Source organism: Fistularia commersonii, chromosome 3, assembly GCF_037954325.1.
Source record: "Fistularia commersonii isolate RoL2024-O1a breed Wild chromosome 3, RoL_Fcom_v1.0, whole genome shotgun sequence".
NCBI classification, from domain to species: Eukaryota; Metazoa; Chordata; class Actinopteri; order Syngnathiformes; family Fistulariidae; genus Fistularia; species Fistularia commersonii.
This window is the reverse complement of record NC_141286.1, coordinates 26,754,975-26,861,850: the sequence shown is the minus strand read 5'-3', so window position 1 is coordinate 26,861,850 and position 106,876 is coordinate 26,754,975. Positions and strand designations below refer to the sequence as shown.

Here is a 106,876-nt window from a genome sequence, read left to right as displayed (position 1 = left end):
ATGCAAGCAAACGTCAGAGCCTTCAAAACCGAGCTGCTTTTATTTTCAAAGCATTTATTTTCAAAGCAAATGTCAGACGAGTCTGATATGTAATGTTTACAAATGCGTATTTTTTTTTATATGTATCGTATCTTGTGCCGACCCGGCCCGTCTGTCAAGTTTTAAAAGTCAATGCGTCCCCTGAGCCAAAAAGTTTGCCCACCCCAGTTCTAGAAGGTCTGGCCGTGACCTGCTGGGCCGTCAGATGGAGCTCCAGGTTTTGCACGTGACCTGGTGGACTGGACTTCTCACAGCGAGGAGGCTCCGGAGCTGAGCTCAACCCGTCAGCTGAAGCCAATCATGTCACTGCTTCCTCAGCAGGGCTCATTCGCGTCTCATGACAAGTTGTATCTCATCTGATCTAATAACCCCAGATGGTCCGATGTGTTCCTGGTGGAGGTCTGAGGCCCGGGGACGCTGTGGATCCCAGACAGCCTTCAACAGGACCTTCCGTCCCGCCGCTTCGTCCGCATGATCTTATCTGGCGTGGTCGTCTGTTGAAGCCCCGCCCATCTTCCCCGCCGGCCTTTGGCCTCAGGAACTCTTCCTTATCGGGGGAACGGGCCGTGGACGGCCCATCTTAGCTGAATCTAAAGTCTAACCCGGACCGGTCCTGGAGAGCGGACGTCTCCTTGGCTTTGGCTGAAGCCGGAGCCGCTCTTTGGCGCTCTTTGCTCCGGGAATCTGCAGCCGTCCTCGGGGTCATGTTAGGGTAACAATACGGCACCGCCAGGATCGCTCGTACCGAGACCGGTGTGTCAGTGAGCACAGATGCTAGTGCTGAAGTATCTGCTACTATTAGCAACAACGCCAATATTACCATCGCCGCTAACGCTATAGAGCTTGTGTAATAGGTGCTCATGCCGGTGTCTTTACCAATGTTAGCGCAGACGCTACTGCCAAGACTGTTAGTGCCCAGACTGAGTTGCTATCAGGAAGGACACTAACGCATTAATAGCACTGACGCTAGAGCACAGACGTTAGCTTGTATTAGCACAGATGCTAGACTGAGGACGGCTGCTAACGCCGACACGCAGGCGCCGCGGAGGGGAGGCGAGTCTGACAGCCACCCAAACATCTCCAGATGGTTAGAAGCAGAGGTGCAGCTGTGGAAGAAGCAGCGTCCAGATGTCTTCCAGGCTTCCTCAGAGGACGTCCTGCCAAACACCCGCCCAGGAAGATGTTTCTGGAAGACGCTGGACATCTGGCAGGATCTGGACGTCGCGCCACCCAAAGGTGTGGGCTGGACACCAAGACTTCTAGAAGGAACCCCTCCTAGAAACACACACACACACACACACACACACACACACACACACACACACACACACACACACACACACACGCAGCCCATTTGAAAATGTGATCAATCTCAGTGTTTGGCCGTGAACGGGAGTGAACTCCGGCTCCAGCGGCAGGTTAGAGTGTCTGTTTGACTTTTGACTCTTCCACGCCGGCGTTGCGAAAGGCTGGCGGTGGTGAAGATGCTCATTAACCAGGAGGGAAACGCTGCTTTACAACCGGGGCTGGAGCAGAACCCGGATTCCAGGCAGGAGGAGGAGCGAAGAGCAGTTCCTCTTCACTCTTCTGTCGCTCCTGAACCGGCGCGACGTGAGATTCTTCCACCCGAGGAGAACTTCCAGACCCGAGCGTTCCTTCCGGCAGCGGAGGAGTAAACCTGGGCTGCAGCCGCCAGACGGGGAGAGACTCGTCCAAGTTGGGGAAATGGGCTCCGGAGCCGCGGGGGTCGCTTTCACCATCCTTTGGCTGCAGGCAAGGACTTGGTCCTCGGCCGAGGACGTCCACATGACCCGAGCGCTGAAGCTGATGTCCGACACGCCGCTCATCGACGGGTGGGTGGCGCCCGTCTAGCACGCGGCTGAGAGTTTCCTCCGGCGTCTGCTGCTCGGCGGCGGCGGCGGGCCGGACACAGCCGCGGTCGGGAGGAAGTCCTGGAGTAACTCTACGTTCTGGTCTTCCGTCCCTGGAGTAACTCTACGTTCTGGTCTTCCGTCAGGCACAACGACCTGCCGTGGCAGCTTCGGAAGCAGTTCGACAACCAGCTGAACGCCGTGGATCTGAACACGCTGTCCACCACGCACACCAACATCCCCAAGATGAAGGCCGGCCGTCTGGGAGCGCAGGTACGTCTGGCCGTCCGGACGCAGGAAGGTGCAGCTCACGGAGCGCTCTTCGGTCCCGGTGGCGTCCTCAGGTGTCTTCAGGTGTCTTCAGGCGTCCTCAGGTGTCCTCAGGTGTCCTCAAGACGCCTTCACCCTCACCTGCACCTCACGGACGGAGGTCACTGATGTCCTTCAAAAAGCTTTTTTGAAAGTCGGCTTACATTTTTAGAGGCTTTAAAGTCAGATCGGGGAACGGATTTGTAACCAGAGGGGGATTTCCTTCCCGCCTCGGTGAGTAAACACCATCTGTGGCTCATCACCCAGATCCCGTGGGGAACGGCAGTTCCGTGTTCCTTCCAGAGTCGCCGGGTCTAAGCAAGGACGCCGTCTGAAGTCCAAGTCCACGCCGCTCGCTTTACTTTCCAAACGGGCCGGGGTGAAGGGGCGTCCCTAGATCACACTTTTAAACCCCTGCTGAGGCCAGTGGGCTCTCAGAAGAGTCTGGGAAGAGAAGGGAGTTCCATCGAGCTACTTTTTAAGAACCAATTCTGAAATTACATGAAAAATACTGCGAGCCTCTTCGCAGCAGCTGTGGGAGCTGGAGGCTCGGCATTGTTAAGGTGCTTCTTCTTCTTCTTCTTCTTCTTCTTCTTCTTCTTCTTCTTCTTCTCCCCCCCCCCCCCCGCTCACATTTGCTGCTTTCTTCAGAAGCCTGAGTCATTTTGCTTTTTATTCCGTCTGAGGAGAGATTTGTGATAAAGGTGTTAGCGACTAGCCTCGCAGCAGGAAGTGGCTCTTCTTCATCCGACAAGCTGAAAGCAGAGTTAGCGTGTAAGATGCTACATTCCTGTCCGGCGAGCCGCACGACTCGGGTTGCCATCCCACCGGAAGCGCCGCCGTCGTCTGTTCTGTGCAGCCGATGCCGTCCGTTGTCCGACTTTCTAACTGATTATCTTGCGGCGTTTGGTCGAAGCACAGAGGCGCTCAGGTCAGGACTAAGACTTAGCATTAGAAAAGTCCCGCTGTGATTGTGCGGCGCCACCCGGTGGTACTCGTGGGCACGGCAGGGGAAAGCGACCCGAATCCGACTCAGAAAGGATTTGATGATCCTGGAGGAACCCGAGAGGTCTCAGATGCTCCGCACACGGAGAAATCAGCAGGACTTTTGTGGAGAAGGTTCGGGAACCACGGCGGCGGTTGCTTCTCTTCCTCTTGGCCGACGGCGGAGGAGGCCTGTTGGATCGGAGGTCCGGTCGCTAACGGGGAGCCTAGAGAAGCAGAGACAGAGCCTGAAGGAGTCCTTTCATACAAGGTGGACAGAAGAGGCATGAGAAGCCCAGAGCTGCACACTAACCAGGGTGCGGCAGATAAAGATGGCGTGTGGAGGGCCGGCGCAGGACCGCCAGATGGTTAGTGGCAGTGAGAACATCGACGCGAGTGTCTCAGAGAGAGAAGGGAACACGTTCAGGGAATCTCAGAAAATAGAACGGGGACAGAAAACCACCTAACAAGCGCGACATCGGCAAAGTTCTCAGTTCTGAGCCGCGACGGACGAGCGCGAGCAGAAGGCGGCCGGCGAGCGGCTCCGGCTCCGGCTCGGCGTCCCGCTCAACAACATCCGGAGCCGGGAAGCCGAGCGAGGACGTTTGGATCCAAGGAAGCTCTACGCCGCCCCTGGGAGGAACCAATGGATGAAGATAATGAAGACAATAAAATAAGATAGGAAGAACATAAAATAAGATCACTGAGATCATAAAATACAAGTGGTGTCAAGGTTTGAGATAAATAAGTTAGAAATAAATAGAAGCGTCCGGATCACGAGGTGAGACCAGGTTTACGGTCTGACGGCCGCAGACGAGCAGGACCTCCTGAGGTGCTCGGCGGTGGAACCGGTCTGCATCTGAACCAGCTCCTGCCGGAGGTCAGCAGGTCGCGGAACCGACGTAGTGTTGAGAATCGCCCCCCTCGCCCTCGTCGGGCGGGAGGTGGAGCCGTCGTCTTCGGAAGCCGACCTTCCCGGTTGGATTCCCGGCTCCTCCTGGTGAGTCCAGGTGAGTCCAGGCTGAAAACCCCGTCTTTGTTCCTCCTCAGTTCTGGTCGGCCTACGTCCCCTGCCAGGCTCAGTACAAGGACGCCGTCCGACAAACCCTGGAGCAGATCGACGTGGTCCACAGGATGTGCCAGAAGTACCCGGAGGCCTTGGCGTTCGCCACCAGCAGCCAAGGTGAGCCCGGCTCTCCTCCTCGTCTCGGACGAGGAGGAGCCGCGTCTCATCTCCGGCGGCTTCGCAGAGATCGTGGACGCCTTCGGACGCAACAGGACCGCCAGTCTGATCGGCGTGGAGGGGGGGCACTCCTTGGACAGCAGCCTGGCCACCCTGCGCACCATGTACCTGCTGGGGGTTCGATACCTGACGCTCACACACTCCTGCAGCACACCCTGGTGAGCTCCAGCAGTCACCCACACACACACACGCACACACACACACACACACACACCCTGTGCAGCAGGTGTGTGGAGAGCGAGGGGATTCCCGTCCACCTGCCTCACACTCCGGCACCAGCTTGTTTTTACTTCTCAGAGGAAACGTCCGGCGGCGAAGATAAGCAGATCTTCTGCCGCCGCTTCGTTTCCGGGCCGAGATAAAGTCAGCGAGCGGAAGAAGATAAGGAACCTGCCGCGGCCTCACGGAGGAAGTTGCATGAGAAGCTCGCCGGCGGCCCGTCGGGCCACGCGTGAGCGGTTCTACACGCAAGGAGACGTGATGGTTCACGTGCGTCTCCTGTGTTTGACCCTTCAGGGCCGATAGCTGGCTGGTGGACAAGGGATCCGAACCCGCTCGCCACGGCGGCCTGTCTCCCTTCGGCAAGGTCAGTGCGCCGCCCCGGACCTTCTCTCAGAAGGTCGATAGGTCCTCGACTGGAACCTCGGAGCTCCTTCAGCTCTGAGGTGACCAGGGTCCTGCGGCGGAACAGCTGAAGGAGCTCCCAGGTCAGGTGCAAAGAGTCGGACGGGATGTGGGTCAGAACGCACCTTCTCTAGAACGTTCGGCGTTCATAAGGAGTCATAAGTCATAAGGGGCGTGACCTTCAGGTGACAGAGGTTGTTCTCCAACCGTCCGCCTCCGCAGCAAGTGGTCCAGGAGATGAACCGTCTGGGGATGTTGGTGGACCTGGCTCACGTCCCCGTCAGCGTCATGCACCAGGTGCTGAACATGTCCAAGGCTCCCGTCATCTTCAGCCACTCCTCCGCCTACACCCTGTGCAACCACAAGAGGAACGTCCCCGATGAGGTTCTGCAGCGGTTGGTGAGTAAGGTCTGCTGCTGCTGCAGAAGGTCCACTGTGCCCTCACACACACACACACACACACACACACACAATCATCTGTGCCGCTGCTGTTGCAAAGCGCACCTCCATCTCCTCACCCCTGCTCACCCTGTTTGCTTCTCCAGAGTCAGACCGGCAGTGTGGTCATGGTGAACTTCTACAACGACTACGTGACCTGCAGCAAGACCGCCAACCTGTCACACGTCGCCGGTAAAGTAGGACCTCCTCCGAGATCTTAGCGAGGAGCGAGGAGTCCTTCTCCCCGCACCTCGTCCTTCAGCTGCGTCTTTGTCCACGACAGACCACTTCGACCACATCAGAAAGGTGGCCGGCGCCGGCGCCGTGGGCTTCGGAGGAGACTACGACGGGGTGGAGAGGTGAGTCCAGAACCGCGGAGACCGAAAACAAAGTCCCTGAGCTAAACTAAGGCGTGGGGGCCGTGTCTCAGGATGCCTCAGGGCCTGGAGGACGTGTCCAAGGTCCCGCGGCTGGTGGCCGAGCTGCTGAGGAGAGGATGGACGGACGAGGACGTCAGAGCCGCTCTGGGGAAGAACCTGCTCCGAGTCATGAAGAAGGCCGAGGAGGTGAGCGGGGAAGATCTCAGCTCCGTCCATGACCGCTGTGGATCATGGTGAACACACACACACACACACACACACACACACACACACACACACACAACACACAACACACACACACTGGCCAGGAAGTCGCAGGTTCAGGCTGTTGATTTTCATGAGGATTCTTGATGTGGCAACTGGTCTTGAAGATCTTCTCCTGAAGACGTATCTTGGCGTCTCAGGACGTGTGAGGAGCTCCTAGATGAAGTCATCATGTCATCAAGATGAATGTCACATGAAGAAACTCCCCACACGTCCTGACTGGACGACCCAGAGCCTCCATGAAGGTCTTCATGAGGACTTTAGGAACCGATGGAATCCTGTGGTTCACCCTGAGATTCCTCCGGAGCTCCGATGTTCCTCCGGATCCTCTAGTTTGTATCTTCTGGAGAACCTGCCACCCCCTTCCCTCCCAGCAGCCTCCCTCCCACCGCTCCTCTCTGCACCTCCATCTTCTCCAGGTCCGCGACGGTCTGAAAGGCCAGAGACCAGATGACCTTCCCATTCCGTACGAGGAGGTGAGGAACCCCTGCAGGACCGACCTCGGTCTCCCGGTGTCCGCCGCGAGCCGGTCCCCGAGCCCGCCGCTCCTCCTGGTCCTCCTGGTCCTGCTCGCTGCCGCCGTGCACGCCAGGGTCCGGTAGGCCGGCGCTCGGAGTCACACGAGATCCAGGAAGCGGCGTGACCTTCACGGCTTCACGGGCGGCGTGTTCACCTGCCGCTGCCAGAAGCTCCCACAGCTCCGGCCGCAAAACCAATAAATGACATGTGACCAAAGTTCAGTTTGTGTGTGTGTCTGGGAGGGCGAGGAGACGGACACACGTTTGTGGAGGAAGAGCGCCATCTAGTGGCGGGGTCCGGAAACACCCCGACAGGAACCCCACGGTCATGTGACTCCTGACGCCGGCGTGAGAGGAGCTTCTGGCGTTGGATTACATCGTCTCAAATGTCACTTTGTATGGAAGCATGACTGTACTGAAGGACCCCAACACACACACACACACACACACACACACACACACACACACAAAATAGAAATCAGTCTGAGAGTGTGTTGTGTCTGCTGACTGAATTTTAACACAAACACCGGAGAACCGAAAAAAGCCCACGTCTGCGGCGGGAGCTGATCCTCCTCAGAGGAACCTGCTGAAGTTCTTACAGTTGAAGGGAAGCAGGTCCAGAAGCCCCTGCAGATGCCTGCTGAGTCCTGACCGGACGCAGCGGCAGGAGCGGCTTTGGCGGCCTACAGTGGACGCTGCGGGTACAACGGCAATGTAAAGTGTGTGTGTGTGTGTGTGGGGGTGGGGGGGTGGGGGTGGGGGGGTCTACAACGCTACATGATGTCACCGGATCCTGGACACCCGGCTGGCAGACGTGATGTTTCTGAGACCGGCGGTGGAAACACGGCCGCCGTCAGACGGGAAGCCGTCACGACCATCTGCGGGGCCCGAGAGGGAAACTGGAAAAACCCGACCTTCTGGATGACGGAGGTGCGTCGGAGCCGCCGCCGCCTCGGACGCTTCGACGGAAGTTCTGGAAGAAGGAAGGCGGCGGGACGCCTCACTCTCTGCTTCCTCCCTCGCCGTCGGACAGCAGCGGCGCGTGCGGCGGCACGGAGATCCTGTAGGGCAGGTTGTCTCTGGCCAGCATCTTCCTGGTGGCGCCGACCAGGCGGAGGTAGTTGTCGGGGTCGTACTCGGAGACGGGGGGCCGGGCGCGCAGCAGCGGGAGGCCGGCCCGGTCCGGCCGGGACAGGAAGAGCGGCGGGCGGCGCTGGCTCTCGCCCTCCTTCAGCGAGTCGGGCAGCGGCTTGCGTTTGCTCTCGGGCAGCAGCATGATGCAGAGCACCGACAGCACGGCGAAGGAGGCGAAGATCACGTGGTGGAGGAAGTAGCCGCCGTTGTTCTGCAGCTCCATCAGCGAGGAGGCGGCGGCGCCCACGCAGCCCGCCGACAGAACCAGGCCCAGGCAGCCGCCGCTGGGGGGGGAGGGGAGCGTGAGCACGGGGGGGCCGGACGGCGAGGCCGCACGGCAGGACGGGAACCTACCGCACCACGGTGGGCATCACCTCGCAGGCGAAGAAGGCGCTCAGCATGGCCAGAGCCTGGGAGAACAGCAGACCCACCACGGACAGGACCAGGACCAGACCGCCACGGAGGTCTGAGGAGACGGAGGAGACGCCGTGAGCGGGGGGACGCGTCTTGACGGCGTCGGACGGGAGGCGGAGCCCCGGAGGTCGCCGCTCCGATCGGGAACCGCGGGACCGAACGTCTGGCGGCGGGCGGCGTACACTGGGTGAGCGCCAGCAGCAGCAGCGAGGACAGGCCGGTCACGATGGCGGTCAGCAGCAGGATCCCACGCCGACCAAAGCGATTGACGGTCAGGCAGATGAAGATGCAGGCCAGCGCGCCGGTGATCACCCTCAGGAAGTAGCTGAAGTAGAAGTTGGCGGAGTAACTGTGGAGGTTCCTGGTGAAGCAGTACTGGATCCCTGTCCCGATGAACCTGCGGGGGGGCACGACGTCACCGATCGATAATCAAAGATGGATTCTCCGATCGCCGGGGGGGGGGGGGGGGGGGGGGGCTCACAGGGTGAAGCTGAGGATCAGGCAGTTCTTCCAGATGACTCGGGTCCGACGAAGCTCCAGGACGGAGTGAAAGCTGGGCCGGACCTCGTCCCCGAACGCAGCGTCGATATCTGAAGGGGAAGAAGATACAGGGAGCTGGAGATCCTGGACCTGCAGGACCTTCACGGACCACCAGCTCCGGGGAGGAGACCTGAACACGTGTTCATGAGAACATCCAAGAAGACCTTTGCCTGAAACTGAGAGCTGGATCTGGAGGAGACCTGGAGGGTGTGTGTGTGTGTGTGTGTGTGTGTGTGTGTGTGTGTGTGAAGGTCACCTGCCAGCAGGGTCTCCCCGGGGTGGATCTCGTCAGGCAGACACACCCCGTTCCTGGTGGAGAACTCCTGCAGGCTCCTCTTGGCCTGCGGGATCTGGAAGGTGGCCAGCAGCCAGCGAGGAGACTCCGGGAACACCGAGGCGCAGCTGAGGAGCGCAGCGGCCAATCAGAGCGCGCCGTTATCCTGACCCGCCGCCCTCGGCGCCGGCGCCGGCCCACTCACCACCAGTAGGAGACCAGCAGCAGGAGCGGGACGGTGGCCACGGCCTGGAGGACCGGCCAATCCTGGCACAGAGCCGCCGCGCCCGGCAACAGCAGCTCCGCCACGATGGCGAAGACGCCGCTGATCATGGCGACCATCAGGCGGTGGGACGGGTCGCACAGCTCCAGCCCTGGAGGGCCAGAAGATCAGGACGGGTTCCAACACCACCGAGAACCCGTGATGGAACTCAGTTTACAGAGACGCCGCAGAAAAAGACAAAGTAACCCTTGGAAACCAACCCATCCATCCTTCATCCATCCATCCTTCATCCATCCATTTGTCCATCTGTCCTTCATCCATCCATCCATCCATCCATCCATCCATCCATTCATTTGTCCATCTGTCCTTCATCCATTCATCCATCCATCCATCCATCCATCCTTCATCCATCCTTCATCCATCCATCCTTCAATCCATCCATCTGTCCTTCATCCATCCATCCATCCATCCTTCATCCATCCATCCATCCATCCATCTGTCCTTCATCCATCCATCCATCCATCTGTCCTTCATCCATCCATCCATCCATCCTTCATCCATCCATCCATCCATCCATTCATTTGTCCATCCATCCTTCATCCATCCATCCATCCATTCATTTGTCCATCTGTCCTTCATCCATCCATCCATCCATCCTTCATCCATCCATCCTTCATCCATCCATCCATCCATCCATCCATTCATTTGTCCATCCATCCTTCATCCATCCATCCATCCATCCATCCATCCATCCGTTCATCAATTTATCCGTCCATCCATCCATCATCCATCCTTCAGGGTCTCAGGATGGTCCTGATCAGGACGCAACCTTTAAGTTTCAAACAGCTCCAAGAGAAACCACCTGATCTTCAGGTCCTGGAGGAGCTCTAGAACACTCTTTAAACTCATTGAACCTGGAAATCAGAGACCTTCTGGACTTGATCAACCTCTGGACATAATAAGCTTCTGGACTCGAGGAGGCTCTGGACTCGGTTGACCTTCTGGCTTTGATGAGCAGCAGAGGCTCGTCTGGAATTCCTCCTCGTCCTGGTTTTCCCCGTTTCACGTGTAATTCTAATGGAGTCTGAACATTCTGATCTTCTGGGCGGGACCTTGTTCTCCTCCATCATCTGGGCGGGCGTCCAGCTGCTGAGGCTTCCTGTGACCTTTCACCTCTGCATAAGTGACAGGGGGGCCATGACTTCCTGTTCACTTCCTGTCCTGTGGCGTCCTGAGAAGTTACTGTTTCTTCTCCCTCCTCAGCAGAAGAACCCCCCCCCACACACACACACACACACACATACACACACACACACACACACACACACACACACACACACACACACACACACACACACACACACACACACACACACACACACACACACACACAGGAATGTGAGGATTCATTGATGTGAAGAGTCTCAGATGGAGGACCTCCACCCTGGACCTACTCCCACACACCTGTGTGTGTGTGTGTGTGTGAGTGTGTGTGTGAGTGTGTGCTGCAAACACACATTCCTGCTGCTAAACACACAAACATCTCCACCATCACCTTCTTCTCCAATCCTGTTGGAGCTGAGGAGGACGAGGAGGAGGAGAAGGTCTAAATATAGAGCGGCGGCAGGACGCCGGCGTCCAAATCAAATTATTCCTGATGGGATCCGTCTTTGTTAGGGGGCGGAGCTAAGAGCCGTCACATGACTGGAGTCACAGGAGGCTTCCAGGACCTTCTCCACCCTCGGCTCCACGTGCACAGACAATCAAACGTGCTCCTCTGAAGGTCGCTCCGAACACCCGGCGAAACCTGTCCGGCTCGCAGGGCGGAGGGGGCGGAGCCAATCTCAACGAGGGGGCGGGGTTTAACCAAGGACGGTCAGCTGTCAATCATCCGACCATTCAAACCGACAGACCATTTCAGTGGAGAGGTGACCAGGGAGAACCTGGGGAGAACCTGGGGAGAACGGGGGGAGAACATGGGGACCCAGATGGGGGAACCCAGAGAACCCAAAGAACCCAGAGAACCCAGAGAACCCAGAGAACCCAGAGAACCCATCACTGCTGGTTGATGGGAGAGTAAGTGGAGAGGAGCGGGGAGGACGTCCAGGTTCAGTCTTCGTCCGTCGGTCCGATGTGTCTCCAGATGGAGCCGTCAGAAGATGTGTCTTCAGATGGAGCCGTCAGAAGATGTGTCTTCTGATGGAGCCGTCAGAAGATGTGTCTCCAGATGGAGCCGTCAGAAGATGTGTCTCCAGAGGTGCCGGCGGCCTCCACCCCCCCACCAGCAGCCAATCATCCCCTCCTCCACCCGGCCGTCACGAGGCCGCCGCTGATGTGATTAGGATCTCGCTCCGTTTGGATGACATTAGAAGATCTGGACAGAGAGAAGCCCTCAGGGGCTCGTAAGACCTGAAGGTCCGGCCTGACCGATCATGTGAGGGGGGCGGGGCCTCAGGGGGCGGAGCCTCGGGGGGGCGGAGCCTCAGGGGGTCAGTACTATGACGAAGACGAGGTGTCTTTGTTTTGGACTCTGTTGGGTCGAGGTTTTGTTGGACATGGAGGCCAGTGAACACCTCACACACACACACACACACACACACACACACACACACACACACACACACACAGCCGAGCGTTGAAGATGAACCCCGGCCCCCCGATGTGGCGAACTCACTGGCGATGTAGGTGGACAGGAAGACGCCGGCCAGCGTGGCGCCCTGAGCCAGGCGGAGCAGCAGGAAGACCACGGCGCTGGAGGACAGACAGACGGCCACGCCGATCAGGCTGGACACGCTGACGGACAGGAGGAAGCCTCTGCGCCGGCCCCACCTGCACACACACACACACACACACACACACACACACACACGTTCAGGGCCCGCGGTGGAAGCGGCGGCGGCCGCCGGAGACGCCACCCACCGGTCGCACAGCGTGCCCAGGAGGACGTATCCCAGGATCCAGCCCGTCATGAAGCAGATGTGCTGCACCGGGATCTTCCAGTAGTCGCTGCAGACCAGGTTCCACTGAGGAGGAGAAGAACAGTCAGGAGAACCCGGGTCTGAAGGTCAGGCCGACCAGAACCTGCTTTTCAACAGGAAGTCACATGAACTTTGACCTTCAGCTGGAGAACACTTTAATCCTTCAAGGGTTAAACAACCTAAAGAGAGCTTTGACTCTCCACTGCAGAATATCTATCTCACCATCTCACCATCCATCCAACCGACCCTCCATCATCCATCCATCCTCCCATCTTTGTCTAAACATCTCATACTGCCCACAGGGTGGGTTGGGGGCGGAGCTAACCCCAGCTGGCCCCGGTAGAGAGGCGGGGCTTAACAGGACAGGTCAGCTGTCAATCAGCGATCCAACCATTCACGTCTCGGGTGGGAAACGCCGACCGACCCCAGGCTTTCCATGGACATCCCGGAACAACCGGCAGGAGTAAAGCTGCAGACCTGCAGGTCCAGCGGGTCCTGTAGGTCCTGCAGGTCCTGCAGGTCCCGGAGGCGCCGGAGCTGCAGACAGGGTTCCTCTGTGAGCGGCAGGAATGCAGATCACGTCCGCTAATCTGGTTAAAATGCCTGCAGGCGGGTTCCTCATCGGAACGCTCCGTCACCACGACAACACGCCAACCGCATGTCACAAACACGTCAGCAGGACGCGTCGCCGCCGTGGGATCCCGTCACCATGACGACCGATCACCGGGTGCAGAGGAAGTCCGCCTCCTCTTCCCTGGAACCGCCGGGGCTCTCAGGACGTGACGAGGCCTTCAAGTAAAAACCAGCTCGGAGGTCTGGAGGGGCCTCACAGGAGCTCCGGCACTGAGGACATTCATTCGTCGGGGGGGAGGGACACCGGCCAATCAAAGCTGTCACGGGGCAGGGGGGCGGGGCTTTATCCACACAGGTCAGCTGTCCATCGTCCGACCTTTCACCTCCTCACTCCCGCCTCCAAACGGTCGTCCGTTAGGAGAAGCTGTGACGTGTCGCGGCCGTCGGACCGACGAGCTGAACCTGCGTCAGAACCTCCCTGAGCCTCTCCGGGCGCCACAGAGATCCTCGTGCACGAGCACCGCGCTCGCTCGCTCGCCGGCCCGACCTTCTACTGTGGCGTTGTAGGAGCTGCCGTCACCAGCTCGGCCACTTCCTGGACCTTCTCCACACCAGCTCATGGCTTTTCCTCTCGTTGGAATCGGTTCGGTGCGGAAGCTCCGAGCTCCGGCCGCACGCCGGATGTCACGGGTTCCCGTGAGGACGAGCCGCCGCCGCGGCGTGACGCCATCAAGACACTTTCCCACGATGTCCTTCTGCTGCGCGGAGACCCGGCGACGCCTTCATTCTGAGGGACGGCGGGTCTTCTGAGGCCGGGGGGGCGAGGAGGAGAACGCTTCTTCACACCGAAGGACAGAAAACTCTGAGCGACACCAGCCAGTGTTTGCGGGTCACTTCCTGTCTGTCCTGTGTTTGCGGGTCACTTCCTGTTCGTTCAGTGTTTGAGGGTCACTTCCTGTTCGTTCAGTGTTTGCGGGTCACTTCCTGTCCGTCCCGGACGCCCGGCTGGCGCCGAAGGCTCTGGACGTCGATGTTCGGCCGAACATTCCTCAACACACGCCGGAGCTTCAGCCTTGGTCAACATTGGACCGCCGTGGTTGAAGCTCTGCTACCAGCAGATGTTTGGTGTTTCTGCTAATCGGTGTGACCGATGACGAGACAGAAGCAGGAAACTTCCAGCGTCTTCAGACGTCCAAAGAGCCGTTGGGCGGCGCCTTGAAGATCTATTTCTGGGCCGGCCTGAGAAGCAGAGGCGGTTCTGGCCGGAGGAGCTCCTGTCCTTCAGACAGTTCCGGTGTTCCACCCTGGTCCCAGAGTGACGTCAGGAGGAGACGGGCCTGCGAGGCCTTCAGGGTCTCAGGAAGGAAGAGGGGGTGCGGGGGGGGGGGGGGGGGGGGGGGGGGCGCTCCAAGCTTGTTTACAGGTTGAGAAACAGCCGGCGATCAATGTTTCCATTGATTGAAAGATCCATCGTCCATCGGCAGGAGAAGCTCCTCCTGCAGGAGAAGCTCCTCCTGCGGGCCTCCGTCCATCTGCAGAAGCTCCTTCAGGAGCGAGCAAATATTGACCAAACGCGCACGCGCACGGGCGGGCGCCTCGCCTTACCTCGGTCACGGCGTTGCTCCGCAGCCCCGCGGCGTGCGCGTACTCCCAGCCGCGCGTGCACGTGACCCGCTCGGCCGGGGGCCCCGCGGAGAAGTCGGAGGCGTTGTCGGGGTATTTGTAGAGCTCGCAGTGGCTCGGCCCGGTTCCGTTGACCCACGGGACCGCGACGCGCAGCAGCGCGCTGCCGCTCAGGTTGGCGGGCAGGAGCGCGCCGGGCAGCAGGCGCGGGTCGGGCCGGCAGTGGTACCGTTCCGGGGTCAGCGAGAACAGCGCGTCGCTGAACAGGTTCAGCATCACGGCGAAGTTCGGGATCCAGCTGAACAGAACCGCGGTCCGGTTGTAGCGGCCGAAGCCGCCGGCGCGCCGGAACACCCTGCTCTCGTAGTCCATGGAGGGACGCGGACGCGGACGCGCCGCGGGTCGATGCGCGCGGCGGGGAGCCTTCGGGGCCGGTTGGCGGCGGGGCTTCGGACCCGGGTTCGGACCGGCGGGGCTTTGGACCCGGGTTCGGACCGGCGGAGCTTCGGACCCGCGCTCCGTGCGGCTTCTCGGTTCCGCGGACGCGGAGCTCCTGCCGGATCCTACATTTCCCGGCGCGCCGCGCGGCGTCACGCCCACGCCCCCGTTCCACGTGACCCCGTCACTCACCGCTTCCCTTTGCGACGGTCAAAAGTCAGTGTGACGTCACACCGTCTCGGAGCTCAGTCCTGGTCCTCCTCCGTCTGCATCTAGAGGTTGTCCAAGGGGATCCAGAACCTCCTGGATCAGGTCTGAGTGAGACGACGGGTTCGGGAGCCAGAGGTCACCTGGAAGAACGTCACACGGCACCGGAGCTGCAGGATCTGAAGGATCTGAAGGAACTGAAGGAACAGGAGAATCTGGAGGAACGGGAGGATCTGAAGGATCTGGAGGACCTGAAGGATCTGAAGGACAGGAGGACCTGGAGGAGGCCGTCAGAGCGGCAGCAGGACGGTGAGGTCCCGTCCTGAGTCTCGACTCTTTTCCAGGAAGCCTCCAGGTTCCAGGTCCACACACACACACACACACACACACACACACACACACACACACACACACACACACACACACACACACACACACACACACCAGGAATGTGGAGGTCCGGCAGGAGCTTAAACGACCCGCCGGTTCTCCGGCGGCGGCAGGAGACGGTCGAGGAACCACAGCCGGGCCGGTAATATTTCAAAATTTTATTAACGAACATAATCTCTGAGGAACAACAGCAGTTCTTGCGCTCTCTGTACATGCAACTGTAGAAAATAACAATTTAAATTTTTAATTTTCAGTTTTAGTCTTTTCTCCATCCTCCTTTTCAGCTTCTCACCTTTTTTTTCTTTTTTCTTTTTTTTTTCTTTTATTATTTTTTTGAATCTTTTCAATGTTTTTTTTTGCAGGAAATCAACAACAGCTAAAGGTGAAGTACTGGGTTTCTGTTACAGCACTGACGACAGCATCGACGCCTCGCGGCCTCCCGCCCTCTTAGCTGCTCCGACAATATGTACACAAAGAAACTACATTGTACAAATTAAAAAATAAACAAACAAAAAAAGGAAACCAAAGAAACAGAAAAACAGAACCGACCATGTTACATCATCACCAGCGGCAGCGGGCGCGAGCGGCCCGATGCTGTTAGAACCCCACATTCTACGCAATTTTCAGACTAGTACAAAGAGGAGGGTGCAAAACGTCCTGGGGGGGTGTGTTGTATTTACACCGCTATTTACAGTTTGTCTCTTTCACGCACTGAAGGAGGAGGGAAATGTACACAGCGGAGACCCAGTCGGGACTCGGACTCGGGACTCGGACGAACCGCGGGTGTCAGCAAAAAACAAAGGGTAATAAATAGGTGGTTTCCGGCGTCCGGGGAAGCCGGAGAAGCTCCCCGCGCTCCGGATCGGTCCTCCTCCGCCCCCGCGGGAACGCCGACGGCTACGGTCGGGGTTCCAGTTCCAAACAAACGGAAAAAACGACAAACGGAACGGAAAAAACCCCAAAGAAAAGGCTTGAAATCGTGATTCCGACAGAAAAACAAGCGATCGAGTTTATTCGTGACGATAAAACGGCGAGTGGATGTGAGGAGAGTCGAGGTAATATGTTGCTGACTGAGGTGGGTTCGTCTGGATCTCCACCGCCAAGTGCTTCGCTGTGCATCTGAGGACTGCTGCTTGTGTGTGTGTGTGTGTGTGTGTGTGTGTGCGTGCTCTGATCCAGGCCCCCCAGAGGGCGGCCGTGGGTGGCTGCGTGTGGTTTACGGCCTCCTGCGGGGCGGCGGAGGCGGCGGCGGCGGCGGCGGCTCAGTGTGTCGACCGTCACCATTTCAAGCCTTCGCGGTTCCAAAGAAAGGAAGAATCGCAGAAGTTAAAGAAACAAAGGCGGGGCCTCGAGCGGATGTGGGAAGGAGAAACAGGACACGGCTGACGACTTGTAAACAATAGCGAGGGCGCGGCCGGTCGGGGCGAAGGAACGCTTTACATTCTGCTCGACAAGCGAGGTGATTGACACGCCTGCGGCGCAACGGAAACACAAACAAACAAAGCCAGAGATAAACAACATTCAGATCCGCACTCGGGGCTCTGACCCGAAACCCCGAGAACCAGACAGGAAATCAAACAGGACAAACAGGCTTCTTTGAAAACAAAACAAACACAAGAGAAAATCCTGGCTATTTCTTTCTATGAGTGTGTGTGTGTGTGTGTGTGTGTGTGTGTGTAACTATACATCTAGCCATTTTGTCTGCACAGTGTAAAAGCAACAATCATTGCACGCCGACTAGATGAACCAAACGCAGCGACGCTGATTGACGGCTGTGTGACATCACCGGACCCCCCCCCCCCTCGCTGCTCAGGCGGGAGGGGGGGGGGGGTCTGGAAAACCCGCCCCAACAAAACAGAGAAGGCAGGAACCACGACTGATCACCACAAATCACCTGCGTGAAGAACCTCCCACCAGGAAATAAAACCCAGTTTAAAAAGCCAAATCTGCTCAAAAATCAAAAAATGACTAAGATTGATGAGATCAAACCCCCCCCCTCCTCCCCCCGGGGTCCTGAGACCCCGACAAAAGGTTAAAAGCTTTAAAAGGATCTTTTCCCGGCGCAGTGGAGCCCCCCGGCGTCCGGAGCCGGAGCAGCAGATCGAGTCTAGACTGCTGAGCGTCGGGTTAAAGGTCAGGTCGGTCCTGCCAGATGGTTTGTGATGATTAGAGATGATTTCTGACCATTCAGGTACTTTTTTCTTTCTTAGAATGGAAAGGAGGCGGAGGTGGGACGGACGCAAGCGGTGGTCCTGCTCCTCAGGACTTCTTCTCGCCCAAACCACCCCCCCACACTCACACACACACACAAACACACAAACACACACACACAACTAGTTTTTTTTTTTTTTTTTCTTTCCCACTGAAAAAGGCATTTTCTTGGTCTGAGTTTCAGATATAGAAGTGTGTAGTAAAGCAATGAATAATAATCTGTCTATTCTTAAATAAATCCTCAGCATCTCTTCTGCTACATCTGTGGGACTGAATGTTGGGGGTCCGCGGGGCCGCGGGGGGCGGGGCCAGTCTTTCACATACTGAGAGCGGAGCGCACCGATTGGCCCGTGGATGTGGAGTGGGGGGGAAAGTGCTGCCCAAAAGTGAACTGTACATAAAAAGATAATTTTTATTTCTTTTATGTTTTTTTCTTTACACTTAACTGAGTGATATTACAGTACATAGTTATTTACAACTGTGCAGTAATGTGTGGCAAAATAAATTATCTAGAAGGCAGCAAGAATACATTGGTTAACGAATATAAAACTGTACATCGTGACGGATCACGCCTGCTTCAGCTCCTCTGGTCTCCTTGAACGAAGGTTGGCTCTGTAGTGTTTCAAGTCTCGTCCTCGGAAACAATGAAATGCCCAAGTGAAGAAGAAGGACTCCTCTGCTCTGCTGCCAGCTCCTCTGGACCTCCACATTCCTGGTGTGTGTTGTGTGTGTGTGTGTGTGTGTGTGTGTGTGTGTGTGTGTGTGTGTGTGTGTGTGTGTGTGCGTCTTCTGCTCGTCCCGTGATGAGTTAGCAGTCTGCGGCGGTCCGACCGGTGGTCGCCGCCGCCGTCCACGGGGCCGAGAGGCGGCCGGACCTGTCTCTTCCCCTCGGGCGTGCACGTGTCTCGGGAGCCCTGTGCGGCGCGGCGTTTAGCCCCGCCCCCCTGCGGTCGGAGGCTCCGCCCCCTCGCAGGGCGTCCTACGGGCCGGCTCTCCGGTCCGTCGGTCCCGGGCGCGCCGTCGCGGCCCGACTCTCTCCGGGCTCAAAGGTCGGGCCGGCACCGAGTCTCGGGGACCTCCTCCGGCGGCGGCCCAAAAAACGCGGAAACCATCTCTCCGTCCGCGGCGTCCGAGGCCGCGGAGCAAAACCTGAGCTCCGCTTTTGGCGCTCGGATCAACTAAAGGAGTAAAAAGGTTTGAGGATGAAAGTGCAAGTTGAGTATTTTCTGTTTCGGTTCCTCCTGCGGGAGGGGGCGGAGCCGGCCTGCTCGCCGCTCCCGCCCACAGTCCCTCCCATTCCAAGTCTCTCAGACTTGCTAGCCCTTTCCGTTCACTCTCTTCCACAAAGTCTCTGAGAAGAAGTGACGCAGACAGTTTGCTCTGGACCCGCGAGCTCTGGGATGTCACGCCGGCAGCAGGACGAAGTCGTCGTTGACGTCCACCATCGGCACGTAGAAGGACGGCACCTCGTTGACGCACAGGGACTTGTGTCCGGCCGGGTCCAGCTCCTGGACCTTCAGCTGCCACTCCATCCTCTGCACGGCGTTGAGGGCGGCCGCCTCGTGCTGCTGCCGCATCAGCAGACAGGTCTGCGGAGGGAGAGGGAGAGCAGACGCCCCGACGGGTCAGAACCTTCTGCCGGCCGACCCGCATCCCCGGGCGAGGAGGGGCCGGGACAAAGTGGACCCGGGAGCGTCCCGGCGGACCTCGTCCCGTCCGGTCGGAGCGTTTGTCCCGACCCCTTCGTCCTCCCCGGGGACCCGGAGGGCGTTCGGGGGTCCGGCCGTCTCGGGCCCGCGGGTCTCACCTTCATGCGGTCGTACTTGTCGTCCACGTCCTGGATCCAGGAAATGAACTGGCGGGCGTTGAAACGATCTCTCACAGACTTGTTCTCGTCGCCCTGCGGGGACGGAGAAAACGGGGGTCGCCGGTTAGACGAGGAGAACGGAAGGTCACAACGGGGGCGACCTCGGGGACGGCGGGCGCGTCGACGCTCCACCTGGCTCTCCGACGGCATGTTGTAGACCTCGGAGTCCAGGAGCATGGTGCAGGCACTGAAGGGCACCGCCTGGTTGGCTATCGTCCGGGCGGCTCTGCAGTGGACGCGCAGCACTTCCTGCTCGCAGGACACGATGAGCTTCTCCTGCGAAGGAGCGGCGGAAGCAAAGGGATCAGAGCGACGCGCCGACTCCGGGCACGCCGGGAAGGCGCGAGCGCGCCGGAGAAGCTCCTCACCCGCTCGATGCTGTGCTGCAGCCTGAGCTTCCCTCTCACGGCCTCCTGCTGCCTGAAGAGCTCCTTCAGAGGCTCGGACAGCGACGGCGGCGGGGCGATCTGCCGGAGAAGAACAAGGAGACGGTTGCTTCAGACGGGCCCCGGCGGCTCACCGAACATCGGGCTTTGGTGGCGGGACAGAGGAGAAACGTCTCACCACAGGGATGTGCAGCTTGCTCAGGGGCTTGCCGTCCAGCAGGTAGGACCCCGTGTAGGTCACGTACTCGGCGTAGCACTGCGGCGCCTGCGGCGTGATGTAGCACAGGATTTTCCTCTTCTCCTCGATCTTCTTCCTGATCTGCAGGTACTCGAAGTAGGGGTTGGAGCGGTCGCTGTGGTACGGCTCGATGTCGTCCAGCTTGATGGCGTTGACCACCACGGCCAGCGTCTGCTGGATCATCTCCCTGGTCTGCTGCATGGCCGTGTTCACCAGCTGGACCTGCACCTGCTGGCCGGCCGAGCGCGGGAACTTCCTCTTCCTGGGGTGCTGCGTCTGAGACTCGTCCTCCTCCGCCGTGAGGGGCCGGCCTTTGGAGGCTTTGTTGAGGACCACCGACGCCGGCGTGGTCGCGGGCGTCTGCGCGGCCGGGCTGGCGTTGGAGACGCTGAGGCCGGACTCCTTGTCCTTTTTGATGGAGGAGAAGGCCGGGGCCGAGGTGGGGGTCGGAGTCCTGGCGGGATGAACGCTCAGCGCCGGGCCGGAGGTCACGGCGGCGGCGGCCGCTGAGGAGGTGATGATGCTGGAGGTAGGAGGGGCGGCGGCGGCGGCGGCGGGCGGGTTGTTCTTGGCGCGGTTGCGGGTGATCCTCTGAGGGATTTCGTCCACCTTCTTGGTGACTTCTGCGACGGGGGCGGACGTGGACACGGAGGTCAGGGTGACCAGGGGAAGCTTGGACAAGGTCTCCTGAGGGTCTGAAGGCTCCACGGTGGAGGCGAGGCCCAGAGCCACGGGGAGCTGAGCAAGAGGGCTGGAGGACGCCGCCTCCGCCGCGGGCTCCGACACCTCCTCCGGCCTGGACTCCGCTTTGGCCGGAGACACGGCGTCCAGCTGCAAGGACTCGGCCAGGGACTGGATCTGCAGGTGGTGCTGCTGGCCGCCGTCCGCTTTGACGGCCGAGTACAAGGCGTCTGTCTCCTCCGCCGCTCCAAACGCCGCCTTGTTCTCCACCACGCAGCTCTGCTGGCCGAACGGCAGCGAGCCGCCGATCGGGACGCTCTGGGGCTCGGCGTCCGTCTCTTGAGGGAAGGCGTCGTGAGACGGTGGGACGACCAAGTCTTGGCCGGCGGCTTCTTCCTCGCCTCGCTCCTCGGCAGGGCTCGGAGTCTTGGCCGCGCTGGGCAGGTCCACCTCCAGTACGTCCGGGTCGTCGTCGTCGGTGAACTCGTGGGAGCCGGCGGCGGGCTCCGCCGGCTCCGGGTCTCGGGGCTCCGCCTCCTCGGCCTTGTCCGGGAGCGGCAGGTCGGGCAGGGAGAACGGGCCCAGGTCGTCCAGCTCGTCGGCGTCGGCGGAGAACGGGTCGGCCCAGGGGACCACCGGCTCGGACGCCGCCGCCGCCGCCGCCGGGGTCAGGTGACCCTCGGCGGTAGAGGTGAAGCCGTGCGCGTTCTCCTGGCCGTCCGGTCCCACGCAGTCCGTCTCCGGGTCCGTCTGGTGAGCGTCCTCCACCCCGGGCTTGGAGCAGCTCTGGAAGTAGGAGTCCAGACGGGCGGAGGAGGAGGACGTGTTCAGGTAGTTGGGTTCTCCGTCCAGAGCGGCGTCGGGCCGCTCCGGGGACGGGATCTCCGCCACGGCCTCCTTCTGCTCGTCAAAGTCGTCGTGGTCCTCCTTGTGCCACCTGTTCCAGGCGGCGTACGGCGGGGTGACGGACGGGTGTCCGGACATGTGCTGCCCGTCCCCGTCCGGCGGCGAATACGGGCTGGTGATTTTGGAGACGGCGGCCTCGATCTCCCCGTACGTCCTGTGGGGGGATTTCATGTCCACGTCGGCGTTCCAGCCCAGGCCGTGATCGAAGCAGTTCTCCCCGTGGTCGGGCGCCGGGTGCGCCGGCGACAGCCGCCGGACCTCCGGGCCGCGAAGGTCCGGAGACTCCGCGGGCCAGCTCTTCCTCAGAGGGTCCTCCGGCCGAGGGGAGAAACCGCAAGGCTCCCCGGTCTGCGCCGTCTCCTCGGCGCCGCACCGATCTGCGTCGTGTCTTTCCTCCGAGTCCACGTCCTCGTCCTCCTCCTCGTCTTCGTCCTCCTCCTCGTCCTCCTCCTCTTCCTCTTCCTCCTCCTCGTCTTCCTCCTCCTCGTCTTCCTCCTCCTCCTCCTCGTCCTCCTCCTCGTCCTCGTGCTCCTCTGTGACGGAGGGCAGATCCGAGTGGACCAGGTTGGGTTCGCTGTGGTGCGGCTCGGAGATGTCGTCGATGTCCAGCGGCGGCAGGGCGGCGGGCGCCGGCGTGGGCGGCGCCGCGATGTCGAAGCACGGCTCCTGGGGGTCGGGCCGGTGGACCGGAGTGGAGGGTTTGGGCAGGAAGCTGCCGTACACGCTGTCGGGGAGGTGCTCGCCGGCCTCGGGGCAGGCCGGGGTCGGGGCGCCCACGTCCGGCGCCGGATGTCCGGGCTCCCGTCGGGGGGACAGGATCCTGATCGGGGAGAAGTACGGCGACGACAGGCACTCCAGCCGCTCCGCCGCCGCCTTCTCTTCGGCGGTTTGAGAGGACGCCGCGGGGTCGAAGTCCGAGGCGTCGGCCTGCTGTCTCAGGAACTTGTCGGCCTCGGCTTTGAAGTCGTCATCCAGGGGCCTGCGGACGTCGGAGGACGCCGAGCGGCTGACCAGCGACAGCTGCAGGTTCTTTGCGGGCGTGGGGCAGGTGCCCTCCTGGAAACCCTGGGAGGTGGAGTACCTGCTGGGTGGGACCAACCAGAGGGGACATTAGAGCAGAGTCGGGTCGGAGGCGGCGCTCAAAGTGTCGTACGGAAGGTTCAAATACCTTTCAAAGAAGGACGGCGAGCAGGCGTTCATCGACATGGCCATGGCCGACGAGTTCTGGCAGTCCAGCCCGTCCAGCATGATGTCAGGGTAGTCCTCGGCGCTGCAGGACGGCGTCCGGGGCGTCTGCATCACCTCCTCGTAGCTCGGGCAAGAGATGACCGACGTGGGCGTGGGGACCCCGGTCGGCCGGTTCTGGTCCGGTCTGGGAGAGGCGGGGAGGTTCTCTTTCATCTGGTGCCCGGAGAGCCAGTCCTTGGAGTTCTGAGTGTCCGTGGGTTGGAACTTCCTGCCGGGAGACATCATCTGGGCCGGGAGTCCCGCGTCCTTCAGCTTCTTCTCCTTCAGACCCGACTCCAGGCTGCCGGACTTCTTGGACGACAGCTCGCCGCGATTCTTGCGAACCTCTTCGGTGGACTTGGCTTTGTCCTTGAGTTTGGGGTCGCCGGACTTGGGCCTGAGTTTCTCCATCTGCTTCATGCGTTCTTTGTGTCTCTTGTGACGCTCCTCGATCTCCTGGTCTTTCAGACTCAACATCTGGCCGAAGCTCGTGATCTGATAGTCGCCGTCCACCAGCAGCTTCTCGCGCGGACGAATATCTTTGCGCACGGCGTCTTTGGACTGGCCGAGCTTCTCGTTCTCATCCTTGGCCTTGGTCTTGCTGTGGTCCAGCCTGTTGTCCTTGTCCTGCGTCTCGCGGTTCCGGTCCTTCTTGGCGTCGAACTTGGGGCTGTCCTCCTTGGAGCGGTCCTTCAGGACGGTGACCTGGGGACTGTCCTTCAGCCCGGACTTCACCTCCTCCTTGGAGTGCTTGAAAGAGCCAAAGCCATCCATGTGCTTGTTCTTCTCCTCCTTCATTTTCTCCTTGTGTTTCTCTTTTTTCTTCTTGTCCTTCACCCTGTCGCTGATGACGCTGGTCGCCTTGTCCTTCTTGGACATCTCTTTTTCAAACTCCAGCGTCTTGTCGAAGTCGTCCTCGCCGTCGCCCTTGCCTCCGTAGGGGAAGGTGTAGGGGTCGGCCTCCAGAGGCATGGGCTCCTTCTCGAACGGCAGGCTCTCCCTGCGGCTGTACGACTCTCTGATCTCCTCCGTCTTGTCGCGTTTGTCTCCTTTGTCCTTCTTGACCTTCTCCTTCTCCTTGTCGTGGCTCTTTTTGGACGAGGACGAGGAGGAATGCCGATGCCGCTCCTTCTCCCTGAACTTATCCTGGGGCGTCGTTATGGACAGGGAATCTCTCCTGTCCTCGGAGACGTCCGTCAGGCCGATGGAGTCGTAGTAGCTGGCGAGGACCGGCTCGTGGCCTCGGTCGGTGAAGCTGTCGGAGGAGATCTCGCTGTTCTTGTCGTTGGAGTCGTCCTTGTAATCGTTCATCGCCTCCTCCTCCAGCTTCTCCAAGAGGGACTTCTCGTTTTCACCGCCGCCTTTGGACGGTTTCCGCTCCTTCGAGTGATCCTGCTTGTCCTTGTATTTGCTCTTGGTCTTTTCCTCGCTCGTGTCCCTCTTGTCCAGCAGCTTCTGCTTGGTTTTCTTCTCCTGGTTGGAGTCCACGGACATCCGGTCTTTCCTCTCCTTGTGCTTTACGTCCACGGAGTCCTTCTTGTCCTTGTTGTGTTTTTCCAGAGAGCCTTTCCGCTCCTTCCCCGTGTCGAAGGCCATCTTCTCCTTCTTCTTCTCTTTGTGCTCCTTCTCCTTTGCCTTGTCCGTGGCGTGCTTGGCCTCCGCCGAAGACTTCCTGACTTTGTCCGAGGAGAAGTGGTCGAAGTCGTCCTGGTCGGGCGTGGAATCCTTGCGGACGGAGTCGGACACCAGAGCGCCGCTGCCACTGTAACTGTCCTCGTCGTCGCTTTCGTCGGTGAACACGTCCGCTATCTTCAACCAGGTTTTCTCACGGATTTTCTCTGGCTTCCTTTCCTCCTTCTTCACCTCCAAGAAATCCTTCTCCCTGTCGCCGTGTTTGTCCTGGGACGCTTTGTCCTTCTTGTCCTTGCTCTGCTCGGAGGACATCTTTCGATCTTTGTCTTTGCCGTGAGACTCTTTGTGTTTGTCTTTGGCTCCCTCCTTCTTGTCTTTGCCGCCGCGATCCAGGTCTTTCTCCTTGACCGATTTTTCGGTGGCGCTCTTCTCGCTCTTCTCCTTCTCCTGGTCCAGGCCCCGGTCCTTCGCCTTCTCCTTGTGCTTGTCTGCTTTTGTCTTCTCCCTCTTGTCGGCCCCCTCGCCCTTCTTGTCCTTGTCCTTCCCGGAGTGGTTCCTCTCCCTGATGTCGCAGGCCTTCCCCACGGCCTCCAGGTCTTTGAAGAAGCTGTCGCCGCTGTACTCGTCCCTTGCCAAGTCCTGCTTCATTTTCAGGTCTTTTCTGTCCTTGACAAAGTCGTACGGGTCCTTTCGGTCACGGCTGCTGTCCATGGAGTCCTTTTCCTTTTTCTCCTTCGCCACGTCCGTGGACTCCTTGCGCTTTTTTTCCTTTTCAAGAGAGTGACCGGAGTTCAGCTTCTGCTTGTCGGACCAGTCTTTTTTCTTCTCGTTCGTCTTCTCGGAGGAATCCTTGTCCTTCTTTTTGGAGGTCGCGTCTTTCTCGGACCGTTTGTCGTGCTCCGATTTCTTGTCCTTGACTTTGTTGTCTTTCCGCCGGGTCTCCTCCTTGACCGTCTCCACGATGAGTTTGACGGCGTTGTTGGCTTTGTATCCCTTGTACTCTTTGACGGGAGCGTCCCAGCTGTCTTCTCCGTAGAGGGAGGAGTCAGAGGACATCTCCGAGCCCCATCTGTCGTGGTGGTCGTCCGAGGCGCTGAGCTTGGTGTCGTCCATGTTGAGGAATCGGTTGTTGACGTCGTAGGTTTCGTACTCGGACTCTTCCTTCTGAGCCTTGTCCTTCTTGCACTTCTCCTTCTCGTCCTTGGAGTTCTTCTCCTTGTCAGCCTTGAGGTGTTTCTCCTCTTTCTGCTCGCTCTTTCTGTCTGCTTTGGAGGTCTTTTCCTTGGACTTTTTCTTTTTCTCCTCTTTGTGGGCCTTTAGCTTCTCCTCTTTGGGCTTCTCCTTCTCCTTGACTTTGTCCTTGTCGGTCTTGACGGGCTTTTCCCTCTCTTCCTTGTTGGCCTTGGCGGAGTCCTTCGTCTTCTTGTTCTTCTCCTCTTTCGTCGTCCTGTGCAGGTCCTTTCCGGACGACCAATCCTTGTCTTCAGACTTGCTCTTTGACAGCCTCTCCTCCTTTTTCGAATGGTCCTTGTCGTGTTTGGACAGCTTGACCTTGCCCTCGGCTGGGGATTCCGACTCCACGATGAGGGACTTTTGTCTGGAATCGTCAAAGTCGAAGGAGTAGCTCTTGACGAACTTCTCGTTCATGTCCTGGTTGAGCACCAGACTGGGGGCTTTGTCCTTTTCCTTGTTTTTGTGCTTGTGCTTCACTTTATGCTTCTTCACCACTTTGCCGTCCACGTCCGTTTTTGAGGCCGTGCTGTCGGCCGAGTTTTTGTAGAGCTCGGAATTTTTCTTGTCCACCGTGTTGCTGTGCACGTTGTTGTTCTTCTTTTTGTTGTCCTGCGCTTTCCTCTTGACCTGCTTGACGGACTCCACGCTGGAGTCTGCCGAGGAGTAGTCCGACTCGCTGGACAGCCTGGTCCGGACGGAGTCCGAGAGGGAGCTGACGTCGGACCAGGTCGGGGACGACACCGTCTTCCAGCCGTCGGTCCTCCACTGCTTTGGGTGCTGCTCCGCTAACGACGGCGCTTGTTTCTGAGAGTTCAAGTTTCCATGGGAGGAAGAGGACGCGTTGAAGCCCGGGGATTCTTTCAGGCTCATGGCAGAAGAGTCTTTTATACTATTGGAGCCCTTGTCGTCTTCGCTCTCCATGTCGCCGCAGTCCGAGTCCGACGTGCAGAACTTGTCGTTGACTTTGCCGAAGCGCACCTCCTTACAGACGTTGTTTTTGCTCTCCTTCTTCCGCTTCTTTTTCACCTTGTTCTTGTCTTTTTGTTGTTTCGAGCCGAGGCCGCTAGAGTCTCTCGTCTTGGAATTAGTCTGCTGGGCCTGTTGCCGCGGCGTCGGCGTCGTCGTGAAACACAACGTCCGATCGTCCTCGTCCGAGCTGTTGCTGTCGGAGATGATCCGTCGGATGGTTTTCTTTGGTGTGAGCGAGTTGCTTTTGGAATAGGTTTTGACCTCCATCTTGGGTATGGAGATGAAGCTGTTGGCCTTGCTTATTGAGTCCTTACGAAAGTCCTTTTTTAGGAGGTGCTTATCGTCCACCGGCGGGACTCGCTCCTCCTCATCGTCCTCATCAAATTCGTATTCGTCTTTGACGGGCGTGACAGCGGATTTCGGGGGGTCTATTGTCTTCCCTTGCAACTTTAAGCCCTTCTCAAACTCTGAGTCTGTGTTATTGCCGTCAACGGAGCTGGAAGGGGCAAACGAAGGGGCGTCTTCCTCCTCTGAGGACTCTGAGGACACAAAACAAACGCACGTTTTACTCCCGCGGGCCCGTGAACTGCCAACCGAGCACCCGGAGGTGCTTGAATTTATTGCCGCGTCGAGCTTTACAGCACACCTGAAGAACTCTCTTCACTTGAGGTGTAAGTGCCTTTCCCCAGCAGCAGGTTCACCATGGTGGGAGAGTTGGCCACCTTCAGAGGGGTTTCCCCCCTCCTGTTGCTCTGGCGTGGGTCCCCCCCATACCGTAAGAGCAGCTTGACCACCTGCAACGGGCAGCAAACACTCAGCAACTTAGCTTCGCAGGCGTACGTCAAGTCACATCTGAAAAGGTCCGGGACAAAAATCTGCACGGCGCCCTCAGAGGCGTCTCTCTGAGAGAACCGGTTCGGCGTCCCGACCTTGAAATGTCCGTTGTTGGATGCATCGTGCAGCGGGGTGTCGTCGTCCAGACCCTTGGTGTTGACCTCCGCGCCGGCTGCCAGCAGCTGCTTGGCCACATCGTAGTACCCTCGGTTGCAGGCCTCGTGCAGCGCCGTCCAGCCTGCTCACCAGAGGAACGGCGGTCAGAACCCCGCGCGTCCGTGGACGACGCCGATGCTACGAGCCGGCGCGTGTGCACGGAGCCTCTCACCTGCAAAGTCCTTTACGTTCACATTCGCTCCCTCGCTGATGAGCTCCTTGATGCGGCGTACCTCCCCGCGGATGGCGGCCCGGTGCAGCCGGGTCTCCCCCCTCTCGTTCCTCTTGTTCACTTTATCTTTGGTTTTAGATGCAGAGTTTGGCGTTCCCTTCTGACCCAGACTGGACTGTGACTGGTGCTTTGGTGTTGTGTCTGCAGACAGAGGGTTCGTTAGCAGAGGAGGGGACGGGGGTTTGGACCCTTGATAACAAACTGCGCTTCCACTCATCTGCTCTTACTTCAAAATGCCACAAGGGGGCGCTGCTAGCTAAAGAACGGGCGCCGGGGCGGTCGGACCCGTAGCTCGGGCTCATTTCATCATATTTACGAGATTAGACCCGAGCCTTAATCACATTTACATTATTGAGTTTTCACAGCAATTGTCCCAAATGATATTTGAAACTTGCTCACTTAATCTATGTTCGCTCCTTCGGACAAGAAAGCCAGGGGTCGGCACGTACCTGAAGCCCCCGGCCCGCCCCGGCCCACCCTGACCCGCCCCGGCCCACGTTCGTCTGAAATGCCTACAGAAAGTCAGGGGACCCCTGAAGGAGCCACGGCGACGGCGGAGCTTGACTAAACCATCTGACGGCGTGCGGAAATAAAGGATGGCCGGAGTGTTATAGAGGGTCTGCGCTGAGTCCCGAACTCGGACGCCCCTTGTCGTCGAGCGTCTCCTGCGCCGAAACAGACCGGCGCCGCACCGACTTTTGGTTCCTCTACGCCGTCGCGCCGTCTTTCAGAGGAGCAATTCCTCTTCTGCGGACGAGCTGCGAGGCGATCCTTCAGATACGTGGTCCACAGAACCCTGGGCTCCCGGGCCCTCTCAGACCCCGGTTCTCGCTCGTCCGCTCGAAAAACAAACGTCCCCCCCGTCCCCTCCTTCTCTTTTTCGGCGGCGGAGGATGTGGCGTCCATGACAAGCACGCACCTGGACTGTTGACGGACTCCTCGGCCGTCATTTGCATGAGCAGGGCCACCTGCTGCCGCTCGGAGAGGGGGTACCCGGCCCGGATCCCTGGCATCCCCATCCCAAACGGCAGTCCCGCCTTCCGGGTGTTTGTGGGCTCCTTTTTAATGCGCTTCCGCTCTGGACCTGGTTTCTCTGCAAACATGGAGGACAGACATTAGCGCATCACTGACAGACACAAGTCACTCTGCAGAAGATCAGAATAAAAGCAGGTGCGGTTTGCATCCATGGGAAGCTGCTTATATCCACATCGATCGTCTATTCAGTAAAATATATTCAATGATTCAAAAGCTGTGTTTTGGTCAAATAAAAGGAATTTATATTCCAATGCAAACTAAAGCAAACAATGTGATTCCACCGCGATGAGGATCTGCTGTGTTTTCTAAACTGTGTCTCACACTCATTACAGAACTCTCCCAACCACAATGAGAACAACGGTAGCGGCGGCTGGATCAAGGGCCTCGGCGGCCGCGCCGTCACTTCCTGTCTGCCGGCGAGCTGAGCGCCACGCGAGGGGGGGGGGGGGGGGGTGTGAAGGGAGGCGGGACCTGGCAGAACCTCCGCTCTTACGAAATCCTCCGTGTGCATTTCAATTCAACACGGCCTCGCCAAGGTCGCCGCGCAGAGACGCCGGGACACCGGACCAATGCAGCTGCTCCACACAGACACACCCAGCAATTATTGTCAGTGGCAACACACCATCTGATGACTCTGTGACACACACACACACACACACACACACACACACACACACACGGCGGCAGCAGGCATGTGTGGTTGTGTCTGAGCTGAGCGCTGACTTTTCTTCTTTTGAAATCCGGGGCACAACAGATGTACACACACAAGCAGGCATGCACCACGCAAACACACACACACACACGCACACACACACACAGGTAATTAGGGTTCAAAGGAACCGCGGCGACGGCAGTTCCGGTGTCTCGTGGAGGAAAATGTTTTGCCGTCACGAGCCGAGCGCTGATGAACTTTCACTAACATCTGCGAACGCTTACGGCTAATGTGCCTCCACCCCTCGCTGATAGACTCTCACATCCTCTCAAGCATTTGCCATTCAGACACATTCCTGCTGCTGGAGCTCGCAGAGGGGGAACCACAGAGGCAGTCCAAACATGTTTTCGGAGGAGCGGAGCGCAGAAGTGCTAGGCTAGCTTTTCCACGCTCTGTTTACGAGTTTGGCCGGCAGAGCGGGGCTCCGACGCCGCCGCGCACGAGAAGACTAGCGGCGGCGGCGGCGGCTCACACGCATCTGACCAAATCGCCGTCCCGCCGTCGCATTATGATTTCTCCAGACTTTCCCGAGCCATGGCGTTTGGCCGCCCGACCGCGTGGCGGACCCGTCGGATCCGAGCGGAGCCATGAAATCCCCTGAAATAAGTCACCGAACGGCACACGTCCGAGCAGCTTGAACGGCGGCGGCGGGACGGCCTCCGGACAGCTCCGCGCCATAAACAGAGTGGCTGCCGCTTTAAGAGCCTTTAACGTGTAATAAAGCGTGCGTTAACCTCTCGGAGAAACGGCATCCGGCTGTCAGGAGACGCGGCCATGTGGCTCCGAGCGCCAGCCGGCCGTTACGTAACACGGATCGGGTGAGCGTTCGGCCTCCGACCCTCAAATAAAAGGAAAACCGGAAGGAGCTTCTCGGCTCTCGGCCCGTGGATCCGTGGAGCCTCTGCAGAGGAGCCACTCCCGGCCCCCGGGTGTTTACATCACCACCTTCGCTCCCTGGCTACTGAGAGCGATGGCTTTCGCAGCTGTTCTAAACAAAAACAAACTAACGACTAAACATTGTTTACTTGTTTGCTCGCAGACCCTGGAGGTCGTGGTTTCATCTCCGCGCCCCGTTTCATTTTCCCTCCCGAAACTACACCTCTGAGACCAGAGCTTTCCCACGTGTCTGCTGATTTCAGCTGCCCGTCACCCAGACACCTCCGGGCCAGAAGCCCCCGTCTGACCGACCTCCCCGTCAGAACCGTTGTGACCGGGCCTCCGGCACCCACACTCCACACACACCGGGAGGGGCCGTCACATGGCGGGGCCGTCCCGGGACGTCCAGTTGGACGTCTATTTAGGGACCAGGGCCCGAGTGTGTGTTACAAACGATACCGGCCTGAAATCTTACTCCTCTCCAAACAGGACTGACAAGGTAAGAACCAGGAAGGGAATAAAGTGAAAGCGGTGTGTGTGTGTGTGTATATGTGTGTGTATGTTATGGCAGAAAACACAAAGACGGGGCAGGTGATCGGGGGGGCGGTCCGACCGGTCCGACTGTGTCTTCGGGAACGTTTCAAAACAGGAAGTGCAGGCAGACGAGGCCAATGAGACGCCTTGCCGTTGGAGGTGTGGCGCTCCCAGGCCGGGTCCAGCTGGCGGGCTGGTCACACTCAGGCGGTGTGACGGTTGTGTGAGTGTGTGTGTGTGTGTGTGTGTGTGTGTGTGTGTGTGTGTGTGTTTTACTCGGCGCCAGGAAAAGAAGGACACATCAGTGTGCTGGAAGCTGCCCGGGAAAAATGTGTGGGCTGCAGATCCATGCTAACGCTAACTACTGTCTCCACTTTGGGAGGCTTCACTCACACCTTCTGTCTGTGTTCTCACACACACACACACACACACACACACACACAGACACACACACACACACACACACTTGGCAGCACAGCCAGAAACACCTGGGGACGAGAGGCCGCGTCTTCACCAGATTTATTTACAACTCCAGAAGAGAGCGGTGGAGTCCTCTTGTGAGGACCTTCACCAGACATCTTCATCCCACATCATCGTCCTCCGAGTTTAGAGAAGGAAGGCGGTCTCGGCCGCGTACGTGCACACAGATCGCCCTCTGAAACCACAGGTGCACGAGGGCCAGCGCTTTGAATGGGGCAGGAGCTTAACCTGTGACAGGTTAGTTGGTTAGTTTAACTCCTTGACTGGTCCGCAGAGCCAGAGCCTCCCCCGTCTAGCTGAAGGATACTTGGGAACTATAAACACCGAGCGAGGCTCCAACTACAGACCCTCCGACCTTCAAGGACCACAATCTGGAGAACACTGAAAACAAGCATTGGTAGCCATGTTAGCACAGCAGCAGGTTTCTGTCTCCAAATGTAGCGCCGCAGATGCTCTCTGCTCTTCACCTGCCAGTCAGAGACTACAAAACAAGATGGCGTCTGTTGGCCAAAGACTGACTGTAGAGATCACGATGTGAACAGGGAGTTTATTCTATATCTCCAGAGAGAGCGGTGCCACCTGGTGGCGTGGAGGGTCACCGCTCCCTCAGGTTCGGTGCGAAAAGGGCCAATCGTCATCACTCTGCTGGTGTCAAACAATCCAGATGCCAAAGACGTGGAGATGATTATCCGGTTATACCGAGACAGAGAGAACCAGATCTTCATTGCTACTTTAAAGTCCTTACATGTCAAGTCGTGCGGCAAATAAAACACAGATCTCCATCGGGGCCCTCGTGAGCTTCACCGAAGAGGACGCGAGTGTTGCTACGGAAACAAACACAAGCCGCCGTGGAAATGGAGGTTCTCTCGGAAGGCGTGAAGAAGGAACTGGAGATCATGTTACCGTCATATGATTATTAGTGATCGGGTCAAAACGACCATCTGAACCTGTGAGTGACTCAGACGGAGCTCTCCGGCTCCCCGCCGGCTCCTTCTGCTCAAAACCTCAATGGATCGGCTCGACGGAGAAAACCAGAAGCCGCGGTCTGCCGATCTCCTGAAACCCCGAAGAGATAAAGACCCCAAATCTGCAGCCGCTTGGGTTCCTGGGAATCAGAACGTCCAGCGTTGGAGGACTTGAACCTAACATGAAACCAATGTGATTCCAGGACGCAAAGAAAGCGTGCTTGTCACGAAGACCAATATATTAGATGATATGATATTAGAGGTGGGATTTCTGATGGTCACACCGACAGCAGGATGAGCTCCTGAGGAGGAACCGCAACAACCTCTGCTGAGGGTTCCCTGTCCTGGAGCTCCTCTCAGAGTAAACATAAGCAGCTTCCGCAGGTGAGCTTCATGGCCTGAAGCTCAAGGCGTCACGAAGCAGCGTCGTCCACAATGTTCACAGGACAAGTCCAGCGCACTTTAAAACTCAAAGAGTATTATTTCATTCTCGTATTTAGTTTCTCGACGTGAGACCGAATCAGCAGCCGCTCCATCGTCACTGTCCTGAAGAATGCTAACTGCTACATGCTAAACACGGACCAAAACAAACGGCGAAGTGGCCGAGGAGTCTATGGCTGTAGATGTCCCGTAGACGTCAGACTCCGCTGGTGGTTAGCGAGCACACGTGCCGCGGGCGTCACCGTGAAGAACGGCGGCCGCAGATCTACGTCGTGAAGGAGAGCGGCGACGTGTCGGCAACCGGCAAGAGCCGGCGCCATGACTGAGAGTGGAGTTTGATTCATCTCCCCTCCCCGTTCACGATCACAATCTAAACCCTGGACGGAACAAAGCTACAGGATTTTATCTCACATCTGGTTCCCTTCAGCTCCCTGGACACGTCCGATCAACAGAACTCCGTAGAAGGTTAAAGGAAAACAAGAAGTTTGGTTTACAAAATAATCTTTTGCAAGGCTGACGCCATGATCCGGAGACCTTTGTCTTCACTTTCACCTGCAGCTCATCTCAGTCACAGCCTGCAGAGCGCCGACCCACAGATGTACTGCGCAGCTGTCCAGCCACACAACACACACACACACACACACACACACACACACATAGGAAGGTAGGACTCTGTTTTAACAGCTTCCTCCTAAAAGCTGACTCAGGTTCAGCCACAGAGAATGACAGTCATTCTGCCAGCGTGATGCAACATCTGGATAAAGTGGGGTGCGTTTGCCTGGTCGTGCACGTCACCGGACGGGACCTCGCCGTGCACCATCACCAATCCAGAAAGGACCTCGCTGCTCCTCCGCTGCAGAGGGTTATCCAGAGCGGCTGGATGTGGAAGACGGCGCGAGCGGAGGCTTCCCCCCAAACCAGCCGACAGGAATGAAATAACCACGAGGAGTCAGGAGAACTTCAAGGAACCGCAGCGTGATTGTCTGCGACCAAACATGGACGCAGAGGAAAGAACAGAAAGGCCTCACAAGCTGCAAAGGTAAACAGAGTGTGGGTCTGAGGAGTGCCAATCACAGGAGTAATGAGGAGTTATGCTCTTCTTCATGATCCCCTTCAGCTGCACAACTACTACCCTCTGGCCCACGTTCCTGCAGGCTCGCCCTCCAATGCCTCCAAACCTGAGCCGAACCCCGATACTCCTCAGGCGCTCCTCGCCAGCGTGCTGCTCCTTTCCATCTCCTTTCCACCGCCGTCCGGAGCGGGAAGTTTTTTCCGACGCGGCCCCACGGGCCGGCCCTCGACCCCCGGGAGCCCGCGGTGAAAAGCGCTCGGGGCCTCCTGCCCCTCTAAATAAAGACACCGGAGTCGAGGCCGGACGCCCCTCAAACCCTCGCGTGGTGGAGCTCGGTTTCTTCTGACGCTTCCCCTTCAACTCACCGGGGGCTAAAAGGCAGGACCCCCCCATCACGGCTCCTTACCTGAGTCAGAATCTTTCTGGTCTCCATTAGCTCCAGCGGTGAAGGGCAGCTTCCGTTTGGGGGCCTTCTCTTTCATCTCCTTGACCCCATCGCTGCGATCCAACTTGGGCGTCTTGTTCGACAACACTTTTTCCTGCAGAGAGAACACATCAGAGCATGTAGGACCAGCGTCGGGACCGGGGAACCGACGCCGGGCTTCAAATGTTCAGGTGAACATCAGCAGAGTTCCAGGGATTAGCATCGAACCGCGACCGTGCGATGGGTCTGAGTCGGCCTCTCAGGGGTCGCGACCCGGTCCGTCACCTCACAGTAAAGCGACATCTTCCAGGGAGGCCTCTGGGGGTCTCGGGTCAGCAGGAATCCGGGGTCCCCCGTCCTCGGACCTCCTTCAGTCCGGCCCGACGGAAATGAGCCGTTCACACGTGGCCGTTGTACATGTAGCTCCGGGGCGGTTCTGCTCTGGCAGCAGAGCAGCTCGCCACTCGTCTTCTCCGGGACCCGCCCGGTCAGACCCGGGGCTCGCCGGGTTCCCCGATGAGATGCGGAGCAAGAAGCTACTCGTTCCGCGGCTCAGGACGGCGACCGATCCGGATCGGACGCTGCCCGCCGGTCCTCCTGAAGACCCGGCCGCAGACCCGCATCCGCTCGTGAAATCCCGCCTGGGGCTCCTCGGAGGCTTTCCTCCAGGCTTTGGGGGTAAAACTTTGGGGAGAGCGAGGACTTCAGCGAGGACTTCAGGCACTGCTCATGGAGAGAAGCCCCGACTCCTCCGGTCATTATGGGCTTTGGGAGAAACAACTTTTCCGCCGAGTGAGCTCCTGGATTCCACGGCGCCGCGAGCCAGGCGGAGGAAGAGGAGGCCGCGAGACGCCGGCTCCTCTGCGGTCGGGCCGCTGGAAGCCATCGGACGGATAGAAGCCGTCCCATCTGCCGTCCGCACGCGGGAGCACTTAGACGTCCGCCGTCCTGGAATGTCGAGCGACGGTGACCCGCTTAGGAGGCCGAGGAGGAAAACACGAGGACCAAAATAAAAACATGTAAAAAGCCAAACCGTCATTTACCTAAGGCTTACACGAGGGGAAAGTCTCGGGGCGATGAGGAGCGACGGCAAATCCTCCTAAGCCTGAAGTGGCAACCGCAACTTTTACATAACTGGGCTTAAACCTCCCAGTTTCCGGCAGGCGGAGCGGCATCCACAGGTTCCCGCGGAGCTCCCGGTCTGATTCCGCCAGGACCACCGAGCCTCTCTGAACCCCGGGGCTTCCAGCGGAGGAACTGGAGACCCTCTGGACCGACGGAGGCGGTGGCTTCGGCCGGCGGTGACGTTCTGCATGTGCGCTTTAATCCCGGGCTCCTCGGAGCAGGTCTTCATCACGTGTGGACTCTTCCGTCTCCTCCCCCGGCCGGCCCCGGTCACAAGACCATGATGTCATGGTGGAGTGTCGACGACAGCCGGCCCTCTGCCCCCCCCCCTCCGCGGTGCGTGCGCAGCAGCCTGGCGTCCCGGCGTATCCGCAGGGGAGAAGCCGTGGAGTCGTGGACCTGCAGCTCCTGCAGCTCCGGCGGCCCGCTTTTAGGAGGTTCTGCTCAGAGTTCCTGACTTTGGCCGGGCCTCCCTCTGTGTGACGCCGGGCTCGGCCGTCTCCTAGCAATGCCTGCTCTGTTTTCCAGCCACCCCTGCGTGCTGCGCTCCCTCCTCCTCCTCCTCCTCCTCCTCCATGCCAGAGAGTCTGATGCAATCCTTTGCAGAGAGCTGTAAATCCATGTCTGCATTAGCTGTACCTCTCATCTCCTGGTACTGCAGCTCCTCCCTGACATCATCACGCTGCGACCCCCACTTTAACTCCATTTGAGGGCCGAGGGGCCGCGGCGGGCCTTTGGGGCAAATCCAGACCGCCGGGGGGATCCGACCTTTCCGGGAGAATCAAAAACACCCGGCGTCACCGGACGGAGGCAGAGGTTCACGGCGGCTCGAGCCGAAGTGCACGTGGACCAGGAGGTACGTGCGCTCGGTGGGAGGAGCCCGGCGAAGCAGCTCAGACACCAGCCTCGGCTTCCGGCCGGGCGACGGCTCCAGTCTGTCCATGAAGCGGCGGATCAGAAGCCAGACACGGACCTGTTCCACGGCGTGGAGCCGGACTCTTACGTCTGGCAGCCGTTACGGCTCTGTGACGGGATTCAGACCCGTGACCTGATCTGGACGTCGGCTTCCACCTTCTGAAGGGATCTATGGGACCCTGTGGACATTCCTGAAGGACCAGCGCTGGACGGGCAAAAGGAAACCCCCTCCTCCTCCTCATCCTCCTCCGACGAGGACAAACACGAGCACGTGGCTGTCTGTGATGCCAGATGACACCGTGAGATCTTCTGACTCTCTGGTGGGAAGTAGCGATGGAGCTCGCGCACTAGTTTTACTCCGGCAGCCGCCCCTCCCGTCCCGCTCCGATGATCCGGTCTGCGGGACGAAGCCGTGGCCTCGGCAGGGTGCCGATGAGACCCGGACCTCGATTTGGTCGTCTGCTGAAATTATCTTCGATGCGTCTCTAGTTTCCCGCGATCGTCTCGGTATTCAGAAGGCTCTTCGTCAGTTAGCGAGAGCACGTTAGCACGTTAGCCTGTTAGCCGCTAGCCACCGTGTGCACGAACCCCCCCTCGGGCCGAGGAGCTCCTGGGTTGGCGGGTCCCGCCTGGTCCCGAGGGACTCCGAACATCGAGACGATACCATCGCGGGCTTGTTCAGGTGTCTCACAACGAAGGCGGGCGAACACCACGGCTAACATCAAATCAAACCGTGACCTTCTGACCCCTGTGGGGTGACGGGACCTTCTCACTTGGCAAACCATTATTACCCTGTGACGCCTCCCTCCTCCCCCAGAAGAGGAGCTTCCCGTCTGCAGGCCCAGCGGCCGTCTTCCTGGGCTAATGTCAGTGAGCGCAGGTCGGTCTGTCTTACCTTCTTCCCACCCTGCTTTTCCACCATGTCGGTGCTGAGTGGGAAGTGGTCCAGCTGGGGGGTTTTAGAACCCCCACCTTTGGGCATCGTTCAGCTCTCCCCACGCCAAGCTTCATTCACGCTGCCATTGCATCGTCATCGACCGTCTGCAAGAGAAGAGAAGAGAAGAGCGAGTTAGCTGAGGGACGACCTTCATCAGAACGTCTCAGCCCCCTTCTCAGACATCACCGCCCTGGTCTGGAGAGGGGCAGAGGAAGACGAGGGGGACGGATTCCCTCGGGTTCATCGTGGGGCAGGAACACAGCAGTGCACGTGAAGGGGTACAGAAGGACTCCCTCTCAACATGGAGACCATCTTCAGGCTCCGTGGGCCCACTGAGCCTGAGCACCACTGACAATGTGTGTGTGTGCCTCTTATGTGGTTGAACAACACACACACACACACACACACACACACACACACACACACACACACACACACAGTAAACTAAGGACAGGACCGAGTTAAATGGGTGATGACCCGGCGGTTTGGGATTATGGGATGGCAGTGACCATGGAGAACGCTGAGGAACAGGGCGCTGGTCTGGGCCCTGGTGTCGCCCACGCCCTGTGTGTGAGCCGAGATGAGGGCCGGCTGCCGTCTCCACGGACAGCCCTCATTGTCCCCTCGGCCTGTGTGTGTGTGTGTGTGTGTGTGTGTGTGTGTGTGAGTGTGTGTGTGTGCACGTGGACTGTCTACTGAGGTACGTCTGCTCCGGGACCATGAATTAATCAGACTTCCCCTCGTTGCATGATGCACTCTCCTGAGTGTGTCCCACTGTAATCATCCTGTGACTGAGTGAACAGATGAGCCCCCCCAACACACACACACACAGACACACACACACACACACACACACACTCAGACATTGGCACTCCTATCTTCCTTGGCGCCCCTCCCCCCCGCAGTTATCCTATTCAAAGACAGCTATTTATATCCTGCACTCAAGTCAAAACAGAGCGGCGCACACACACACACACACACACACACACACACACACACACACACACACACACACACACACACACACACACACACACACACACACACACACAGCTCCAGATGTTGTGCCGCTGTGCGTCTGCTGGTGGATGGGAGGGGAGATGAAGGAGGACAACCCCCATCAGGGCTCCAGGACCAGCGACCCCTGGTCGAGGCAAACAAAGTGTCCGGGATGTTGACGGCTCGCAGACAAACAGAGTGTGTGGAAACACACCGGCGCTTCCGGAAACTGGGTCAGCTGCTCTTATAGAATTATAATCCGCACTATTTTGGGAGCACGGCGGTGGACGAGGGGGACGGGGAGGGAAACGGCATTTGGCTGATATGTCAAAGAGAGGAGGGGCTCGGGGGGGGGGGGGGGGGGGGGGGGTCTGCCCGGTGCAGGTCTGTTGTGGTTCCCAACCAATGGTTGGACGGTGTTGGAGACGGTGTTGGAGACGGTGTTGGAGACGGCGTCAGCGAGCGCTGAGGTTCCTCAGTCCGGTCTGTCCAGGTTCCACGCTAACAGTGATCCGAGCTTGAAGCTCCACGATCAGCCGGTCCTAAAATAATAATATGTTCTCTCCTTTGTGAGATGATCCGTAGGAGCCCAGGATGGGCCGGGTCAACGGTTCCCTCAGGTGACTACGGGTGTTCTGAAGGCCCTCGTCGGCCTCTGAGAAGATAGCGTCATCTAGTTCGGAACATGTTTCTGTGGAACGGAGAGGAAGACCTGAAGACCACTGGTCGGAGCGAGTCCTGGGGCAGCAGGCAGGGACGGTCGGCCCTCTAGGAGACCCACCCAGGAGATGGTGGGTCGGTTCAGAGGAACCTTCCCCGTGTGAAAGAACCGTCTGCTTCTTCTAGAAGCCGGTCGGCGTTGGTCAGCTCCACCCCGAACCTGCAACGACCCTCTCCGTCTGCGGAGCGCCGGTGTCCGGCATGGGCGGGAGAACATGGTGACGAGACCTTTAGACCAAGCTCATGAGAAGTATCAGTGTGTTTGTGTTTGTGTTTCTGGTGGAACATCAGACCAGGAGCTCAGGGGACTTTTCACAGCCCAAGTCTAAAGACCAATATATCCAGGGGAATCTTGTCATGACGGATCAAAAGCACATCTGACACGCCTCCTGCCCAGAACCATGGAGAACCGTGGATCTTCATTAATGACGTCAGCCTGTTGGCCTTGGCTGAGGAGATGGCCGAGGTCGAGCCAGACAGTCCATCTTCTCCAAGCGAAGGAGGGAACCTGCCAGAGCCTCTCCTCACTGTGGGCTGCTGATCCATGCTAACGCTAACTACTGTCTCCACTTTGGGAGGCTTCACTCACACCTTCTGTCTGTGTTCACACACACACACACACACACACACACACACACACACACACACACACTCTCCTGTCTCCTCTTCCTGGAGCCACTCCCTCTGCGGTCAGATCCAGGCCGAGCCCTCCGCTCACTGCAGACGTGCACTGTGTGCACGCCTGGGAAACTGCTTGGAGACCCAGAGCTGCAGAGGCCTGGAGAACCCTGGAGAACCTCCATTCACCTCCTCTCTACAATCACGCCGCTTCCTGCTCCTCCTCTAGTCAGGAGACGAGAAGGACCCGTCCGGTGACCTGCAGGAACATCTGCCCCGATCCAGGAGACCCTTCAGGACCCCCCCCCCCCCCCACCTCAAGCTGATGGAACTGTGTTGTCATTGGTCAGAGGCGCCGCCCGTCTTGGTCTCCTGCTGGGACCAATGACAGCGCAGGAGAGCCCGCGACCCATTTAGCTCCGCCCACCGCACCAGGACAAGTGGAAAAGCAGCAGCCGCCTGCAGGACGGCCGACTTGATGTTCTCCTTCTCACCTGCCCCACATTCACCATGACACCAGCAGTGTGTTGATGCCATTCTGATGGACGGGTCAGCGCACCTACACGCAACCCGGACCGTCTTGAGGTCGTCCTCGGCGGCTTCTCTTCCACCGGGCGAAGAAGACTTTGGCTCCAAGTCAGAGGAAGCTCTCGTCCACCCCGAGTCCAGGACGCCGAGTCCAGGGCCAGTGTTGGAGTCGGTGAGCTTTCAAAACACCCAAGGCTGCAGAAGGACTCCCTCCGGCCCTGACACACACCTCCAGAAGGTTTCAAACACACACGTTCACTGTGTGTGTGTGTGTGTGTGTGTGTGTAAAGCGCAGTGCTTGTCACACTTCCATCATACCAAATATCCCGAAGGTTCAAGGAAGGTTCCTTCATCTGGACGCCGGGCTGGAACCCCCTCCAGAAAACATGGAGCTCATCATCATCAGCAGAGTGAGTCAGTGTTTGCACTCGTGACGTCTTTACACTGCACAAGGACACACACACACACACACACACACACACACACACACACACACACACACACACACACACACACACACACACACACTGCGTCGTTTTCTGTCTCTGGACTGTAATGGACTTGGCGTGGCTCACGCTGGATGCAGCCAGTCTTTCTGGAGCAGAGGAACCGGGGAAGTGTGTTGTTTAACATGTGCACGGTCGCTGTCAGAGAATCGTACGGCCGTAAACTGGATGGGGCCGGTACCGGTACCGGAGCCGGAAACACTCCTACCGGACCGAGCGCCTGTGATTACCGCAGGCAGAAACATAGCGCGCGGCGGCCTATAGGAGGCCGTTGCGGCGCTGGCGACAAGCTAGCTGTTTGGTGTGCAAATAAATCTAAATGCTCAGCTGCTGTATCCAGGCAACTGGAGCCCAGCACGGCTGCTCAGTCCCTGACCCGGCCCATTCATTTCATTATGAACCTGGGCTGAGAGGGAAGAAAGAAAAAACAGGCGCACACACACACACACACACACACACACACAGACGCTGAGCAGGGAGATACTCCACTCGTGTGCTGACTGAACACAACAAGAGGTGGGCAGATGAGCGAAGCCCGGAGGATCTGCGGTGAACCAGGTGGAGATCAGACCGACCTCGCGTTCTTCCTCGGTTTATAGAAACGTGATGTTTTCTAGGACCAGCGATTGATCAACGGTGACGGCGAGAAGCGTCCGGTCCTGGCCCAGCGGCCGCCCGGGCCAGCGGCTCGGGATCGGTAGCGGGCCGGGGGGACGGCTCCGGGCCGTTTGAAATACGAGCCGTGGGAGTGGCCCGGCGTCCGCGGGCCTCTGGTGCAGAACCACAGAGCGAGATGTGGAGAGGAATCCAATCACGCCGTCCGATTTCCTATTCTGAGCACGTTCGCTCTCACTTACACCTCTCCGTTCCATCCAATAAGGGCCCGGCGCTCGCCGCCGCCTGCCAGTCTGGTAAATCATGCTGTCTTTGCCGGTGACCTCGCTCAGATGGAGGCGGGCGTGGAGAAATGCAGCTGGGTTGCAGGAAAGGCCAGAGACAATTTAGTGCTTTCTGCGCTCCTCGTCCGCCATCCCTCAGCTCATTCTCTTTCTCCCCCTCTCCTCTGCCAGCGCTCCCTCATCTGCCTTTTCTTTATTCTCAACATCTCTCTCACGGGCAAAGCCTGACATTGCCACAGCAACGTGTGAGCGCACAAACATGGAAAGCCTGTTGCCTAGCAACTCAGGGATGAGACAGATGCGGGCCTATCAGGGAGAGCGGTGGTAGAACCACCAACGGGAAGAGGGAAGCTATTGACCCGAGAGTCCTCCTGCACATCAACCTCCAGCACCCGGGATCCGGTGGCTTCCTGACCTTTCAATCACCGACGGACCAAACGGAGCTCCTTGACACCCCCCCCCAACACACACACACACACACACACACACACACACACAACCTCCTCCGTTAAGATATTTTGCTCGTCAGCAGTCACGTTGCGTCTGCGCCGATGGTGGCGACGAGGACGAGAAGGTTCCTCCTGGAGCCTGGGCTGCAGCACTGCGACCGCCGTGAGATGAACCCGCATTATCTGCTCCAAATCCCAGAAGAGCTCGTCCCCCCACGGAGGACGGAGTGGCTGTGGAGCAGGACGGGTGGAGGAGCGAGGAGACGCACCCACGCCGGCACCACTTCCGACATTTATCGCCGAGGTGTCCCACTGCAGACGGCATCGGAGGAGGGGTTGGACAAACACCACCAGTGATCTGCAGCTGGACGTCGGAGAGGACTATGTCTCACATCGGAAACTTCCAGGAATCTCCGGCGAAGAGGAGAAACGTGACTCCCGTGTTTGTGACGTACCGAATCATCCAAAAGGTTGCCCATCTACTGTCACGGATGCTTTCCTTTTGGCAGAGCTAGCAGGTTAGCATCACATAGCTCTCTCTGGCTCATGCTCGCTGGAGGCTTAAAGAGAGGCTGCTTCTTTTAACTGTTTTTAATGACAAAGTATGAGAATCATATCCTGAGTGTTCAGTGTCAGAGGAAAGGCATCCCTTCCTGCAGAGGACTTGTGTTTGGACTGGGGGGGAAATATTTACCATCTCAAAAGAAGTTTGGAGGTTGCGGCTGAAATTCACACGTCCGAAACCCATTTAATGTGATGCAGACATCTGGAAGGACTACACACACACACACACACACACACACACACACACAGTCCAAATGAATGTTTCAAAGCCAATCGAAAGTGGAGGATGTGACAAGCTCTCCATGATGTCTGAGGAGGCCTGAGGGCTCATTTCTGCTCCACCTTCCAGCCTCTGCCTCCACGTTCCTGTCTGATCCCCAATGTTCTCATGGAGCTCACGGATGCGCAGCACTCATACTGATGGGGGGGCAGCGCTCAGGTACGAGCGGAGAAAGGAAGGCAGAAGAAGACCAAGACAACGTGGTGTCGGTAGAACCACGGAGATAAATTCTAGATACTGGCTGGATTCAATGGCCACAACCCTCCCCCGCCACAGCATTTCCTTCAAACATACGTCATCACAAGCTCCGCCGCCATCTTTGTTATTGTCTGAACGGGGTCGTGGAAGTGAACTCTGCCCTGCCCTCTGGTGGACAGACACGCCGACGTCAACACTCAGGGAGGAACGTGGGCAGCGACGTCGGAGCAGTATTTCTGTATCTTGTCTTATTGTTAGGAACTGTGAATATGGCACGCACGCACGCACGCACGCACGCACGCACGCACGCACGCACGCACGCACGCACGCACGCACGCACGCGCACACACACACACACACACACACACACACACACACACACACACACAGTGAAACGTGAGCTATTAGACACTAACAGCAGACCTGCTGATTATCACCACTGCTGATTACGGCTTGTAACTACTTCTGACTGCGAGGGCTTAGATCCTCCTTCCCGGTCTTCCGTGGTCCCGGGCGAAGCCCAGCCGAGTGTTCCTTAAGCCCGGCCGGCTCAGGTCGGACCCACGCGGCGACCCGCCGTTTGACCCCTTTGTGTCTGTAAGCTGATTGGCTCTGAGGGAACGGACCCCGGCCGGACTCGTCGGCACGCTGAGCACGACGGGGGCTGTTCCACGCTGCACAAACATCTCTGCTTGGTCAGCCGGAGAGAAACCAGAGGAGAACCGAGAAGATTGCACAGTGCAGGGATCTAAGTCCAGATTGGAAACCAGAAGATGATGGTCCTGCGGTGTGAGGCTCATCCATTGAGTAATAAAGCAACCCCAGCTGCCTATTACTGCAAAGTGCTCCACGTGTGTGTGTGTGTGTGTGTGTGATATACTTTATTATGCTTAAAAAAAAGTCAGAGAAGATAAGTGATTGCAAGTGTGTGGCTGCTAGAGAGAACATGAATGACTGTGTGTGTGTGTGTGTGTGTGTGTGTGAGAGAGAGAGAGAGTGTGTGTGTGACAAAGAGAGAGACTGGATCTACATTAAGTATTACTTGGGGAAGTAAAAATAAATACGGAGCACACACACACGCACACACACACGCACACCTTTTCTTCTACCATGCTGCTGCAAAAAAACAATAAAAACATTCCTTTGTATTGGATGTATGAGCTACTCTGGCCGTTCCTGCTCTACGGGTTCCACCGTTCTACACATCCACAGTTGCGTTGATTTGGCCGGCCTTCAAACACACACCCATCAACACCTCCATGGGCCAGGTGTGCTCAACTCAAACTCATTATCCACATGGTGAGCACACACACACACACACACACACACACGCCTGATTAGTGCTGTAGCTTCACACCACTCTAACACCAGTCGGACGTGCGATGCGAGCGCCGAGGTTCCAGGTGTATGCAGAGGACGGGTCCATGCTGGCGGGTGATTGGCCGAGGGACCGGCGGAGGTGGGCCAATGACTGTGGCCCCTGGAGGGAGCGGCCCACGGGAGAAGAAGACAGCGAGAAAAAATGGATGGGATGAATCTGAGTGGCTTCCTGGATCCCATCTGGCTGTGGAACCGTGTCAAAGGTCTGCCCTGCCTTCAGGTGGAGCTAGAACTTAAGAGGATGTGGACATCAAGCCATGAGACTCCGCGCACGTGGGCCACCATGACAGTGTTGTTATCTACAGCGACGCTTTGCGGCGGAGGAACCATCGGAGAACCGTCCTGGTCCGGACCCGCTCGGACTCTGCATGATAGGGGATCCGGCCCGCTGCTACAAACGCTCAAGGAGCTCCTTCACGCCCTCGAAACACTGCTTCCTGTGACAAAGGCCTGCGGCTGAAGGTGGTGCAGGACGGTGAAGATGCGGAGAAAGAAAGGGATGGAGACGGAGGGAACACATAGTGGCCACCACTATCCTGGGAGGAGGAGCCTGAGCGTCCGGCGCAGCTTCGCTGGGGACCAAACAGAATGTTAATGCCGTCCTGGTGCAGAGGGGGCGGAGGCGGCAGCATCCCAGATGAATTATAAATCACTGGGCAGGGCCGGATGGAGGGGTGGAGGGGTGGAGGGATGGAGGGGTGGAGGGGTGGAGGGGTGGAGGGATGGAGGGGTGGAGGGATGGAGGGGTGGAGGGATGGAGGGGTGGAGGGATGAAAGGCCTGCGACTGGAGAGCTCTGAGGGCCGGGGCGGCGCCTGCCTAAAGAGGGGGCTGAGATGGGATGGCAGACGGAGGCAGCAGCAGAACATGAGCGGGTTTTCAATAGCAGAATACCTTCTGTGTCTCCAGTGTGTGTGTGTGTGTGTGTGTGTGTGTGTGTGTGTGTGTGTGTGTGTGTGTAATGATGTGAATGTGCCTGGAACAACTCGGACCAGAGAAGACCCCATCCTGGACAATCTGGGACATCTTGGAGATTTGAGAAATGACGCCGGCGGTGGTATCAGAGACAGAGATGTTCCCCTGGAGTCCGGAGGTTCTCCGATGGCCCGGTGAGGACGTTCACGCAGGAGAACACACTCCAAGACTAGCGGGACAAACTGGCAGTCAAACATGTTTGTCCGGTTTCAGATGACAGTTGGTGACACCATGTTCAGCTCTGCTTCTCTGAGCTCCCTGCCTCCGTCTGCCGTGCAGCACAATGAAGGCGGAGGTTCAGGTCAGGTATATATGGAGATAAGGAGATCCATGTGCTCAGAATCTTACCCACACCAGGGTTCGGCCGAGCGTCCGGACGTTCGGACCCGTGGGCACGGCAGACGTCTTCACATGAGCTGCCGCTTTCTAGAGCTTTTTCTCCAACCTGCACCTCCGACCCGAAAGCCCGAGTCGGTTTTCTTCTGAAGCGAGTGGACGGCTCGGACAAAGCGGATCAGACCTCAGCTGACACGCGGGGTTCCGGGCGTCGGCGATACCGCGGCCTCAAACATCTGAATCAGGGCCTTCAACCAGCCAGAGCGGCTGGATGAATAGGACCTTCAGGATACAACTAAAATCTACCCAAAGAGAGCCAAGACATTGGGATCCAGATCTGACGGTCCTTTCTTCTACACACCTGATCATCTCCCCGACCCGACCGCCGTCCTGCCCGCTGGCCCAGAGGGCGCCGCTTATCAACCGCATCAGAAAATGTCTGTCGGGTAAAACGTGGGACGGCGGGCGCCGCCGATCTAGACACCGGCGTTTGAGAAGACGTCGGCAAATTAATAATGCCTCCTGTGATACCGCCGTAGAGGTTCTTGCGCGTTCTGGTCCAGGCTGCTGCCGACAGGGTTCTCCAGAAACACCGCCTTTCTCAAACGCTACCGATCTGCTTCGCCACGGTTGAACCCGCAGACGCCACACCGCCGTGCAGCGCCTTCGCCAACCTCGTCTTCATCAGACTGGCCAACTCAGAGGTGCGGTGACTTCCTGACACATAAATACAGGTGAAGGCTCCATTCCAAGAGGAAGGCTGAGGAACAAACAAACAAACTTCTTCCCCTTTCTCAGTTTCCGTGCTTGTTATAGACCCTGAGGAGAAAGGGAGTCCTAGCACAGCTCCACTCGCTGCTCCAAGGGTGCCTCCATGTTCCATCACACTCCAGATGGATCACACCCGAGGCGCCGAGCAGCTTCTTCTGTGGAAGACCCTCCATCTTCACAAGGGACCCGCGCTGCCTGGCATCACAAATGTTTTCAACCTGAGTTTTTTTGCTGTACGCACGCACGCGCACACACACACACACACACACACACACACACACACACACAAACACACACACACACACACACACACACACACACGCTCAGACACTATGAAGCTATACCATGTGAACAACGGAAGACGGCTCCCCTCAGGCTGGTGCCCATTTAAATTATTGCAGTTTCCATCTCAAGACTGTGATGGAGATCCAGTGCACACGCACGCACACACGCACGCACACACACACACACACACACACACACACACACACACAAACTTCCAGACAACAGCTATCAACATATGGATGCAATTTAGACAATTAGAGTGCTAACCCGGAGCAGCCCTACCGCAGAGGTAGCAGGGCTGGCGTGACGAGCCCGGGAGTAAAGAGGAGGATGTGTTCCAGCAGGAGGACGGGGAGGGGATACTTATCTTGTTTTCTCCTGCTACGACTGAAGTTCGTAAAAGGGAAACCCCTGATGAACTTCCTGTTTCAGGAGGCCGGGCCACCCCGAGCGAGTCTTCTCCAGATCCACCTGGGGTAGCCGCGACAACCTGCTCTGTCGGCGAACGAAACGGACGCCGACTGCCGGACGCCAAAACTTGTGATAAGGCGCCGGTGGTTTATTACTGATCGATCATCGGCGTCCGACAGCGTGAGGCACGGCTGACGCAGGGGTCGCTGCAGCCACGCTCCGTGCTTCCTCTCTGGAAAACATGGCCGCCGAGTCAAACCACAGGAAGCCTGGCTCGGCCGCGGCGTGTCGGAGTGCGGGTGAAATGCACGGCGGCAGCTGCCGTCCTACACGACCCGGCAGGATGTCCAGTCCTTCTGACGGACACTGCCTGGTCCCCTGGACGCTCGCGGTGAACGTGCCCCGTCTCATCCACCAAAGCGGATGTGCACGGGGGCCGCGGAGATCACAAGCTACGGCGGAGAACATGATGGCGCGCGCGTCTGGACGGACTCGGAGCACGCGCTCGGTCGGAGGCGAGGCGTTCGGCTCTTTCGCCGACCGACTACCTTCAGAGCCAGACGGGCGGCTGATCGGCCCCTCGCTTTGTTCCACAGGCCGACATGTTGCTCTGGCTGACAGATCGCGCGCTCACGCGGTTCCTGCGCTCATTCACTGCTTCTACCTGCACGCCAATGAGCCGCTTCTCCAGGAAACCTGATCGGGCAGATAATCTCAGCGACCTTATGAATATGGCCGGCGCCGGCGGGGTCAGCGGACGTCCAGCTGGACCTCAGACCTGAGCAGTCAGGCGTCGGGTGTGTGTGTGTGTGTGTGTCAGGGTGACATCAGCCGGCGGAGGCTTTAGCATGTCACACGGCAGCAGAGATACTCCTTTAACTGTGTTTCTCCTTCACGTGCTTGAACCACCTCGCATGCAGAGGTGGGACGATCTCGGCCGGGAAGCAGACGCAGACGGGCAGGTGCGCAGACGTGCTCTTCTGCCCTGAACGCCGCGCTCCAACCAGACGGACGGCGGGTTCGTCGGCCGCCAGTGAAGAAAAGTCCATAAACGTACAGACATTGAAACATCTGGGTCAGCGGCTCTGACCGAGCGCTCGGCGAGCAGCTGGTCAGCAGATGTGAAAAATGCGTTAGTGACCGGAGTGCGACCCGAGGCGGCGAAGGAACCGGACGACGACCTGCGGGCTTCAAAACACGGAGCGCCCCGGCTCCGCGGAGCTCCGAGGAGCTCCGAGGGCGGGAGCCATCTATTTACAGACGTTCGGAGCCGCTCCGTAGCACCCAAACCAACTGAATGGTTTCAAACTGTCGAGTAATGTCATTATCTTTAATAAGGAGCTTCGCATGGTTGCCGTAGTAACCATCCACACCCGGAGGAAAAGCACGGTGAGGCACACGAGCGGGGGGGAGAAGCCATCTACCGCCCGGGCGTCTTTTAAGCCGTCACGGAGGTCAGCGGGTTCAGAAGGTGTTGGGCGCTGCAGCAGAAACACAGTGCAGGGAGCGGGAAGTGTGTGTGTGTGTGTGTGTGTGTGTGTGGGGGGGGGGGGGGGGGGGGTCAGACAGGAACATCTACCGACACACTCCGACACTCCGCCCGTGAGAGGGACGGAGGCCGATTCCAGACGGAGACTTCCGTCTCGGGGAAGGCCGACACTGTCTGCAAAGCTAGCAGGAATGTGTGGAAACTCTGCTGGGAGGACTTTATGAAGACGCAGAAGCATCTTCAGCCACGTGTCCCGAGTCTCCGGTGAAGAAGAAGTGTTCTTAGACGACATAGCATTCATTTCAGAGCGAAGCTCCTGCCCGTCTGCGGCGCCGCCAACGCCTCCGCCTCTCGGGCGGCGCTGGTGCGGAGGTGCCGGGCCGCGTGGTGACTGATGACCCGGGCCTGAGCTAGCTCACAGCCTCGCCGTCGACCGGGAAAAGCGCCCATCGCGGAATGTAAACAGCTCCAAGAGGACGAAGCAGGACACGCGGGCTCACGTTTAACGCCCAGTTAATTGCAGCGTTATTTACGAGGTGACTTGCGGGACTGCGTTCAGGAGGACGTAAATAAACCTGCGGTAAACTTCCAGTGACGTTCACCAACAGGCTGCTGGAGCTTCCCGTGGAAAATCTACTCTCGACCCAAAAATCTTGCCGGGCCCGAATGTGGATGACACGACCCCCCCCCCCCTCCAGAGAGACGGACCCGAGGCCCGGTCCACCGGCTGCGTCGGGGGGTGCTGGCGTCACACACCTGCGGCGGACAGGAGGGCGTCCCGACGAGGCCAGTTCTTCCACGTGGACACGCGCAGCTTCCCGTCCCCCGCGAGCAGGAGTCGGTGACGGGTCGACATTTGCCGCGGTCGACTCACGGCTAGCTGTTAGCACGCAGCCCGTCTTTGTGGTCCCGCTGCGGCGGTGACCCAGATCCCGTCCGGGCTTTTTATAGATCGGGATCAGGAAACCTCACATTTAATGTCCGAGAGAAAAATCCAATCGCAGTGACCTGGGGGGGCGGAAGGGCCGGACGTTCCTCCTCGCTCGCTAAAGCGCTGCGGAGCAAGGCGGCGAACCCCTAGCTGCTAACGAGACCGATTACCGGCTCTCGGCTCGATGACCGTGAGTGAAAGAACCTCCGCGAAGAGGTGGTTCCTCTGCCGGGAACCAGGTCAGGACACTGGTCAGGTCATGTGACCGACCACACGGGAGGCCGCGGGGCCTCTGGCCGCGGCGCGTCAACGCGCATCGACAGCTTGGACGGCAGCGACGCGCTCCACGTACACGCCTCACACGTGCACGGGCATTATGACGCAGAGCTTCGGCGGGCCGCGTGGACCGAAGGAGCTCTGTGTTAAATCTGTCAAACCAGCTCTCATCTTCCTCGTCTTTATCGCGGCCTTCCTCTTCCCCCGCACTCCCAGGCTGGAATTTCCTGTTGATGGCCCAGTGAATTTGTTCGCTCTTAAAAGCTGCCCTGGAGCTGAGCGGGAGGAGAGAACTACACACAACAAAAACGTCATGATGAAACCCTCTGGGGGAGGGGAACGACTGAAAACACAATTTTCTGGTCTCCCTGTCGCAGCAATTAGACACATCCGCGGCTTCCACGCACCGGCCGGCGCTGCCGGGAGAGGAGGCGGGGACGGCGGTGCGGTCGGGCCGATATCCGACGGAGGAGCGGCCGGAGAGACAAGGGGGGCATTGAGGCCGGGGAAGGAGGTCAGATGATACGCGGAGCCCCCGAAACCCGTCCTTCTCAGGTTCCCCCGACAAAGCTTTCATTTTACCGCGGCGCACCCGACCCCCGTCCTCGTCCGCCCGACGGCCCCCCCCGGGCGCCCCGACCTACAGGGCCATTGTGCGGCCCGGCTCGTCTCCCGGCGTGACGGCATAATGTTGCGTTTAACGGTCGCCGCCATACGGCCCGTGCACATATACACACACCCAACTGTCAGCCCCGCGCTTAAGTGATGTAATCGTGGATATTTCGAGAGCACGGGGTGGCGGCGGGGGAGGGGCTACGGGGCATTGTATTATTTCTTTCCACTCCTCCATCTTTTCGTTCAGTTGAGTGACTCATCAAAAAGTCCCGGCGCTCTCTTTTGTCCGAATCCAAGCTCTGGTAAAAATGAAAGCGGCCCTCGAGAGACGAGGACAAAAGGACACATGTGACATGCTAAAGGTTCGATGTAGGTCAGGGCTGTGAGCGGACCCCCTCCCCCGGCCTCCCCCGGCCTCCCCCGGCCTCCGCAGCCCGCGTTTCACCACCAAACACCTCAAAGAAGCCGAAGCTTCACGGCGTCCTTCACCCTGGCGGGCAAACACACTCCTCCGCATCTTTACATAAAATACACACGAAACCCAAAGACGCGCCGTCTCTGACGGACGCTAAAAGGCCCGGTGTTGAACAGGAGCCGGGGGCGGGTCCATCAGAAGAGGAGGTGAGAAGCAGAAGGCGGCATTCATATGCAGATCCTGGGCCTTGTGTGGAGATGGGCCTCTCTGTGACTGCAGCACTGACGAGCATCCGGCAGCAGAAGAAGCAGCATTAGCAGCAGCAGTATTAGCATTAGCATTAGCAGCAGTAGCATTAGCAGCAGGAGACCCCTGGCAGGAACCCGGAGTCCAAGCGCCACCGGGTCCCAGCGACTCGGCAGACATTAAGGACCGTCACACACACACGTCGCTCGCTGGCCTCTATCTGAACCACACAGTCATGTGATAGGTGAGCGTGTGTGTGTGTGTGTGTGTGTGTGTGTGCGAGTGACGTTGATCCAAAATGGCACTCGGGGAGAACATGTTACCCAAACACCCCGTGAACTCAAAGCCGAGACATATTTATAGGGAAACACAGATTCTCTGAAAGAGAAGCCGGATCCCCGGCTGGGATCTGGAACCGGGTCTGGAGATTGTGCTCTCTGAGCAGCAGCAAACCTGCCGCTGATGGATCCAGCATGTGGGTCAGAGGCTTCCAGGCAGACCAGGGGAAGCTTTCGACCACACAGGTGAGCTGCACGGCCGCCAAAACGGGAGGGGGGGGGTACGAAAGGTTTCAAAAACCCTTTCATTACAAGTGAGCAGGAGAGGGATTTTAACCCTGCAGCCATCAGAACCCCCCCCCTCAAAAAACACACACACACACTGTCAAACACACTCCTCTTAGACAACGCTGAACGTGAGAGGGCTCAAGATAGAGAGCGAGCAGGGCTCCAGCTTTTGAAGCATAAAGGAGTGAGTCATGATGACCTACATAGGCTGGGGGGTTGCGGGGGGGGCCTTCCGCATATCAAAGTGTTTACTTGGCTCTGCCTGCACCTTCTCCCTGGGAGGCATGGAGAGGAAAGGAGGGGGGACAACATGGGGAGGAGAAGGAGGAGAAGATGAGAAGGCAGGATGGAGGGAGTGAAATAACACAATGGATGTTGTTACGGCCGCTTCCCTTCACGCCCGCACTTCAGGACACGCCGGCCAAAACCTCTCCGAAGGCCGGGCTCTTCCTCTGGACCTCCTCCTCCTCTTCCTCCTCCTCCTCTTCTGCGGAGGGGGGGGGGGGGGGTCGAGCGCTGCACTTTGGAGTTGAATGTAAACAAAGGCGGAGGCCGAGCGAAGCCTTCCCAGCATCGGGAGCGAGGGCCGGATCCGCGCTCGGCTCCAGACCCTCCTCCTCCTCCTCCGTCCAGGGAGGATTCCACCGTGTCCACGCTGACATTGGAAAGTCCTACCTCCAGCTGCAGAGCGAGCAGCTGGTCCAGCCCTTCCAGTAAACACACTCCAGTCAGGAGAGAGGAACCCACTTCTGCTCCCCCGTGTTGGCGGCATCGTGGAGATGTGCATCTTTTTTTTGGTTGGTGTTGAACGTGTTGACGGACCAATGGGGTGCAGATGCCGCACGGCGTCGGGGCGCCGTCGGAGGCTCGGGGTCGCCTCGGCAACACCTTGAGCTCGGGAACCGAACCGAGGACCCCCCGGAAATCCAACGCCCCGCAGAGCCACGACAATAACTAGCTTGGAAAAGAAAACTGCACGTCAAGCAAGACGCTATTATACGGAGGGAAGATAAAATCAAAATAACAAAATTACAGAAAAACCTAATTTTGAAATGACAAGAGGCAGAAATACACCCCTCCCCCCCTCCCCCCCCGCACTGGCCCTTTTGTGCTGCATCACCAGTTAATGTGGCTGTGGGAGCTCTGCCAATGAGCTGCTAGAATGGCATCCAGCAGAGGACGGCCGCAACCAAAACAACGACGTCATCCATCCACACACACACACACACACACACACACACTCGCCCGTTGGATCGGGACCCCACCATTGTGAAGTCTTTCTCACTCAGAGCTCAGGCGACGTAGCAAACATGTTTGATAAAGTCGAGTGAATTATTTGAATATTTGAGCTGGAGTCCGAGCCAGATCCCGGTCCCGGTCCTGGTTCTAGGCCCGGTGCGAGCCCGGCGGGGGAAAGCTTCTGGTAGAAGCTCATCTCAATGGCGCCGATGTGTGTGTGTGTGTGCGATGGTGACGGAGGGTGTGGCGTTTGTGACACGGGGGGAGGAAGACGGGGCTGAGGAGGAGAGGCAGGCCAGAGGAGGGCCGGGGGGGGAGGGGCGGCAGCAGGAGAGGCCTGGTGAATAATTGATGCGAGCCAGCAGGCCGGCCCTCGGTGCTAATGCACACAAACGAGGTGCACCGAGTGCGGGCCGGCCTTTCAGAGCCGGGCTAGGATTTCACATGACATCAGCGCGACCTTCTCCACTTCAGCCGCCGCCCGCCGTCCCCCCGCCCCTCCGGACTCTCCACCGACCCCCCATCTCTGCCGGCCTCCTGAAGGATCCAGGCCTTCACTGGAGGTACATTTGTCAGATACAAATGAACTCCAAGGCACCGAAACAGCCCAAGACCTCGCCTGCTGTCATCCCATGTAAGCACACCAGGCTGAGCCGACTGCAAGACCTACCAGGAGTTCACTTGGAGGCTAGGAGCCATGCAGAGACCCCCCCCCCCCCCCCATCTCACACACACACACACACACACACACACACACACACACACACACACACACACACACACCAACCTCGCCCCTCCCCCCATAGCACTGCAGGCCAAGCACAGCCCAATGCTGGCAGACACTTCCATTCCATACAAACACAAAGGGAGGGGACGAACCAATGTGACTGCCACCCCTCCTCTGGACTCTTTGTGTGTGTGTGTGTGTGTGTGTGTGTGTGTGTGTGTGTGTGTGTGTGTGTGTGTGTGTCGACATGGGGCGGCAGGACATTTGTTTGAGAACAGAGAGGAGGCAAAGGCTGGGAAAGGCTTGAGAACCTTAAGTATGTAGTAAAAACGGTCACCGAATTGGAACGAAGGCAGAGGATCTCCACCGATCGGTTCCTTCTCCGAAAGATCGGGACACAACTTCCTGACAACGTCCCCACAGGGAGCGCCGTGGTGGCGGATCTGCCGTGGCATCTCCGTGGGAGTGGGGCAGGAGAGCCGGCGGCCGCTCACCGGGAAGCACGGGGTTTTTACGGCGACTCCAGGAATAGGAAGTGACTCCAGTAAACACTAATTACAACTCAACAACACAATAAACAGCTGCTATTCTAAAGCTGCACTTTCAGTAAATGAGCCCGCTGTGGACGCCGCCGCGCCGAGGAAACACTCTCCTCCCATCAGGTCCGACTCCTACACATCTGCGGGTCGTATTCTAACGACCATCACGCCGACGGTAGGCGAGGGGGCGGAGCCTGGGTCCCTGCGCGGCGTACAGGGAGGGTAACACATGCGGGCGATTGACGGCTCGTACGGTCAGAATGAGACCGCGTTGAGACGCCGCGGCGGGTCGGGGCGGGAAACGGCGCGTACGGTCGCATCGCCGCTCCAAAGACCCGGCTCTCCGAGCGCTCGTAGAAGAGTCTGCTTACGGGAGACCAACGGCAGGAGGTGAAAACCGAACCAACGCATCTCGGCACAAAGGAGGTCGGGGACGGCGGCGTTGTTCTGGCCGGTCGGCCCCGGCGCCCGGGTTTCCGTGTGCCGCGGCGGGTCCGGCGGTGCAGACCCGGGCGGCTCGTTGCCTGTGGAGCTCTGCGCCGCCCCTCCCCCACCCGCCTCCCCTCCCCCTGACTGCGGCAGGCAGGCAGGCAGGCGAGCGAGCGAGCGAGCGGGGCAGATGGTATCCTAGCAAGCAGAATGACCCCGGTGTTCCTGCCCCTTGTTTTGATCCCGCGGTCCTGATTGTCCGAGCCTAATCCTACACTAGCCAGATCTGCTGGAGCGCTGCCAGCGCTCTTATTAAGAACACAAAGGCTTTTCATTCCAGCCCGGGTGCGAGCGCGTCCACCAGCCTACACGCTGCCTCTGCGCCGCCGCTCGCCTTCATCCCGGCTCGGCGCTCCACAACTTTGTGTTTACTTGAAACGGTCCAGATTCCACACCCCCTCCAGCAGCCGTCTCCCCGGCCTGTAACAGATTCTCATTTTTCTCTTGGTTTTTTTTCTGCTATTAAATGAAACCCAGGAACCCCCTCCCCCCCCAAACACACACACACACACACACACACACACACACACACACACCGTGTGATGTTGTTCCTACAGTGGTAACAGTCGCTAGGACAGAGTGGATCTGAGCAGCGTTCATGTTGTGAAAAGGATTAGAGTGTAATGGTTTGGAGTATCGAGTGTCAGGCTACAAATTATACCCGTGTTCATCATCACGCAGCCCAGGAGGGGAAGGAGAGCGCCGGCGCTGCGAGACGGTCCGGCTGACTGGAAACAACTTGATATGAGATGGCAGAGGAGATTGTTACCGTTCTGCATGAGTGCATTTATTCTGAGCGGGGATTAGCGCAGGATAAGTCAAATTACTGCTGCCATCACGTTCTATCTGCAGAGGAGCACGACCCCAAGCACCTTCGCACAAAAATAGGAAATAAAAAAAAAAGACCGCCGTCACCGCCCCGACGAGGTCTGGCCGCGGGGCTCGCTCGGCGCCGTCGGAGGAGGGCGCCGCCCTAAAGGAACGTGGCAGCGGGCAAACGCTGTCCCCGGGATGAGATGAACTCGCTCCCGATCCACGTTCCAAAGCCCAGGTCCATCAGGGTCACCGGAACCCACGGTTCTGCTGGTGTCGGAGCGGCGGAGGTACGGCCGACCCTTAGCTTCCCTGCTCATCACCGCGTTTACGTACGTACGAAGTACCGGGGTCGCACCGGCCTCCTGACCCGGGGCTCGGACTGCAGAGCTCCGCCGCAGAAGGAGAAACCGGGGAGGAACAAACCAGGGAACGACAAAAGCCGGAGTAGAAAAAACCCCGACAACCGCGATCAGAGTCTGACCACTGCCAGCCAATGGGAGGGCGGGGATCGTGTCGCTGACGGACGAGCGGGCTAAGCTAACTGCTAATGGCTTAACGGACGACGTGAGCTTACGGACGTCGCCGTTCACGGGGTGGAAAAGCAGACGGCACGACCGGAGGAGCTTCTCCGACAGGACGCTGCTCCGCAGACTCACTGCAGCCTTCTGGAGTCTCTGCCTGCTAACCTCACCCTCTCTTCCTGCCTTTGCAAACATCAGGCTGCAGCTTCAGCCGGAGAACGGGAGCGAGACACGTTCTGCTGCAGAGACACGCCGCTCACACAGGAGATCCAGGAGATCCGGTGTTATTGATGAAACATCTGGCAGGTGCGCGTCCCCTCCGATCTTCACGACACTAGTTCATGTTTTTCCAGAGGAAGGTGGCTATCGGGTGTGAGCCATCACTTCCTCTGACACGTCAGAAAACGGAGAAAGCCAACAGCCGAGGTCTTTGGTCGTCCGGGGTTCCGGGTGAGTCTTGAGATGCACTCAGATTTGGTTGCACGATGACAGTACGGCTTCTATTCGGTTCTATGGGATGTTCCCTTCTCCGGAAATGACCGGGGTTCAGAGATTTCAGATTTCACACCGCCGGATGTTTCCGGCCGATCTAAGTCGAGCGCTCAAAGAGGCTCGTTGCCGCTCCCTCCTCCTCCTCGGCTCGCTCCGCTCACCGTCTTTGAGCTAAAATCAAAGACTTTGACTGAGATTTCTACAGCATGTTGCCTAGCAACCTCCAGCACATCGGATCACGCGAGGGATCCGTGCATGCCGATGCACGGAGGTGCGCTGAAACACCGGGCTTACGTTACCGGAGGCCAAACGCACGGCGGGCGCCGAGAAGGAAAGCTCGTCTTGGGTCGTCACGGACGAGGACGGCTCGCCGCCCGGGCGGCTTCGTGCACCGCGACGTCCGAGCACCAAGGATCGGGGAAAGCGGGGTTGTGAAGGCCGGGCCGCGGCGTTACCTCCCGGGTGGGTGTCCTCTGGTAGTCCACCGGTCTGTGGAGGCCACCAGCTCATCTATTTCTACTAATTATTTATCCATTAACGCTGCCACCACGCAGACCGAGGGCAACCGAAAACTCTGTCTGAGAATACCGCGCCGCACCGCTCCCGAACCTCTTGACACCTTCCGCGGCATCTCGAGAAGGTTTCGCTTTGCGTTTCGGAAAAACAAGACGAGGCATCATTTCCCCACCCGGACACTCGCGGCCCCGCGAAGGAGTCTGCCGCCGCCGGATGATTGACAGGGCCGGGGAGCGTGACGGAAGCCACCTTTAGCTTCCTCGGCCAAACCGGGCGAGTAGCTTCGTGGGCGGAGCCAGTGACCATCGAACGTGGGGGAATTTTCTTCCTTTTTTATAAAAAATGTAATTCAAACACCCCGGAGGGACTGAGCGGAGGGATCTCGGGCTTCTTATCCTGAACAAGAGTCCATGCAAATGATGTAAGACAGCGCCAAGCGGACCGGTCAACCTTCTGTGCTAGAGAATCCATCAAGCCCGCCGATCGATAAGGAACGGCACGAGCTGCCGTGCTGCGGCTGCCGCACTTCAGTGGAAGCGGCTCTGGTCCTGACCTGGCCGCGGCACCACCAGAACAAGGCTGCGTCCAATTTAGAACAGCACCCTGCCCGAGTGAGAGTACTACAACCGGCGAACACACACACACACACACACACACACAGACACACACAGACACACACAGACACACACTTGTGTAAATTTCAGCCACATGCTGCTTAATGTATTTTACAAGGCCCTGGCAACAGTCACGCATCTGCACCTTGTTATTCCGCCGATGGAGCGGAGGAAGGAAGGGTTTGGGTGCGTGTTTTTGTCCAGGAGGAAGGCGTCCTCCGACAGGGCCATCGCTCCTCGCTCTCCTCGCTCTCCTCGCCGCCCATTAAGAACGGAGTGTGTGCGGCCATCGGGACGGTTTACCACGTTCACGCCATCGGCCGGGGCTGTGTTTTCGGCCGCCGAGAGGCTTGGACGGCGGCGTGCTGGTACAGAAATGGAAAGGATGAGCCTTCCTTGAAACGGGACGTTTCAAATCACACGCGGCGCGGCGGAGGGAGTCGAGTCGACGGCGACGTTAACATGGATTTGATTTCTTCCCGTCGCATCGACGTGAAAATCTGATTACTTATCTTCCGTCCAACTGACAAACCCAAACATGTCTGGGGGCGTCGGGGGGCGTCGGGGGGCCCCGCGGCCGCCTCTGCCTTCCGTCCGCACAGACGGCGGTATTGACCGCATTGACGCTTTTAAAGTATCAGCTATTTGTTCATGCTTGTCAGAGTAGAAGGTAAGAGCCAGACCGCGGCCGAATATCGACCCGTAAATGTGAACGCCGCTTCCCAGCCTCGCACTCTCTGGCCCGTGACATCACCGCTCCGGAGCAGCTCTATATTTAGCCTCTCGCTCCCCTGCTGGGTCTCACTACTCCGTCGATGCCTCCGAAGAGCTCCGTCTTCCTCCCTCCCTGCCCCGGATGGCTCATCTCTCCCTCCAAGCTGGAGGTGGGGGGTCGCTTTTAAAAAAACAAAAAAAAACAACAACAATAGCGGCCGAGTACGGGGGGGGGGGGCATAGCTGCATATGAGACGACTGAATGGAGATAAAGAGGAAGATGACTGAGAAAGACAGAGGGGAGGGTTTAGAGGAACAAACAGAACGGTGTGAAAAGCCCGGCTGTAAATCAGGCTCTATAAAGTGGCCCTGTGAGCAGCGCTCACGTGTTGCCCCGACGCACCGCGCCGTCACACTGCGTGCCGGAGCATGCGCACTCGCGCGCGCACTCTTCAAAACAAGGCCCGCAGAGCCGTGCGATACTACGGCGCACTCTTCCAACGGCGCTCCACGGCACATTAGAAAGGAGTGTGTGGGAGGGGGAGGGTGCAGTGCGTCAGTGACTGGCATTTCAAACATCCTCCCTGCATAAAATAACATCCTGGGAAGATAATCTGCGAGCGTGCGACCATTTATTCAGGCTCACGTTTCTGCAGAGCCGAAGCCCGGAGAAACGGAGGGGAAGTGCCGGCGACCCACGGGCGAGCGACTTACGCCTCAAAGACGTTCGGCTCCGACGGAGGCGCGACCTTCCGCCGCCCGAGACGTCGGGTAACTTCACCGTCGCCGCGTTGGGCCGCTTTGCTAAATCCGATTCGCCGGCCGGCGGCGCCTTCGTACGATCGGGAATCGGAAAACAACGGCGACGGATGAGCTGGGTTTGCGTCGTGAGCGGGAGCGGCGGCTCGGAGGGCTTCGCGGGCGTCTTAACATCTGACACGCCGTCATGTGATTTCTCAAATTTTGGCGTTTTCCCACAGGGTTTTTGGGTTGAACCTCTGCGATTTCCAAATCGGGACCGACTGCCAGTTGGGGACCAATCTGAAAGCCGTCACAAGAACTTAATGCAGAACATGTATTTTGAAATATTTTCCTCGCCGCCGTGAAACAAACGCTCGTTATGGTTACGGCGTGGGCTCGCCGCTCGCTCTCAGCGCACACCGCGCTCAGCAAAACACCCAGATGGGTTTAACCGCCAGAACGGAACTGGTCCGTCTCGACCGCCATCATCACTTATCACCTGATCTGATTAGCCGCTCAGCTAAATCAGCAGGTGTTAACTCGTCAATTATTCCCACGGCGTCTCTTCCGGCCGCCACAGAAGGCAGATGTGTGGACGCCCTGCGCGGCCTCGCTGCCGCCGGACATCACTTTTATTGCTCTGACGCATCGTCGTCATCCGGGCCGGGTCGGACCGACGGCTTCGCTCCTCCCAGAGACGACGACTGCGGGCCACCTTTGGCGGCAGCCGTGAGGATTTCGGCCTCCGTTACCGCGGACCGCGGGCCACGTTGATGACCTCGCCAACCTCCTTCTCCAGACCGCGGGGCGTCGGAGGAAAGGCTGAACGTCAGCTCTTGGTCGGACGCAGGAGGAAATGCAGACGGCGGATAAGACGCACAGCTGAGAAGTTGCTCATGTCCGGCCGTGTCTCGTGTATCGAAGCCCAAGATGGACCGGCGGCTGCCCGACCGGACCGGCTCATGCAGCTCTCCTGCTCAGCCCTGTTCCGAGCTGTGGTCCAGGACCTTAAACCGCCACTGGACCAGGCCTCGGCTTTAGCCGGTCCGACCTGCGGCGGCGTGTGTGTGTGTGTGTGTGTGTGTGTGTGTGTGTGTGTCTACGTGTGTTTGCGTGAGTTCCCGAGACGTCGAATGCAACTTAGGAGCCATTGGAAGCCCAAACACAAGCGCAGATCTGCAGGCTGCGCTGCAGAGCTGCCAATGGAAGGACCCACGGTCTGAATCATGGAGGACCAGGCTGAAGCCAGTGGTCCTTCCTGGAAGCCTGAGAGCATCTTGGAGGGGCAGCAGGACACGGCGCAGGGGAGGCGCCAACACAACTGACTTCCTCAGCGACCGTAGCGGACACATTACGCCGCGCTACCTGGAAGAAATCTCGGCACGTCGGGAAAATCGACGACAAAATGGAAATGCTTCGCAGATGTGGAGGCTCGGGTTGAAAACGGAGGGGTGAAAATAATCAGGGATTACAGAAGGAAAGGCTCTTTTCAAAGGGCTGTTAATGTTTTTACACGTGAAGAGGAACGGCTCCACCGAGGAGATCTTCTATTCCCAGCAGATCTCGGGAGGAAACCAGACGAAGCGGCAGAACACTGGCATGTAGAAGTGACATCAAAGGGCCAACTGGCGTCTCAGAAACGGAAAGGACACAAGACAGACGGCGTAGCGATAGCGGGCGCACAGACGCAGGAAAGACAATGCGGAGGTCCTCGCCGTGGACGAGCCGACCGTGAGAACGCCATCACCAATACTGAGGGGAGATTGGAGAGCTCGTATCAGGTGTTCTCAGCAGGACACCGACAAAGAGACGGTCGAAGAGGACCCGCGACCGCGTGACGAAAAGTAACAAAACCCCACGCTTGTGTTCCAACGCGCTCAGAAAAGCCGTTCGTTCAGCACAAACCGCACAAACCCAAACCGATCCTTCTTCAGACCTGCGTCCTCCCACCGGGACGAGCTGAAACAGCAAATATTCCAAGGGTGGACTTTGAGGGTGAGCCGACGGACGGTCGGCCGCCGCTCTCCGTCCGTGTCCAGTCGGTCGCGGGGGGTTTCAGGGAGCGCCTGCACGGCGCCGCCTACAAACTAAGACGTTGCACGGTGACCTGAGCGCGGGGGGCTCTTGGCGGCGAAGCCAGGAGCCGGACGCCGGAGAGGCGGCCGTGAAACACCTCTAAAGCCCCGTCGCCGTCACACGAAACAAAACCCTGCCGTCCGCCATGAGTGTGAAGGTGGGGAGGCGTGAGTCATCTTCCTTTCAAGCAGGGATCTGCGCCGGCCACGCCGGGACTGCAGGAATGTCCTCCATGACAACTTCTCCATTCTAGCCGCTTCTCCATTCTGGCTACGACGTTTGACTGGAAATTGACAACAAAGCCGCCGTGATAAAACCTTCCTGTCACGTCAGGATTGGGTCTCCGGTGCGGCTTTCATTGACATGGTACCGAAGACGCAAAAAAAAAAAAAAAAAAGCAGAAATCTAATTGGATACAAACCCTCCATTCCACTTCCAAGTGAGGCCAGGGGATAATAGAGGCAGCTCTAAATCGGACTGATAGAATCTAATGGACCCTCAGACTACAAAAGACTGATTATCAGGAGCAGCGGCCGAAGACATGTCCACACTTAGCCTTTTAAAATCAGCCCCCGCCTGCCGGATGGACAGTTCAACCGAAGCAACGTCATATGATGGCGCGGCGCTACCTCGCGGCAAACCAAACACTGCCTGGTGCGGCATGCATCACACACACACTATGACCTGGCGATGCTAGCTCACAGCAGCTGGAAAAGTAGCCTTTAAAACCTAAAGATGGCTCGTCCATGCATCTCGGAGGAACACTGACATGTATCTTCTGCAGGGGCCGAGTGAGCCTGTCCTGCACCGGGTGTCGCCATTCAAAGGTCGTACGTTCGGGTGGAGCCGAGAAGAAGGCTTCGCCGCCGCCCTCCTCCCGGAGCCGGTCCGCCGCTCTTATCGGGTATCCGTGTTCTCGGGCCGACTCGAAGGCCTCGACCGGCCCGGAAAATGACCGGTGAGGGTCCGAGCGCAAGAATCACCCGGAGCGCCGGGAGAAGACGCGGTCGGGGAAATGGATTCAGTCTGTCATTTTACAGACGTCTCCAGGTTCAATGGTTCAAATGAGAGGACTGAGCTGGCAACTACTTATAGAACACGTTGCATGTTGGTTTCCCCAACAACACTTCTAAATATAACTCCCCACAACTGGAGCAAATGTTGAATAATGAAGCGTGGGAGGCTCTAGAAAAGGCAGGCTCCACAGGAACTACACCGAATGATCTGCATTTACCCACCGAAGGAATGGCGGCCAAACAAATGTGAACGTAAAAAATACCCCAATACGACCAAGCGATAGATGACCATCCGCGGGGCACAAGACAGGAAACAAAGTCACAACGGCATCCATCACGGTCGGTCGGTCGGAGGACATCAAGAATAAGGCTGCCGCGCAGCCGGAAACGCAGACCACTGACGGCCAGGCCGAGCAGGAGAACGAAACTGCGAGCCTAAAATGCTGCTCCAGAGCGCCCCCTATTGCTCCTTTATTTATTTCTCCTTTATTTAACCAGGAAAGTCCCATTGAGATTAAAAACCTCTTTTTCAAGGGAGTCCTGGCCCTACCGTTGGGCCAGGGCCCAACATGTCTCGGGAGATCATCCACCGAGACATGCTCTTGTCTAATTCTTCACGCTGATGTTGGCCCACAGGCCTCGCTGGGGTTGGAGGTTCGGAGGTAGGACCTCCACAAGCGACCCACAACCGCTTCCGATTCCGGTCCGAGCGGGTCTAAGCGGCCTCCCGGCAGCCGGCCGTCTCGTCCGTTATGACTCGGTAATCGGCGCCTCTGCTGCACCGACCCTCTGGACATTTGGCCCGAACACGGAATTTGGCAATTTATCACTTGAAGAGCGACGGAGGTTTAAACTCCGGCCCGGCTTTCTGTCAACCGTCTTGAAATGAAGACAGACTTGAAGAGAGAGAACCGCTTCCCGTCTGATAGAAGAAACTTCTGACGCCGGTGAATCACTGCCAGGAGTTATAGGAGGCCCTAAACACGGCGACGGCAGAGATGGAAAGAATTTAAGCACAAATACAACCTATCACATCGTCCCCTACATGAGACGGCGTCAGGTTTCCCTTCCCCCACGACACCATAAAACACCCCCGCACCAAAGGCCTACAAAAGCTATTCCTCAGTCCTCCGTTCCTTTGCCCCTTTACTACTTGATGGCGGCGACCCTGCCCTCCTTCTGTTAAGGCTATCTACGTTTCGGAGAACAATAAGGCAAAGGCAATAGAGCCCAGAGAGGGAAGGGGGATGGGGGACGGGGGTCACAGATGTCTGTCCCGCCACCCACCCCCATCACACATTCAGCCGGCGCTGGTGTCGGCGCTAGCGGCGCTCACCGGAGGGTGTCTAGGAAACAGGCAGGAAGCGGCTCGATTGACAAAGACAACAATCGGGCGGCTCTGGGAACGGGAGGAACATGGAGGACGGGCCGCGTGGCGCCCGGCGCTCTGAAGGCCGGCGTGCATGCGCTCCACACTGCTCACACTCCGCACGGCGAGCCCGCCTTCCTCATCAAACGCGGCGGTATCGATCTCCGCGCGGCCCGTTCAACTTCCGGTCTCCGGCTCGGCGGAGCGCAGAGCCGGGCGTCTCCCGCTGACGTTCCTCGGCAGCGGCGGCCGATCTGCATTGGCGGCGCCCCGGCACCAAATCCTGCAATGCCCGCACCCCTTTTATGCAGGAATCCTGTGCCGGCGGCCAAACAATGAGGCCAGCGTTGGGACGCTTTGTTTACACAGCACCAAACAGCGCTGCTGCGGAGGGTCGCTTTACTCCCGGTTACACCGCACTACTTGTAAACAAATGGGGAGCGGTGTTTTCTCCTTGAGTAAGCTGCGCTGCGCTGCCTGGCGAGGTAGCGTTCACCGAAGGCGCTCTGGTTGGAGCCGCCGCTCGGAGGCAGCGCTCCCATTCACGCGGTTTTCAGTCAGAGCGTGGCGGCGGTATGGCTCCGACGCCGTCCTCATGATCCGCCGAGAAATTCTTTGAGATGTTTGGTCCGGGGTCGGCTCGCCCGAGCGTGCGCGGAGGGGCCGTCGCCGACTCCCCCCAGCAGCCGCTCCGACTTTACAGAAGGACCTCCATGTTAGAAGTGCTGCCGCTACCTACGCGTGAGGCAAAGAGCTTACACATGTCGCCATTTAACCCCCCCGCCATTACTGTGTGAAGCACAGCCAAGTCCAGAGCAGAAGGAGTCCCATCCTCCAGCCCGGTCTTCTCCACTGGCTGTCTTTAGACTCACACTTCTGTCTTTTATTGTGCGACTCCGTTTCAACCCACCTAAATACACAACGCTGTGTGCGCGGGGCCGCAAACGTGACGCTCGCCTCGTATCTGGCCACATTCACAGCACGCTAAAAAAACCCAATCATCTTTTCTAAATTGGGTTTCTGTGCAACTTTATCTCATTAGTCGGCCGAGCGGCAGAAATCCCAACCCGGGAAACAAACAACAAAAGGCCGGTGCCTTAAATTTGGGAGAACATCAGCTGTAAAAAAACATTATCCGACAACTGGCGGGCCTTGGCGACAGGAATATGAAATAAAGCACTTTTAAAAAAAGAAAAAGGCCATCGTACTGAACGGTTCAAGGTCTGGTGGTGTTTGGGCTCTTTGTCAACAAGAGCTTCACTTCTGAAAAGCTTTATGGGTGCGGAATAAAGTGATAGTGCCAACACGGTACCGAGAAATGATGCTCTCTGAAGGCCGCGGTAGCCGACAGACTCCCACACACACCCCGCCGCAGTCACAACTGTCCTATACCGACAGGTTTCCAACAAAGCTAGTAATGCCTTCTTTTTCCTCATCGGATCACAATCGGCACCGCGCACGTGAGAAACGTCTTCAAATACAACGAAATCCTGTACCAGGGACGGGCAAGCTTTTTGGCTCAGGGGCCACATTGACTTTTGACTTTTGACAGACGGGCCGGGTCGGCGCAAGATACGACATTTTTACTACGCGTACGCATTCGTTAACAGTCTGACATTTGTCTGAACGTCGTCTTTGAACGTTTCGAGGGCTCTGACGTTGTTTGCATTTCATGCACAAACCCCTTTTTTCCCTTGTAGCTTCACGTCCGGCTCATCCATGTGTGTCGGTAAAGGCTAAATCACCAAACCAATCTGTGTCATACAGCTCAGGAAAAGTGTTCTCAAGTAGCTCCAACAATGAAATAATCTCCTGTTTCCAATCATTCAATCATTCTCATCATTTATGAATTCTGTACCAATCTTTGGCGGTCCGGATCAAAAAGACCATCGTGCCGGACGTGGCCCACGGGCCGTAGTTTGCCCGCCCCGGTCCTGTACGCCTGGATCCGTAGAGGTCCGGTCTGGCCCGGGACGGCCTCGCCGAGTGTGTTTACTCAGCCCCGGCGCTTCAACTGGAATTACGGCGGATTTCAGGGTGACAAAACGAGAGAATCTCAGACCGTTCGCTGCTTGAGGACCGGGCGGCAGTTTTTGGCATTATTTCATCCTCAACTACGAATCAAAGGAAAACCAACCGCGATGCCCACGTGATGCGCCATGCGCGGCGTGCCCGTGATGTATTTTAATCATAAAAGACAGCCAAAGAAGGAAAGCGGACGGTTCTGGGACTAAAAAAAGGCAGCTGGCCAGTGGATCTCGCAGGGTGTGGTGACTCCGTGTTCCATTAAAGCAGAGAGGTTAGTAGTACAAACATGCAAAGTGGTGCTTTGGCTGCGAGAGCAGAATGCAGAGGATAGGAAATGGTGAAGGGACGGCGGAGGACCAAAGCAGGACAGAGGTTACACACCGAGGGAAGTGACCATGTGTGAGCACAGCACAGACCACCTCGGGTTTGTGGTCTGCTGGGAGAACGCTGGGCTTCGCACCGCTAGCGCCGACGCGCCGACTGTCGCTGCTATCGCAACCTTTAGTCGCCAAATGTACAAGGCACACAGGAATTTGGCCCGGGATGAAAGCGCCTTATAGCGGGAAATTTAAGATAAGAGCTATAAGTTACAGGTTATTAGCGAGGAAACATGCGCAGCGAAAAAAAGGGAGAAGGCTCGCTGCTCTTTGGACACACTTTCGGGGAAAGCGAGAGGCCAAAGCAGGCCAAGGCCCCGATCCAGCGCTACCAAATGCCGATACCTGAAGGCGAACTTTGCAAATCCTCCTAATGACACGGAGCGAGGCCCCTGGAACCCGCCGAGAGGACAAAGTGAACTCCCGTCACAGCTATCGCTCCTGCCCGCTCTAAGAAAAGCTGCATTTAGTTGACATCTACCACAATACCGCATCAGCGGTGTCTGCTATTTTTACCGCGTGAGACACTAAAAAGCATAAAGGTTAGGTTACTAGAAATAAGCTTTACAGACAGAACAAAAAAAAATCTACCTGTGAAACCTATTTCAGTTACAGGCTTTAGATAAGTGACTCTAAAAGCGTGGACGCTGTGTTTTGTGCACAGTTAGCCACCTGAAGGGGATCAAATGCTGGTAGATAAAGGGAGGCGAGGGCAGCGCCAGTGTAGCGTTCAGCGTCATAAAGAGAGCACTGTCACCTGGAGGAGAGCGGGATAAAGAGACGCTCGCTCAGGGAGATGCCCCGACCTGCTCCGGCCTCAAATTCACCAGGCCTTTGTGTTCCAACCACAAAGACCTCCACCTTTGCACCGCAGCGCACAGGATATGGGACGGGTGGGTAAGAAAACACACACACACACACATTGAGGCTGCAGATTCTGCAGCGTGTGTGTGACAGAGTGTTGGAGATCTGCTCCCCGAGCTGTATTGACAGTCGCCCCGGGGGAAAATGAAGACACAATGCCGATCGTCGAACTCGTCGCGAGATCGGCGAAACTCCTCGACCGACCCGACTGCGGCCTGTCGGGAGTCTCGCCGTCCGTGTGACCCGTTCCTGAGCGGGACCGCCGGGACCAGACCGGGCACCTCCTTCGGTCGGGGGGCAAAGCTGAGCGGGATGCCGGGAGATGCTCGGAGTTGTCACGGTGCTCAGCACACCTTGAATTTGTACATTTAAAAATGTAAAACTCAATAATCCAAAATGAACGGGCTCCGATTAAACACGAGGTTCCGTTCCGCTGATGTGAGAACAATGCTCGTCTCCAGTGTCTAAGGACATGTTTTGGAGGAATGGATGTAGCGAAATAAAAAAAGGACGTTCCTGAATGGTGGGATCCTGCTGGTTATTCGCAGCCTCTGACAAAACAGCAGGATGTGGAGACTCCAGTTTGCAGCGTGTTGTGAAGAACACTGTCAGTATTCAGGTCTAAAAGTGGAAACACAAGCGCTGATTGAGGACAGAGTGGATCTGACATTTACATCCACGTATACTGGAGGACCAGGAGGCGTTCCGAGCGCGGGAAGCACATAACTCCAGGTGGAGCCGACCCTCGGACGAGGGGCCAGATTCTCAGAATCCACCCGAAGTTCATTTCCAGCCGGATAGAGAGAGGGCCGTGCAGATTTACAGTGTGTCTGACAACAAGGTCAGCTCATCCCGGGAGAGGTGTTGGGTTTCTGACGGAGTACGGCTACTTGAAACCAAGGTCACCGCTCCGTGGCGGCCGGAGGCCCGGGAGTCTGGGGACGGACGTGGACGGGCCGCCGCTCGCCTCGTGTCTTTGTGGGTTACATAGGTGTGTTTAGGAGGGCCAGAGAACGGGCGGAATACGGCAAATCGACGACAGACACACATTCCTCCCCCGTCCGGGGTAGAGTTTCCTGAAACCAGATGCCGTTCTGATATAAACAAATCAGAACAGAGCCCATTATCGCCGCCATTATGGCGAGAAACCGTAGAAGCGGGATTGTATCTGCTCTTTGCGCCGATCCAACCTTTAACAGCCCCCCCCGCTGGTTTGGGTTGCCACCCGGGAAAAAAGGGGCCTATTGACTGGCACCGCTCGTCTGATAAAGCAAAAGATTACGGCGGTTTCCCACAGAAACGGGACACCGGTTAAGCGTAACCATCCCGACAAATGGATGTGTGCGCGCGTACGGCTTCTTAAGAAGCGGGCCGTCGGAGAATAACCAGATCCTGAGATCCGCGGAGCTTATCTTCAGGACAGAGCTAAACAGACATCTGCGCGGCGGACGTCTCTGCGCTTCACGTGACGCTCCCCGGTGTTTACGGACGGCGGCCATGTTGGCGAAGCTCTTTGAAAGCTTGCATCACCACCGAAGGCCGGGGAACTGTCAGCGACCCGCTGAGCCTCGTCTCATCGGCCGACGTTCGGACGACTTCGAACATTAAAAGACTTGCCTCGACCGTCCGGACGGGCCGCAGGCCCGCTGGAGGGACAAATCAAACCAAAGGGCTATTTCAATGTTATCTTATCCGCCCCTACCTCGGACCAGGGCCGAGCAGCTCTAAAATTAGCCGGCAGATCTAAACCCGGCCTTCGGTGTAGTGGCCACTCTGCCAAGGAGGATTGGCTTATGGCTGCGGCTCTGACAGCACGCCATCCTCGCTCCCAGCGCACGGACCAGGCCGCCATTGAGCACCGGCGAGAAACGCATCGCTCCCGTCCAAAAGCACATCGGCTGTCTTAGCAACAGCTTAGTCCACACACACACACACACACACACACACACACACACACACACACACACACACACACACACGGCAACAACTAACTGTCAAAACACACAGGACCTGACATGCTTAATCAACGAATGACGCTGGAGAAGAAAGCGTCTCTGGTTGCCCGTGGTGACGACCAATCACAGCCTGCATCCCAGTGCGCCCCGACAGAGGTGGACGAGCCGGGCCGGGCCGACCGGAGCCGGCAAAAGACCTTCAAGGGACCACGGCAAGGTACCCATTAATCACACAAATAAATAAGGAGAGAAGCTGCTTCTGATGAGCAGGATCACGGAGGCTGGCATAGAACGCGGAAATGGACTCCAGAGCTTTCAGGGTCCACTGAGGCGGAGCTGGAGAGCCGCACCTGCATGGAGGACAGCTCCATCAGCCAAACGGAGATCAGACCTTGCTTCTAACGTGGGGGGGGGGGGGGGGGTGAAAGCCAAGCGACTGCAATGTTCTCACAGAGCTGAAGGCCTGAGGAGGACGCCGAGGTACTGGTGATGGACAGATTTGAGTAACTACTGATGAAATCACTCCTGAGACATGGAAATCAGGTCAGCCTCAGCACACAACACAGCGCACACACACACGTGCACATACACTGCTCTCATCTTGAACCCAAAGACCAGCAAACACTGAGCTTCCATGAAAAGGTGACCTGACAGGACGGTTGGGCCGAGTGCTGGTGATAGGATCTAACACGAGGCAGGAGTTGTCGCAAGTTTGTTTAGGTGTGGATTGTCTTCGTGTAAACAAAGCAAACACACACACACACACGCACACGCACGCACACACACGCACACACACACACACACACACACACACACACACACACACACACACACACACACACACACACACACACACACACACACACACACACACACACACACACACACACACACACACACACGTGCAGAGGAACTAAAAGGCATGTAAATCCCGACTAGGGCTGATGGACACATACAACGGCATTTTGCCAATCGTGAAGAAATTCTATTTACTTATTATCTGGATATAAATAAGGTGCAAAGGGTCTCGACGACGGAGAAGAGACACGATCAATGTTCTCATATCGATACGTTAGAAGGCTGCAGTTCAATCAGTCAGGAGGGAAACTGTTGACGGCCTTTGATTCAGAAACAGAATCAGCCTCCTCGTCCGCGGCACTTCACTGGTGGTGATGAGGGAACAGCTGAAGTCATCAAGAAGTAAGTTAAAGATCTTGTGTCCTTGTAGGACACTTCCTGCTGGAGGAGATCCCAAGCAGGAGGTGGCTTCACGCGTGACCCCGAGGTTCGATCAGACAGCAGGAAAAGCACCCGTCACGCCGGACGGCGTCGACACTGTTCACCGGACATCTGGCGAGGAGGCGGAGCGAGAAGCCCGACGTCACACACACCGACCCGGGAGCCGCGGAGGCCACTTTCGGCGGCGGGCCAAGCCGGGGGCGAGGCGGCGCCGATCCCGCAGGATCCCGGCGCCCTCTCCGGGAGTTTTAAAAGGAGCGGGAGTCGAACCGACGGCCGCCTGTCACTAAATCACCGTATTCGGCAGGTAGTCGGACACCCGGTACTTCTGATGGCCCCGCACCAGGTGGGGACTCCTTTCTGGGACGCCGTTGTCTTCGCTCTCCTTCCCCCTTCCCGTTCCTTTGGCTCAGAGACGACCGACCGTACGACCCCACGCCACGGCGAGCTCCCCGGTGTCCCGGCGGAGGCGGGCTTCCATGAGGGTGTGCGGTCGAGCTACGCACCGCGGTGACGCTGAAAAACAAATTGAGGAAGCGCTTGTGAGCCGTTTCACAACCGGCAGCGGAGGAGAAGCTCAACACTCAGTTCTTTCACCCCCGAAGCCGAGGCCGCCCTCCCGAGTCGCCGCAGGCCGTGCTAATGCTAATGCGGAATCCCCGGATTGGCAGGGTGGCACGGTAACCGCGCCGCCTCGTTTCCCATCTCCCTGGAACGGCGTGACCTACGGCAGACCTCGAATTCCTCTGCCCACCATGTAAGCTCCCTGTCATTCAAGTCGCTATTAGCATATTTCTCCCGACTCGGAGCCACAGAGCCTCGCCTGTTCCCTGCAAACAGACTTCTTCTATACGCTATCAGTGTGCAGCCTCCTGAGGGGGGAGGAGGACAAGCAGGAGAGGGGAGGAAGAAGGAAAGGTTGGGAAAACAAAGCCTCTATAGTTGTCTCTCCAGCCAGGCCAGGCTGAGCTGCACTCGCGGGGGCGAGTTATGTAATGTGACTGGCAGGGCCCACTTCCCCGTTCGGAGCCGCCGCACACACTAATCCCCTCTGAGGAACAAGCCCTGCTTTGGAGGAAGGAGGAGACAGAGGGACGGGCGCAAAGAGGAAACCACGAGAGAAGGTGTGACGACAACAATTTCGGGCTCGCGTCGAATCCGTCGCATCCGCACGTGGGCAGCCCGTCTGACGGCGCCGGCGTTTCGGATTGGAATCGCACGACGTCTACGACACCCTCCTCCGAGGCGCGACGCCGGAAAACGCTGACGGTGTTTGTTCGGTGGCCTCGCTCGACATCCGCGAACGAGACCCTTTCATTCGGGCCGCAGAGACGGTCGAGGCCGGAAGGACGGCCGACGACCGCGGAGACGCGGCGGGCCGACACGAGTCACACACGCCGAGCAACAACACATGCGCAGGCGCGCCGGGACGGCGTCATGAAGCGGGCGCTCTTTGCAAATTAGCACATGAGAACGGCGGCGTAGATGGAGTCCCTGAGGCGGCCGCTCAGCCACTGCAGAGGATTCAAAGTTCAGGGAAGCTCTCAGTGATTCCTGTCAAACTGTCTGCGGTCGCAGCCACAAGGAGAAAGAAGTGGGACGCCGACCGACCCGGAGCCTCCAAAGGTCCTCCTGCTTCTACGCCAGGGGATCGCTGACAATTCTACACCTTTCTAGAAACCTGCAGCTGCACCGGCGGAACTCGGGCCACTTGCTGCACGTGCTGAAGGACACAAAGCTGCCCCTTACCAGCGCAACGGGGTTTTCGAGAGGAAGAACGCTCTGAACGCTACCGCACCGGGTGACATCACCGAGGCGGAGGATACTCCGCCTCATCCAGGCGCACGCCAGTTGGCTAACATTGCACAGAAGTCACTGTCACCAATGGTCGGGTCTGCGGCAGCACCGAGGCGCGGCTGTCCGACGCCTCCGCCCGGGCTTGCCGACTGCAGGTGAGGCCACGCCTTTAACACACAACAAATGAGTGGGGAAATGTTTCTCTTCAGCTTTCCTCATCAGCGGATCAGAGTCCCTCCACATATTGTTTTTCTATTTTCAGACCGCTGCCTGTTCTCAGTCTGCTGGAAAGGCGTGACGGGCGCCGGCAGCGCGAGGCCTCTCGTGGATCCGTCGGCTCTGCGATGAGCCGCCAGGCAAACCAGGAGAGCGGCGGCCACATCAATGGCAGAGCGGAGGGCTTCGCATCTCCACGGCAGCCGCCGCGACATCCCGTTTCACGGCGCTCTTTCCCACACGGGACTGCTTACGTCACACACACACACACACACACACACACCCCCCAAGCAGAAGCCAGCAGCACAGTCCACGTGAAGTTCCCTTGTAGCTTCACGTCCAGCTCATTCATGTGTGGCAGGATGTCCACAGTAAAGGCTAAATCACAAAACCAATCCGTGTCATACAGCTCAGGAAAAGTGTTCTCAAGTAGCTCCAAAAGGGAAATAATCTCCTGTTTCAGCTCCTACATTCACTGATCCAGTCATTCAATCATTCTCATCAAGTATGAGTTCACAGTCCACGTGAAGCCAGCAGGACCAGAGAGTCCTAGCGTAGGCAGACCAGGGACAGGTCAGGGTGGACAAGGAGAGCCTCTCTGGCTTTTGAGGAGGTTCAAACCAGATGCGGCTTTGAGCTAATAGTGGTCTCATCTCACCTCCGGGTTTGGGTGGGGGAGTCTGGCGGAGGCTCTCACCTTCCTTCTCTGGCCAGTCACCGGTGGGATCCGGCACTTCGCACGTACGTGGCAGCGCCGGGAGGATGTGGTGGTGGTGGGGGATGGGGGGGGGCACGTCTTGGCGGTACTCAGACGGGGCGCCGAGAAGATGACTGAACTCCAGAGGGAGCAAACATGCTAACAAGGTTTCACCAAAGGTCCTTTCTGACCGCTTTTATTATTTTAATACGAAGCGGTGTGTGTGTGTGTGTGCGTGTGGGGGGGGCACGGTGTCGCTGTCACACTCAGGGAGGAATTTAGAACCATCAAAAAATACGTATAAAAAAAACTCATCCAAAAATAATGGCTGATTTTACAGTTTGGGGGCGAAGCTTGACTCAAATAACACTGCAGATGGCCAGAGAGCGGCGCTGGACGGGGGGGTGAAGCTGCATGGACGAGTCCTCGGCCCGTGATGGAGATAAAGGGATACAGAGAGAGAGAGGGCGAGTAATCACCAGTCACCTCAATCACTTCTGGTGGAGGATTTAAAGCTGTTAAAAATAAAAGACTGATTCTGATTTACTGAGCGGCTTGACTGGAAACCATGTGACTGGCATCACATGAGGAGAGGGAAGAGTGTGTGTGTGTGTGTGTGTGTGCGCGCGGGCACGCCCATGGGCACAGTGTGTATTCCACTCCTGGCACTATAATAAGCTTTGTGATCAGTTTCCTTGGTTTCCACTGACAGTAAGCAGATATAGGCGGCTCAGGGAGGTAAACAGAGCAGCTCGAGCTGCTGCTCGGGGCGCAGAGACACTGGAGAGGCTGGTGGGAGGAGTGCGAGTGCGAGTGCGAGTGAGTCACAGACAGGGAGATGGATTTGTGCAGAGGAAGAGTCGGCCGTGCAGCCGTTGGTGTCAGAAGCGAAGGCCTCCCGGCCGAGGATCGCCGGGACGCCGCCGGTTCGCTCCGACGCATCTGCGCACATTTCCGCGCTCCGACCAGACAGGTCACGGTGGTCCGACAGCTCGGCCCAACTTCAAGCGTATGCTCCTTTTCCCCTCCGGATCTGCCCCGGAAGCCACCCGGCAACCGGTCATTTCCTCGCCGTATGCTAGATTAGCTGCATCTCAACAAACCGGAACCGTAATGAGCCTCGTCACAGATAAAGATGGAGATTTTTGGTCCCGATGATGTTGTGCTCCTCAGCGCCGTGTGACCGGGCCCGCTACTATCTGCTGGCGGTGATAATAAGAAGAGGGGCGGTGCTCTGGCTTCACCTCAGACGGTTGGAGGATGCTCCCCCTTCTCCTCACCTCAATATATTTAGAGATTTAAGGCAATGAAAGGGTTCGTACCTCTGGTAAACCATTCCTGGATACCAGTGGGATAAACAACACTGCGAGTCAAACTAAAAGTCCACGAGAATCCTGAGCGCTGATGATTAAGATCTCTAGTCTCCCCTCCACGTAGTTGCGTAGGTCATGCCACATCTTGCCGCTGCAAAGGTTAAAGACAAGTTGCCGGTCAGTCGGTCCAGCGGCGCGGGTTCGAGGGCTGGTCGTGACCGTGGCGGCGGTGACTGCCGGTCGCCACCAGCACCGACGCCGGTCGCAGGCTGGCGAACGGACATCTGACCAGGAGTCCCGGCGTGAGAAGGTGCGAGGCGGCTCTCCGGCGGTCAGTAATGCAGGGACGCTTGGACGTCGGAGTCCTTCCCCCCCACCATGAAGACGTGGGAGTGCAGCGAGGCTCCGGCTGTATTTCTGTCAATAAATCCAACACCGCCCTGGACCGAGCAGAGCTCCCTCAGGGTGCTGCTGCACTCACTCCTGGGAGAGAGGACAAGCTATTCTCCCTTTCGTGGCCAAACCGTCCTCCACTTCTGGGTCACAGAGTTATTAGTTCACATGTATTTAAATAGAAACCCCCTCCCTCCGTAAAAATACCATAAATGTTAATCATTCTGGTGTACATTAATCAGGCCCCGGCGGTCCTGCGGACACGGGTGGGCTCGGGGGGGCACAGAAGAAGAAGAAGACGACCGGTATGTGCGTGCTTCACCTCCTTCCACGGGGAAACACTTGGGTTGTGTGTGCAGTTCATGTGTGAGAAGAACAGATAGAGGGGAAGAGCCAGCTTTTGTTGGACACATGCTAGTTCTTCACTACAGAAGCTATGACCTACTTTTCACAGGCTCCAACACACACGCACGCACAGGCACACACACACACACACACACACACACACACACACACACACAAATGCAAGCACAGGCACACACGTGCACACATAGGCGCACAGACACACACACACAGACACACACACACAGACAAAGGGACAGGAAGGTTCGGCATGCACTAAGCCCTGTTCTTAATACATGCATTCCAGTGGATAGAGTTCAATGCTGATGTGCTTTCAGTCGGCCTGTTGGTACAAGAAAGCCCTGCACACTCTGACAGCACTGCAGGGTGCACAAATGCACAACTGCACACTGCACACTACACACTGCACAACTACACAACTGCACACTGCACAACTGCAGGGCTGGAGCTCAGATCATGTCCACACATACCCATAGACGGCTTCTCTGTCCGCTAACAAAACACCAGTATCATGCTTGGCGCAACCAAGACGAGGCCCCGGAGGTCAGGAATCACCACTATGGGTGTGACAAATTACAAATATGTTGCCGATCGCACGGCATGACACGTTCGTGTCGTCGTGCGTCGTGCGGCCCGGAAGTCACCGGCAAGCTCCGAGTCCAACCGCGTTCAAGTGGTCGGCGTACAGAGCGAATGTGAGGCAGCGATGCGCCGTAGACAAAATAAACACAGGTGTAAAGCGACCACACGGCGTGCGTCAGACTACCGGCGGGAAAGGAGAGCGAGATGGGCCAGCTTTTCTTCTTCTGCTCCGCAGAACAATGTCAACCAGAAAAAACCCTCGCAACAACCCGGGCCGGCCGGGCGTCAGGCACAGCGGTTATTCATCAACATACCGATTCCATGGCTGTGGGAGAACTTCAGTGGGCTAAAATCCAACGGGAAACTGAAGAGTCTGCAGGGTCCGGCGGGTCCTGGAAGACAAGACGAAAACAGAACCACACTTCAGTGATCCACACGGAACAAGCGGTTGCACAACGCTAACCGTGCAAAGGTGCGGATGTGTAATCTCTACTCGCGGCGCGGCGCTGCTTCCCTGCCAAGCGGCGAAGGCCAGGGGAGGGACGGCGTTTGCATTTGTCATTCATTTCTTCTACTTTCGGCTTGTTTTTTCCGCCGACTAAACACTGCGAATTCCAGACCCGGTGGTTTTCCATGAGAACGAACCCGGCGTTGACGCCGGCCTCCTCGGCGCTTGTATTTTTTGCTTCGCCTCATCATGAAACCTCATCCCGGCCCAGACCCGCTCCTCGCCGTCGACGTCATGACATGACAGTACACAGAAGCGCCGTCCTCCAAAAAACATCCAGCAGGGGTGGAGGAGTCAGCGGAATCGGGCCCGGCTTTGGTTTCCACCCCAGGAAGAACAACCGGACCCGCACCTCCAATGTCAGATGGACGCGGAGGCCGGTTTGATCCGACACCCTTCCACCGTACGGTACGCAGGAGAGCGGTGAAGGAATATTTCAACCGGACACTCGGGAACCAGGATATGAAAGCGTCACTGAGAAGTGTCATTCGCTCCTTTCACCAAGACCACCTCAATGCCGACCGGATTACTGATGACCATGAACCCAACGGAAAACCAGAACCTCCACCGGCATCCGGTCCAGAGCCGCCAACCGGCAAACAGCATCCCTACTGTCATCAAACTCTGAGGTCCATGGGTTTGAGTTGTTCCGAGAGGACCTTTATCACTTAATACATCTTAAATTAGTCTCGGTGCGCGGGGGGGGGGGGGGAATGCACCGTGGCACAATTCAAACACATAATAAGATGCATCACCATTTAAGAAGAGAAAGCGATCCCGGTGACGCCTCTGTTAAAGTTTAACCCCGGACAACTGAAGGGCTGCAGCGGGTTCCTCGGCCGCTCCTCACCGAACTCCTTCTGACCCCTCGAGGCCGTGGAATGATTAATCGGGGATGGCTTATTCATGGGTTTGCTGTAGTCCACTGCAGAGCCTGGATATGGAGCTCTGGAGCTGTGTGTCGCAGAGCAGGCCTATCAGTCATCGGCTTGTCGCGGTTCCAGCCAGATGAAAGAAAATGTTCTGAAATCCAAACAAATTAACATTGCCTGGGATTACTCTGCCGGCCATGACAGCTGCTCACCAGCGGAGCAGGAACTCCGGCCGGCAGTCCGGCCGGATTTAGGATCCCCGGACAACAACCCGGACTGAAGGCCCGCGGAGCCCCGCGGCCGGGGCGGACCCGGGGACCGATCCAACCCCGGCCGCCGGACCGAGCCCGGGCTGTGGCGAAGCTTTTGCTCGGCCGAGTCTAAGACAGAGCTTCAAACGTCATTTGTGGACCCCATTGAAAAATAAAAATCTGTTTGCAGAAGGATGGGACGTTTCCACAAAGGCGCCGTCCCAACGCAGGGAACATACGGGCTGCGGCCTTTGTTTTCTTCGGCGTCCTCGTTCGGCCCGCCGACCCGGCCGGCGGGTTCGCTCGGACCGCCGCGGATTTCTTGTCAATATCCGACGGCGCCGGTGTAGATGACGAGAGCCCTCGGAGGTGGCTCGCCACCTGAAAGCACGGCGGGCCCTGCGGGTTCCTGGCCGTGGTAGCGGCTCTCCCCTCCCCCGGTCCCGTCCAACCATAAGCACCGGGGTTTATGAGGATTTAGGAGGCGGGACATGAGGGATGTTTAACAGAGGCCCTGTGTCGGGCGCGACCCGTCACATTCCACTGATCCTGGGACTCCTGACCCGTCCCAGCTCGCATCGCGTACATCGGACTGGTCTTAGGACGGGACGGTGCACGTGAAAGAAAGCGCAGTTCTACATGCACGTAAACAGAGCGTCCTCCTTCCCAGGACTGACCTCAGCGGGCTTAGCAAGACCGAGCACAACGGCCGAAAACACAGGGCGAGCGGCAGGTGGGCGTTCTGGACAGGATTAAGGCCAGACCTGACCGGAGCGGCCGATGCCGTAAGGAGGATGATGGCTGCGTATGTGTGTTTGTACTGGAGTGGAACCTGTGGGGTTTTCCCAGCGGGAGGCGCAGGATTGGCGGATTGTAATAATCCCCCCAGGAAGCAGAACACCGCCGCCCCTACAGCGTTTTGGACAGAATATCAAGGCTCATTGTCTCAATATAATCACCTCCAGTAGTCGGGAGAGAGGCACGTTTAGACAATAAGGTTTCGGTCTAAATATAATGACCGGATGGTACGGAACGCTGAAACCAAAAGTATTTGAGAAGAGTTACATCATGAGACGCGGAGCCAGTGAACAAGCAGGGAGCACGAGCATCCGGTGACGGGACGGCACGTGATGGATGACTCCCTCCTGATGTCACCCATCCAGACGGCGAGGTAAAAAGACTGGGCGGGAGGAGGGATCTGGACCCGACATGAAGGAGAGCGACGCTTTCTGCCGCTGCTGTTTGTGCGGAACTTCCTGGTAGGTTCGCATTCGTTCCCTGCAGGCCGTGAGGTCGTCCACGGTCATCACGTGACTGACGGCTTCAAGGAGGTCCTTCTTACGTCCACCGGGCCGAGCTGACCGCAAGGCTCGGCGGTCTGTCGAACGAGAGCAAAGGGGAAACCGCGCGGTCGGGCTAACTTCCGATAAGTCTCCGATATGAAATCATAACAGGTATTGACATACGGTCACCTCTGACACGGCAGCACAGCGGCACACGCGAGAACATGTGATGCTAACGTGTCATCTACATACATCTACGATCGCCTGTCACTCCACCGACAGGCGAGCTGGATAAAGCCAGCTAGCTGGTTGCTAGCAGTCTGTCAGGAGCTGCCGGCCCCTGTAATGGATAAAACGTTGGTGGACAAAAGGTCTGTAGCTCTCTGGACGGCGTGCCGCAGCTCGCGCCGCCCGCAATCTGCTTCCTCTCCTCGCTCCATTAGTAGACTCGGTATGAAAACCGCGAGGTTCCATCACGCGGACGCAGAACGGCCCGGGGTCAGTTCCGAGGTGATTCGGCTCCAGCGAACATCTTCCCACACTCAACCTCTGAAATCACACATTTTGTCCGAAGACCTGAATAGGACGGCAACCTCTGCGACATCTGAAAGAACCGTGGCATAAAGCATTGCCTGGATTTAGCCGGGCGCCCTTGTTCTCATTCAGAGTATCTGCACCGCCTCAGGAACGTTTAAACATCCCTGAACCAGGAGACAAAGTTATTGCCAAACCCTTATGAGAAGCTGAATAATTTGTGGGCTAGAGGGTGGTGAGCTGGCAAATGTGTGCGTGTGTGTTTGTCTGCGTGTGTGTTTGTCTGTGTGTGTGTGTGTGTGTGCTGTCGAAGCAGCTGTCCAACATACACAAAAACACTGCTGTAAGTCAAAGAGCTGGTGGGACCCACCCTGGTTTTAACACTGACCTTCACCCGCAGTCAGAGTGGGCCTTTGACGCTGACACACTTTGACTGCATAAAAGGATAAATCCCTTTGCTGCGGCTCCCAGAATTCGGCCGCACTGGAGTGACAGAAGCATCTGGCGGCGGCCGAGGAGGAGCCGGCGCTCCGCTGTCCGACGCACCTCGCCACGGAAACAGCCGCATTCACGCCGCCGCCAATCTTTGCAGGGCCGCCTGTCAGTGAGACCCGGCGGTGGACCGACTGTCTCTTCACTTATATAACTTAGGAGTTTGGTCGGCGGCAGACTCCAGGCTGGGAGATGGTGTGACGTTGCAGCGGCTTCACTCATGATTACACACTTGCATTCATTTGTTATTGACGGGGGCACCCCCACATCTTAGCGGGAGTCGTCAGATACCCGCCGATTCCTGGTGAGAGCGTCCTCAGGCTTGGCGACGGTAACGATACAATGACTGAACTTTCAGTTCTAATGCTGCCCACGTTTGCTTTTAGCTCTGGGAACGATGCGAGGCTTTAGCAATCTCACAGACCATCATTGATTGGCAGTTGAACTTGTAAACAGTCCATCGATAACGTGAGCCGAAGCGGTCATGCGATCGTCCGTCGGCGCCCATCCCATGTTGAAGCTGAACTGACCCGACCCCAACTTGTGACCGTGGCCTTCCGTAGCTTCTGATTTTCACGGGGGTTATTGATCGTTTACGAGCGTTTAAGACTTTTGTAAAATACTGCGATCAAACCGAAGCCTCGGACGTGTTTCAGCACAAGTCAAGTTCATTTGGGAGTTTTTGTGAGGAGCTGAGAACCGAATTCACCGAGTATCAGGACTGAACCATGAGACACCCGGCCCTGGTTATCGGTCGGTGCGATAAGGCCAACCCACGGCGGGGCTGCGTTTGTGTGCGATGAGGAAAAGGAATCAGTCATTAACGCTGGCTTGGGGACTCGAGCTCTATCCAATACTTCTCGACTCCATTTGGCTTCTGCATACGGGCAGTGATTGTCCACGCAATGACATGGTGGCCTTATATGCAAACTAGGAACCAGGGGTCGCATCCCGACAAACACTCCCCCCCCCAGCCCCAGCCGCTGTGCCTGCGACTCCGAAGGGAAAACACACCGCAGACCCCCGGAGGCTTCCTGACACGCATCCGACGGCTTCAGTGGCCTCACGCGGGGACGCCCGTTCACACCCCGACCCGGTCACTCAAACACAGGGGTTATCTACCCGAGATGACCCCATCAACAATGTTACGAGCCCAAGCGGACTGGACCAACGCACCTACTGGAGTGTGACTTCGGTCCGTCAGAAGGTCAATGAACGGCTGCTTCGCCGCGTCGTCGAAAGCTTAAAGCCAACACAACACGGCCCTGAACTCAGCTAACCTTTACGGTGGCCCAGGGAATCTGCAGGAGGGGTTTCCCTGGCTGCAGCGGGGGGACAAGAGTGCCGTCACTAATGTTCACAATAGAGAGTCCACGCCTCAGCGTTGGACGGCGGCGGCGCTCAGCAAATCAAGATGAACGCAGGTGGTGTCTTTAGGTTTCCTAGTTTGTCGGTGCGACGCCAAGCACCGCTCTACTACGGCTGCTCCTCTCGCCACCCATTGCTCTCTCCGGATGTTGCGTCTGGCTTTCCTTCGCGCCGACTGCTTGTTGGTCCAGCATGTTGGGTCCAAGGCAGTGTTTGGTCTGCAGCTGTTCTTAAAACCCTCGGGATATCTGAAATCACCTGAGGGAGACCGGACCAATTGGCCTCGGCGATGCCAGGTCACCGATTAATGGCCTAATCCTGACTTTGGGAGAATGAATTATTCTGTGATCATCCTCAAAATGTGGGGGATTACTTCAGAACATTTCTTCAGTCAGTGTATTCCTCGTTTCTGTCTGAGGACCAGAAAATCGCTCTTTCCTATGTTTCAGAAGCATGTATAGCTTTGGGTCGCTGATGACGACGGGGGCTCGGCCTCGTGTCGCCAGAACCCGGGTGTCGCGGGTTTCGGGGCTCGCCCCGGCATCGGCGGGGCGGCTGACGTCAGCCGGCTCGGCGCTGTTACCATAGCGGGGTTGGTTACGGACCCGCCCCTGTATTCCGTCTCAGCGCCGGTAAACAATAGGAAGCAACAGCAGCTCGATATGACGGCCGGGGTTGGACTGCACTGTGTCAGCGCATCAGGTATCACAGCTTATTGTAATATCTACACTAATTAGATTCAGTCATCTGCTCGTCTTTGTGCAAACACTGCAGGAGAAACCTGACACCGGAGGGTGTGGGGAGACGCCTCGGGGGGAGGGGAAGATGGCCCTGAGGGGAAGGGAGGCATCGGGGGGTGCACGCCGCACCTCTCCCCTTCAAAAACATCTACATTATTGATAAAGCCTGGCTTCTGCAGGGAGGGACCGCGGCACGCCGATCCACGACGTCTCCGGCGCCGACGGCCGAGGACCTCGGAGAGTCCCGACGGAGCGACGGAGCCGACCAAAACACAGCTGACGGGAAGCGGGAGGGAGGCCGAGGGAAGACGGCGGTAGCGGCCGGGAAGGGTGGACACGCCGGGGTAAATATCGGCCATAAATGAAAGGCTGTGCAGGCGGAGAGGGGAGGAAGAAGGGATGCGATGAGGAGGAGGAGGAGGAGGAGGAGGCAGAGCAGCAGCAGCTCCTCATGACACAGTTAACGACAGCGCCTTTTTTTTTTATCCATTCAGCACAGCCATGCCGCGGTTAGCTCTGCTCACACTCTCACTCTCTGAGCCCCTCTTGCAAAGGATCTTCTCCTGTTGTCAAGGTAACGGGCTCTCTGGACTCAGGGAGAGGAAAAAAAAAAAAAAAAACTAAAAACGCTCACAATCAGAAAGATCTATCTTTTAAAATAATGGCCTGAACGGGGACGGGGAGGTTCCTGTTTGGGAGCAGCAGGGGGACACTGGCCACAAGACACAAGTGTTTTTTTTCCAAGGGTCTTCACCATTTCCAGCGTGCAACAAGGCGGAGGCCTCCTCCGACGCCTCCGGAGGAAATGGATGGCAACGGCAACGTCAACATTCGGAGGTGGAATATTTACGGACAGACGGTTCGCTCGCTCCCGGTGGAATGATGTCATACCTTAAATATCTGCCCTCCAGCCGAATCCATCTAAAGCGCAGCGGCAGAAGCGGCGCTCGAGTCCAAACTCCAAAAGGTGGAGAAGCAGATACGCGCCGTTTGTAACGGGGCTTCGCGGCGGCGAGGAGGTCACACACTATCAGACGCCTGGCAAGCGGGCCAAACCATACGGACCCGAGCGGCGCTCACTTCATGGAGGAAACCCACTCGCACCTTCTCCGGGTCCTCCTCTATTGGCTCCAAAGGACAACCAAAACAGGTCAGAGAAGTGGAGGTTAGCATGAGCAGTTAAACAGGGTTCATTCCTTCTTCTGAAGCTGCTTTCACAGAAGCCATTGAATCCAAGGCTTTGTTCAACCCATCGGCGCACCTTGACAGCTGCATGTATCCTGCTCTCCTGCCCGTTGATGTGGTTCTGTGAGATGGCAGAGGGGAAACAGCCCCGTCCACAGAAACACGGCAGACGCTTTCAAAGTCACTGCTTTCTAAAGAGCTTCTGTTTTGGGCACAAGTCAAGAACCGGTGGGTATTCATTCGCTCCTCGCCCACTAATGACCAGATTTTCCTACGACGGGATTTTCCACCCATGTGGACGGTGCATTCGGAGGTCTGCCTCGTCAGAAACAGATACTGGGTGATTTAAAGGGGGGACGACAAAGTCCAAAACAGCATAGCGGCGATAGCCGGCCGCCGGCAACCGTCTGGACGTGGACGAGTCGGCCGTGTCCTCCGAGCCGCGGTGGACAGAGGACAGCTGCTGTCCTTGGCAGCGTTCAAACAACAACTGAGTTCTTCTCTAGGCACTGGGAACAAGCCTGAGTGGACCGGTGACCTAAAGCACCGGGAGGTTCAAGCTTTCATCCAGTGTTGTCTGGACTGTTTGCATTGGATCGTCTTCCCATCTACAAAGCACAATAACAGTTTTGTCTTTCTTTTCTTAATAAAAACGTCGCCATCAAGTGTGAGACACCTATTTATGCCGATGGCCGCTGGAGAAAGCCGACTCGGGCTGGTCTGACGGGGTAAAGACGCAGAACTGAAATCCGTACTCTAGCCCGAGTCGTTCGGTGCTCCCAAACGTCGTTTTTCGCCGATCGTCCGGCCTTTCGTGAGATTCAAGGAGCAAGGCTGGCAGCGGAAGGCCGACGGGGTTCTGTGGCCCGGGACATTCTGTCTCTGCATCATCAGCCTGATGTCTTCAAACGCAACACCAGATAAATCCAACCCAGCATGGCGCTCATGTTTGTAGCTGCTTCTGCGGTCACCTTCATTGGATCCATGCCTTTACAAATCTCACATCTTCAACTCGATGATCGACCAACCAAACTCATGATGCCTAGTTGCACAGATATTGAGGAAACCTTCACTATCCCACGAGCAGGGATGACTTCCATCAACAGTCCTATCAGGAGGTTGCTCCTCCTCCTCATCATCACATAACTCCTTCACCAGAGCAAATCGCAACCGGAGTCATAATGCTGCATTTATCGCACACGTTCACCTTCTTCCACGTTTGCCTGACGACGTCTGAGGGACCGATCAGCTCTACGTCCATCTCTTCTACTGTACAAGAGAGGAGGAAAACATCACACCGACGCCAGGAAGTGCGTTCTTGACCCAACAAGCCAAGTGGCAGGTCCTACCACTGGCAAACCTCTGAAGCTGCCCAATTCATGAAAACACCCCCATGGTGTCTGGAATCTTTCATGGTTCTTCAAGGTCTCTGCTCATTGGTCCGTGTGTTCAACCAAAACCCTCTCATGTGTCCATAAACAGCATCAAAACACCCGGTGTTTGGGACACCACAGGTCCAGCAGCAGGACATCAGAATCATCTGATGATTAGGTTGACTGGGTCCTAGACCTGGATCACCCTGCTTGAGGATACAAGTGGAACCCAGACCATCAGAGGGTTCTGGATCAGGACCACCACTCCAGAAGTAGTCTTTGGTTCTTCCAGCACTGGACAACATCTCTAGCTGGACTACACCCTGTGTAATAACACTATTTAGAAAAGGACGTCGCTTTGGACTGGATACACAACAAGACAGGAGCAGGGATTCATTCATTCATTCACAAATGCTCTGTTCCTCTGGTCCTGTGGTCAGGGACGTGCTAGGGCTCGAGGTCTCCGATTCACCTGATGTTTTAGCACTGTCACAAAACACCTGACAAAGTACTCGTCTTCGTCTCTGAGTTTGTTACTGTGACGGCAAAACGCCCCTCATCAAGGGCTGAGGACTGTGTGGAAATGGGAGGAACTTCATTAAGCTGATGGTGGTGGAGTTCCAATCCAGAGCGTCCAGAGGGTCTACTGTTGGAGAACATCAGGCCTTCAGATGAGACTGAGCCTCCAAAACACAGGAAGCCCTTTCATGGAAAAACCATCTTCATTTATTGATACCAGGGATGCTTTATGAAAGTGTTTAGGTTTATAGGACAGATGTGGGCACGCATGCACTAACAGTCCAGATTTCATCTTTTGCTTCTTTTAATAGTATTGTAAACAGAGTGCACGTACGCACGCATGCACGAGTAGTGAGTGAGGAAGAGGAGGTGTAGCTGCTTTCTAGAACTCAGCGTGGACTGTGGAAATGCTGAACCGCTGGCCACTTTGGCTTCCTCGCGCCTTGGAAAACAAACAGCAGCAGCGAGCAAAGAGATGGAGAACGCAATTATCTTCTCGTCGGGCTGCACATCAGCGCCGAGCCAACTTTGGAGCGAGCCGAGTTTTCAGGTCCCGCGGACTCCGAGCCCGAGCGTCCGATCGTCCACGTTGGCTACGGAGGGAACCGGGGTGGGGGGGCTGAGCGGCAGAGGGCGGGGTCAGCGATGCAGAACCACGGCGGGTGAGACCGCATGAAGACGGCAGCATCTTCACAGCTCTGGACAGATGTGGAACCCCGGTGGTTTCTGGGAGGCCAAAAGAGGAGTCGTGAAGCTGTCGCTGGACATCGGACCTTCTTACTGCTCTGATATTGACCATCTCGCTGACATTAGAACAACTGTTAGCACCGGTTGCCAAACATCCAGACTGAACGTGGACATGGGAGCAGGCGAAGCCGCGCAGACGGACATTGAAGTAGATTTAATGTTAAATCGGAGGATGGAGATGCTTTCACGCGGCTGCAGCCCCTCCAGAGATGTCCTTGTCGGAGTGCAGGATGAGACGCCCCCCGTTTTAGCCTCAGCTGATGTTCTGAATTACGCCGAATCCAACAACATCTTTCAAATCTGATACTAGCAGCCTTATCATCACCATGACAACAGTATGGCTGGAGTCATTAGTGGATAAGCGGCATCGGAGTTATTAGTCAAAGGGGGGGGGGGGGGGGGGGTCTTGCCAGGTGCTGCACAAGCTTGGGTTCTGATGATTACCATGGTAACGTCAGTGTTGCATCATGGATGCCCTGATGAGAGTCGGCCGTGGACGCCATGAGGGTCAGCTGTTTCTCCAGGGCCCGAGCTTCTGGCTGCCGTACAGACACCGATCCAAGCTGTTAAATAATAGACCGTCTGTTTCAGGTTCAGCTCCGGCATGTCTGGGCTGCGCGAGTCTGGCTCTCGGGTTTTGGCTTCGTTAAGTCCAGTCTAACTTCTGCACTGGTCGAGACGGCGGTATTTCAAACTATGACTTGGTGGCAAATCCGAATTTTCCGGGATTTTACTTTGGCCATTAAGGTTCTGGTGGCCAAAAGGTGAGGGTACATGATGTCCACGGCCTGCAAGGTATCTCCAAAAAGCCAAGTAATAGATTCCAAAAAAACCCCAAACGACTGGGAGTGTGTCTCTGAAAATAGCCGGTCTGCTCTGCACTGGGAGTGAGCTCCCCTCGCATACACGAGGTTAAATAACCGCTCTGATTTATTATTTATAAAATAAGTGCTACCAGAAACAAAATATGGTCGATGTCTGGGCTCCACATCGGGGCAGTGCCAGGCAGAATGCTTGGACTGACGGTTTTCTTGCTTCCTTTTGTTGAAAATCTGATTGAGTGTGTGTTCATTGCTACGCTACCAAGTGTTCAATACTGGTCAACCGAAAAGCGGACACTTTTCCCACAATAAGCTACTTCTACTTTGGGTCTGGTGTGTATTCCAAGCAGAAAACCGCTCGTGAACTCCAGCAGTGACGGGGGAGGAAGCCGACCCCCTCTGAAAGGGAACGCCACACTGCCAGGAAGTAGGTACTATTTACCTCTGTCAAATAACCCGTTAGGGCTTCCGCCAAGTCACATGGACCAATATTTGGTGTTGAGTGGGAGTGGCAGCAGCAACGCTCGATAGAAGCGGCGGCGGGAGTCCACGGATATGTCCACGGGGCGCGGGAACATGAAGTTGGAGTGAACACAGCCGTATTCTCCCGACGCCCTCGGACGAAATCAAAAGCGGCGCTTTGTGTCATTTTTGCAGGTCGACAGGTTTCACGGCACATGGAGCATTACGCTAATGCGCCTTCCTTAACAGATGCTAGCTGACATGCAGACATGCTCAGTGAGCATCCAGCCAAAGTGTCATCAAAAGGCAAACGCAGGGTCAAGGAAGTCCCACAGAAGGAGCAGGTGACCAGGATGTGGCCCTTCCCTTGCCATCCTTGAAAAACAGATTATTGGAGCCACTTTGAAATGCTATTATTTTGAGAAAACAGAATGAAATGCAGGGAAGCTACAGGAACAGTGGAACCAGTGGAACCAGGGAATCTCCAAGGAACGTAGTCTTAGAGGACAACGGAGCTTTCCGTCAAATGTTTGCCAGAGCCGTGAATGGATCTCCTCCTGGGACAGGAGCGCCAGCTAAGCGCCGCAAAAAAACCAAAACAAAACATCCAGGTGTAGTTAGTTCCCCTCCCGATTCATTTGTAATGGTTCGAATGCAGTTCTTACCTCTGTCCAGCTTTGTTTTGTTTTGTTTATTCATATTTAGATGAATATGGTGAGGATTAATGGCTGTGCAACGTTCCCACAGTCCAGCGCAGGTGAAAGGGGCTTGGAGCACACCTGGAGGTTTGGTGCAAATGAAAAGCCGGTCAGAAGAACCGGAGATCATCATGAGGCGGAGTCCTGCAGAAACAGGACTCTTTTGAGAGAGGAACGGCATTTTCCCTGTGGGTTCGACTCCACGCTGCTCGGCCGTGAGGATACACACCGGCACAGAACCCAACACCCGGCTCATCTGCCGACAGTGGAAAACGGATTGTTTTTGAGGATCGTTAATTGTTATGTAAAAAGTAAAGCGCCGGGGCCATAAAAAGGTATCCTGCGATTGTTTACAAAAGGCCAAGAGCAGAAACAGAAAGCGGGCGGTCAGAGCGCTCACATAATTTACAGCGACTTGTGTCAGAGAAGGAAACGGGGCAAAGAGTCGGGTCCAACGCCCTTCGCTTCCTGCGAGCGGTGCTTCCTGAGTAACAGGGCTACTGCATGAAGGTGGGGATGGGGGGGGGGGGCAGAGGGATGAGTGCATGAGGATGCAGTAAAAACAGCGGCGTGGAGAAAAGGGGAAACTCTGGCCAACTTTAGGAGGGAAGAGTAAAAGACCACAGCACACTTGAGTTGACTAATCTAAACAGGAAACCCAGGGGCCGGGGTGATGAAATTTGACAGATACGCTGCACATGACTGAAATGAGAGAGGATGTTTGTGCAAAACAGCTCGGGACTAAGTGTGTGCGCCGCTACGAGAGCGCCCGTCGAAGCAGGAACACCGTGCACGGCCGGCGGCGCACGAATCCACACCGGCCTTCCTCCTTCGCTCCAGCAACCGGCCAATCCAAATTTAGAGCCTTATTACTTAATAGTTAAATAGGAAACACATTCGTTATATAACAGTCGTAGCTTTAACCCGGTTCTGAGTCTGGAATTTTCTGCCAGGCAAATGTTCTGGGTAGAACGGTGAACCGCCGCGCCGCAGCGACAACAAACACACGTGAGCGTTCTAAAGTCTGCGAGACACCGAGAGGGGAGGCGGCGGCCGAGCTCAGCCTCGGCCCGCACAAATACGGTGTCGAGTTAAAAACCTCAGGGAGGAGGGTTTGTAGATCAGAAGCCCGGACGGAGCGGGTCGGTCGCAACATTTTAAAGAAGACCCTCATGAAGCGCCGCTCCTGTGACGGCAGCCTTCAACCCCTAACCGGACGAACGGCTCGTACAGAACTAGGTTACACCCAAAATAACGTTTACGGCTCGAGAGGAGGAGGAGCCTCGCGGTCCCGTCCTTATCAGCGTGTAGCCGATGTGCTGAAGCGCTAAAACACAGTGGCGTCCTGTCAGCGTTCACCTTTCAGACACTGGAAGGGGAAGAAACCTGTGCATTCCAACAGGCACTGCAGTGACTGTGGGTGAGAAATGGCTTTGCATAAGAAATGAGGAGGAATAAAAGACTGTCCTACATCCATGCCAGAGATTACATTGCTGGCTGCTGTTTCTATAAAAAGCTTCACTGCAGGGAGTGTGAGTGACACAGGCTCACACGCAACCATGTGCACACACACGCACACACACGCACACACACTGGCTCTCGCAGGCACACCAAAAAAAAAAAAACAGGAGTGTATAAGGGAAGAGGATTCTGCTATCAAATAACTTAAAGATCAGCGTCGGTAAGCCCGGGACCGTCACCCAATCACAGCTCCGTGTGCGTCGAAGCCGCGGCGAGCAGGAAGCGGCGGGGAAGATTACCGCTCGCCGCGGGCCGACGCAAACCCTCTCCTCGGTTCCAGTCGCCGCTTCCTGGGCGCAGCGCAAACCTCCGAGAACGTCTGACACAGGAAGATGGTAGACGGAGCCTTGATATGCGAGCCAAACATGTGCTGGCCTGCAGCCGGAGCCGGAGCCGCTCGCCGCGCTGCCGCAATTTCAGGCGGGGAGGCCCCTTCTCATCTCGCTTTCCACTTCCCTCTTTCAAACGGCCCGGCCGACTGCTCACGTTACACCCAAACAACCGATTGAAGGCTCCTTACGCCCGCCTTTGTGGCGGCCGCTCTTCAACCTGACCGTTTCTGCAGCGTGAGGAAACGTGGACGGAATTCAGTAATTTTATAACCAGAATCGCCCGTCAAAAACCAAAAAGAAAAAAAAAAAAAAAAAGTATCAAATATCATGAAATCTGCTCTTACATGAAGGCGGTTTATCAAAATAAAATGTTGGTTTCCCCGCGGTGCCAAAGCATGTTTCTGCCACAGTGCCAGCTACAAATAAACAGAGAGGCACCATGCTTTGGTGTTTTTACAAACGCGGGGAGCAGCTGCAGGGGCCGGGCTTCGCCTCCTCCACAAACAGTCATCTCGCAGGCTGGGAACACATGAAACAATACACAACTCGCCTGGTCGATTGCAGTTCATCGCCCACTCATAATATAGTACGGCATTTACTCTTCCACCGGCAGGCTGCGGGCTCGCTTCGGTGCGCCTCCCGGGGACGGCGCAGGTAACGAGCGGCGTTAACGTGACGGAGAGACGGCTCTCTTCCGCCGTTACGGGCGGAAGGTGCGGGAAAAAGCCTTGGGCTCAGACAGAAAGCGCCTTCTGCAGCCCGTTAGCCGTGCGGTGGAGCTTCGGCGAGAGCCGAACCCGCAAGGGGCACAGACAGCGGGCGGCACGAAAACTGAAAGTTCAGAATTCAAGAGGCGACCGGTATGATGGCGGCGAGCGTCGCTAGGGGGGAAAAAAAAGCAGCCGCACAACCTTTGAAGGCCTCAAGCGATGCCTTCTCCTCCGGCCACGGACTGGATGTGAGGTAAACATCCACGACGGGCCCCGAGCTCCAGATCATTTAGCCATCTTCTATAGGACTCTAGATCCTTGGAGACGTTTCAAGACATGTTTCAGCATGGCGTGGAGCACGGCTGGAACGTCACGGCCGTCCCACAGTAACGCACTCTGCTGCCGAGCTCAGAAAACCACACACGGGTTATTATTCAGTTACTGCTTCAAATGATTATTTCTTACTTTTTGCGTCTCTTTCCATTATATAACAACGCTGCCGTGCCCAGAACGTGAGCCGACCGGCTGAATTCGTCCGGCTACGGGCCCGAATGAAGCCCAGAATGAATCCCAGACTCCCGGGAGGCGTCGTCGGCGCTCCAAACCCACCGGGCCGGACCGGAGACCGACCCGGTCACAGGCGTTCATCCTTCGGGACGTGAGGACCGACAGCGAGGACGGCCCAAACGTGGCAAGCGTGTCGTCAGCAAAGGCTTGAGGTGGAGCTTTACCTCAAAGTGAACCCACCATCCGTTGGTGCAGCTCTGTCAGCGGCAGCCATCGGCTTCCTCTGGTTTGGACATGGAAGTACCAGCTGGTGGCCGTGGACAGGAGCGGGGAAACCTTATTGACTGACATCTTTCTACGGCAACCATCAACCGGTCACAGCGGCAAAAAGATCAATTACCCCCCACCCCACCCACCCCCGCCCTGCCCTGCCCCCCCCACCCCCCCACAAGGACCGGGGGAGGAAGAGGAGGTATGATGCCGCTTGTGTTTGGCCCATTTCAGGCATGGGTTTTTCTCTTTGTATTCCTGTTTTCATCCCTAGCGGCAGCCTCGGGCAATGTCGGGAGGAGGGAGCAGATTTTTCAGAAATCCCCCTCAATAACGGTCACGTCGACACCGAGGAGGGCGTCCAAGTTATCCTAGAAAGCCGGATGAACTCGGAAAAATGACACACTGGCCTCATTTGCGAGTCGGAGTTTGAGGCCCTCGGTTTGCGACGGAAGACACTTCTTCCAGCCAGTTCTACATTATGACCTCAATTACAGCCACTCAGGACGGGGAACAGTCCGCAGAGACGTCATAAACATGTCTCGATAAAAGAACTCGAGCAGATCATGCGCCTGCAAGCAATTATCCGCTAAATATGAGTAAAGCAAAATACGGAGACGGGGCATCGACAATAGGTGCAACAGTAGAGAGCTGTTAAAACTGACACCGGCATGAATCACAACCTCTTTATAGCCACCGGCATTGCTGTAAAGAGGGAAAAGAGCTGAGCGGTGCAAATGCGTGTACTGGTCAAAAAGGGTGCTTAGATCCTTTGTGCTACGTATACTAGCGCACAACGGACCGGGGTAAAACAAAAGTACGGCCGGACAAATTGGCGAGCGAGGGCACGGGCCCCCTCCTGGCGGACCTCCCCTCTTTGGTATTTAGGTATGCTTTGCTTTCCATTTACATCCAGCGTGCTCAAGCAGAGGCCCGTCCCCAGCGTCCGCTCCTTCCCCCTTCCTGTTGTTGCATTTCAATGTAAATGGAAAGATGAATGGCTGCAGCTGGCCCATTAAAAGGCCGGCCCCACTGAAGGGCCTTCAGGATTGAGATTCAGCACGGCCAGACCACCTCTACCCTCCCTCCCCTCCCCCCCCCCCGGCCAGCACTTTGTCCTCCTAACACTTTAAGCCCTGTCTGGGTTTATGGCTGATGCCATTCAGGAGCGGCCTGGACGGTGCAGGACGGCTCCCACTGCGGCCGGACAAACAGCAAATACTCACAACGTCAAAGTCATGAATGAATATTAAGGAATCCATTGTGTGAGCCCGCTCTGGAATGCAGGGCCGCGACTCACCGACCGACGGCTGGCATCACAAGGATGGAGACATATATATATATATGTATCTATAAATGTGAGTGTATGTATATGTGTGTGTGTGTGTGTGTGTGGAGGGAGCGCGGCGGTGAGAAGAGGCGTCTCATCCTGACACTCTGCTCTCTGATATGACACCAGCTGCCACCACCGGCCAACTGCAGCCGACAGGAGGCCGGCAGCAACGAAACCCCTCCGCTCGGAGTCGTCCCTCCCGGTCCACTCTTCAAACTAGACGGAGAGGGAGATACTCCGGCGCTGAGGATTCCAGTGTATCTGGGAGGAAGAGTGGAATCTTGTTGTTGGCCAGATTCTACTGTTGGAAACCATTGGATGCGATCTACTCTTCTGTTTAATACACGATACAAGGAGCCAATTTCAAATGATTGATTTGCCTTTGTCCTTCGACAAGGTGGGAGCAGTGAGGTGAATTTAAAGAGTGATGTTCCGGCTCCAGCCAAACAAGCCATTTGTTAGCTGTATTAGAGGGTAACGGATAAAGCCGGTCGGCCAGCGCCGCCGCCTCGCTCCGTCCCGGTCCACGTCGGGCCCTTCAAAACGCGGGAATGTTTTCGGCGGTCTTTATGGAAGGGCAGGGACATAAAGCGGGGGCCGGGGGCCGAGACAGGGATGGTTACAGAGCCAGATCGACATCTGCGTAAAACAGGACAGCTGGAACGGCGGAGCGACTCCCACAAAACACATTCCCGCCTGGCTAAGCGGCGGCGGCGGCGGGCCGTATATCCACGCGGCGAGCCTCGTCTCGTCGAGGTTGCGCCGCAACCCCGGGGTCTTTGGATGCGCGGCGTCTATCTGAACGCAGGTGCGTTCGACCATCGCCTTCCACGGCTGCGTCTCGGCTCCCCCGCCGTGTTCACAGTGACCTACATGCAGCTGCAGTGCAGTAGGCCAGGTCCACGACACAAGACGGCGAGCTGCAGTGCGGTGGCCCTCCTCCCACTTTCGCTGCCTGATTTACTATTCTGACCTGGAGAATACGCAGAGAATACTACAGCAGCTACTCCCGGGCTGTCGAGCCGCATGCGTGTCGGAGACCCGACACCGTGAGCCAATAACAGACCGGAGGAAACAAATCAGAAATTAGTAGTTCAGTCAGCGTCGGGCCCCCCGCCTCATTTTCATTCTACCTGTAAACCTCCGACAATTAACGGCCTATGAATAGCTGCGGCTTACGGATCGAGCCGCCGACTGGATGCGTGCGAGTGTTCAAATGAAGAGACCCAACGGAGGGGGATGGATATAATGGTGTCTAAATTCTCTTTTTAAAAATCGCAACATTTGGACGGCTATCCAACAGATGCATTGACACGGCGGCGCTGCGGACAAACATGGAACGTTCCAGAAGGGACAGAGGGATAGAACAGACATCCGAAAAGTTCTGACCAACATTTGTCTTGTTATTATCATTATTCCCTTGAAAATGTCAATTGGCTTTTAACCACTTTCTTCCCGTAACGACACGAGTCCACGCAAACGTGGCGCCGTCCGACGAAAGCGGGATGCTTCTGTCCACGTTGGAGGAGGCGGGTCTGGTCGAAAACATACCGGTGGACCCGCGTCCCATCAACGCCCGAGTCACTGAACGCCGACCGGCGACAGGACGGGATTCTCACCTTACTTCGACGAGTGCAGCACGGGAACGGAAAGGTAACCCGTGCGGGGCTACTGCCGAAAGCTACAAATAATCCCGGGCTATCAGCCGAACGTCTCTCTAAAGCAACGCTGATAAACCAGCGCCGTCTCACCGGGTTCCGAGGTTCATTCAGATCGGGTTTCGTACGGAATATAAACTCAAAGAGGCCGACGAGAACAACCAAACCCAGCCGTCGGAATGGACCGGCTGGAGGAAAATGCATAATAGATTTAAAGGCCGGCAGCATGTGGACGTCTTTAAACCCCATCTCTGTTTTGCTCTGGGTCTTTCCAGACCTTCATTCCCTCAGCAGAGAAGAGAAGCCTCCGATTGGGCCGAGAAGCAGGAACGCAGGCAATCTGACACCTCGCGGTTCATGTTCACAGTAACAAATGTTCTTCACTTAAAGGGTTTCATTTCCAATGACAAATGGTTACTGACTCTGCTCTTTGGCAACATGACAACACACAGGACAACTCATCACCACGGCCCCCGCACACACACAACAGCTGTGAATTTGGACGGTGAAGTACGTACAGTAGGTACCGAGAGCTTCCAAGTATACGTTCAGTACATACGGGCATCGAGACGACTCTTCTACGGGCTCGGCTCGTCATGAGACTCAAAAAGAACCCAAGACAAACGACGTCCGGCACGCCGAAGGACACTTTTAAAAAAATTGAGCTTATAATCAGATGCTGTCGTACAAACGGACACTGAGTCTTCCACTGACTGAGGACGGTCTGGGTCTGATGGGTTAATAATCATTGAATCGCTCAAACACTGACCTGAGTGAAAAGCTGAGTCACCGCATCCGGCAGATTAGACAGGGGGTTGTAAGCAGGACGTCGCCGCTTTCTTTAACAGCTTCTCGCTCCGGCTTCGGCAGGAAGGGGAGCGACGCGCCACGCGGCGCTACGACCCGCTACATCTTCGTACGAGTCGTACACGCTAGTCTTTACCGGCGACTTCTTGGTGCCTCGTTCCGGGGACAGGAATCAAACGGTGATTGGTCGGCCCGCCGAGAGGTGCCCTCGCCCTGACTGACAGCTTGGCCGGGACTTAGATTCCCACGAAGATGCCCAGCAGAAGCGAAGGGCCGGAGGCGGCCTCGGGTCTCCCCGGGAAAACCTCGGGTCCGGTGCATCTGACGGAGCGTCCGACAGCCTCCTGATGTGACCGCCCTTCTGGCTTTGGAAAAGGGGAAAGCACAAAGCGGGCCTTTTGGAAGCCTATATTGTGACTAGTTAGTCTGCTCCAACTGACCAGCGGGTGTTAGGCTTACGGTTCACAAACAGAATAAGTTATTACTGCCACATTAGCCTTGGTAATGATGACAGACCATCATGATGGTGTTTGGCACAAGGGTGACTTGTCTGTTTAGTGGGACAACCGGTGTGCAAGCTTTGGAAAAAGAAAAAAGAAACAAGCTCTCGAAGGTTTCTGAACGGAGGTGCGGTCAGACGTTGCGGCACCGAGTCCTAAGACAATCCTCTCCGATCAGTAGAAGATGGATTCCCCGCCGGGTTGCCGTCGGTCCAGAGGGCCCGTCGGCCGGCGTGGATGACGGGTCGAGGCCCGCAAGGACGCCGCCGTGCGATTCCGAACGTTTCCGCCGAATCCGATTGAGCGGATCAGCAACAACACCCACTATTCCTCCTCCCGGCTTTGATCATCAAGATCAGAAGATCAGTGTGTGGAAGTTCGTGGCGGAGCGGCGGCGGCGGCAGCAGAACGCCAGAATAGCGAGGCTCCCGCTTTGATGTGCAAGACACTTGGGGAAGAGAAAAACAGCGGTGCAGAGGAGGGCCAACAAGCAGGCACCACCAAACACAAGTTAAGAGCACCAGCGACCATTAGGACCTCCTAAACCCCAAAATGAGGCTCCGCAGTTCCTCGGGGAACAGCAGGATTGTGGCCCGCCATTTTGTTCCATTTCACTTTGAGCATAGAGGAGGGGGGAAAGGACTAGGCTGAATTTCAAAGGGCTTCAGATGCCATTTGAGTGTGGGCTGAGATTGTGCTGGTAGAACAGCCGCCATAAAAGATTTACAAAACTGGAACAGGGAGGAAGAGAGGGGAGCGAGGGGGACACCGAGCCACCGAGAGGAAAAGAATGGCGAGGACAGACAGAGAGGCAAGAAGCAGGAGTGGCCATGCTTGTTTACCTAAAAGGACCACTCTGTGCACGGGAGGGGGAGGGGAAGGCCTGCAGAGACAGGAGGCGGCGTGTAGGTGCTGGAGTTGGAGCGCCGACGCTTCCTTCCCTCTTACGACAACCTCAAACAGCCGGCCGATTCATCCATTTTTACTGGAGGGAGGTCCTCTCGCCGGCACTCAGGGAAAGACACTCGACACGCCGCTGCCGAGCGGCGGCCGCAAACGCCGCTTATTACCTCGCGGAAGGAGAAGAAACAGGCGCGACGTCGCCGCTCAAACAAGCGCCCGAGACAGACTTGCAACTTCCACACAGACACCCCATAATGCCGCCGTAAAAACGACGGCTGACATCATGGAGCCCGTTTAAAAACAGCCCGAGTCGGTGTTATGACGGCCCGGCGTGTGAACGTATTCAGCATTCCTGCGTTACGCAACGCCACCGTGACATGTAAACACAACATCGTTGGCTTCCGGAGAGAACCGTTCCCTCCGAGAGGCCGGGATAAAAACTCTCTGTCTCGCGAGCACGCACACACACTTCATTATCTTATAATTACAATCACGCTCTCCAATATAATACCACATTCTTGCGCGGTCTAATATTATCCCTCATAAATCGGGTTCTGTTTCGGGGACCAACACTACGTACATTTTAAACGGCGCTCGAGCAGGATCTGCAGTCAGGGAGAATGACGATCTGTTAATAATGCATGTTTACATAAGTGAAGCCAAACCCCGGGAGGACTCGGCCCTATTGTGGTGTCATACAGACGCCCGACACTTTTTAGCCGAAGCGTGAACATATAAGACGGGCCGGACACCGCCGAGGGCTCGGGCTCTCACTGCAGGAGAGCGTTCGGCGGCTAGCGCCGGGCCAGAAGAACATTCCGACAACCAGAGTCGACGGGCGACCGCACTGCTCCGGCACTTCAAGCAGATTTAGAACCGGAGACTCTGGTTTGATCCTGGGCAGAGGGTTTCCCTCCGGACAACGGGACGCGGTAAGCTAGGTGTGTTGCTAAGCTAGGTGCGTTGTAGCCGAATCGTCAGTGACACAAAGTGAAGTTTCCACCGGCTTGGCGGGGAAAACCCCGGCTCGCACGGAGACGCTGCTTCAGACCCGCGGCTGGTTTCAATAGATTTAAAATGGTGCTGAATGCGATGCGACCGCAGACCGGGACGGTCCGAGGCCTCGTCGGTGAGTATCCATGGAAAACGCCACGTTCAGCGCAGTATAGGAAAAACAAACGGTCCGCTACGGTGCGGCTCTGTGCACGGGCACCGACGTGCACCCCCGTCTCCAAGCAGTCATGTTATGAAGGGGTTTGATCGTGATTTACAGATGAATGTGTGTCAGAGATGAAAAACCACCGATGGCGTGAACTTTGAACACCCTGATGCCACTTCCTTCACATCTTTAATCCTAAAACTTTGATCCGGCCCAATTTTCAACCCCTTCCTCTTCAAGGAAACCTTTGTCCTAACAAGCGCCATACTGGCTTTACCCTGGGGTTTAGATGGCGAGCAGCAGGTCGGGGCAGACTACAGCAGCTCGGTCATCCATCAGCCCCCGTTTCTGTCCAGGTCCCATGACCTGGCTGGTCGGCTGGATTCACAAGGTCAAATTTGCTAATTCGCATTTGGAAACACGTTGTCGGCCGTGCGGCTCCGGGTTCCTCTGACAGCTCCGGCCCTCCCTGCCTCGCCACGCAGCCACAAAGACATCCTTGACATTTCACTGACATTTCTACCTGTATGTTCCAGGTTCAACTCTTTCGGTATCTGGAACCATCTGTCGTGTAACTCAACAAATCTGCCGGTCGTCTCCCGACAAGGGGTCGCGTTCATTATCTGCGGGACGGTCCCCATCTCCATGGGATGAATAACAGCCAGGAAATAAAGCAAAATAATGTCTACCTGCGATGGCGGTCCTCTGCAGAGAGGAGCAGCACAAGGGTTTCACCATCGCCCCTGCATTCGGGGTGCACGGATGTCACACTGCAGGGTAGGAACTGTCAGGAAGGGATTTCCAGCCCGACATGATTTTATCAGGCGGCTCAAGAAGGAATCCTGCGGGGTTCTCATTGGCTAGGATTGGGTCGGCAGCGACGACGGGACCGTGTTTCCTGCAAACGCTGGAGATGGCGCCATTTGTCCCCCCGCGGCGTCACGGAGGAAGGCACTGACCTCCACCTGGGGGAGGGTCAGCTCCGGACGCCCGCTACTTCAATTCAGCGTCCGCTCAGACGGGCAGAAAAGCGGGCCGATTGTTCAGGCCCCCCCCATGAATATTCCAGCAACTCATCTGTTTTTCTATGAGCGACTGGTCTTTTGAATGGCGCCGCCGTGTCCAGCGTGGACCCGGGTAACGCCGCAGGTCGGCCGACCTCGGCCTCCACAGAGCGAGCTGTGTTCTTCATGCTCTTCATCAGCGCAGGATCCAATGATTCAGCGGTGATTCAAACTTCTGCTCTCTGACAGAACACAAACCGGCTTTTTCATTGTGACCAACACAATGCAATGGATATGACCCCCGCAGACTGGAGCTCTGTGTGCTCCGTTTGGTCGCTGCTATCCAGAGAGAATATCTTGACCTCCGGACCGCGTCCGCATGGGGAGCCTGCAGCGGAATCTACATGGAAGAGCGTAGCTTCAACATCTGAATGCACCGACGACTGCGACGATGAGTGCGCCTTATTGTTCACAGACACAGACGCCCCCCCCACCCCCTGGAAATCCATAATAAATAATATTTTAAATCCTATTTCCATTAGAGAGTGCACGTCAGCCATAACGTGACTTCTGCGACTGCTTTTATCCGGCCACGTTTCCGGAGGCCGCTTTCCTCTGGACGCGCGACCCGTCGGGATACGTCGGAGATCTGTCGGGATCGGGACGACGCTCCTGCGCGGTCCTCCGGAGAAACCCGACCGTGGACACTCAGGAGCACCGTGCACGGCGGTCCAGCCCGAGACAACCACGTCATTAACTCTCTTTCTTCTTCCGGTTGCAATTCACTTGCTCCCAACATGCAGCTTGTGTGTTTGGGCCTCCCGCCGCTGGCTCAGGAATGCGGCGCCGTCGTCGTAAGATGTTGCGAATATTACCGAGCTGGTCTTTCCCGGTGCGGCTGGCGACGCATGCGGCGGTCTTCGAGTCTGCACCAGATTTATTCTTTTGACTGTGATTATGGTAAAAAAAAAGCCTCACTCCCATGGAGGGTCTGCGGGCAAGCCACAGAGGACTCTGTAACTCCTGTTCAAATGTTATGACTCACTGTAAATGTCTTAATCCACTCCTTATCAACAACTAAATCCAGTAGTTGCAGCTTAACTCAACCAGAAAATGAGCGTGGAGTTTTTTGGGTTTCTTCTTTTTTTTTTTTTTTTTTGTTTTCACAATCAGTCACATTATTGAAACCAAATGCCGTGGGAGTCTGAGCTCATCTCTGCCGGGCGGGCGGCCGGGCCAGGCAGCCCCGCTTTGCTGTGGAAGGAACCCCGTGAGCCCGTTATGACGCTGATAGGCCAAAGACGTGGCACCACTGGCCGATTTGGAGCAACCTAATCTGATTTTCTTCTCCACATTTTGGAAAAATATGGCAAAGTCAATTTTTCCCAAAATGTCTGCGGTCCTATTTCAAACAGCACTAAAGGGAATCTTGTTCTGCGGCTTCCATTCCCCCCCGGCCCTGTACTCGGTATGTTTCGAGCTCAGCCTTGGAGAGCCGCCTCGGACTCGGAAGAGCAACAGCCCTTTTAAAGAGCCATTAAAGAAGGTGTGTAAACAGCGGCGAGGCATGTGAACTTTGTACGCCGTTTGATCACGGCGGCCGGAGGGGCCAGAAACCCAAGACGTCCTCCCAACACTCAACAGGCCTCGTTCCGCATCTGGACAGAACGGGCAGGAACAAGGGGATCTGAGGCTCATCTGCAGAACTGCTGCCTCTTCTTATTCTACCAACAACAAAAAAAAAATGTGAATCTCAGCAAAAATCCCAGGTCAGGATCCTTCTGAGCAAACATTTCTCCTTCCTGATGCATGCGCAGCCCGAGTCCTAATGCCACGGAACCAGTTCCAGTTACAAGGACGATACAAACGCGCATTGCAATATTAGGTTTCGTGATTTTTAACCTCCGCCCCCCAAAATCACCATTAAACTTTAATTAGCAGCCTCCACGCAGTGAATGCTGTCTTTGTACGGACATACACTGAATATTTGGCACTGAACCTCCAGCACCAGGATGAATCCCAGACCGCGGCTGCGGTGGGGTTTGCTTCCTACAGCAAAACATGGTTCAAATGTTCTACCACATCTCAACTCACCATATTTCAGCGCTCGCGGGCCGAGTTCGGCCAAAGTGCTGACCCTCGGTCCATCTCGACGCTCCCTATCTAGAACCACGCTGTCGCTCAGCCGTTCGACGTAGAGAGGCGAGCGGCGACGAGCTCGTCCACAGTTCACCTGCATCGGGTCCCTTCGGAGCGGAGACGGCCTTCAAACATGTAACATTAGCGTCTCCCTGTCAGCTGGCGTTGATCGATGGCTGTCAGTCAACCCGGTCACGGCGCTCTGCCCCGGGGGACGACAGAACAGCGAGGGATGGGAAGAAGCCCGCCTGCACTGCGCCAGGACCACGGTGCCCGGCCGTCACGCCGAACCCGCGCCTGATAAGAATTTCATATCTGGAGTGAAAGTGCGTCCGGAGGACGAGGAGAGGCACTGCGCTATGACTTCACCTGCTGCAGGAGCAACTCGCTGCCTGACGGCTGCGACCGCTTCGCCAACAAGCACAACGTGCACAAACCGGCGAGGTGTTGGGCATCCTGGGTCTCATCTGGTCAACTTGAGATGTTTACAAAGCCCATAAGAGAAACAACAAACATTTATTTGTTGTTCAAACCCAAACACTGAAGTAGGTTGGACAGTGCGTGGTGGATCCAGGTTGCAGGACAGCAAAGTCTGACAATGTTCACGGGACCCTGCGTAGGAGGAATTTTTGTACAGAAAAAGCACCTTGTTGAGCCGTGGATCTTAAAACGGGTAGAAGGGGAATTCAGAGCCCCACAGCTCAGCGGAGTGTGAGACACACATCAGTGCCTCTGCGGCGAAGTCGACACGAACGCCCCAACAAGCCACAACACTCGGGATCTTGGTGGAAAACACCACCAGCAGCACTGCAGTGTTTTCCTCAGCGCTGGTACTGCACCAAACAGGGTAGCCTCATCCTCGTGCTCCCACTCCTCGGCGGCTCATCTCCCAGCACAACGCGAGCAGCCCCCCTTGTTTACGCCTTATTCCACACACTGCCGACAGCCACCCCGCAGCACTAATATCAGTCATTTCACGTGTCGTCGATGCAAACCCTCGGCGCCCTGCTCACTACATGCGGTCACTCCCCGGTGAACCGGGACTCTTTTCCACCATATTTCCCCAAATTTCCGCAGAGGACCCCGACGTTCCTCGTTTGTTGTCTTTTTTGGGGGGAGCGGGGGATGATTTAACGGCACATCCATTTTGCTGTGTCCACTGCACACCGACTCGGGCTGCTGCCGCACAGCAGATTTCCAAGTGTTTCCGTGACAGTGGAAACAGGTCCCGGGTCGAATGTGACCGCTGTGTTCCCTTCGATGGACACTGACCGGCCATTACTGACAAGAAGACCCAAAATCGGGTGCACGGTAACCCCGTGGCACTATTATTCTGTAACCTGGCCATGGACCAACGGTGTGGTCATCTCCAACGCTGTGGGAAAACACAAGCAGAAGCTGGTCTCCTCACAGGTGTGAACTCCCTGGGTTTGTGCAGACGAGGTGCAGCCGCCCACTCACGACTGCTGCAGATACACTTTAAATCAAAACAATAACAACACGGATACAGGGACACAAAAACAGCTCGCCATCATGCACGCTCTGTGAATCACCACGACTGATATCTGATCGAAAGACCACTAACCAGCAAAACACAACCAAGCGCAGATCCTCCAAACGGCGTGGAGGGCGATATACAAGCCACCCGGGCGTGGAATAATACGAGACGGGACCCGGCGGAGGAGCGGGTCCCGGTCCGGGGTGCGGGGAGAGGAGCACCGGGGCGGCGGGCTGCCCGGCCGCGGCTCCCATCAGCCGGGGAGCCAGCGGGCGGTTTGTTGTCGTTGAGCGGGTTAGCACGGCAGTATCGAAGCAACGCTTACCTTGGAGCGAGTTTCCACGTAACAAAAGCACCGTGAGCGAATCTTTAGGTTTCTCTTCGCCGCCCCCGATGTTTTCAGCCGATACTGGATGTTCCCATTTGCTGCGGCCGGTTCAGAGCGGGCTGGCCCGGGGACATCCGCGTCCGGCCGCCGAGGCCATGGCAGCGGAGCAGCTCGCTGGACTGGAGGCTAACGCTAAAGCTAAAGCTAAGGCTAACGCTAGCTTGTTAAACCCGTACACACCAACCGACGGACGGCCGAGTGGGGGGGGAAGACTCGAATATCCACGTCGAAAGTCGGTTACAGCGCGGCTATTTCATCTTCGCCGTCGACCGCGATCCCGCTGCGGGCCTCTGCTGCGGCGGCGGGGGAGCTCGGCTGAAGGAAAATCATGAAAAGATCAGATCTCGTCGGGGTTAAGTCCTTTCCGCAGACCCGTCCGAGCGCTATCCGAGCGGCCTTTGGCTTCAATGTGTTGACGCTCGACACGGAAACGCTGGGGCGATGAAACGAGCGCTGTGATTGGTGGAAACCATTTCCGCGCAGAGTGAAACCGCCGCCATTACGGATCCGCCCGGCAGCCTGTCCGTGCTTGAAAACAAGCGTCAAGAAGCCCCAAGGTGGCCGACCGAGGAGCGCAGTTTCACACCGCCAGGCCAATCAAAGGAAATGGAGTACGGGCGACCGGGGTGCTCGTTTTTAATGCCCGTAGAAACGACGCGCATTAGAATTCTTTTCCATTACCAACGTTTCTTCAACTACTTCCACTCGACAATACCGGAGGTTCCCGCCTACCGGTTGTAGCGGAGAGTGGCTTATAAAGCTGTTCGTTTAAAACGTTTTTTTAATGAGTTCCGAGTTGGCGCACTGACACATAAATACATTTAACTGACGGTGGAGACGCATTTACAATTCGTTAAAGTAATGCGGATTCGAATGTGAGCCATGTATTTTGGTCAATGCATGAATCGGGGGGGGTCTGGCAAACTGAGGAAGGCGCGTCAAAAAAAAAAAACGGTACGTGTTGGAGTACAAATCAAGCGTACCTTTGCTCAAAAAGCGACGCAACCGAATAAAACAAACGTTCCTATTGGTTGCAATAAAAAACTCCTCTCATCTCATTGGCTCATTTCGTCTGCCACTCAAAGTGTCCCGTACACGTCGCAATGCACGACATTCCGACCAGTGTTTGCTCTCAATGGAGCGCCGCGTCTGTCCCGCGTCGGTCCCGCAGCGCCCCGCCGCTTCTCCTCCCCCTCACGGCGAGATGCGGAGTCCGGACCGCGGGGAGGCCTGTGAGCGCGCCGCGGCCACCGGTTGGCCCGACTCTCCCTCCCCGCGGACTGACCTCCGGGGGACAGACGGACACGAAGGGTGCGGGAACCGGAGATGGAGACTCGGCGGCCGCAGCCGAGCGCGGAGGACCGGCCGTGTCTCCAGGTGCATCATGGGAAAAAAGAGAGCGGCAGTGCGTTACCAGAAGATCTGGGTTTTTATTTTCAATTCTTTTGCACGAACGTCGCCGACAGAAGAAAGTAAACCCTTCTAAGACACTCCTCCCGTTTCACACAATAATCACAAGAGTGACAGCAACAACAATTCGGCGGCGTCTCCCGGTGAAGACATGCCGAGCGGTCGGACGTTCTTGTTGCCTTCACTTCCTTCCACCGGCCTTCCGTCCATCTGTCCGTGTATCCGTGTATCTCGCAGAGTTCCGCTCATGTTTCCGCTAGTTCTTTACAAAACAACACCAACGTGTCGGTTCCACCGCCGGGTGGGCTGACGGCGCCCCCTGGTGGTCAGAGCCCCAGGTACAAGGCTCGGCCGTGCTGGAGAACACGCACGTCATTGAAACCTAAAATGCAATAAATGCTCATTAATAAAAAGGGTGCCGTCCATTTCCAGGGTCGTGCGTGTGTTCATCTGCTGCGGGGCGACAGTGAATTGGTTCTACAACAAATCCCCCGGTTTACTCCAAGACACCTTGGAACTCTTGACACCTTGTTACTTCCGTCTACCGTCGGCCGCTGATCCTCGTCAGGGTCGCGGGGATCCTGGCTGCCTTCGGCCGAGAAACGGGGTTCGACGGCGGGACCGGGAACCAGACGGACAACCGTTCACTCGCACTCGCGTCCGGCCGACGTTCCCGTTGTTTGCCAATGAACCTGCTGCACGTTTTGGATGAACGTCCTTCGCGCTGTGAGGCCGCAGCGCTAACCGCTGCACCAGCTGCACCGTATGACTTGATTTCTTTAAGTTTGCCTCCCTCTATGGATAAGAAAGCCGTAATACAATGTCATACATAAGCCAGATTCCTTGGGGTTCCTCAACGTGACTTGAAAAATAGCTCATTACCATAAACTTCTTTGGAACGAGACTACGACAGAAATAACAGTCTACACAAATATTCAAGTCCTCCTTGAAATGTTATCAATACATCGTGTTCTGCATGACAAAATACCCTTTCAACTAAATATATCTCCCGACTTTTCCACTGCACTGACGTCAATGACAAGCCGGCGGCCCGAGAACACACCGACGAGTGTCCGGTTTCCTCCCGCCGCAGAGCTGCTCTGGCCTGAAACCACTGACCATAAATTTTTCTCATGTGAAAAGTACAGAGCTTTTGGGCTAAAACTCAAAAATGGGTTAAAGACAAATTTCTATCATCACCAGTTTCCTTAAGAGATGATGTAACATTTGGTTTACTTTTAAGCAGCAAAAGACAGGAACTCTGTGTCAATGTTATTTTAGGCCTGGCCAAGTTCTTCATTCAGAAAAACAGAATGCAAAAGTGTTCCCCAGATTTTACCTTCTTTACAGACGATTTTGAATTATATAGAAAAAATCCTTAAAACTTAAGGAAAAATCCAAAAACCATAAAATATAGTTTGTTTTGTAAGATTCCTTGTGAACCACCAAGTTAAATACATGTTATATTCTCCTTGCAAGTTTTTTTTTTTTTTAATTTATTTTCTTTTACCTTCTTTTTCGTCTGACGTTAAATATTTTTAAAAAAACATTAAAAGAAAAGCTGCTCTGGCCTGCGCGTCCATGTTGCTCCACCAAGAAAGTCGGCGGCGCGACTAGCAGCGCCATTACGGTAATGCCGCGCGCAACGCGCACGTCATTACGGTCCACGCAGAACGGAAAACAACGCAAACACGAGATTCCACGCATCTCCGGCCGGGACGTGCGGTGACCGACGCGGGGCTGCGGGTCTGCGGATCTCCGTCCGGAGCAGCGGCCAGAACGTCTGCGCTTCCACGTCCTGCGCGAAAACCCGCGCAGCCGGAAGCTCCGTGAACACATCCGGGGTTGGAAGGTCAAAGGTCAGCGGTCAGACGTGTTTACGGACGGCGACAAGATTATTCCGGTTTAACCGCGGGTCGTGCACGAAGCGCGTCCACGCTCGCCGGCGACAGTCGCGACGAACGACCGGGCGAGGGTGACGTCAGACCGGAAGTGGCTGCTCTGACGTCACGACGCCGTTGGATAACACGGCGGGCTAACGGCTAGCTGCTAGCGGAGGTGAGGACGACACGGCTTCCCGTAATATCCCATAATATCCTATTATATCCCATAACACCCGCGCTATGGCCGCCGCGGGAGGGCTGTAACCCGGCTGCGGGAGCGGAGGGATGGCGGCGGCTCTGCTGCGGCTCTGCGGCCGCCGGACGCGCCCCTGGTTCCGGCTCCGGGTCCCACCGCCGGTCCCGGGAGGAGGCGCCTCTTTCAGCCGGCAGCCGGACCCGGACCCGGGGGTCCTGCGGGTAAGAGCGCCCGGTCCGGACCGTGAGATCCAGACCCGTTTAATCAGATCCACTCGGTGACCTTCACTCTCCATGGTCGGTCTCCTGCCTCCTTCTCCTCCCAGAGCCTCCTGCATCGCCCCCTGGGTCCTGGTCTGACCCGGGTCAGCGGGGACCTGATCCGGAACAACCTGTTGAGGAACCCGGTCTCCCTGCTCAACCTGCTGGGTACTGGAAGACCTTTCTTCACCAGCATGTCGTCCTCATGTTCCCTCACATGATGTAAAACATGCTTCTTCTTCTTCTTCCTCTTCCAGGGGCGACAAATTTCTTCTCCACATCTCAGAAGAAAAGGGAGAAAAACCAAAGTTCAGGTCAGAAGGGGAAAACCCCGGAGCAGGATGAAGGTGAGGTCTCTCCGCCGTCGGCTCGATGGTCCGAAGACGCCCGGGTTTGGAACCTTCTCTCCGATCCTCCTCCCCGCAGAGGAGAAGAAACGACGCGAGCAGGAGGACCAAATGTACCGCGAGCGTCTGCGAACACTCTTCATCATCGCGCTCATCATGAGCCTGCTGAACTCCATCAACACCAGCGGCGGGAACATCTCCTGGAACGACTTTGTCAACGAGATGCTGGCCAAGGGCGAGGTGTCTCGCGTGCAGGTGGTTCCCGAGAGCGACATCGTGGAGATCTACCTTCACCCCGGAGCCGTCATCTTCGGGAGGCCGGTACGCCCCCCCCCCCCCCCTCGCCCGCCGTGCCGACCAACTGACCCCCGACCTCCGACCTCTGACCTCTGCTCTCTTCCGCAGAGGCTGGCGCTCATGTACAGGATGCAGGTGGCCAACATCGACAAGTTCGAGGAGAAGCTGAGGGCGGCGGAGGAGGAGCTGAACATCGACAC

General features: G+C 56.9%; 4 protein-coding genes across 9 annotated transcripts in view; 2 read left to right on the top strand and 2 right to left on the bottom strand.

Moving 5' to 3' along the window:
* The first annotated feature begins 1,534 nt into the window (after positions 1 to 1,534).
* dpep1 (dipeptidase 1) lies at positions 1,535 to 6,887 on the top strand. Its single transcript, XM_086144460.1, has 10 exons — positions 1,535 to 1,892; positions 2,057 to 2,183; positions 4,254 to 4,386; positions 4,454 to 4,604; positions 4,963 to 5,032; positions 5,293 to 5,469; positions 5,616 to 5,700; positions 5,792 to 5,867; positions 5,939 to 6,074; positions 6,572 to 6,887. The coding sequence occupies exons 1-10, from the start codon at positions 1,765 to 1,767 to the stop codon at positions 6,752 to 6,754; spliced, it is 1,266 nt and encodes a 421-aa protein (XP_086000586.1). The 5' UTR covers positions 1,535 to 1,764; the 3' UTR covers positions 6,755 to 6,887.
* Positions 6,888 to 7,373: 486 nt separating this feature from the next.
* Positions 7,374 to 15,030, bottom strand: slc22a31 (solute carrier family 22 member 31). Of its 2 annotated transcripts, none has more exons than XM_086144457.1 (9): positions 14,412 to 15,030; positions 12,175 to 12,278; positions 11,930 to 12,084; positions 9,238 to 9,406; positions 9,015 to 9,160; positions 8,700 to 8,808; positions 8,401 to 8,615; positions 8,179 to 8,270; positions 7,374 to 8,088 (listed from the first exon to the last, which is right to left on the bottom strand). In XM_086144457.1, exons 1-9 carry the CDS (start codon positions 14,799 to 14,801, stop codon positions 7,444 to 7,446), a joined length of 2,025 nt encoding a protein of 674 aa, XP_086000583.1. In that variant the 5' UTR covers positions 14,802 to 15,030; the 3' UTR covers positions 7,374 to 7,443. The 2 variants fall into 2 exon arrangements, with proteins under 2 accessions (XP_086000583.1, XP_086000584.1); XM_086144458.1 differs by having other exon boundaries at positions 7,409 to 8,088; positions 8,159 to 8,270.
* A 3,045-nt stretch (positions 15,031 to 18,075) lies between these two features.
* On the bottom strand, positions 18,076 to 102,672 carry ankrd11 (ankyrin repeat domain 11). Of its 4 annotated transcripts, XM_086144443.1 has the most exons (14): positions 102,221 to 102,672; positions 76,016 to 76,093; positions 37,511 to 37,656; positions 34,558 to 34,690; positions 28,956 to 29,129; positions 27,977 to 28,177; positions 27,744 to 27,886; positions 27,461 to 27,608; positions 22,922 to 27,353; positions 20,107 to 22,837; positions 19,911 to 20,009; positions 19,675 to 19,818; positions 19,483 to 19,575; positions 18,076 to 19,264 (listed from the first exon to the last, which is right to left on the bottom strand). In XM_086144443.1, the coding sequence occupies exons 3-14, from the start codon at positions 37,595 to 37,597 to the stop codon at positions 19,079 to 19,081; spliced, it is 8,571 nt and encodes a 2,856-aa protein (XP_086000569.1). In that variant the 5' UTR covers positions 37,598 to 37,656; positions 76,016 to 76,093; positions 102,221 to 102,672; the 3' UTR covers positions 18,076 to 19,078. The 4 variants fall into 4 exon arrangements, with proteins under 4 accessions (XP_086000569.1, XP_086000566.1, XP_086000568.1 ...); XM_086144440.1 differs by having other exon boundaries at positions 19,483 to 19,818; XM_086144442.1 differs by having other exon boundaries at positions 19,483 to 19,818; positions 20,107 to 22,834.
* Positions 102,673 to 105,364: 2,692 nt separating this feature from the next.
* Positions 105,365 to 106,876, top strand: part of spg7 (SPG7 matrix AAA peptidase subunit, paraplegin) — a 5,722-nt gene continuing 4,210 nt past the window's right edge. For both annotated transcript variants that reach the window (XM_086144445.1, XM_086144446.1), the window contains exons 1-5: positions 105,365 to 105,993; positions 106,098 to 106,200; positions 106,290 to 106,379; positions 106,459 to 106,700; positions 106,785 to 106,876. The exon at positions 106,785 to 106,876 is cut by the window's right edge and continues 48 nt beyond it. In XM_086144445.1, the coding sequence (XP_086000571.1) occupies positions 105,862 to 105,993; positions 106,098 to 106,200; positions 106,290 to 106,379; positions 106,459 to 106,700; positions 106,785 to 106,876 (659 nt within the window). In that variant the 5' untranslated portion in view covers positions 105,365 to 105,861. The remainder of the gene's footprint in view (positions 105,994 to 106,097; positions 106,201 to 106,289; positions 106,380 to 106,458; positions 106,701 to 106,784) is intronic.

What these genes read in the sequence shown, in the direction of transcription:
- dpep1 (XM_086144460.1), top strand. Translation starts at nt 1,765, where the DNA reads ATGGGCTCCGGAGCCGCGGGGGTCGCTTTCACCATCCTTTGGCTGCAG. An exon ending in GACACGCCGCTCATCGACGG is followed by an intron (nt 1,893 to 2,056) that starts GTGGGTGGCGCC and finishes GTCTTCCGTCAG; the next exon opens with GCACAACGACCTGCCGTGGC. An exon ending in ATGAGGTTCTGCAGCGGTTG is followed by an intron (nt 5,470 to 5,615) that starts GTGAGTAAGGTC and finishes TTGCTTCTCCAG; the next exon opens with AGTCAGACCGGCAGTGTGGT.
- slc22a31 (XM_086144457.1), bottom strand. Translation starts at nt 14,801, where the DNA reads ATGGACTACGAGAGCAGGGTGTTCCGGCGCGCCGGCGGCTTCGGCCGC. An exon ending in CTGATCCTCAGCTTCACCCT is followed by an intron (nt 8,616 to 8,699) that starts GTGAGCCCCCCC and finishes GCCCCCCCGCAG; the next exon opens with GTTCATCGGGACAGGGATCC. An exon ending in GCTGCTGGCGCTCACCCAGT is followed by an intron (nt 8,271 to 8,400) that starts GTACGCCGCCCG and finishes CCGTCTCCTCAG; the next exon opens with ACCTCCGTGGCGGTCTGGTC.
- ankrd11 (XM_086144440.1), bottom strand. Translation starts at nt 37,597, where the DNA reads ATGCCCAAAGGTGGGGGTTCTAAAACCCCCCAGCTGGACCACTTCCCA. An exon ending in GAACGTAAAGGACTTTGCAG is followed by an intron (nt 27,887 to 27,976) that starts GTGAGAGGCTCC and finishes TCTGGTGAGCAG; the next exon opens with GCTGGACGGCGCTGCACGAG. An exon ending in ACAAGTACGACCGCATGAAG is followed by an intron (nt 19,265 to 19,482) that starts GTGAGACCCGCG and finishes CTCCCTCCGCAG; the next exon opens with ACCTGTCTGCTGATGCGGCA.